The 144,179-nt window shown below is 43.2% G+C and overlaps 1 protein-coding gene and 1 long non-coding RNA gene across 14 annotated transcripts; one reads left to right on the plus strand and one right to left on the minus strand.

Moving 5' to 3' along the window:
- Positions 1 to 28,551: 28,551 nt before the first annotated feature.
- Positions 28,552 to 87,487, minus strand: LOC148050304 (uncharacterized). 11 transcript variants are annotated; one of them, XR_015701265.1, is made up of 12 exons: positions 87,349 to 87,487; positions 79,532 to 79,579; positions 67,744 to 68,043; positions 64,144 to 67,651; positions 63,356 to 63,430; positions 62,560 to 62,830; positions 57,206 to 58,139; positions 56,434 to 56,566; positions 54,462 to 54,614; positions 53,120 to 53,311; positions 37,235 to 37,360; positions 28,552 to 29,688 (listed from the first exon to the last, which is right to left on the minus strand). It is a non-coding gene; the product is annotated as an uncharacterized LOC148050304 (long non-coding RNA). The 11 variants fall into 11 exon arrangements; XR_015701267.1 differs by lacking the exons at positions 28,552 to 29,688; positions 37,235 to 37,360 and adding an exon at positions 51,978 to 52,552 and having other exon boundaries at positions 64,144 to 64,215; positions 67,114 to 67,651; XR_015701264.1 differs by lacking the exons at positions 28,552 to 29,688; positions 37,235 to 37,360 and adding an exon at positions 51,978 to 52,552 and having other exon boundaries at positions 64,144 to 64,215; positions 65,720 to 67,651.
- NR2F2 (nuclear receptor subfamily 2 group F member 2) lies at positions 86,138 to 100,313 on the plus strand. 3 transcript variants are annotated; one of them, XM_009470053.2, is made up of 3 exons: positions 86,138 to 86,678; positions 94,492 to 95,019; positions 98,115 to 100,313. In XM_009470053.2, the coding sequence occupies exons 1-3, from the start codon at positions 86,636 to 86,638 to the stop codon at positions 98,387 to 98,389; spliced, it is 846 nt and encodes a 281-aa protein (XP_009468328.1). In that variant the 5' UTR covers positions 86,138 to 86,635; the 3' UTR covers positions 98,390 to 100,313. The 3 variants fall into 3 exon arrangements, with proteins under 3 accessions (XP_009468328.1, XP_087599483.1, XP_009468326.1); XM_087743357.1 differs by lacking the exon at positions 86,138 to 86,678 and adding an exon at positions 91,272 to 91,707; XM_009470051.2 differs by lacking the exon at positions 86,138 to 86,678 and adding an exon at positions 91,273 to 92,689.
- The last annotated feature ends 43,866 nt before the right edge of the window (positions 100,314 to 144,179 follow it).

Genomic DNA, 144,179 nt, shown 5'->3' on the forward strand with positions numbered 1-144,179 from the left:
CATAAGGGTCACTGACTAGAAGCCAATTTCCTTGAAAGCTCATGACGTTTTACAGATCAGGAATAAAAATGCTCTACTGGGTTGTCCCTGCACAGTAGCTCTGTGGCCACAGTGCTCCTGTTCCACTCGTCTATCTGCTGTTGTCAGCCAAAAGTAGAAATTGTGTTTGCTCACCGTTCAGGGCTGTTAGAAAAAAAGGACTTTCCCTCTTGGATCTTATGCCAAGTGAAGTAGGACATTCAGATTGATTATGGCTCTTTCTTAATGTCAAGACAGGATTGGAGTGGGATGAGAATGAGATTACCAGAGGGAACAAGAACAGAGAGGGATCAAAAAGAGAGAAAGAAATAGTGTTGGGAGGAAAATGGAAACTAAAGTGGGAAAAAGTAGGCTACCAAATTGTCTTCACTGGGCTGTTCAGGCAAGAAGGCCAGAAATTAGTGAACAAGATAGTCCATAGCCACTGGGTAAGCAGTGCCCCTGCTATTCACCATAAATGTACTGAAGCAAGCAATAACAAGAAAAGGACACAGTAAAAGTGTTACTCAACTTGGGCAGTGCCCTGCTCAAACGAGAAGAGAACATGGTGGAGATAAGGAACTCCAAAGGCAAGCAATAATAAGACCTAAGCATCTGTAAAACATTTCATGGGGAGGTATCTAGCAACATAGCTTGGATGAGCCAGCAATGATTTGGCCTTAGATCTGAGGTGATAGAGGTGGGTCCTGGGTCAGAGTGAAGAAGTAGACTTTCCAGATATCACCTGGAAAGATCAAATAGTACAAGTAAGATCAGATCTGGCTGCTGTATGGACACCACCTGATTTGTAAATGTATCTGTGAGCTCCAGGATGGTCCCTCGTTTTTCCATGCTCGTCTTTTTTTTGAAATCCAAGGTGAATTATTTCACATACAGGATAGTCCAAGCTTACAACATTTTGAGTGTCACTTACCATGTATGCATGAGCACCTGCTGGGATTTGTTGCTAGAATGCCTCTCAGCCATTATCCAGCCACAAGGAGTTTTACAGCAGAGCAGACACTTTATGGAGTGGCATAGCTAACTCACCCTGTAGACTTTCTAGTAGCAATAGATTTTTTTTCTTCGCTTGAGACGCCTATGAGCTTATTTACAGAGTCAATTAACAAAAGATAACCTCCCATTGTGCAATCATCAATAAATCAATTGTGTTAATACTATCCTGGAATGTCCTCCACTATTTACTTTAATATTGTTGACTCTCGGCACTTAAGAAAGCCAGCACCTTCAAGTTTCACTTGATTATGGGTAAATAGATTTTGTAGTAGCCATTAATAAATATAAATTGTTTTGGAAAATATTTAAGTTTGTCGAATTTAACCACTTGCTGAGCATCAAAAACTATCCCTTATTGACCATGTTTGACAATTACTTCGAGAGACAGTCCCACATTGTAAGATTATACTACTGCACCCATGTATTTTGTTGCCTTACTGTTCTTAAAGCTCCTTCCAACTGTGAAGTGTGATTATTGACATAAACGTGTAAGACTTAATTAAACCATCCAGCTCAGTAAAGTGCTTTTCTATTATTTGGCAGATTCCTATCCCAAATAGTTTACTTATCCATAGGTGATGTGTTGCTGCATTTACTCACAGCGAGTAGTGCTTTACTCCATGAGCAGTCCCACTGATTTCATCTCTACGAGCATGTATGATGCCACATCCATTAATGTTCATCAGCACAGAAGGGTCTGTTAGTCACGCTGAATTGTGCCTGCTTCCAGAGCAGAATGATTTATATCTACGGGACTGCTCAGCATGAGCAAGGACAGTGGAATGTTTCCCTAAATAGACAATATATAGGCATAGGAATGGGGCAGGGTCATGTTAAGGAAATCCGATGCCCTCAGCTCATTCTGCAAGGACGTCCACCCAAAACTTCAACAAGAACATGCTGCTTTCAGGGCAGAATATAATTAATGCCAAAGGGGCGGTTTAGATTTTGTTGCAGGCTGTTTGCCTTCTCAGGAAGACGACATAACCTGTTTTTTGGTAGGCACATATTTCAGGTTTTTCCTTGCACCCTTGATATGCTAAGAAAGATTTTTTTTCATGGTATGGCTCCAAGACAGCCTTAAGAACTTCTGCTTTTTCAAGGACTAAAATAGAATCAGGAAAGTTGCTTAAAAAAAAGACAACTGAACACAGCTAGTGTAATTCTGATGCCATATTACCTTTGAGGCAAGAAATCAATTATTTCACTTATTCTCCTATAGCTTCAGAAGTCAGTAGCCTTGGCAGTAAATTGAATATTATGCTGCCGCAGACAGCATCTTCCTTGTCAAGCACCTAGCTCCATTCTTCTCTTGATGATGATTGGTGACTTTAAAACTCACATGACTTCTAGATAATAAATGAAAACTGTCATTGTTCTGGGGCTGCTGGGTTTCATTTTTTTTCCCTTTCCTCTGTTTTGACCTCATTGTGATGTACTGTCTACTTCAGGGTGTTTGGAAAAGTAAGGGAAATACTAGGCAAGGACTTTTAAAGAAAAAACAGACCTCTAATTAGATCCCTCCAACAGACCCTGCACTGACCCTGTTTAGACAGGCATTAATGGATGGGCCTAACTTCCATGATCATAGTGCTGTCCTAGTCAAAACTGAACCCAGACGGAGGTTTTTTGCTGGTGCCCAGGCTGCTGCCAGTCTCATCTTCGTCTTCACCATGGGCTGTATGTCCCTGAAATCCCCATTGTATCAGTGCTGGCAGTTGTGTGAATGCTCACTGAGCAGTGCCAGCTCATTGAACAATCTGAAAACCAACCTTATTGAGGGATAGAAAAGACAGTAGCTCTCAGTCAGGTTAATCTGGCCAGACAACTGGTGTAAATGCGATTAGATTGCAAGAATATGTAACTAAGGCCAGATTTGCCTTTTAGCAGCAGCCTACAGCTAGATTGACCATGCATTGATCATCTAACCACTCCGGTAACTATCCACATATCTCTGCAACTCAAACATTTGACATTCATCCATTCCTTTTTCAATCAGGAAAAATTTTTGCTTAAGTAGTTTTCTTCAGAGAATACCTTTGGCTCAAACCCCACACTAGACAGTCCCTGAACTTCAGGAAATTTCAGTTCTTATACCTCAGTACAACTTCAAAACCCAAACTATGTTTCACTGTTCATATGCTTTTTGAGTTGCTCATCTGGGATACAAATCAGAATGAGCTTTCTGGAAGAAAGAAAATATTTTGTGTTTTTGGAGGCCTGTAGCGGAGCTGGAACTGAACCAGCTGAATATGGGGGAGGCATGAGCAGACCATAACAGAGGACTGGGAACTTGCTGACAGGGCATTTTCTTTGAAGAAAGGGGCTGTGAAAGAAAGGAGTCACAGAGCTGGATGAAACGTACAATGTGAAAACCAAGAAATTCAACAGTTTAGCCATCCTGCAGTTCAGCCATCATCACATGTAGGCAAAAAATGCAATCATACCATGCAACATCTTTGGTTAACCTCTTAAATGAAGGAAACCATGGACACTGAATATGGTCTTTACCTCCGCTTCTATGGCTGCATATTGACAGCTGTGAGGACATACTGGCTAAGGGAGACACAAACTCTAGAAAAATAAGTTAGAGAAGGGAATAAGCTGGTGGATCATATCTTTCACCACAAGTTAAAATGGGTTGGATATGTATTGCTCTTAGCTCCATAATGGTTACCTTTGGCTCTCTGTATTAATTCATTATAAAACAAAAACATTAAAAGAAATTAAAGAAAGAATAAGTCCTGTTCAAAAATAAGGGGAAAAGATGCAGATAAAAAGTTTCCTTTAAATTTGGGAACAGAGATTATGAATTAAATGATATAAAAGGGCATGTAAAGTGTATGTAAATGGCCATCATTTAGCATCAGGGAACCCCAAGGCAGTGCCCACTGATGACAATGAGAGTTGCTAATTTTCCTCAGTGGGTAAATCAATCTCCAGGTTTTTGAAAGTCTAAGGTAGCATTGCCTGAACATGAGGAAACCACTGCAGCAGTAACATCTCCGTTATACCACTAGGAAGTACTTCTAGTTATACCACGAGGAAGTGCATCTGAACATGTATCTCCTCTGCTGCAGTCCATATGGTATCAAGCACTCTGTTGGCTCTCCACAAATAATAACAAGATAGCGCATATCCCTGCAGTATGGATTTATGCTTCTGCCTTCTGAGGTCATACAAAAATAAAGTAGGAAAGTCATAATCATGGAAATTATTCTTGTGCTTTCATATATATATATATACACACACACACATATATATATGTATATAACAAAATCATGCCCTAACCACTCACCTTGTCAACATATAGGCATTTAAAATATCTCCCACCTGCAATGCACAGAATACATGGCTGAATAACCCACTCTCCCACTGAACTAGATGGAGAACTGAACGATACATTATAAATAAAAACAGTCATGCAAGCTATCAGTTCTTAATCTCTTCCTATTATATCTAGATCTTTAAACAGTGTTTCAGAAGATGACGGGATGTATGAGACAACCTCTGCCCCTTTTACTCACTCACCCAAGTGATCCCCATCCACTTGGGTACAAAATAAGTAATGCAAGCAGAATCTGTATTTAAATAATTGTGGCATAATAGAGGGAGTAAAGGCTAAGAAGGAGCTGTTCTGGTCCATTGGCTAAATATTATGATCTTTATAGTGGAAAATAAATGCCCAGCTATCTATGAAACCAATAGAGCTGTTCCAGTCTATCAAATTATAATTTGTGTTTTTAAAAAACAATTTTAAATTGGGTTGCTCTGATCTATAGAGCACATTATATAGCTTGGAAAGACTCGGAATACATATTTATCTGGAAAATTTAAACAGCTCCCTATAAATAATAAGCATCTTCGGGGGGGGGTAAAAAGCCCTCATTAAATATGTCATTGCTTTGCACATAAAAGCAAATGAACGCAGAACACCACTTCCCACAGGAATATTACATGAGCCTTGTCCCTTGTCTCACAAGCTAAGATGTGTCAAGTTAGGTCAGTCTTAGATGAGAGACCTCCAAGGAAGACCTAGTTATTGCAAGGAATGGTGCTGACGATTCTAGTTTATGCGCTGTCCTCTGAGTCAGCACTGAATTCATTTTCTAGCTTGATGCTGAGGTGTGCTGAGTTGTTGTCTTTCAATGATATCTAAAAGAAAGCCTACCCTCTACAACTGCAGCTCGTTAAAGTTTCCATGGCATGCTTTGCAAGACTGGGGTGCCAAGCCAATGTTCTGAAGAAGTTCCAACAGAAACAATTAAATTCTCTCAGGTCTCCCTGCAGTTTCAATCGGATGCGGTATGCTTCTTTGGTTTCTACCCTGGTGTGTAGTGTCACTATACACCATTAGACAGCTGTTGTGCTTGAACCTTGGGATAGCTCCATATCAGTGGTGGGTGATGTTAATTCAATATAACACTTATCCAACTCACAAGGCTTTTGGCGGCTTAATTAAGCTGCTGGTTGAAAGACTCGAGAAAGTGTAGGGTATTATTATTTTTCCCTTTCAGTCATATATTTACATCTTTATCAAATAAACCATGGGATTATGTCAATAAAAAGCAGGAAGACAGCATGGATTAATGGCTGCAGGACCACTTGTCCACATCTCCAGGCTAAGATGGATTTGACCAAGTCCTCCCCCTCAGTCTTTCAAGATAACAATGAACGTTTTAAAGAGTATTTTTCTTTGTTTCCACAGTGCTGTAACTTCAGGTCAAAATGTCAGAAGAGCTTGATATTCTTGCCTTTTCTCAGGTTTTGTCATCCTGTTATTTAAACATAGGTTTTTGGATTTAATTTGACAATCTTTATGTAGTTGCTGGCATGGTAATTGAGTCTACTTGTCTTTTTCAGGACACCAGAAGATCTAACTAAGTCACAATGTCTCAGTTACAGTCCAGATTTCTATTTATTACCTACCTCACCAGGAAAGACAAGGTGAGTTATCATTCAGTACAGAAAACCTGAAAGGCATTTATGTGCTTGAAGTACTGTATAACCATCCTGTACAGAAGCACAGTGTATAAGTAAATGTGTTACAGCCCAGACAAATCCCTTTGAAACAGTACTATTGAGCCCAAATGGTCTATGCAACTGAGGGTAGAAAGCTAGAAAGCTTACCTCCCACCCAGGACCAAAACAAACCCCTTCAGAGATTATTGATACAATGGCTTATGACAGATTTTTCCTCAGCCTACAACTTACATTCTGTATGATAAATTCAACATGAAGTGACAGTCACAGCAAGTGTTCAAGGCTGTAACAAAAAAAAAAAAACTAATTTTTACTGAAGTTAGGACTCCAATGAACAAGAAAATGTGAACATATACCTACGTATATATCAAAGCTGCAATCTCTGTAAATGCCTTCACCATTACTTATGGCTGGGATGATGCTAATATTTGAAAATATTTCAATAGGAAGCCAATTTCAGACCTGCAAATTGTAATCACAAAGACAATATTTCAAGGGTCTTCTTAGGAAAGGATGTTAGTGGACCAAGGAAGAAGAAACCTGCCTGTTCCACTTATCTCCATAGCAGATTGGATGAGGCCATCCTACACATCAATTTGAGTGGGAAGTGCCCTCAAAATCTTTTTCATCCTGAGCTACTGCTTGTCTTTTTAAATTAGGCATATTTAGTGAGCAAAAATATACATAGAGCTTGTAATCATGGGAAAAATTAGTGTCTCCACTTTCAGCTTTAATCCAATTGTGTCCCCAGTGTAGCTTTTAGCTATTAGTAGAACATACGGAAGAGATATCTTATTTGTGCTCAGGTTAATACTGAAAATCTGAAGGAAAAAAAATTAGGATTTACCTACAGTAATTCTTTTTGAAAAGCATTTTATTATGCCTGCATGATGGACCTATATTTTTTCCTGTTGTAATGTATCTTAAAACATAACCAGAAGCAAAGAATATCAGTGAAGATTTTTTTTCTTTTACTTTCACTGTGCCATTGGGCTGAAACAGCCTCGTACAAATATCTGTGAATTATAAGTGGTATTTAATTTTTGTTTTTCACATAAAAAAAAATTTAGGTAGATAATCTTAAGCTATGAAGAGTATTTTTAGGTTATTAAAAAATGTTGACATTTACTGGCCAAGAGCCTGGCATGTAGTTGCAAAGGTCATCAATGAGTAAACAGACATTAATGGTTAGCTGACTAACTGGTACATAAACAGGTCATATTAATAATTAACACAGAGGAAAACTGGCAGTTTACAGCAAGCTTAGGAAAATAGCTAATAGAAATAACTTTGGAAAGGGCAAGGACCAATATTTAAAAAGCATCTAAAAATTAAACCTAGAGGAGCCTAATTTTAAGGCATTCATTTCTCATTCTTTCTTCACTCTCTCAACTTATGAACAAATTATTTTTTAATTCATGGAGAGTAAAGTTATTTGAATCACTGAAAAAAGTATTGCACAGCTGTTCATTTTGCAATTGATTCTCAGACTGATGCTGTCTTGTTGACAACTCTGCAGAATATAAAATATTTAAAGAATTGATTTCATCCCCAAATATATCTGGTTAAAAAAAAAAAAAAAAAGATAGCTCCTCCCTTTGTTCATTACTGGAAAGATATTAAAATGTATGAATATTTGGATTTAACATTCCATCAATGCTCACTAGAGCTGCCTATTGATTCTAAGCAAAATATACTTTCAACTGCCAATGGTAAAAGTTTTACCGACACCTTTTTTCTAAAATATAAAGTCTCAGCATTTCTTTCCCACATCCTAAAAAGTGAGATTTTTTTCTCTATCCCTTTTGGCTTGTCAGCTCAGCAGCAGCTTTCCTGTGCAGCCCTATCTGTTTATTCCAGACCAATACCAAAATTACCATGAAGCCAGGCCTCGCTCTTAGGTCCACAATTAGTCCTAGTTGACTTGACTGTAAATAGGTCCCTGGTCATTCAGGCTAGGAAATAAAGGCAGCCAGATCTGAGACTAATTGCATCTCTCCTGGCATGTTTTCATAATGCAAACTTCAATGGACACAAATCAGTTGGCTTCTTACTTTTAATTATTATTTTAACTAATAATGGTACAAAACATATAGAACTGCATATTAGAAGGGAGTGGAATTTCCAAGTACTTCAACAATAATCATCATGGTACTCACGCTATGGGAAAATGTAGAAAAATATTTCTACGGATAATTACACTTTTCTAGTGCTTAAAAAATAATGCTGCTTTTGAATATGAAATAAAATAGTGCTATCTGAACATTGAGTAAAATTATAGAAACATCTAAGATCATCTAGAAGGTACAGTCAGAGAGCAGAGCAATAAGAGAGAGGACATATTAGGGAAGCCAAAGAAAAGTAGATGGAATATTTCATGGTGCAACAGAAAAGGCTTCTGATGACGGACTTGGAGAACAAGGAGTCTTCTGTTAATCTGCGGATGTAACAAAAAATTCATGCTACACTGGCAGGAGAAGAGCTTTTCTTCCTGACTTTTACCAAAATGTAATTTATGAAAGTTTTCTCAATGATATGCAGAAGTCACCATCTCTGAGTGCCAGCATATGAATTTTACAAATGCAGAAGTATTTATGTGTGCATATAGTTTATAAGCAGTCTCAGGCTTACAATGCAACTCAGCCTAATAACTGGACTAAAGAACTGAGAATTAACAACATTTCTATCATCTCATGGACATGTGACCATTTTATTTTGTGGTTTCTGTTCCCTGTTTGTCAAATGAGATCTATTTCATGATACCGAAGTCTAGTTAATGATAGTAAGCTATTAATTAATACTTGTTTTGTCCATCACTGTAAAAGTGTTTCTTGTTACAGTAGAATAAGAGAAGACAAATTGTAGATACATCCTTGTCCTTAATGTTTTTAAAATGCAGACAACTATATGCCAAATATGCCTCGTCTTTTGGCATCCTGTTTGGTATGACCTGAGGCTCAATCCCACCTAAAGCACTTCACTCCCTCCCTCCTCTCATCCCATGAACTCTAGTTCTGTCCAAAGACCAACACATGCAAAGCTAGTACTAAAGGCCTCTGTTTGATCTAGATTTGAAAATACATATTCACACAGTAGAAATCTCTGTGAAGGACGAAGAGCTCTCCATTTGGAGTGGGTGTTTGATTTGTTAACTGCTTGTTTCTGTGGCTCAGAAGATTCATGGTCGCAAAAGGTCAACAGTTATTGGTACGCATTGCAACAAAAGTCTGCTTAACATTTTTAGAAATAGACCATCTTCTATTTGTCCAAATTCCTTATTCAATACAGCTAAGGTTCTCAAGACTTTTAATGGCTACACTTTAATATACAACCTATTCTTATTCTCGGACAGCTGTATTTCTTCACCCTCTTCTTTCTTAACATGTATCTTTTTCTCATAAATTTACCTTTAAAAAAATCCATCTTTAATTAACTATGTCATTCTTTAATCCTTTTAATGCCACTAAAATATATACTGAAGAACTTTACAGTCTGAGTCAAAAGGGCATTTTGGCAAAACAATATTGCAGCTGTGTTGCCTGAAACATCTTAGAAGGTAGTGTCCACAGGGAGCGGGAGAGCTCGGTAAAATACTGACAGATGTAAATAACAGTGTCACGTTTTGGGATGAAAACCAGTTCATGGTTGTGCTCATTAAGAGCAATTTCTGTGTCTCTGCAAGGCTCCACGGAAATGGGGAGGTCTGCACCCCAGGCAGCAGATACTGCAGCAGCAGAGAAAGGAGACTCACTTTGCACCGCTAATCCAGTTAATCCCAGTTATTTCAGGGATCCTTCTGCAGCAATGCAGAGAGTGGTGTGGCTGGGAGGAAGGGATGAGTCTGAAAGAGATAGTGGGCAAGGGCAGAGGAAGCAGATCGCCCCCAGTCCTCCTGTTTTTCCAGAGGAGAGCTGCTGATCTGGGGTGACTCCAGCCATCAGGCCAGAACAGCTAACATGAAGCGACACTCTCGTCCTCTGAAAATTTTACTGCTCAGTGGAAATAATGAAGCTGTGCACGGTGGACACGATTTCCCCCCCGAGGCCCTCATTTGGCAATCCTTCCTCTGCTAAACCTACCAAGGAGATCCAAAATAGACACTCCCCGGAGGAGGGGATGAAGGAGCACATGCACAGGTCCAGCTCCACCACCCGAGCTCCAGCCTGCTGTCCCTGTCAGCAGGGCAGGAAACTGCAGCAAGGACTGGAAACATCTAGAAAAAAATGTTTTTGGGATTTCAAGGGAGAAAAATGAAAAATAAAAAATAAAAAAACATGAAGAAAATACACTGAGATATAAAAATGCGAAAGCCATTAAAAAACGCAGTTTAAACTAAAGAATAAATGCAATGGTATAGTCACATTCTTTAAAAGCTTTGCTCCACTCAGAATGGCTTTGTTATTAGTGATTCTTAATGCATGAGATAGTGGTTTGGAATAAATCTTTAAGTAATTCAAAACAAGGACTCTTCAGTAAATAGTTGAAATTAAAGGGGGAGTTAGAGTCATCTGGTTTCCATTAGGATGATAAAATAGTTCACTTGAAACCTTTTACAAGATGCTTTGTTACTGGGAGGTGTCTGTGCATCTCACTCCATCACTAGCCATTTGACACAACATAAAAGGCTTCAAAAGCCATGCTAGGCCTCTTAATCAAAAACTAATTGTAATAGATATTGGGGAGTGTTAACACTGTGACCGCTAGGTTGTATCTTCAGTATATAAGCAGGAGTGAACATTAAACACAACCCCGAGTTGATAGGGCTTATCAGAATTTCAGAGTTAAGTGCTAAGTACTGCAGCCTGGTATCTGCGTGCTGTTGCTTTGTACCACTTTTGGAGTTAATTGCACTGTAGAACTTCATCTTCCCAACAAAATTTATAGCATCGTCAGAGAAACTGGAAGCCCACTGAAGAAACTGCTGCAGTTTATAGGAGTTCAGTGAAACCACAGGGAGAAAAATTGTGGTTTCTACTTCAGTATCTAAGACATTTGCTGAGGAAGAGGGGTTCCCCCCTCCGTCTCTCCCCAGTTTACCCTGTAATAAAAATGAGCTGTTTCTCCCTCTTGGAGCTTTGCTTGCTGCTAATGCTGTGGCAGAAGAATTACAGCACCAACTCCCCAAAACAATGCGACCCCTAAAATTGTCACTAAATTGGCATACATGCTTGCTTTACATTCCCATATGCCTTATTATGATTGTTGACATGAATATTCACAGTGCTCATGGAAACAGCTTTATTGATTTTACGGATTCAGGGTGGGATCGGAGTTACTGATTTTAACTTAATTCATGCATTTTTCCAGATAACAGATGACCTTAATATTTACACACTATTGCACCATAATAAACCCAGGCCAGATCCTCTTCTGTTATACGAACTGTTGAAAATAAGAGTTCAAATTTTTTTAAGCAAGGAGCTCAGAACCAGACTGTCGTACAGTGAGGAAATCAGAGATATGGCAATTTACTCCAGCTGAGAATGTAGCCCACAGTGTAAAATTCCTTGTTCAGTGCAGTAAAGTGCATTAAAAAGACTGCGGCTATTATTTCTCATGAGTTCATTATAACCTGTATGCTACCAAAATCTCTAGACAGCTGTGTTCCTTTTTACTCCAATTTCAAACAATATAATTAAAAAAGCATTTGATGAAATGTAGACACTTCTACCATTTACACTGGAATGCTGGCACCATCCAAAATCAGCTAGTCTGTAAATACCAGATTAGGATCTGTGTAGCCAAGGTTTTTATTCTAGGAAAGCATATTCAAAAGAAAGTCTCAGCCCTTCTTGGTGAAGAATAAGATTTATTTGTAAAACCCATAATTATCTCAAATGTTCTGAGAAGCTGGGAGAGCTGCAAATGTTAAAACAAAACATAAGGAAACAGTTTTGGACATTTAAGTGGAGGCAAATAAGGATGATGTACTTTTCCCCTATTAGTTTACTATATAAATGAGAAGACATTACAGAGTGAAATTTAATTAAAGTAATTGACCAAATTGCATTTTGTAGTAGTTATTGTCATTAGCAGCCCTGACTCCTCTGTCAAAAGGATTTGCTGAAGATTATTTCTAAGGGGTATTTATTATGAATATTAATCTCTCCAGTAAGTACCATCAACATATTAGAATTCATTTGAAGCACTTTATGGAAGACTGCAAACAGAAATGACTGGTGAAAAACAAGGTGTCTAATCATGTTAGCTTGGTTCACACATGGTTAAACCAGAAGTAGAACAGGGAGAGGAAATGTAATAAAAGGTATATTGGTTATATTATGATGAAAATGTGCTTAAAGGGTACCTGATTTCCAAAGAAATTCAGGCTGCACTACCAGGAACGCTGATGACTTTGCTGTTTAAGGCAGGTTTTTATAAAGTCTCGTGCTGTCTCACTGGACAAGTTTGCTTCTTCAGCCCGTGTGTTAATTCCTGTTCGATCTTTCCAGTGATTGTTTGCAGGAAGTATATAATTAAGGTGGGCCAGAATTCCTACGGAGAACTTGGTTCACAGGTGCTACCCACGCTACTTATACCAACAACAGACAACTTGGGTTCAGTATTCGATAACCCAAACTGTATCTGTCAAGCCCCTCTCTTCAGTAGGAGGAAGGACACTTTTTAATCACAGTGCATGCATGAAGGGCTGTATAGAGCTGCATCACTGCCTCTTACAGCAGCTTAGATGATGCAGTTTCTTCTCTTCAATGCTGCTTGGTCTTCTTGTTGAGGTGAGATGAGAAGGTGGGGCTTGGCAATGAAAAAAAAACACAAAGGGAGAAAAACTAGGAATTCGCAAGACATTCTTTTCAATTTTCCATGCTCTGGAGACAAGGTTTGAAGACTGATGGCTGTATGCCAAGGGAGAAAAGACATTTATGAGATTGCCAGGGTTGCAAGCTTCAGGTTGGGTCAGCCTCGGTCCCCCTCAGCCTCGCCTCATCCTTCCTCTCCTCCACCTCTTTGCTTTGAACATTTTTTCCTTCCATTTCAACAATGCCATCTGCAATTTTCATACCACCTGTGTTTAAAATAAACTCCTGACAGCAAATAAACCCTAAGTATACAAAAGCTGGGCATCCCAAGTTGTGTTGCAGCTCCAGAAGTCAGCTTCTCTTGTCCTTTTAATAAAGGCTCAGATCCCCATTGTCCTAGCGCTCTGCCTCTGTTTTGCCAGGAGGCATTCCTTTCCCTTCCTTATCAAATAGGCTGAATATTTTCCCCATGTAAACATTGTTCCACATCTGTTCATGCTGAAGAACATCAGAGCACCATTTCTCAGAAACCGTTCTGGCTATGTGTGACCAAATGTACCGCAGAGGAACCAGCGTGAGGTCAGGAATTTCCTCAAAGTCGGTGCTGGGAAGAGTTGCTTCACCCCATTAACACAGTTCCTACAATAACTTTTTTATAGGCTTTATCCACCTACTAGCACCAGTCAGTGTGACTGTGGCTGTACAATCCCTCTGCATAGACCAGGGCCGTGGCAGCCACTGAACTACTGACCTGGAAGTAAAAACCCCAAACTAACTCTGTTCCTGAGTAGAGTAAAAAAGAAAACCCATTTCTATTGCTGAATATGGCAAAAATCCTTAAGGGAGTCCACTGATTACACTACTGAGATTTGTATGAACTAACTAGGGTAAATAATTAGACTATATTTTAATTAATATATCAGTGCCTGCTAGCACAATATAGTTAAATTTGTGCCACTACTAGAGCTGAATGAAAGAAAATTGTCCTATTTGTGGTGAAATTATAATCATGACCTTTCCAAGAAAGAGAGAAGGCAAAAAAAAAACCCTGCAACTCTTTTTTGTGCTGAAAGAAGTCAAGAGGTGCCTTTAGTTCACCAAGTGCCCATGTGCCTCTTCTCTAGGTAGCAAACCTGAATATGGCAAAAGCGTCTCTGGTGAACAGGGAAATGAGCCACACACACACATATATATATGTGACACAGATCACAAAATGAGGGCTAAAAATACAGCTCAATTATTCAAAGTATATAATTTTTCTTTCAAGCTTGACCTTGTTATTACATTGAAGCACCTGTGTCATTTGAAAGGGGACCTCTTGCACAAACAAGAAAAAAATATCGGTGCACCACAACACAGGCTTTCCCCAAAACCTTGCTCCCTGGATAACATTGCAGTTTTGGGGAACAGGCAGCTCCCTCTGCATGGAGCGTAAGCAGTGGTTTTGCAGGACCAAAAATAATCAAGTTACAGGGTGGGTTTTTTTCCTGCCTCCACTACGAATCAGACTTTCTCCCTCACTGCCTGAGGAGGCAACTCCTCACCATCTTTCTATCAGGAGCAAGGAATGGAGGGATAATTAATCCTTTGGACTTCTCTGTACAAAAGAGGTGATCTTTGCAACAGCAAAGCAGTGCCAGCCTGCAGCCCTGTGCCCACAGCGAGGCCGGGATCCAGAGCTCTTATCTGAAAGCAAAGTCTGTTGGAATTCCTTTATCTGGGGGATCACCAGGAGCCAAGGGTAAGGGATGTGGAGGGAGGGCTTGCCAGCAGAAAGATGAGATGGTGAGCCCTTGGCAGCCACTGCTCTGATAGCACCTGAGGACCATGGTGGCCCACACCAAGGCTCCAAAGACATCATGGAGTTGCACCAGTGGGCGAGCTTGAGATAGGGAACTGCTTTCCAGCAGCAAAGAGCCCAACTCTGCAAAGAAAGCCTTGCTGCGCTGGCTTTGCAGGAGGAGAGGCTTTCTGAGCCTACACTTCCCAAGGTGGCAGCTGATCTCCGCTCTGTGGCAGCCAGCGTGAAACACGAGGGCTTGATTTTCAGAAGGTGGGAGGCTTAGCACTTGCTGAAAATAAGACCCATTTAAGTTGTCACGACAGCAGTCACCTTGAAAGATTTAGGCCACGCTGTCTGGTTAGCTGGCCATTCCCCTAGCACTGTCGCATTTATCAACCCCCCGCAACAATTCTCTCCCCTTCAAAAAGCTGTTTATTTTTTGATCTCTCCATGAAAGTTAAGGTGTCACATTGGTTAATACTATTGCTCCTCCAAATTTCTCCCACTTTTGGCCCACACAAGGCAGAGGATAACCCCTTCCCTTCTGCCCCAGCATCACTTATCAAAAACACAGAGTGAAGGAGGCACCACACAATTCAGCTTTAACATTAATCTTCCCACCGGCTTCTCATTACTTTGCCAATAAGATGATCTTCCTCACACCACATTTCGATATATTTGACATCTGTCATAAAACTCAGGTCACACATATCTGTCTTCTGGTAAAATGAGTCATCCAACAGAGACCCATACTATACTGTTTGGGTCTTGCCAGAAATAATTATTGACATATTGTCAACACATCCAGCCTACTGTATTAATAGGAGTCATAAATTACCAGCCTTTTTTCTTCCCTCTACCTAGCAAGGAAATGAGCAGACATATAGCAGGAAAGCAGGTACATGGCATTCGGGTGATGGATCCAGGCATGGCCATTCACTGCTTTCTAGAAGCTTTGCACAATTTAATCATATTTAAGAGAGTAACTACTTTCAGAAATCATTCAAAACTAGTAATGACTTTCCCTTTGTTTTGGTACCTTTTGGTACCATACAGGTTATGAGCTCTCATCAAAACAACCAGCTACCAACTCTCCAAAACCTGTAGCTGATAAACAGTAGGTATTTAGGGAAGAGAGGTTACAGAAAGATAGATGTTGGACTGTCCTCAGCATAATGTCATTGACTGCATTGAAGAGAGGAGTTTAACCTGTTCTTGGTACTTGCTGTGCAAGACAGATGCAACTTTTCTGTTTCATCACGTATATGCAGTGCTCCCGTGTTGATTTCATTAGTATATTTATACTTATAAAGTATACTTAGGTATACTTTAGGTTATCATCCTGCTTTTTTCTTTTAAAGTGTAAGCTTCCATAGCTAAATGTGAAAGAACAGAGATTACAGCCATACATAGAGGAGATGAATAGCCTTTCCCACAAGGAGTATGCTCCTGCAGAACACTCACTGGGTTTAAACACTACCACAGTTCCTTTCTGGGGTTGCTAAAGTGGGTTCAGTTACCACCTACTTGCAGCTTAGGGTATCACAGGTTCCTCTTGCTCCATATTTTGGTATCAGAGGCACAAGGTCGAGGTGGTTAAAGCGTCTTCTGGCAGACCCAGAGAGAGGAGCACAAGCTTTGCTTTAGAGCCATAACTGAGCTGTAAGTGGTATCTGGGAAGTCAGTGATAGACATCACATGATGTTCTGCTCCATTGGCTACAGAAAAAGGCCATTAGGCTTGTGTGATTAAGGTATGCCGATCTACAGCCAGGCAGGCTTTCACCTTGACCTTTAGCAGGTGAATACCATGGTCTGCAGCACTCTACCTTTGCTTTCTGGAGTAGAGACTATGATTGCCTTGTTAGAGACCAGGGAGAATGGGGACCACCTTGGGGAGGACATTCATTTTGTACCAGCAAGTCTCCAAAGGCTGCTATGCTAGAGAATATGAAGTACCCCCTGCAAGAAGGCTTTGGCATAGGGTTTTGCTGAGGATAGGGACAGGGGAGGGCAAACCCACCAAATGTCACCTGCACATAGTAGACATGTTGTGGGAGAATATTCCTTCTTGCACAAATCCAGCACAAATCCTGATCTGCAGCCTCAATGTCAAAACCTCAAATCTTTTTATGCAGCCTTCATTCGTTTTTGTATGACCCCAACTGGGATGACACTGAGAGTGAATTATCCAGGCAAAGCAGGTCTGCACATCACAGTAATATTCCATGGGCCCAGCAGCAGCAAAAATGTCACCTCAGTATTTTACGTTTTTAGCCCTTCCATATATACAGGAGCATTGAGAGCGCCTCAAACTAATTAATAAGCTGCTCTGTATCTTTGTGCATTACCTTTCTTTTCCCCCTTTGATTCACACACAAATTATTTTTAGAAAAGGGAAAAAAAGTTTCATTTTTTTTTTAAAAACCAATGAACTAAGGTCTGGCACTGCTCCTCTGCTCTGTTCATTGCCTCAGCGGTGTATTAGGTTTGTGGGAAGGTGGAGAAGGGAGAAAAAGTGGAGGGTGCCTTCACTCCTGTCACCTCCCTCACCCCAAAACCTCCCAGGTCCTCAAAAAGCACCAACTCCTTTCTTTCCTCCTCCTCAAAAAGCCCTGGTGGTTATATACACAAAATGCTGGTATGTATCTCTGACCTGTACTCTGTCCGCTTTCCATCATTTTTGTAAGGGAAAGATGTTATTACAAGGCAGTTTGTTTTTATGGGGTACCTGTGGGTGGCATATACTTGGGTTAACTGACTTGGTGGCACTTCTAGCCTTACGCTGTAGGCACCATGTGATGGCACAGGCACATCAGGTACTCAGTTCAGGTGTTGAGTTCTTGGGCAATTCTGGGCCAAGAAAAGTGACCTGAAGAGACCATTTTAAATCCTGCTAATTACAGTATCCCTGAATTTGCTCTAGTTTTTTTCCAGGTTGAATTTAGCAAAGATAGGAGTGCAGAAAGCCACTCATGCTTTTCTGCTTGGGCACTGAGCTCTGACACACCGAAGGATGTCGTCTTTCATTATTAACTTTGGCAGCATTTAAATTAAGTAATATCTTGACAGGGGAAAGGAAGGGAATGAGGGGCCCTGGGAATATTTTTTTCTCCTGTTTAATTGTACTGCATTTGATGTGTTCCAAAAAACACTAGAAGATCTGCTCTTCAGAGACCAAAAATAAAGTTTATAAACCCCCACTAGTTGAGGTAGTTTGGCAGCACATAGAAGGATAGAGAATTATCATCTGTCCAGGGAAATCCACCCCCCCACTTCTCCCAACCCTCTTTCAGCTGGTGCATGCAAGATGTTCCTGCTCACTTCATCCTCAAACATTTAAACACTTTGAGGACCACACACCTACAGTGCGTTATTTGCAGGGCTTTCTAAGCCGAAATCCAGTGTGCATGTGTGTGTATCTGTGGGTGGGAATGGCTGGATAATGTTACCATGATAGCTGATGATAATATTTCTACCAATTGTTAAGCTTCTAAGTCTCCACTTTGTGAACGCTTCAGCGTATCGTTTTCTGAAAAACGCGGCCTTCCTTGCCTAGGGAAAGGTACGAGTCAATAACGTGTTCATGCGAGATTATCTAGGAGCCTCTGATTTACTCCAGAGAAAAAAGTCTTCCTTACACAAATGCACCTTTCTAAACACTTCAGGGGTCACATGGTTCACTGCAGGATTGTGTCAGTACAGCCATAAAATAAGGCAGCAGTTCAAGCTGTCTTGGACTAGCAGCGTAGCAGGTACTACAGAAACACAGATGTGGTGTAGTCTGAGCTGTTCAAAAGCAGATGCTTCCTTGTGAGCACTCTGCTTTTAGTCCAAATAGACATTAGGAAAATGTGTGAGGGATGAAGGAGTGTGTTTCTTCAGTGTTTCAGGGAAAAAAGTGTGGGAGGAGAGATAATTTTGATGAGTCAAATTCCTAATTCCCTTCAGACCTGTAAAGTCAGTAGGAGTTGCTTCACTTTCATCATAACATGCAAAGATGGGTGAAGTTAGAACAAAGGAAGGTGGAAAAAAATAAATGAGCTTTTTTATAAAGTGAGTTTAAGGAAGACTAAAAAAACAGCAGTGTTCTTGGTGTAAAGACAAAAGCAAAAGAAAACTATTATTCTGCATACCATACTGTTTATCTCAGAATACTTATTCAGTCCCTGGTTTCTGGGAAGTCCTCTGTCATGGTGACTCTTCTGGGCTGTAGCATGCCTCAAACAAAGCACAATATCCTCCGGGACTTTGTTAAAAATACTGTTTAAGACCAACTTATGGCCCAGTTCTTCTGACTTTATCATGATTTACTTCACTTCATATTTTCCATCAGTTCCTCCTCTTCATCCACTGCATCAAGGCGCAAAATTCTTGTTTTAATCCAAGACATTTACAAGTTAGACCCCCCCCCGTAATCGTTCCCTCCTCTCAGTTGTTTTTGTCCCAAATCAATCAAACCTGACTCTCCACTTCTCCCTCAAGCAGTAGCAGTCTCAGAACTTCTTAAACTCCATTAATTCACCATAGTTTCACCCCTCAAAACACTCCATCGCACTCTTATTCTGCAACACATAGAAAATATCCATCTTAGACTTCTTGCTTGTGACCTGCTCATTACATTTACAAAATTGTACACACAATAGCATTTGCTAAAGTATTCTCTTAATCCTGCTAGTTTTCCATGTCTTTCTTATACAATGCCTTCTGCTTTCAGACCCTTTAGGTCTGCTCCAAAATCCAGTAAGTTACGGGGTGGAGGGGAAATACTGATTTCCAAGGCTTCATGGATCAAGCTCTTATCCCACCAATTCTTTTTGGGGCAGGGATTCATTTACTACCATTCCCAATTTACCTTAAATTTAGTCCCCAGTTTTCCCTAACTACAGTTATGATACTCAGCAGTTTTGCACCTCAAGCTCTGCATGAATGATCTGGGTAGTCCTGGGGCAGAGAACTTCCTTTAAGAGATCTGTAAGAGGTAACTTAGAAATGTAAACCTATTGTTAGGGTGTTTAAATTTGCCATAGAAGAGAAAAGTCCTATGGATTCATAATTCCAAATGAGTTGAAAAATCACAGGTGTAGATATTTGTAGATTGCCTGATACTAAGAGGTTCTGATTTTAATAAACCCATCTGGATTCTACTGTAAAATAAACAGTAAAAATTATACTGTTCCCATCGTCATGTTAGCCTCCCATACTCTTAGCCTGAGAGCTCCCCTGGCTTGAAGGAGCACTCTTTCTTCTGGAGAGCACTGACGAAATAGCTTATACAAAAAGTCAGTCTATGCACAGGAGAAAAAAAAAACAGCACTAAGGAAAAGCTAAGCAATAGCAATGAATCATGTATTTCATTCGGAAAGCAGAGATCTCTAGTTTTGTTTATCTTTAATGTGAACGAGTTCCCTGGTCTGGGTTCTTATTTTTGAAAGTCCCATCCCCCATCAAGGCAAGCCTCCTGCCCCAGCTGACAGTCTCATCGTCCCCATGGCTGTCGTGGAAAGTCATGATAAATGGCTACACCACAACCCTTTTAGGAGGTGCATGTTCATATTATGCTCAGAGACCTTTTTTGATCAATAGTCAATTCAAACCTTTTCACTTGTGTATACACACAAATATATTTATGTTTATAATATACGTATGTATAAATAAGTGGCTGGAGAATTGTTAACATGAGCAAAACTACTTTGATAGGTTTCAGCATTTTGGAACCCAAAGCAGCGGTATCTCATGAGTAAATGTGGTCATTTGCAGCATGTGCAATATTTTTTTAACATTTTAGTCAAAGGAAGAACAGCCAGAATATTTTCATTGTGGGGAGCACTGAGACTTGAAATAACTAGGTTTTGATACTAGCCATATTGCACTTCACTTTTCCTCAGCACAGAATGCCAGCTTGTTTCTTCAAATTAAGACAATATGCTTATAGTGATGAACCTTATTGGCCATCTATCTTCCTTTTGTAATCTGGCTCTCATCAAGCTGAAATGAAGCCATTTCTTCTGACTGTGGCTGATTAAACACAGAGTAAACCTAGATCTCTGAGGAGGCTCTAATGATTCTCCACAGGCCTAGTGTCAGCCCGGCACCTGCAGCATTCAGCTTCCCCATTTCCATCATAAAATGAAGCATCTGTTACAGAGAAGTGTTATCTTTTTATCATCGATGCTATCTTTCTGTTTGAATTCACCTACCCCATTTGGTATAAATTACAGCCATTTCATATGTAATGAATGGTCACACAGGATGCACTCTGGTTATTGGGGGTTAAAAGGGCACAAAATCCTTTTACTAAACCTTTATTTAACTTGGTGAAAGTTAAAGACTACATGGCTTGTGTAAAACCTTCTTTCTTACAACAAACAGGAGGAAACACTTATCACAGCTTAATGCTGAAGCATTTTGATATTGCTTATCTAAATACTGGCCTTTGAGTTTTTTGGAAGCAATTTCTGGGGAAACATTATTAGTTGCAGAGAAAAGAAACAGAGAAACATGTTCGTGCCAAAGACATTTCTGTCTCGGTAACTTGATTAACTATAAGCCTGAAATGTAAAAGTAGACAAGATTTGTTTGCTAGAAAGGGTGGTTGCCAACTTAGAACCTGCTGTAAATCCCACAGAAGTCAATTGGCATATTTTCAATGATTTCAACAGCGTTTGTTTGGATCAGGCCAAAGATCAGCTAGCTGTTTACATTTTGTGTGGTCCACATGCTCCTCTATGTTTTACCTTCCTCAGTTTTCCATCTGAGATGAAATAGGCAACCTCATTTTAGAAACAATTTATTTTCAGCTGATGGGGATTTGCGGAATAACTTTGCCAAGCATTCGTTGTCTCCCGCCTACAACATGGGTAGTCTGGACAACTTCACATCTCAAAGAATAAAAGAAAAACTTCCAGAGATGCTAACTCAGAAGTAAAACTTTGCTCATTACTCCCTGAAGTAGTAGTATAACTGATGGGAAAAACACATTTGTAAAACAGCTAAATAATTCCACCTATTAACATGTAGCTACAAGATATAGAAGTGGGGGCAACAACTGCACAACAGCTTTCCTGATCACATGAATCTGATAGACGTTGTAACATAACAACCACTTTAATAACATCTGAAGATCTCAAATAAGAGGTTGCTTTCTGGGTTTGATGTTGTAAATATAGATAAAGTCTTCAGGGAACTCAAGAACAGCATAGAGAGACTTTGAAGTAGCTTGCTCAGGTATTGGTATGAGACTATTTGAAGGAGACCAAAGATCAGCACCACCTATTTCTTGACAAATTCGTGGGGTGTTGAATCATTGAGGTGTTAGATTAAACTGGGATAGGAAAGGCAGTTACAGTTCAAAGCATTTCATTCTACTCATCATCCTATGCCATGCTCTGAACAGGATGTGCCACCACTGAAGTCAGTATGATCTACAGCCCAGCATAGTTCGGTAGTCTCCCCAGGCTTCACATTTCTCCTGTATGATGAGTGTTAATATGTTCTCCATTTCACCAGGATTGCCTGGTATTTCTTTTCCACCTTCTTGTTAACAGGTGAATAGAAGATGCAATGGACATAAAGTAGTATTGTCAATGATCTATTGAATCATAGGTGTTGAACGATCAAAAAGGAAATTGTAAGCACAAAAAAAAAATTGTAACCACGGCCTCTTTGGTGGATCATTTGCCTAGTTATTTTTCATAGCACATTACAGGTGAAATAATTCTACAACATAAAAGTAACTTAAAAGCATGTACTTTATTGTCAGGTTTAAACTTTAAGTACCTGTTATCTACAGAGAGCCGGGGGTTGCTTAAAGGACCCATTGGGGATAAAAAAAAATCATCCTTGTGAAAGTAAGGAAAAATGAACCATTTTGTACCAACACGCATTTTCATGATCATTTTGCAAGCTTTATTGTGTGGCCACTTTCTGCTGATCCATTTTGTAGCAAGCAAAATCATATTGTCCTACCACAAGAGCACCCTTGTTATTCCAAATAATTAGGACATGAGTCATCTTAGTATCAAAGTTGGCATTAGTGATATATGGGGCTGATGACTGATGAGTCCAATGAACGTTTGACTCATGTAGACTTAAAATATGCAGCTGAAAAGCTCAGTTAATTCAGAAGAGACACAGCATAGCAGCGATAGCATCTTGTAAAAGCAAGATCCAAGACAAGTAGAAATGGAGTAACACTAGTGATGAAAACAACTGAGGTCTTTGGATTTCTCAAAGCAGCTGAAAATTGGAAGAACTTTTTCATTAAAAAATTCAAAACTCAAGTGTTTTCCCCTTGACAAGGTACAAAATGTAATTTTTTTTTCTACTGTTTACATTATATTTTTGTAAGAGCTGGATTTTTTTTTTTGTTCCCTGTCCATTTCCTTTCATTTTTCCTTTTTGTTGCTCTAGTTGAATAAGTGAATGATATCCAAAATTTCAGTTTGGTTTGGAAAAGTTATAACAGCAGAAAGAAAAATGAAACTAGCTCAGCCACTTTAGAGAGTTTCAATTTTCCTTTGTTCCCTTCTGTAACTTCTCCAGAACTAAAGATTTGGAAGAGTTAGTCTGAAAATAGGAAAAATAGGGAGAAGGATGAGGAGTGGAAAAGGAGGAAAAAGAAAAATGGTGCAAAAAATCCAAACTAATACTTATTCTCTCAGAGGGAAAAAAAGAAAAATGAGGAAATAGGTGTTTAATATTTATTTCAAACAAAAGGTAGAAATAGGAAAATCTGAAAAGAAGCTTTTGCTCTATTCTCTTCTTCTGGATACCAACGATTTCCCTGTCAGCAGCTGTCTAATTGACTAATACAGTTAACATGTGGCAACTATTTTCAACTGTATTTAGCTAAGTCTGCTGCTGTGTTTCAGACACAAGGAAGGCTTCCAAAGCCCAATAGCTGTCTGTTTTTTTCCAGCTTTACTATGGGATCTAACAAAAGCCATTGCACCTAATAGCTTTTGATTTAGTTTAAAAAGCAGCAATGTTTCCATCTAAATATGTTTTAGGACAATGTCAAGGTATAAATCTGTGTCAGATACAATTAGTTTTGAATGCCAGCTTCTGTAAGGACTTCCACTTGGTATCCCAGCCAAAAAAGGTGCCCCAAAATCAACTATCTTCAAAGCTCCTTCACAGAGCGGTAAAACTAATAAGAGCTTGTATTTCAGCAGCTGGACACCCTGAGGGCAAACAGAAAGCAATCAGAGCCAGAAACTCCAGTTAGTGTTCTCTTCCTCCATGGGACAGCTTTGGGTGATGCACGGATGTTCCCTACCTTTTTGTTAGATCCAAACGTTGACTGTTATTTGAGTTAACAGGCTATAAAGCAGTGGAGACCATTGCGAGCTACATATTAACTGGTGACTGTAAAATTTAAAGGACGCTGTTTCTGTCTGACACCTCAAATACACATCTAATTTGCAATGGGTCAAAAATAAACACTTAAAAATTGGGAGAAGAACGCATGATTATCTCCCCAACAATTCCAAACACCAAAGCATCTAATCACAAGCTTAATGTTAAAGGATTTGAAATCTCTGGGATCAATCTTAGGTTTATAATTAGGCATATAGTACAGTGCTCCCTTAGAAAAAAAAATCTGACCGTTTCACTCCTCTTATTCTTTTTTAAAGACTTGGTCTTTTTAGGTTTAAAATCTAATAATGACACAAGCATATTTGTGATCAAATACCTTCTTGCCGTAAGATTTTTTTCTTCACTGATTGAAATGCTGTAACATATATATAGCCCATATATAATGGTGTCTGTAGAGGCTCCATTATTGGACTGAGGCCATTCAGTGCTTTTTCCCAAGCCATCAAATCATTCTGTAGTTATTCTGGGGAAGAAAAAAAACCCCAGGTAGAATGAAATATCAGAGGTGGGTACCAACTTACATGATTGTGAAGAACAATATGTGAAAAATGTTGTGAACACCACAGATGAAAAAACTTTGAGATTAAATTGGTCTTTCACAGTAATATCAGTTTGCTTCATCAACAACAATGTATCTGGACAATGCACCAGTGTCATTGACTTTCACTATTTTAAAGGCCTTTAATACTGATTACTGCACAGTGAACAAAAGCTTTTCTTGTGAGAAGTCTGAAAAGGTTGATTATATGTACATTACAGCTGAAAATGGATCAGACAAATAGTAAGTTATGAAAGTATGAACACAAGAGAATAAAACCATTCACTGGGCTTGAATTACTTTAGTTTATCTTCTTAGGCTGAATTGTGGCTGTGGTCTTTTGCAACTCAAATAAAAAGCATAGATCAAGATGAGATAAAGATAACTGAGTATTGCCAGCATTAGACAATAAAATCAGTAACTGGAATGGAAGAAAACTTCGATAACCACACAAAAAAAATTTTAAAAGTTACAGCAATACAGGCAAAAGTCTGCTGTAGCTACTACAGTCAAGTAAATTAGGCACTAAGACAATAAAAAGATACAAGCATCTGCTCTTGTATTTCTTTGTAAAGATGTTTGGAACTGAAATTATTCTGACCAGCTGAAGGGACTCTCTGATGTTCTAGTTAAACATGGTTTGAAAGCTTCCGAGAGATGAGAGAGGGTAACAACTTTCATATTAGGGCCCACACAGAAGGCTAAACTTCATTCAAAATTCAAAGTTCTGCCTTACACTGGGGGGGGGGAAAAAAAAACCCTCCTATTAAAAAAGCAGTTTGTTTCCCAAAAGAATTTTCCAAGGTGCTTCAGAATCATGTTTCTTTCCATATCTTGCAAAGAAAATTAAGTTTTTATTACTTTATGGTTGTTTTAGCATGAAAGAGGCAATACAGCCATCACAGGAAGGATGCAATATCAGAATTCATGTTGGTAGCAAGAGCTCACACCTCAGGAGGAGCACAGCCCGGTCTGCAAGGCTGAGTAGAGTTTGCAGATTGAGCAGTCAGGAAAAAAATCCAATCATTTTCTTTAAAAACTGCATTTTTGCTCTAAAAGTCATAATAAAAAAACATGGAAGCCCCGGTGTTATTCCTGTGAAACAAAGCTCACACTTTTTAGAACAAAATATCCTAAATTAAATTTTAGCCACTACATTAAAGGGTCATTTCCAAAAGATGAAAGTACATTCTGTGGCAGTGTAAAAGGATAATAGAGGGCAAAAAAGAATTACAACACACTAGTATTACTGAAAAAAGAGCATGAGTTGTGATATCCATGAAATGTTAAATTTTCCGCTATTCACAAGGCTCTGCATTCTTAATATCTGTAAAGAATGGTCATCTCAGTTGCTAAAATATAACCCAAACGCTCAAGCCACAGGGCTAAAATACTCTAAAGTAGCCACTACATCCAGCTGATTCTGCCATTTAGCACTTCTCCTGTAACATCAGTGGTGTAACTTTAGTCCCCAAAAATTGGAGGGCGAGTTATGCCATTGACCTCAGTCTGATCTGGCTCTAGGACAAGCAACCATGCAGTCCCTTGGGGCTACGAGCCATGGGGAAACTCCAGGGCTCTGGAAGATGGAAATAGCCCCAGACACCTCAGCTGGAGAAGAAAGTCAGAGCTGTAACCTCTCCCTGGGGCTGTCAGGAGCCTGAAGCAGTGGGGCCAGGTTTTCACTGAGTTTGTTTCAGCTTAGGCACATGAAAATGGAGAAATCCCAAATCAGTTCCCACCTGGTGAACCACTGAAAGGTGCTAGATGCAGCCTCATTTACAAATAGCTCATGTTAGCCACTGGCTTTTTGGTGCTTATGTATGCTAAGTGCACCCTATCGTACTGAGAATTTCATGCGTGCATGTGTTTAGACACATTGCTTAGACACCAGACAACCTTGTATTAAGTATTGCAGGATATGTGAGAGCCCTCATGCTTTTTCACTAAATGCCACATGCTGCTACGTGCACACAAATACGTACACATGCGCATACACTTGCATGCAACAACTATTTTCTCAGCTACGGACAAAAACTTGCTAATTGATGTTTGTTAAAATTAATATTTTTGCCAGTCAGAATTAGTCACACATGAAGCATGCTGAGCTTCAAGTAGGCTGTCTTAATTAAAGTTTTATCTGTCACTTAATGGAAGAATTATTATCAATTCTGATCATTCTGTTTTTCTTTCAGACAACATTAGTGTGTTATATCAGTCTTTGTATCCCTGTATATAAACCAAAAATTATTTCTGATGTCAAATGCAGGCTGATTTATTTTACAGTGTTTTTACTGCATCCTAGGCTATCTCATATACAACGCTCTCACCCCACATAGCACAGAAGCCACGCAAACAGGTGAACCCACAAAAGGAAAGGATGCTCTACATGCCAGATATTTTCATGAAATGTAGTACCAGTTGCACGGCTTTGCTTTCACTTGCTTCAAACATTTTCAACTGCAAAAGGCCACAAGAGTACTGCTTCTAGGGACAAAAGAAGGTTGTTTGTTTTTTTGTATTTTAACTCAAATAATAGTTCGATTGCCAGTAACACTGATTTCTCTAAAGTATGGCCTATTGCCCTTATGCAAATCTGGAATAACAGCACTGACATGCATGGAATTAAATCTGGAGTCATTCAGGAGCAGCTGAGATCCAAATTCCCCAATCAGTAACATTTTGTTCCAGACTGCAAAACTTCTTGTTAGAACACAAACGCTCTTTTTATGAGAAGAGTTTAAATGAGTTGTTAGTGACGTCTTCACAGAGAAAGCTGGAGGATTTATTTGTACTTTACAAAGAACCTCTTCCTCTCTTTAAAAGCACAAGTTGTTTTAATTTGAACTAATATTAAAAGTTTCTTGCCCTGCATCTGGTGTCAGCTGGACAACTGTACAGTGTCTCTTTATCAATGTAGGAGTGCAATGGCATAAAGACCATGCACTCAAGTGAGAAGTACAAGTATCCTCATATTGCTTCCCTCAGATTGCTAGAATTAATCCAGATTTACAGGCCACTCACCTATAAGGGACAGCTAGTATCCAACTCTTTCCTCATAACTGAGGAGTTGATCCAAATTGCAGGGAAGACAAGCAGCTCTACATATTTTAATAGAAAAGAATGGATTGGTAAATCAAGATCTCCCTTTTTCCAAATAGTCACAGATTCAGAAAGCTGAATCGAGTGACAACATGTCCCAGAAACTGCATCGTCACCAATACAGCAGCATAAATCAGGAACGCTTTGGTGGCTCTTCTAGGCAGTTCTTCTCCTCTTAAAAAAAAAACCCACACAGCAGCCAGTCTTCCTCTTGTGCCACACTGATGCCAGTAAACACAGAAATCTACAGAATTCTCTTCAAAGTATTTTGGCTTCATGCAGTGGAGCTTTAATAGGATCAGTCCTTTCCTGACAGGTCACAGTATGCTGACTAAGTTTAGTTACACTTTATGATTTCAAAGGCTTCTTCCCGAAAGATACTCCCCTCAGCCCTCCTTTTCTTTTTTTTTTTTTTTTTAAGGAGTGCAATGATCAAAGTGCTTTTAAAAATGCTATTCGTGACTACTTTGAGTTAAAAAATGAAACCTAAAGTGATTCCAAGCAGCATTTCATTTTAATTTGAGGGAAGCATAAATTTTGCACGACTGTTCAGCTGGTGATTCAACCACTACAGGTAATAAGCAGTTGGTTAAAATATTTACCGTTACCTATCAAACTGCAGTTTAATATGTGAATAGTCCAATCAGTGTGAAATGATACCACGTGCATGCCGAAAGCTGAAGAGGTGCTCAAGAACTTTAGACCAGCACAAGGGTGCTGGGTACCATGCAGAATTAAGCCAACAAGATACAAGTGAAACAGAGTCGTCGTCTTTGGATTAATTACTATCATTTTATTCAAGCTTTGAGTTGTATGCAGGAATGTTTAAAAAGCTGGCAGGTTTAATTATTGCAAATGAAAAGGAGAAAGAGGAATATTTCCACCACTTTCACAGAATATCTCAAGCATGTAACACTCAATACAGCCAATATACAGGACTTGAGCATAGATGACAAGCACTTTAGTCTCCACACCAAGTTTATATTTTTATGGTATTATCTAAAATACCCACTCAATGCAAACTGCATATTTACCTTGGAAGGAAAAGCCAAGCTGTTTCTGCCAGGATTTAAACATACTGTTCCTGGGGAATGTATGTTTTCCACGCTTTATGCTCAGACTACCAAACTTCCTGCACCAGCACTCATTACATGGTCCAGTGAGAGTTAAAAGCAATCTACCTCCCCCCAAAAAACAGATTTTTGTTCATTTCACCACTTCTTCTGAAATATAGGGCTTCTCCAGGGGACCAACTTCAATTTATAAGTAGGTAGTATATAATGACATAATATTCTGGGCACAGTGACTGCAAAGGTACACTCATCACATATGAAAGATTGTTACCAGAAAACATTGTCATTCCTTTGCTATGCTTGGAAAAATGAAGGGAAAAACCACATGAACTGTTATGGCAGAGAGGGAAGAGCAGCTCGCGTTTGTGCCGTTGATTCTCTCCAGTTTGGAGGCTGAGAAGTTAATGTATTCAACTCTTTAATGCCAGCCTTCCTTCACGTTATTCATACAACTTAACTCCGGCTGCCTCCTCCTCATCCCTCCTGCTTTGCCTCATGCTTCTCAAAAGGCATTTCTCTGCACGGCACATCAGAAACTAAAAATCTAAGTTGCTATCTTACTTCCAAACCGAGCTGTTGTCAGCATTAAACCTACACAATGCATTACAATATAATCCATTTACAGGGTGTCTTATCATGCAAATAACTCAAGGTGCCTCACAATAAAATAAAAAGGACGAGAGGAATAAACCTCGGCCATTGGAACACACAAAAAGGAAACCTTGAAATTTACTTTTAAACACACTAATGGCTCTTTTTTCCCAGTGAGGCATGAAGAGGGACGGGGCAGAGGATTTGACCAAGGAATTCTTATTAGCATTTGATGGGACTTAAATGTGCAAATCCACCCCAAGATCACTGGGAGACTAGACTCCCTAAAAGGAGAAACTTCCTTGACATCTTGAAGAGAGAAGATTCATAAAGGCACAAGCATTAGAGAAAAGCTTGGTCACCAGAACATCATCTTGTTGGCTTAGATCTGAAGAAGTGTAAGGCCTGAATGATCTGGTTTAGGGGCAGGAGCCATAAAACCTCCCTGCAATACAAAAGCAGAAATACTGTTTAAAAGTAAGAATGGCTTTGGCCAGGGCTTACTTCTGACTCATTTTCAAAAAGGGTCCTGGTTTAAATTAATGTTCCATTATCAGTGTAGAAATAGCAAATAAAAGGCACTTTTCCCCTTCCTACTTAATTTGTTTCCGTTTTCCATAGTTCTTCCTTAGACTGTTATAAAGTGCTCTTTGGAAGAGATGGATCGGCAGTTTCCTCCCTCTCATTTACTCCCCTGGGTTGGTGCGTGAAGCAGTCAGAGGCACTGAACAGATCAGCTGTCCCAGGAGCAGAGCAGGGGAGGAACGAGGACCAAACTATGCTTCGGACTGTTGTTCTCCCTCTCCCCCTGAAGGCAGTGCCAGCTCACGTCATGGCCCACATTATTCCCCCCAGTCAAGCCAAACAAGCTTTGCCAAAATGACAACCAGAGGATGGGGCAAAGCAATTATGCCTATTCCTCACTTAGGCACAGGAGCAGCAATAGACACCACACGCCTCGTATGGCACCCAGAAATAAAACCACCGTAGGAGAGGCGACAATTTGAGTCACCGTTTCCCTGTTCCTAAGAGCCCAAATTTTAATATAGTAAAAATGTCAAATACTAGAGATAAGACTCAGCACTAGGAATAAACGTGTGAAGGTGCCAGCTCTTCTGGCAGGTTGTCTAATGCAACCACATCAAATTCAACCATTTAGCCCACGGGCTACTACCCAACTGGAGACTATGGATAAAATCAGTCTGAGGAGCAGAAAGGCTTGCTGCACCAAATTCAGGCTGTTGAAGAATCTCTGACTGACTTACAATAATACAGTACAGGTTTAAAATGATCAGAGGTGGAGCTTTATTAGTCAAATCTAAGCCAATATTAGCCAAACACTTCAGCAGGACTCAGCACTGGTCTGCTGTTCTTTGATCTAAATAGTCACATTCAAGGTATTTCCTTTATTTCTCTTCAGCCTTGACCAGATGTACGTGCAGGTTCAAATTCGAAATATTTAGTGAGTGTTCAGCTTTGGGGCACTCAGGAACAGAATAAAGAGGACTGGAGCACCTTAAACATCAGTAGATAACTACCACCATAGAATGGAAAGCCTGTGGATATCCTGGCAGAGTTGAACATTTCTTCCTACTCCCCAAAAAACATTTCCAGTATCAAAAATTTGCTGTATTTGTTTTAATTAGCGGGCATTAACACAGCATCGAAACCATAATATAGCTAGCATCGATCTATCACATTCTAATTTTACTGGCGTATGTATAACCTATACTAGCTGCCATTAGAGAATATTATTATTGTGCACCAACATTTGCTCTACTTCTGGAGCTCATTGCAGCCAGCCTTGCCTACAACCTGGGTTAAGTTTACAGTCAAATAAGCAGAAATTTAAATTGTAATTTTACATTTTTAAGACCATTTCCTTTCTTTCAGGGTCACAATAATGATGGTTTCTAAGTTGCTCTGAACATTGGCTCTACTCAGATTTGATTGATCTTTTTCTTCAGGATACCCACTTCTACATTCATTCTCACTGATTTAAATCCAGAGTAATACTTAAATAGTGAATGATATTCCACATTTCTAAATGCTATCAGATTGTTGCCTCTGGCCCAGGCTAAGAAGTAATGAACTCCTAAAGTTGCTTTAAGAAATAAAAGACTAAAGTAAAAATGCAATTTAAATTGGAAACCACTGTGTTGTTTGACTCCTCTTGCTTCAAAGTAAAAAGACCAATTTATTTGCCATTTGAAGAGGATGAAAGCCTTTCTAAGACACTATTCCCCCTTCATCTATCATACATTGCTGGACATGTATGGCACCCATGGTTTGTGAGAGCCCTTCCTTGAGGATCATAGCTAATTTCAAAAGAGACAGAGGGATATGTATCATCTGCCTTTCCAAGATCAGAATCAGGTCTGCCTTGGTAAGCTAAGCTTTAGCTTGGAGAGACTTTTTATGGCTGAGTTATAAAAACCCTGGAAACAGGGGAGTTTATGATAGAACCACTGACAGACCCTTAACTATAGCAGTATTCATGGTTACCACTACAAGACAGGCATTATGTTGGAGGGCAGTAAAGTTAAACCTGCCCATAGGGCATTCTGAAATGTTAACTGCCGGTGCATATAGTAAGATTTTTAGCACAGGTGTACTGTCTAAATAAACTTGGCTTCCAGAAACCGCCTCCTTTTCAAAAAAGGAAAGAAAAAAAAAAGGGGGTGGGGGGGTCATCTATGACACTGGAAACATTTCTATAGTTGTGAACAACTACATTTGATTAAAATCTGACAGATTTATCTTCTTAGCAGGAGGGAAGAAATATGTGTTTTCCTCCAAAAGGAAATCAATGTGTCTTTATGATAGATGCAGAGTGAAAATGGGGATGGTGTCACTTTAAATGGTGAGGGAGGAAGGACGGGTAACCCACTGGATTCTACCATTAGCTGCTGGCGTAATTGTTGCGAGGCAATGCCCCCATTCAGATCTCATATTCTGCATTTATAGGACTGTTTTATGGTCACTGACCCAACAGTTGTTACTCAGACTCTTAAGGCAGAACATCTTCAGTGCAGAGGCACTGTGATTTTTTGTTCTTTTCACATTTCTTAATTATGACACCTTAGTGAAATCTCAGGAAAAAAGTCCTTGGCTTTTTTGCTGACATTATTAGTGCTGGAGTCCAGCTAGCTTCTTTAAAACAGCAGAATAATAGCAAAATAATTCTACTTGAAATAACACAGGATTTGAAAACTGCTTATGGCGTGCTGGTTGATTTAGTGGCCAAAACAAATATTCCCATTGAGATAATATATCATCAAAATTTGAAAAAATATATTAATTGAAAGGGTCAACTAGAGCTTGATTAAAAGCAGTAACCTAATGCCCTTATCAAACTATTTGACCTTAACAAATGCGTTATCAGCTTGGATTACGACATTATCCAGAGCTACCTAACAAAATGGTTCAAAGATATGTACATATAAGTATGCTGCCCCTATCCTGTAAAGCTTAGAAGCTAAATAGAGGAGAAGGAAGAAATAAGTAATGACTGCACCCCTGAGCAACTGCACCACAGAAAGATGAAACAACTCAATAAGACAGATTTTTGGCAGAGAAGGAGTATAACCTGTATATCCTGAATGCCAGATCACAGTCCTAAGTAGAAAGCCACACTCTCCTTTTGAAATTATCTTAAATTTAACTAAGTAAAGCAAAACTGCTACAATTTTTAATGTCAAGTGATACTCAGCATTATTCCTTGGTCTGCAGAAACCCCTTTTAATAAAGTTCTGTCAAAAGAATCAACAAATGCATGTGCGCCTCCAGGAAGGGTACTCAGATTTTTAGAAAGATTTTGAGAAGGTTTCACAGCAAAAGCCCTTAAACTGAGCTATTATGAGATGAGTTGGTTACAAAAATAAATATCCAGTTTTCAGACTGGGGAGAGTTTTTGAGCAGGGTCACCCTAGGAGCCTATGTTACCAACTATACTGATCGTATCTGGACAAATGATAGAGAATTATCCAAGAAAACAGAAGAAATTTGGTGTCACTGGGTAGAGAGCAATGCGATTACAATACAGGCACACACACAGGCTCTAGACACATCTATGGCAGAAAGATCTCAGTGATTGTGAATAATTCACTGTAAAACATCAATTCAGTGCTCCACAAAAGGGAAAATAAGATACAAGAGCATGAGTAGAGAATGAAAACCCAGAAAATATCCTCATGCCATGTATAAATCCATGGTAGTTCTGGTCATTCTGACTCAAAATAGATGCAGAAAATTATAACACTTTGCTGCCTTTTTTAAAGTAAAGAATGCCTGAAAAAAGAAAGAGGGGACATGATATCTGGCCTATAAAATCTGGAATAGAGTAGAGAAGGTAAGTAGAGAATGTTTATTCACTACTTTTCATAATACAATACAAGGCACCTGTTAGAAGAAAGTATTTTTCTCCTCAACACTAACTAAATGATGGAACTCATTTTCATAGATGTTGCAGAGAACAAAAATACATATGGATTTTTAAAAAATTTGAAACTTTACTGAGCAATATTAAACGTCAGTTTTGGACGTCTTTTAATGGCTGATTATGAAACCAGGAGGGTGCAAAGTCCTCCTAATAATCTTTCCCTAAGCATCTGTCCCAGACTGTGCTTGGGTCAGGTTTTGCTTTGGTTTGACCCAACTTGCAGTTTACAATATAATGAACTTTATTATAAAATTTTCACATAGTACATAAAATTGTGCTAATAAAATCTGTAGATGATAAGAAGAATTATTATGTTAGAAAATTATGGGAGAGGACAAGATTCCGATTCAGAGCAGTCTGTTATTCTGCATTTACTATAATATAGCTAAATACAGCAAAAGTCAGGGAACAAGGCTACTTTTATAGAATGGGAAACTGTCTCAAAACAGTTGAACCTGAAGGATTTAATCTCCACCTCTCTTCAATGCTATAGCATAAAGAGGCCAAAACCCTCTGGAGTCCAGAGCTAGAGTAAAAAAAGAAAGTTCCAAGTAGAAACAAGGAAATTATCTTGTCTCTGAAAAAAAGCCCTGGTAAGATAAATCATTAGACAGCTGGGTCCAACTCTACTTTCAAAGGGGAGACAAATACTGAAGTAAGACCATAGGAGATGAAAATAATCTAGATACTAGCAACAAGCACTACTGCGCAACATATAATCTCAGCTTCTGCAGTTTAATAAAAAGGAAGGAGGAGGACTCGATTTCCAAGCAGTGGTGCCCGTACGCAGGGAGAATACTGGATAATGTGGGGCATTTGACCTTGCTGCCAACAACACTACAAGAGGCAAAAGTGAAAACAGAAGTTACAGAAATCCAGCTTTGAAAATGCGGTTTCCCAGTACTGAAAATTGCTAAACTTGGAGATCAGTGGGCTTGAAGTGCTTAAGACAAAATTGTTCTGTAAAAAGGAAAAAAAAAAGGGTTCTGCTGTAGCTCTTAGGAGAAATTCTTCAATCTGTAGACACAGCAGTACAGCTGAAGATAAACATAGGTGAAGGGTGTTTACCCACTTTAATTGAGACAACACAGAATTTATCTTCTTCATGGTCTGACTTGGAACACTCAGTGATCTATACACACTCATATTTGAGAAAATATGGGGAAAGGAGGATGCTTATGCAAGTGAGAGAAGTGCATTGCCAGCCTCAGCATCCATAAACCAAAGTCTTCCTCTTACTACTTTGTGAATCTGGGGCCCTGCCTTCTTTTATTACCCTTGTGGTTCAACATTAAGAAAATATTTATGTTTCAGAGTCCTGAGCATTAGAGAGGTACTTGCAACATCAAGTATAACTCTCACACCTTGGTGATACAATTCAGCTTCTGGTCTTGCTTTATTCCAGTATTTTTCCCCTTGGCTACGTCAAAGATTTTGCAGCCCTAGGGATGAGATACTGAAAAGGTGGTGAAAACTTTCAGGGGCAATGGAGAGATCTCACAGGTAGTAGTTGGTGTCTGTTCTTTTCATGATCAGGATCACACTGATCACCAGATTCAGATCTGAGAAGGAAATTAACTCCAGATCAGATTATCAGGGACAGTGAGGGAATTTTTACTGTGTGGGATTAACTGGATATATTTCAGCCAGTTTCTCTAGACATTAGTGCTACCTTGCTATGACCTGTTCTCTGCCTACACTTAGTATTTGGGCAACAAGAATGGGCAGGGCAGAGGGAAAAATTGTACAGTTTTAAATAGGTTGCAATCTCTGGTTTTATCATAGGTAATTTGTAGTATTTAATAGCCCTGATATACAGTAGGTCACATGAAATCATTTAGAAGTCCTGTCTGGATTCAATTTCTAAGAATGTATTAATCTCTGCCTGGCACTGGAAAGATAATGGCATTTCCTTCAGTAGAGCCTCAGTCAGTGCCAAGAGCAGGAGTCTGACTGTCATCAAATCAGCCAGTGAAAACAAGAGGGGTATTTGGTTGTTTATTTATTGAGTCATTCCAGCTTGATATTGGCTTTATGCCAATGCATATAAGTTCAGAGATAAAGAGTTATTCCTAACGATAGCAGGACAATCCATTTCTCCCCATTACAGCACAGAAATCTTGTGCTAAATTAAATCCAATCCCAGATATGCAGGTAACCTGAACCTCGACTTTCACAAGGGAGAAAAGGTTCAGGAGACAAGCTGGGACAAGTCCAGAGAAGGGTCATAAAGGTGCAATGAGCCAGATCCCTGCATAAAAGTTTTGCTGTCTTTCAACAGCCCAGTGCAAATCTGAACTTGGAAAGGTCCAAAGGAAACTATTTAAACCCAGGTCCCAGAATGCAGAGTGAGCTAGTGGGATTGCTCACGGGCCTGAAGTGGCATTTTTTTAAAGAGCAAACAATATATAAAGTAAATAAGGGAAAATGACAACCCTCTGTGTACTCTAAAAGAAAACTAAAAGTCCCACTGGTGTGCTCTGCTTGTCAGGGAATACAGGAGCAAAATGCAAGCGTGTTAAAAGGCTCTAGCTTGGAAGAACTTTTTTTTTTTCCCTTCTTCTTTAAAGCAATGAAATGGTTCAACAACCTTCTGAGAAGGTGAAAAATCTTGCCTGTCTACATTTGTAAGAGAAGCCTGAATTACCTGCCTTTCCCTTTAAGCATTTTCAGATACAAATCAAACACAGATGGCCCATTATGTTTATGACCTCACTGTCAATTGCTCTAGATAGTGCATGCATTAATTATTGAAATATTTTCATAGTATACAACTTTTTAGTGTTCACATTGTCACAGATAATTTCAACTTTCTGATTAGGAGACATAAACAGTGTTATTTATGAGAATTAATCTCTCAAATGTCAGAAAAGTCACAAATATACTGGACTTTTTTTTTTTTTTAATAATGAATCCAGCCTAAAAGAAAAAAAAAAAAAAACAACAAAATAAACCTGGCCTCAGTCCTGAAAGTCAACATTATGTTAACATTCCCTGCGATACATAAACGATGCCAAAACCTATTACAATTGCAGTAAATTTTGATTACTGGAGTTGTTTGTTATTTATGTCTAGAAGATAAAGATAATATTGGGAATAGCCCTCTTCTTTTCTGTGTATAAATTACATCCATAAAATAGCGTGTTTTTTAAACTGTAAAAAAACTTGATTGAGGTTTTCAAATTGTTGTGTCTATTCTGCTTCAAGAAAACCACGTTTAGCAAGTGAGCAGGCAGTGGCATTTCTTTAATTCTTGTTTACTTTCATTAGTAAAAATTGAGCAACTCTAAACCAAGTCCAAAAAAAGTCCACAGAGTAGCAAACAGCTCCTAGGAGCAACAAAGTAATCTTTTTCAGAATACAGTCATCAAAAACACCAGTTTCCCCAGAAACAGCCCATTGCCTGACAGGTAAGGCATTTTACCAGAGGTAGGATTTAAGTTACACTCTCGTGAGCAAAGAGGAATAAATCCAAACCTCCACTTCCTTGAGGATAGAGAGGATAAAAGGTGGGGAATGGCCTTTCTGCCAGCTGAGTTTTGGGGAGTACCTTGAGAGCATCAGTCAACTGCAGATCCCTTGACATCAAACTGGGATGTCCCACACGTGAACACCCACCAGCCCCAGGCGCAAGCTCTGCACTGCCCACTCATCGCTGGATCCACATGCTGGATTCCTTAAAAAAAAAAAAAAAATTAACCTTGAGTTCCTATACTATTTTTCTCCTCCCAAAAGCTTAGATTCATATTGTAAGAAACTTTTTCAGGTAGGATCTGCCTTCCTTCAGCAGAAAACCATGGATATTTTTATTCCAGTTGCTATTTAAAAAAAAAAAAAAAAACAAAAAAAAAAAACACAAAACGGCAGATCACCAGGTGATTCAGATTGCAAAAGGTATATCTCTATTTAGAAAAAAAAAAAAGCTGCAGCTTCTTTTACTTATACTTTTATTGCCTTAACATTTCTGCAAGACAAAACTAGAAAGGGAACCCCAAATTTATGGGGTGAAGAACTAAATGAGTTAATCCCTCCTAGGATATTCCAGATGAGCAAACAGAAAACATGCCTTTTTAATATTACTATTTTCAGCAAACCCTTCCAATAAGCTGATGCCATCCAAAGCAGCAAAGGTAGAACAAGTGGGGGAAGGAAGAGAAAGAAACATCTCATGGAAGTAGCCCAAGGGAGAAATAAGTTCATGACTAGCACATTTACACCTTTCTTGATTTATTTAAGGTACAAGAATAGTGTAATATGACCTGTTTGCTTCCCTAACAAGCTTTTATATTTGCAGCAGATCAAGTCCAGACCCACTTCTTGTGGCACAGGCACCTCTCACAGCCCTACAGAAGACCAAGAGCACAGACCTAAGCCCTCTCAGGCTTCCCATAAGCACAGGGGGAAAAAAGAGCAACTAAAGAAGGGGGAAGGGGGACCCCACACCACTATTGTTAACTACATTTTGTGGTGAAGCAGCAGCATCTCCTTTAACCAGGGCCCCCAACTTCACACATAATCTCCACCTCTAATTTTTCCAGTTAAGTGGGATTTGGCTTTTTATAGAGCCCAAGTGTATTCTCCCCACCCCAAGGAAGAATCACACCAAACAGGGGAGTGCTTTTGGGTACCTCCATGAAACCCTCCCAAGCAAATATTTCCCATCCCCTCGTGTCGCTCTTCTCAAAAGCTCACCATCTGCTGCAGATGCTCTGATAGTTGAAATAACTGTAAAAGAGAAACAGCTGGCAAATAAAAGCCTAAATTTTCCAAGACAACCCTTGTCTCATGAGATGGAGACTTCTAAGTCCTCCAAGGTCCCAGCATTCCTTTGGGCCAATTTACATGCCAGGTCCCAACTGGCTATAAATTCAGTGCAGCCCTAGGGCTGCTTCCCTCAATGCATCTTGGGGGGGGCGGGTGGGCAGGCGGGCCTATCTCTTTGTTAGAGGATAGTTAGGAAGTAAAGGAGAGGTCATCTTCTAGGCAGAAATTGCTTTGACCCTGACAGAAGGAAGGTGCTCTCCTGTAGGTTTTCCATGGCTCTGTTTCTACATAAAACTACCCTTAATCCATCCTGATTATTTTATTTATTCTGAAATTTATGGTACTCGGTTTTGCTAAATTTAAGAAATAGAAGTAGGAAGATGAAGTTTCTTAATTTGTTGGTTGGGGTTTTTTTTCCCCTGTAGAGGTTTGCTATGGCTTTTCTACAGCTTGAAGAGCTAAAGCTCACACTTGTGACCATTTCAAATGGATAGACTCTATCCACTCTTCCAGGACTAGTGCTTATGAGAGATAGTAAATATTAACTCTTCCTCTTTTCTTTTCTCTTTTTTTCTGCTTCTGTGTAGAAAACAGAGGCCAGGTTAAGCTTCTGTCTTCCTAGATAAATAGGAAATGTATTGTTTAACTGCAGCAAACCTTCACTGCTTTTTTGCCTACATACTGTGAAGAAAAGTAGATGTTCAGGAAAGGACATATCCTACTGAAACATGTTTGGGGCTGGTGGAGGCGGGCCGGCTGTGCAAACAGATCTTTAGGGATTTATGATGATCAGTTTTTCAAGCATTAGAAAAGCCTGAGAGCACATTATTTTTAAATGAGTTATATATTTAGCGCTATGCCCACCATTCTTTCAGTTCTAATTTTAGAGGGCAGGGGACAACTCTGGCACTATTGTAGCCTTGTCTAAATTTAATATAGTTGAGCAGCTGATGATTATCAGAGAGATTGCCTTTTTGCTCCTTCAGGAATTTTTCACTCAGGAAAAAAAGTTGCTGTGTAGTACTCTGCTTAGGGTATTGTACAAGCTGTTGTAGTACATGAGAAAAAAGTATGCTCTGAAATAGTCTCTTAAGCCCTACCTCTTACTCCAGGTAGGGATTTCAGATACAGGAGAAGTGAATGAGATTGGTTTGGACAATATTTTCCTTTGCCTGCTGCAGGAATAGTAACTTGTTCTGGCATATACCAGTAGACCAGTCCTATCCTATCTCCTTATGAGTACAGATGCCATTAGATAAAGAGCAAAGCTAAGGATCTTCCAGTTCACCAGTTGCCTTGTGGAAGGGGTGAGGAGTGTTGTTGCCCTCTGCTTGCCCACTGCAAGGGTCAGGCAGTCCATCCAGAGCCATGGTTTGAAGACTGGAAGAAGAACTCTTCTAATCCTTCAGTTCAGTCTCTCATAAGATAAAGCCCCCAGATGGTTCCCCCAGTTACAGTCATGGGTAAGTGTGACTTTTAACCCTTACATGGGCTTCAAGACAGTCTAGAGCTCAATGTGTTGTTTTTCTTATTATGGCCATAGTGAGCAGTATCGTCTCAAGCAGTGCCTCTCTGAATTTGTCAAATGATATGCTATTCATATTTTATGGAAACGGGCTTGTGATGCAGGGAGGTTTTTTAAGTGTTTTTAAGTGATTAAAGGCAACATACACAAACACTCTAGTATTAGAGGCAAGCTTAATCTGCATAACTCTACAGTGTCAGAGACTCATTCTAGACAAAGGGTGTTTAATGAAGAACTCTGTAAAAAGAGGCCTTGCAACTTCCTATAAATATTAGGCTTTCTGCCTTCCTTCTGAAATACATTAACAGCCTCAAGAGGGATTATTGATGCTGGCAAGTAAGTTTAAGCAGCCCTCAGAAGTTCCTGACACTGTGTACAGCATTAGATTTTTGCATATGGTTCCCCCCACACGCACTTAAGTATTTGGAGGTTGGGGTGACTGCAGGTCTCTGAGAAAGCAAGATTGATAAAGCAAAGCAATCGGAGTTATTTCCTATGCATGAAATTGATTAAATGCTTCACTAAATGGCTTATAAATTTGGCTCTCATATTTCTGTCACCCACTGCAAAGATTACAGAAACTCCGTCTATAACCATGTTGTATACAATACCGAATTACAAAAGGTTGTAAAAACTAATGTTTTGTTTAAAGTTTTGAGCAGGACCATATGCCTTCGGTGACCTTGAGTAAGCTATTTTAATTCAAAACATTTTAAAGAGTAGAAGAGAAGGAAGAAAATCCATCTGCATAACAAAACTGAACTAACACAAATTAATACTTAGTATGCCGCATATAATTTTTTACTTCTTGCCAGGAAAAATGTTGAATCCCCTTCTACTAGAGTATTCTAATTTTATAGCTACTAAGTGTATGTGACATGAAACCTAGAAGCTCAGGTTTCCCCAGATTGAATTTGCTTTTCTTATTTTATGAACTCTGTTATCAAATCTACCTGGGAACTTACATGGTCCCTTTTACTCTAGAACCCATGTGCATCAGGCACTAGTGGTTTTAACCTCATCAGACCCTTTAAAGTGAAGCTTTATTGATTTCTGCCTCTAGCACAGAGAGTCATTACCTCCCAAAATAAGATGAGAAACTGAGGCACAGAGACACAGAGGATGTCAAGATGCCAAAAGCAGGTGTGAGCACAGTTTGTGCCCAGATCTTGCTTCCCTCTCACGTGGGACAGCCAAAGGACTTCCTAAGGTTTGGGCACTGGGGTATAGCTGTACAAGCAGAGTCAGTTGCTGGAGATCTACTGGTACAATATTAATTTCCTGACTATGCTTAGTCACATGCAGTGTCCTGCACGCATTTAATAACCACTGCTGGTTACACCCAGTTATGCTCTTTGTCCACAGTAGAATAAACTCTGGGCCAACTGAGTCTTCTGTTGTTTTAAAATCTTGTGTTTGTTTATGCTTTGGCTGTCCTGGTGTAAACACCTGACCTGGAAACTTGAGCTCACCCAAAGCTATCTAATTGTAGGAAAGGACATTACTTATAAAGTCACAGATGTATAGTTAGCCACACTGAAATAGGTAGATTGCTTTATAAAACCAATAAACACTGTTCTTCTGAAAGTCACAAATAAAATTTTACAGGATCCTTTTTACACGCAGGTCCATTTTACAGATGGGAAAACTAAGGTTCAGCAAGCAAACAGGCTTTGCCGAGCGTCAGAGTAAGTTCTCTGGAATACCTTGAGGCTGAGCTCTGGCTTTCCTGCTCCTCAGTGCTTTAAGAACTCAACCATACTCTCCTTAGCTATACAAATAAAGATCTTAAGCGATTAAATATAAGTACTGAAGCGAAGCTCATAGCAAGCAAGAGTGAATCGGCATGAAATGCAAATGTAAGCATGAGAAAATAATCCCTGTGTTTTAACCATAAATGCCTGTTTTCTACAGGAAAAGCTATGTTCTCCTGTAACATTTACAAGCCATCTTGTCCCCAGCAAGGATTAACATTTGGCATCGAAGTACTGATCTGGCAAAGAGCTGCCAGTAATGTAATCTTTTTTACAACCAACAACATGCTTAAAGTCTTGACGGACTTGACCTCTGCCCATTGCTAATCCCTAACTTTCTTGCCCATTCAGATGTACATCTTTAAAGAGATGGCACCGAATGTATAGCAAACACTAAACTTTAACTGAAGGTGAAACAAGAGCTGCCCAGAGAAAAGCGTTGGGCGGAGGGAAATCTGAGTGTTCCTTACCCAGCCTCATGCTGGGATTTTGACCCCATTGTGGGGGAAGAGGTGCCTGCTCGGTTATACACCTGCAGTGACTGTTTCTGCCCAGATGGGAGAACACACCTTTTGGCAGGAGAGGATGTAAAGTATTTGCTTGGATTACAGGAGCACAGAAGAGCCCTAACTATAATCAGACCCTTTATGCTCAGGCTGTCTGAACAGTCCTTGATCCCAAAGGATAAAGCTAAACAAAGTAGATGAAGCTCATACACAGCAAAATGAAGTATAAAAAGTCCTTGTATTTTACTGAATCAGTTTCTCAACTCCCAGTTCAGGCATTCGGTTGAAAAACCAAAGTGAGAGATTTACACTATGTTCAGAGAAAATAACAGTCAACCCAAAAAGATTCCAGCTGTCTTTTCTTTCATTTGTGTGACAACCGGTCCTGGGACACATGCCAGCTCCTTAGATATTGCTGCTCCACAGTCTAGTTATTCTAACTTCTGGCAACTGGTTATTTGACCTCTTGGTGGCTTGTCGTTTTAATATCACTTTCTCTATGTGGATAATCTAGCGGGAATCCCTTCTTTATAATGCAACGGTCTCTACATGGTAATTAGCCAGAACACTGAAGTATTGTGCTGTTAAGTCCAGTCTTGAGCTACAGCTGAGGAGCACTTATTGTGGTTGGGAAGCACAAAAATATGGTTTAGTCTCTTGTTCATGAATTAGTGGTCCCCAGGCACTGGGAGAAAAGTCTAATCTTTTCTATGCCATGTGTTATATACCAGTTTTGGATCACTCTCTAAAGCCATGTGATAGCAATCTCCTCCCCACAGATGAGCACAGCCCTGGCTCCAAAGGACATACAAAGAGGAGATCAGCTGAGTAGCATCAGCCCGTGTAACTTTCACTGGCTTATGGGTGATGAGTTACACCACTTTTGTGTGAGAAACCAGCCAGGTGTAAAAACTTATCTATATTCCTCTGTCCCATTACCAGTGATTACAAAGTGGCATAAAAGCCAGCAGAGTGCTCTGTATCCCATAGAGAGCCTCCAGTGAGTGGCCAGCGCTGTTGGATGAGGGTTACTTTTCATTAGTTTCCAAAGCAGCCTAAAAGCATCTCAGAAGAGCCTGGTGTCTCTAGATGGTCTAATCTTCTGATGCCGTACTCAGTGAAAAAGCATGCAAGCAATCCAAACAAAAGAAGCAACCGTATATCTTTAATTTAAGGCGATATTCCATTGCAAGCCCTTTGTCCACCTTGAGCAGGCAGAGCACAGCCATAGATTTTTCCAGTAGTCTGGGAATGGGATCTTAGAAAATGGTGTACTTAGTCTGACATGGACTTAAATAGGTTTCAGAATAATCCATTATGTATCAAGTGTTTAATCGACATAATTAATATTTTTAAGGGGAGCCATTTACATTGTAAGTTCTATACACATTATTTACAATTTCAACAGTAACAGTTAATGCTCTGTGACAAACTATATTGTTTCCAGCTTGTTATCCATTCATAACAAGGTCAATCTATTACCATTATTTTTGTGAATGTAGCTGTTACCTTGAGGCAAAAAGTTAATTGTAAATTACAGAGGAGGGATTACTGAGTTGTTTTTTTAACTGTATTCGCTGTAATGTATGGTAATGGTGCTATTTTATGAAACATTTACATTTAAAAGCATTTTGTTATTCATATCAGACGTGCTGGACAAATTCACTTCCAAACTTTTCAAGAATTTACTCAATGGGAAGGGAAGAGCCATTTGAAAGGATCCAGCTGAACATTTCATAACCATTACAGTTAAAACCAGATGCAGTCACATCTCTTTTTTTCCCCTTTGTCTGAGACTGGTCCCTCTGCCGTTACTGTCCAACACAACTCTGAGAAGTGCTTAGTACTCTGAGAAGCCGGAGTAGATTTTATTGTAATTTAGAGTAATGCTTTAGCCTTTACATCACAAAAGTGATGTAGAAGAGATGTATCTTAAGATTTTATTCAGCCCCTGATTCAGCCCAGTATGTACACAGAGCCAGTCTGATGCCTGCACTCTTCTACCTCCCTACTTTCACACAATTTCTACAGCATTGGCTGATGCCCTGGCAAGCAAAGTTGAATTTTATTTTTATGCCCTGCCTTGTTTGCTCCCACCGGAGCAAAAGTCAAAGGGTATGTGGCATCGCTGCTTCCTAGATCACAGTAAAAGCTGGCATTCATAGGCTACACAGAAAAGGATGGAGAACCATCACAAAACCTGTCGTTCCCACATCATTTTAATGATGCATTCAGGGCAAAACCCATGAGCTTTCAATTAGATCATGGACTTTCCATCTTAATGGACAATGGAGAGCTGACACCATTTAACTTCAATCCAGACAAGTCTTCTGCTATGCCCACAGATACAGCAGGTCTGTCTGCCACATTGGTCTCCACCTTAGTTATCTTCTGTATTTGTACTTTGAATTAGGTGATTTATTTAACTGCATTTTATTCTGGCTTCAATTATAACACTGGCATTGAATCTTCACAATCACTTCCAGAATAACAGAAAACAAACTCATAAACACTGAATATTTTGAGCTGACTAAAGGAAGTAAGAGGATGATCACTGATCAGATGCAGAAATGTGTTTCTAGTAGCACAGGAATAAGAAAAGTATGTTAGAGTTTTATCTTCCTTTCTCTAGTGCAGAAAAGGCAGGTGAGAGCTGTTGGGGTATTTGCCTAACCATCCTATAAAAGATATGTTCTAACGTCTTGGTGATGAAGTTTGTGTAGTATGCTAGTGGTGTTTGGGTGAAAAGAAATTGATTTCCTCTGAAGTTTTACGTAGAACAATTTAAATTTGTTAGAATCCATTGTTCCAACACCCAACTGCTCACTTGAAAAATCTATTCCTTTCTTCTTCAAGTCCTAATGAAAAAGAAATTTGTCAGGCTTATGTCTTCTATTTGAAAGTCTTAATATGCTAAATCAGGCCAGGTTTTCTTTTACCACATGCTCTCAGAAACTTCAAGGTATTGTCAGGTATTAGCATATCTAGCTTGCGAAGGGTTAAGTAACATTATTTCTGTGGTCTCCATCTCTGGTAGTACGTTCAAAGTGCACAAAGCTCAAGACATGTGCATTCTTCGTCCAATAACTTGTCCAGTAATTGGTATATTGATTGCTAATGTCATCATGTTTTAGTATATATAAACCCTCTCACTCTATCATACAGCCGCCAACAATCCAAGAAGTCATTGTTTATTCATTGTAACTCCCAAACTGGCCGTGTCAGATTCTGCTTGAGGCCTTGCTGATAAAAATCAGCAGATGATTGGGCACACACATTCTTGACATGGCTGACCCATGACATCTTAGGGCCAGCAGGGAGCCTGTCATTATGTGTACAATACTCTTCTTTCTTTCCCCTTATCTATTCCCAGATGACTTTGAGATTTTTATTAACTCATTAATGACTGAAGATGTCATTAAAGAAAGTGGAGAGGAGGGGGGGAAAAGGACATTTTGTTTGTTTGTTTAAATGTGGGGAGCGGCAAGCCATTGGCTCCACATAAAGAACGGCAGAGGAAGCTTAAAGACAAAGCTGAAGTCTATCCAGAGGAAAATATCAGTAGTTCATTAGGATGACTAAAGCTAAGCCTTGGAGGGAGAAAAAAAATGTTAGGTCATATTTGAAACACAGCTGAGGAAGGAGAGATGGTTTTCTCCACAAAAAGAAACAGCAAAATCAGACCAATCAGGTTTATGTAGTACAACCGGCAGTCTTTACAAGCACAGAAGGATATCTTCCTGGCAGTACCTAGGTGTTCAATACTTAAGTATTCACTCAGAATGAGTTTTGTGTTCGGGGTTAGCATTTTATCATGTCTCTAGAAGTGTGTTGTTTGATACAGGGAAATAGTATCTGCTTTTTTTTTTAGTTTTTCTTGTAAATACATCAATTGAACAGATATTGAACAGCATTATATAGTAATCATACTTGCAGTTCTTTTCCAGGTTTTTTTTGCATCTTAAGTTCGTGAATTCTATCTGTAAATGTAGCAAACTACTGAATATAACTGTGCGTATTTTTACTACGTCCTCAGGATTTGATTGTGTTAAAATATACATTTGGAGAAGAAGTTTCAGGTGAGTTCACTCACAGCCCGCTTCTGATCCTACAGCAGTCAGTCACTAAACTTCCCCTGAATTCAGGATAAACAACTAGTCCCACATTATAGGCTTGTCTTCCATTTTAAAATCTTGCCTATATTTCTTAATTTCTCTTTGAAACAATCTCACAGCTGATTTTTTTTATTGGAAACTGGATTCCCGTGACAATTAAAGTCATCTTTTTCCTCCCGAAATTTGGGTGTTTCCTATCATTAGAGGCCTGTTGGTTTAGAACCAAAGACCTAATATTTTAAGGATTACAATTATTTTATTTTAATGATTGCCATTTGTGGATTGACTGAGGAATAGTGAGTGCTTTTCTGTCTAAGGCAGCTGCCCTCCATATGGTGGTTGATCTAAACCTGGAAATCTCTGACGTGATTGTAGTGGTACTGGATGTTAAAGTGACATAGAGCTAGATGTCATCTGCATTGGCTGGCCTTTAATAATCTTTGTTTCAACGTCTATCTTTTTGATGAGGTGAGTGGAAGAAAGATGAGCCTGTTTCCCTGAGGGACCTGCAAGTGTTGGTATAAAATAATAGAATAAGCTCTCTGGATGGGACCTGTGAATTACTAAAACCAACTCAGACAGGAATCTGCTTATTCCATCACATAAACTGCAGATAATGGCTTGGCAATCAGGCATATCAATCAGACCTTATAGAGTGACTATAGCAAGTTTTAGAACTCCTAATAGGAGTTAAAAAAGAACAATTTAATTATGCCATATTTTTTCTGACAACTGTCCATTCTCTCCACTCTATAGATGATCCAGATCACCTGGATCATAGGGCAAACATTTATTCTTAGGATAATAATAATATTTGCCGTGTCCTGAGTCCCTGCAAAGGCAGTAGATGCTTTCTGCAATATTAGCAGTCGTTTCTGGTTTGCTTCTTTAAGAGAGATTTCTTTTCCTCTTTCATCTCCTGATAATTAACAAAAAACATTGTTTGCATTGCAGTGGGAGCTGGGGTTCTCCATCAAAGGTCAAGGACTTGTGCAAGGTGCTGTCTGGGGCTTTAAAAAACTACATATATGTATTCCAAAGCAACATGGATGGCATTGAAAAAGAAAAAAAAAGTAAATGGGAAGAACACGTCAGCATGTGCTGGTCTAATCAGCTATGCCCAGCTTAATCAGGGTGTGCCATTTACCTAATGCACCTTTTTGAGACAAAGCTTTCCTTTCTTCTCACTTTCTGACATCCAGACTCTCTTCCATCATGTACCGAAGTGGGAACCTGTGATGAATCTTTGGATAATGGACTGTTGCTTTGACAAACTACTCCTCTAGTGAAACACGTGCCTGTCTCAGCGACAATAATAGCAAAGTGCGGATTTTGTGGAAGAAATAGAGGCTTTGAGGGCTACAGCACCAGACTCTGAGTCTATAAATTGCTGGACTGGGATGTTAGATGCCTTTTAATATTTTCAAACATCCAGTAGAGTAATGAAAGAACTGTAGGACTATCCTGATGTAAGACCTCGGGAGAGTTGTTTTCAGAGATCATGGGAGCTCACAACTTGTTTAAGAACATGAAGTCCTATCCAAGTAATAGCTGGAAATAAGTTGCTTGATTTTTCTATCCCCAAAGACAAATTCTTGTAATAGCAAAAGTGTAAAATCCAACAAAGAGAGGCTTGATACTTTCAGATACTCCAGCCCCTTCATAGTGGAAAAAAGGCATACTGACAGTGAAACTATTTGGGGTAAATAATGAGGACAGACTTCTCAGAAATAAACTGGCATGGATTTGGCCATGAGATGTCAGATTCATAACTTGGGAAATGAAAGCCTCTATATACTAGAGCACAGGCCCTAGCCCAGCAGTGGCAATTCAGCCTTCTGAGCCACAGGGATTTCTTTATAAGCAGTGGTATATTAAATGTGGAATCGGGTAGGCCAAAGGGACAGCAGTAAAACAGAGACAACGTGCAGTGACCAAAAATGAGCCAAAGCCAGACACTAATTACTTTGCAGTAATTTTGTTTTCCGTTAGAGTTGACTAATATCTCTTGCTCCTGGAAGGTAAATGCTTTTCCTATCACTTAGGTTTTACATCTAGTACATTTTTTTTTAGTTTAACTGAAGCCAGGGAGAAAGCAGTTTTTGTCTATTTCTCTGCTTTAGTACCTTTATCAATGTAAAGATGAGGGGTGGATTTTTATACTGTGCACATCGCTGGAGTGGGCTGAAGAAGAGCACTTTTAGACAGGCCTAGGTCAACAAAACAGATTCATCCATCACATCTGCCAGAATGGAAAGATAGTTGTCTCGATGCTCGGTCAATCCGAGACCTTTCTGCTGAGTCAACTGACAAGATTGCAGATATTTGTGACAATGAGGACACTTATCCACTAGTAAGTGGACTGAAGACCACCTACACATCTGGCGGTGGGTCTTCAGCTTAGGAAGCTCTAAGTGCTTGAAGACCAGCATATTGCTATTTGCAGCCCTCTTCTCCTTATCAGTTGAGAATCCTTACCAAAAACTAAGGTAGATTAAGATAAAACAACAAAAGGAAGGGATTCTGAGGTGATAATGGTGGAAGGTGTGAGAGTCAGTAGAAAGTACAGTAAAGAAACCCATGACAAGTCATGATAAATGGGTCGTTATAAAATTCATGTTTAGGCTGCACCAGTCTGGGGATAATGCCATTCGTCATGGCAACACTGGGGCACTAATGAGCCCTCATTGCATATTCATGGCTTTGGCGCCTCTCTTCTCTCTCTGCCTCCCTCCCACCCCGAACCAATGCCTGGTAAATATCTCCACCTCAAGCTGAAACTCGACTTAGGCTGCTTTTTTTTTTTATTTGTTATGTTGCAGCAATTACACTGTAAAAGTGCTGCACAAGATTGATTGCTCTGATCTGTAGTTCAATTGTAAATTAGAATACACATCCCCCTGGGGACACACGGCCCCTATTTGTGATTAAGAAAAAAGCCCCATAATAGACTAATAGCTAAAGTTCTCTCTCTTTTACTTTCAGGCAATTAGCTTGATGAAATGGCCTTTTTTTGTGTACCCTGGAAGTGTAAACCGATATCATAATGAAGTATATGATGTTTATTCTATTATTTTCACCTTGCCATGTATGCAGGAATGCATAAATAATGGCTGCTTTGTCTAGTACATTTACTGATTCAGAAGTAAACTATGTCTTAAAGATGCAGCATATGATCCTGCAGCCTTATGTTAAGCTGGGCACAGTGACTAGTCCCAATAAAAACTAACATTCTGCCTAAAGAAGTTGGAGACCATTTTTAGTCAGGTGATTAAATGCTGTTTGCAAGACACTTTCATTTATAAAGAACCTTAATTGGAAAATCCTCCTAATAACCTTGCAAGAAAAATAAGGTATCTCCGTTTTACAGAAAGGAAAACTGATGGGGAGATGCTGAACACGTTACACAAGCCCACACAGGACCTCGGTAAGTGCTTAAGAAATCCTAGCTCCTTGAACTTTTTTTCAGGCAATCAGAAGCTCCCTTTCCTCTCTCTTGTAAAGTGTTATTAATGCTGTCCTGGATGGTTCATGGAGTGGCTCTGACCTTAGCTTGCCTCAAAGATGTAAAACTCCGTGGTGTCACGGTTGCCTTCATTCCCATGTGACATACATGGCTAAAGCTCTTTCACCTGAATCCAAGGTGGATATGGTCATGCCCATATTCAATATCATGTGTTGGATGTTGGCTTTCCCAAGGCTCAATTTGAGCTGTCAGTCTGAGCAAATGAGTCATGTTGTGCAACAGCGTTGTAACACTGTGGTGGTGTTCGTGCAGTTGAGCTTGAGATAGATATCTGGGGAAAAAACTGCCACATGATGATAGCTCTGGGCATATCTGCTTTGTGACAAAAGGTGCTTCTACATTAGCATTTCACTTTGGCCCAGGAGTGCACTTTTGAAGTGAATCTTCCAAATGACCCTGCTTACCCTACCCCACAATGCAAGGCTGTCTTGGAGCACGCAAACTGAATTCTTTTGCGTGAAATTAAACCAGATGATGTGGTCTGGGAGCTCCAGCAGCTAATGGGAATTCAGTCCACAGGAGCATGCTAGAGTAAACCTCTGGCCTGCAGCGACCTGAGGCCAGTCCCTGCTCTTCAGTGCACAGTGTAGACATACCTTTATTTGCCTATTTGATAAACGAAGCAGGGTACCTATCCAAGGAGTTATGAGAAGCTCTGATAGTATGGCAGGGAGGACATGTGAAATAGCCTGCGAAAGCTGCGTGAGAAAATGCACTGGTTTATGTATAATGCCATCAGTTTAACTGCAACAGAAATATTTTCATTTCATTTAAATTCTGTGTGAGAGAGGTTCTGTAGGGGAATATAACAGAGTTCGGAAACATTTTGCTAAGAAGCACTACCAGTGCAAACCTTTAAAGGGTAATACTCTGTACATGGCTACAATACCATATTCTGTTTAAACTTGTTCATCATTGTCTTCTTGCATGACAGCCTTGGCATTTAAAATATGTTAGGGGTGACACAATACTTTCACCTGGTGCAGACATATATCACTGGAAGGATGTTCTCATAAACAAAGTGCTGCAGGCTATGATCTTATCATTCTCCTCTTCCTTATTCTCAGTTCAGTTCAATGACAAACATGTATTTTTCTTCTTTGCTCCAGTTTCTGGTCTAGAGAAGCCTGGTGTTGGAGCAACAGGTGATGTTGCAAATCAGGAATGACAAGCATTGGTGGTAGCGAGCAACGGAGGGGGCAGCAAGCATGCAACATATTTTATATTGCTTTGGCTGGTGCAAGAATTCTACACAGTGCTGCGATTTTATAGCATGAGCAAAAGTTTACTCACATGCATGCCTGCACACGCATGTTTTTTTTGAGAAAGACATAAAGCAAATTAGAGTGTTCACATGTAATTAGCTGACTATTAGTGTGGTTCAGCCGAGGCGATAGGCAGACAGTAAACTTTGAGATAGCTTGCAGATAAAAGGACGGAGGGTGTTCTGGAGAAAGCTGGAGGTAATAGTTCAGAAGAGAAATTCCTGACAAATTGAGCAGGCATCTAAGGATGTTCTTGCCCTACACCATTAGCACAGCACAGTGTAGCTGTACAGGCCTTCCCTCTCCTCCCTACAAAGCTTAACCCTTCCTGGCATCCAGGGCTCTTTCTCCTTGTATAGCCCACTTTTAAATTATTTAAGAATGAATCATAATTTTCTGTTTAAACACATTAGCTTGGAGTAAAACTGTGAAATTCCCTGCTCATGCTTCCTGCCCTCCTTCTTGTGACAGCATCTGAAATAGGGATTATAACCCCTGCAGAGGCTGGAATACTTCCAGTTATTTCTCTAACAGTGTAGATGACCAGGTCTAGTAAAAACATTACCAGTTACCGTATGTAAGCATCACACTTGGAAAGAAACCCAAACTGTGTCCAAGTTCAAGTCTTTGCAACTTCTATGAAAATGTGAGTATTTTACTAAACCTTTGTGCAAAATGAAAATGTCATTGTATTTTTCTCTCATTTTATAGCTGGCAGGGAAGTGCTTTTTTCTGTCCTTTGGGAGTTTTCAAGACTTCATTTTTTTCAACTAATTCTCTGGCTAACCAATAAGCTGCAAAAAAGAATAAAAAGTCAGACTGAGCCATTTGCTTTAGTAATTTCAAAGAATTTCATTTTTTGCTCCTACTTATAAATTAAAAATTAAAACCAAAACATATTTCAAAGCAAATGTTCATTTAGAAAAATATCTATCAGGACACTTGCAATGATTTTGAAATATCCTTAACATATTTTCTTCAGTTGAGAAGCCTCATGAAAATCACATTTTTCCCTCCAAAGCTTTTTGCCTGTTTGGCATTTTCCAATACAAAGTTTTCATGGAAAACCCCAGGCATAATCCACTTGTGTCATCAATTCAGTATCTCAGGGTGTTCTTGCTTGGGATGGCTTCTGAGGAGGAATAATTGAGCGCTTCATGCTCTGAGGTGATCCAGCACTGAAAATTTCAAATACTGCCAAAATTATCTGTATTTCTGAGTATCCATTAATGTAAAAGCTTATATTTCTTGAGGCCTGTGTACGTATGGCCTGTTGTCCTTTCCGTTCCTCTCAAATAGGGCTGATCTAAAGTGTTTCCATTGAAGTAAAAATTTGTCATAGGTTTTGCACAACTTGTACTCTATCTCTTTGCCAGGGTGTAAACTGCATAGGAAGTCTCTTAGGACTCCATCCTGCAAGTAAAAGGCACACAATATATCAGAGGAAATTTTCTCCTTTTCTGTCATGCCAGACACAGAATTCACCAAATAGGCAGAAGAACTAGCACTGTTGGAGTGGGTAAAGCCCCATTCACTAAAAAACATGCTATTTTTTGCAGACAAGGAATCACTTCTCAGCATACAACTAGCAACATTGGGTAAATAGTAATTCTTTAACCCCCAAAGAAAATAACCACTTCTAGTTTTAACACTCATTTGTTCAAGGCCTATGTAGGCATTCGTCATGAGCAAAAGTTGGAGTAAATTCTCTACAGAAGAAATGTTGAATCAAGAGTGCAAGATTGTGTTGATGTTTCGGTTCATCTTGAAGGAGGGAACCTTCTGCTGTAGATCTCAAGTGATGCTCAAGGGGAAGAACAGCACGTACGAGGAGGAGAGCCAGCATGCCGGTGGCCAAGAGCCTACCACTAGAGATAAAGGCTGGGGACTGTGTCAAGGTAAGGGCCCTCACGAGCCACTCGGCAAATGCACGAGCCACTCAGCAAATGCTTTCTTTGCAACTCTTGCTGCCCTGCTTACCTTCTTCCCAAGGCCCATCCTGTTCGTTTTCCTCATCCCACTCTGCAGAATGACAAGAAAACCTGAGGTTTTTCACAGGTTTCTGGAGAGAGGAACAAGCTTTCCAACATCTGTTTGTCTTGCCTAGAAGTAGCTGTGCTGAGTTAGACCAAAGGTCTAGCTAGCCACTCACCCTGCCTGTGGCAGAAACCCCTAGAAGATATACAGAGCAATGTCAGAAATCAAACACAAACTAATTCTTCTCTTGATGTATTTTCCTTGTTCCTATCACTCAGTGTATTACAGAGACTGACAACAGAAGCTCCACAAAACAAGGATGTTTAATGGTGTTGAAGGAACTATCTTCCACGAAGTTCTAGTCCTTTTTTAATCTGATTATATTTTTGGTATTCTGTGCCAGAAAGTCCCACAATTTAATTGTGCTGCATAACAAATATAAAATTTTGTTCACTTTAAACTTCTTTTGCTCCTTGTACTAACACAGTGAATAGATATTCGCCTCTTCAGAACATTCTTCATAACATGTAATTGTACAAACCTCAGCCATCCCCTTTCAAAGTTTTAAATTTATCTAGTTTTTCCTCACATGGAGGCAGATACATCCAATTACCCACAAGACAACCACTATCAAATGCAACTGTTGTTACTGAGACTGAAACTCTTCCAAAAATTAATTTATTTAAAATAATCCTAACGGTGCAAATATCTGAAGATCAGGCAGATCTATAAAACCTGCCCGCAGCAAAATCATGCAATTAGAATCATGCTCATAAGTGTTGGAGTCTTAAAAAGTTAATAGATCATTTTAATGGAGGGAGTTATTAAAATTGTATTTGATTTGCATTATTACAACACTGAATGCACTATGGAAAACTGAGTTCATGAGAGAAGTACAGCACAAAACAGATTCTTATTATCTGAGTTGGAACTTTAAAATAGACCATGCTTTACAGTTCTGTCTGAATTTTCTTTAGTTTTATTTCTCTTCTAAATTGATAAGAAGTCCTGTTTTTATATGAGAAACAGAAAATTAGGAGGAGGATAAGAAAATAGCTGGAGATTGAAATAAAGCCTCAGAAAAGTAATTTGAGGAGCAAAAACTCTTTCCCAATGTAAGTAATTTTTATCATATATGAGATGTGGTGTTCTGATCGTAACCACTATCAAAAGTCCCATGAATTGCAGGGTTTCTGTAGATGATTTAGGAAAAAGTTGCCCCAAATATGGAAGCAATTATAAAGAAATTCATGACTCATTAGTAAGCATTCCTTGTTTTATTTCTGTTGCAAGTAGACTGTAAATTCTGGATCTCTATCTGACATCTTTTCTGTTGGGCACTTACCCACCCTGATGTGTTTATAAAATTCCCCATTTCATTAGTGGGACATCACCAGCAAATCTGATGTACAAATATCTTCCTTAATCCGGCAGAAAGCAGAGTTTGTTGGAGTCAATGGAATCATTTCCATTATTTCCAACAGACTTAGGAATAAACCTGCAAGGTTTAAAAAAAAAAAAAAAAAAAAAAGAAACCATAATCACAAAGGGAGGAAGGAATACAGTGAATTTGCTCTGCAACTGAGATATTTTTAGTTTTGTATTCTTTAGAATCCTTGTAAAGGTATATCCCTCATGCACAGTTGTCGAAAACAGCGTTTGGGCATTTAGACTTGAGTTGATTTAAGCCAGTACAGAAGTGTGCTCTAAATTTTGCAGGGCAGCACAAATGTGCAAAAATGGTGTCTTCGTGTTCAAAAGCTCTGTATCATTTAGAACTGTACCAATAAATTAAACAAAGGAGAGTATTTCTATTAAAAATAGAAACAGTCCTGTAGAAAAAACATTTTCTATCTTCTGAAGTTAAAATATGGTTTAAAATTCAATGATCAGACCCTTAGCAGGTGTAAATCATCACAGAAATGATGCTGTAACACTTTACATGATATTACCAAATTGTCTTGCTGGTAATTAAGAATATCCTCTATGGAATAAGGACCAATGACAAGAGAAAGTAAAAGTTGATATTGTCTCAGCACACAAGTGGTAGACAGAAATATTCGTGTGCATAATCTTACACCTTGCCTACATGATACCCAGTGGGCTAAAGTAATAGCATACAGAATTATCTTGGAAAAGGCAATTCTCAACAGAAACTAAAAATCTTATGAGTTGTCTGTAAGTTTCTCATAATTATACATGGCAAAAATGAGAATAAAACTAACAGGCATGCACTTGGAAAAATGTTTCTTTAAAAATGTTCCTTTAAACTTTCTTTAAAAATCCAGAGTATATTATACTCAAATGTTTTTTCAAGCCCAAGTTTTCTGTATTTCATCCCAAGAAAATCAGTATCTCTTATTTTTCCCCATTTCTTTTCATGGGTTTATTATGTCTATATTCTACAGCCCAGGGAAACAAATGTAATTTCTATTACTCAGGAATGCAATGAAGTCTGATGAAACATGACAAACTTTTGCACTGAATTTCTGGTGTAACTTTGAGGGGAAAAGGACGCCTCTTAATTCAATAGCCACTTCCATGAAGAGCCATACATGCCATGCTGTCTGCTACAGCACAGTTCCTTTAACATACCAAAATAGTGAGTCTGTTCCAGAATCAAACTTCTCTCTGAAAAGCAAATGTTTCCCTTGCTCAGTATTAAAAGTGCATCTCTCCTGATCCTTGTGAAACTTATTTTTAACGGTTTCCTTAAGGAGGTATCCATTTTGAGCAGCGTAGTCTCAGGGTTGGGATCTCAGATGTTCATAAAACCTACTGTGACCTATGCGTTCTGCTCATGGGTTTTTGAAATCACTTGGTTTTAATTCCAGTTAAGTCACTATGGAGGATGGTAGGTCTAAATTCCATTTAACGAAACATATAGCCGATGACCAATATCGTTTTCTCATTTTGGATATTAAGATCTGCCTTGGTTCCACTACCCCAAAAAACTTCAGAAATAGTCAACTGGGGGAGAAAAAGTATAGTGCACAGTGGTGAATGATGCTTGGATGCATGTGTTTAAAATGTCCTATAAGTCCAGAAAAAACAGAACCATGATGTCATAACCAGATGACATTAAAAGGATAATATTTACCACATATGAAGACAAAAAAATAGTCTTTGTATATTACTCATGGGAATCTTTATTGCAGATGTTGAAGGATATTCTAGATTAGCAGAAATCAAGAAAGAATTAGGCATGAATAGTCTTTGATCTCATGTAAAAAGTAGAAAGCAGAAAATACTGTTATCTAGGCATCAAGTGCAAATACATTATTTTTCTCAAGTATGAAAAAAAAAAATCCACTCACAGGAGGAAGTAGAAATATTGAAACGTTTCTCTTGAAGCCCTCAAAACCAAATCTGGATGCCTCTGTGTAAGGCAGGCTCCAGGAGCATCATCCCTCCAGGAGCTCTGATCAGGCAGTCTTCTGATCTCAACATCTGCACAATCCAAGCAGGGATTCATTGAATACTAGTAACTTTCTGAAGCTGCTTAATGCATTAGGCTCTTTTTTCACCTATTGGTATCCTGACTTCTCTTGTATCATGTAAGATGGAGAAGTGTAGCTTTTTTCCTTATTAATACAGAACATAAAAGTATCCACATAGGAAGACTAGCAAAATGCTGCCTGTTGTAAAACAGCAAATATTTTGTGTAGAGAGCAAGTTCTATGACATGCTTACTAAGTGAGAAGCACAAACGGTTTCTTATGTATGGCCCCCAGTAACTCGTCCCATTTTGTGCATATTGGAGCTTTGCAAATCTCCAGAGTTTTGTGTTTAGCAAAGCAGATGTGCAAATGGAGATCCTGGTGACCTCACCTCTGAGAATCAGGCCTTTGACATACATTACTCTCCTGCTGACAGCAAGAGAAGTGTGGACCAGTTGGCATTTCACACCTGCAACTAATGTAGAAGTTGTAACAATATAAGTGAGCATTAGGAATAGAAGCAATGCTTTGGACACGAACCAGCTATATTTAACAGGAAAGGTGCAAATCCACATTACAACTCAGGATATGTATTAGCTGCAGCCCTTCTTTAACCTGGAAAGAAAGAATTATATCCAAGGGAACTTACCTCAGAGATTTTCTCTTTCCTCTGGCAGAAGTGATGATTTGGCTAAAATTGGCCATTGGTTTTATCTGTAGTTGGGGAATATACGATTTAGTTTGTACAGCTTCAGCTGGTAGGCCGGTCTCGGTTCAAGATCCTGATCTACTATAAATATCTCTTCACAATCAATAGAGGAATGAACTTGGAGTAGAGCTGAGGACCTTGCCCCACTTCTTTCACCTGGACTGAGCTGACCTGGTAAATCTGCGGGGGGGATGAGATCTCGCTGAACATCCCAAGTTCTCCAACTCCCCTCCACCTTGGGAAGCCTGTGCCTCCAGACAAGCTCCTGGGGCCAGGAATTACAACAGCTTTTCACCCACTGTTTTCTTGTTGGTAACAGATGCTCTGCACTGCACCTTGGGCCATTTGGACTTCTACTAATGCTGCAGTATGTATTATCCTACAATACTCATCACTGATTGGGGCTCTCTTCACTAAATCAGATCTATCAACTACAGAGCATATGGGGTTGGATGTGTTTGCTGCCTCATCTAGGAGTAACAAGACTTGTGGGTGGGTAGAAAGGCACCATCACCCTTTATAACAGTTTGCTTTAGCCCTGGGAATTCATCTCCACTTAATGGTTTTTGGAGGTTTCTTCGTCAGTGTCTAACAGGTGGCTGCTCTGATGCCTCCCAGCCTACAGTCTGATGCCTTGTGGCTTTCTTCCTGGCTGAGAAATGTCACAGATGGAAGCGAGCAGTTTTGTCTCCTCCTGCCAAGCACACAGGGTGGGAACGGGTCGCACCGGCACATCTCTCCTTGAAAAGTCAGGGGATGCTACAGCCACCAAAACAGGCCCCTGGGCAGTTACGTGACATTTGGCTCGAGAAAGGAAACCGGTTTGTCACCTCATTGCTTAACAGTGTGATCTCAAGCCAGAGCTGAGGTGTACCTATGGGTGCAAGAGATAAGATTACATCATTAACACTATACTCATCATGTTCTGAAGATATTCTAGTTTCCAACCTCAGAAAGTGATATGACATTAAAAATGTGTTGGGATTCTTGGTTAGATGAATACTAATTTATAGGTTCTTCTACCAAAGGAAACACAGCATCTCTCCCTACTCATCCTCCTGATTTCTGGTAGAAGATACAGCAGTTCCAAAGTAGATGAGAGCTGTCATAATCCATGACCCATTGGCCTGAGAAGTGTATATACATGTAGGAAAGGTGTTCTTACCCAGAATAACATAAGCTATAGATGAAGTCTGTGTGAATAGTTTTGTGTAACACAATTGTATGTATGTACTCTGCAAAATGTATTTTGGATGTAGTTGAGAATAGTAGTGTATATGATTCAAAGTGATCAGGTACTTTAAAACATGTAGGAAGAGCACAAAGAGACAAGGGAAGGTATAGATAAAGGCAGGAAAAAAGGAAAAAGATGTGGATACAGCTAAAAGGATGGCAGGTGTGATAGGCAGGATCAGGTAGGACAAATCCAAATAGCTTACGAGAAGATGGAAAAATGGCTCTCTGGAATTGTACCTTTGTTTTTTCTCCACAATGATGTTATAGTGCTTTTTCTACTCTTGATGCAAATGAAGCACTGAAGTTCTCCTGGTTTCCTCCCCATCCCATAAGATGTCCTTTACACTGTGATGAGCTCACTGGTGTATTACTTCATTTTAATCTTTTCAGAAAGAATCCAGGAATTGTGGTGAGGTCATGACTGCAGTAATGTCTAAAAGGATGGTTTTATGGAGGAAAGGAGAATTTTTCCTCTCATTTAGCAAAACTGTAATAGAATTTGTAGCTCTCAAGTGTGTTGGACAAGTTAAGGTTTGTTTATTTTTGCCTGTTGCATGTTTTTGCAAAAGGCAGCCTGCTTCATACTCTTTTTTTCTAAGTATTGCATAAATCCAACAAAGCTTCCCCACAAAGCACCCCACTAAAGCAGTGCTCCATTTGAACTATCATCTAGACGCATCTTTACCCATGATACCTCCGCAGTCATAGGGAGGTAAAAAAATCAGACTCCTGTGATGACCTGAATGTCCCCACGTTAGACCTTCTGCATCATTCAGAGGGCAGATGCCTCACTGAGAACATCCTAGTTCCAATCTCTTTCAAGGAGAAATATCCTTGCGGCATCCCCCAGGGCCATGGTATCACTGTTTAACATGATGTATTTGTGCCTCATTGATCAATGGAGTAATGCCAGGCATGAATTTGGACTGCGACATTTCCGGCAATGACGGTGACTCGGAAGTGCCGAACTTTCACTCTTACCCTGATTTTACCTCCAGTCTTTTCCACTCTGTTTGCTAAGTCAAGCGGCAAGACTTAATGATATAATTCTGAAAGGTCTCTGGATGGATTTAGCACTGGAAAGAAATATGTAGACAGATAGAATCATATGCCTCGCTTTACCATGGCCAATGCATTGTATTTTAATGTGTTCTAATGAACTTAAAAATGACTCCTCAGTGTGCTTGCTGCCTGGGTCAGAGGGGTTATTTTGAGTTTGCCGCCTTCCTGGATTCTTGAGATAATTCCCTCTGGATTTGTTGGGTCAACAACAAAGTGGCGATAACAAATACACTGTTGCTTTAATCCAGTGCTATGCTTTCTCCCTCTTTGCAATGTGGATTTGTGTATACTAACAGTTACACTGCTCCTAGTTTAACAACTTCGGGGCATTAGTGACATGCAGCATAAAACCAGTTCCCCATTCATACCTAGAGACCAAACATCCTGGATGATTTGTGTGACACAGTGGATGCCGCAGGTTTAGTTTTGCTCGAAGAGTTTAACAGCTTCAGTTACCCAGAGAGGAGTGGGAGATTAATGGCATTAATTGACAGTGATAGGGAACCGTCGGCTGTAAATCCCATTGCAAGCAAAGACGAGCCCACCTCTACATACTACTAATATACATAACTATAGAAAGCCTTCCTATTTAAAAAGACTAATTAATAATGCTTAGTGGTCTGGATTTCTAAGTATGAATTGTCAGGGATTTCGGTGGGTTTAGAGAGGTGGGGAAATGGGTTAACATTGTATTGTTTAAAATTACAGGGGTTTAAGTTGTTTAAAACAATAAGTAGATAGGGTTTCCATGCCAGATTTGAGACATTTGTTCTCTTTTATTTGTACTAAAATTTCGGCTTGAGCTCACACTGTCATTCTACCCAGACTGCTTCCCAGACGAGCTAATTTGTCTACCTGTGTTCCATTTTAGGCCTTGGTTTTAATTTGAGGATGATTCCTGCTAATACCAAAGACTGGATAGGACATCCATTAAAAGTCTACACAGCAATTGAAATGGAAAATTCCAAAAGAAACCCTATTAGAGTTTTTCTCCATCAAATCAACATTACAGACTTCTTATGCATTTCTTAATTAGACATTGATATTAACTGGACTGTTGCATGATTTAAATCTAGCTCTTAATCTCAGCTATTCTATGCTGCTGTAGTTTTTATGACATCCAACTAGCGACTGCTTTATGCATTAATCTATCTGGAAAACCACCTTCACATTTTTTTGTCTTTTTTTAGAAGAATAAAGGCCCCAAGAAGGAAATGAAAGCTTTTGGGTTCAGCCATTAGTAATTTTCTGCTTAGTATTTGAAAAATTGCTTATTTTAATTGCTTCATAGAAGAAAAAGATATCAAAGCTAACGTTCTTTCTCTCCAAACTTTGTAATTATTTCTCTCAGACTCTTATTTGAAATGCCTTGAAAGGATTTTCATTGAAATGTAGATTTCTTCTCTTTCAAAAGTACTTTTATTCCCCCGTGCTTCTTTCCCTTTTTTCCTAGTGACTTCCTCTCTAGATTTAGAGCAAAATACATAGACTCCAATCTCTGGACACTGTAGCATGTGTCACACAGATGTCCCTTAAGTGCCATCTTTAAAACTAACCTCCTCATGGCCTGGAGCCTGTGCTGACAATCAGTCATAGGTCTTAGACAGCCTGGTATCCTTGGGCTTCCTCCACGGACAGTGAAGAAGAGTCATAGGCATTATAGGAGTTTGCTCTATCAGAGTCCTACTCATTCTGAAAATTGCTGTGTGATTTGCTTATTACTACCAAAATCAGGGAAACCCAATGGCAACTTTCACAGATGTCAGTGGGCATGCCAGTGAACAGAAGTCTGGGGCTTGTGGTAAAGTCTAGGGACAGGTAAGTTTTGTGTAGTTTCAGGTTCTGTTTCCAGCAGTATAAATCCTGAATATCCTAATCCAGAAAGGAATTTGCTCACCAAACCCTGTAATTAGTTCTGCATTGTATTTAAATAACAGTAGCACAAAGCTTCAGGATCATGTTGGCCTCATCAGTAATCCTTGATACCAATATAGTAATAGTAGCAAGAAGTTCTTTATTTCACCTATACGTTTTCAGGGAACATTATTTACTAATAGATTATGATCTGGTCAAAATGATCTATACATTCATTACATCTAGAGTGGGCTTTCATAACTCACAGTATCTAAGAATGAGGCAAAACTCGCATTTGTTTATAGTGCAGCAATTCTGCTCAGCAAAAAACGGCGCAGAGAAAATACTGTCCTAAGCACCTTCTGATCTGCTCTGAGTCCCAGGTGATTTCTCATGCCAGCTCAAAAACATCTTCAAGAGCCTCAGAAGAGTGGGGAGCTGGCTACCTCAGAGACCCCTGAAAATATAGCTGTTCTCTCTGCAAATAAGTGGCCCCGTAAGCCTAGTGAGGTCATTGCTAAGGTTATCTCGTAGGGAGAATCTTCACAGTGGAACAAAACATTTTGAGAAGAGAAGATTGAAATGAAGCTAAAGCATTCTCAATATCAGATTTTACAGGCATTTTCTGCAATAACACAAAAGGAAGAAAGAGGACAAGAAAATGAGTTAGAGGAAGATGGAGAGAGAGATGGTCTATTAAGCAAAGCTACTTTTTTACTCTCTGAATTTACAGTCCTGATAGACATCTTTATTCAAAATTACTCATTTTTTATATTCAGATACTACAGTTTTCAATACTAGGTCCTAGATTTGCCTGGACATATTACCCTCTTATTCCCACAATGAAACTTAATTATCCTTTTTATATCTTCAGATAGTTTCAGTCATTTTGTGAACTGGTTCTGGGGACAGAGAGCAGCTGATGGGTCAGTCAGTAAAGCAAGCACTGTGCATCCCTGCTGGCCACACATTTTTGAAGGCAGAAGCCCTTTGGCCCCAGGTCTCCTTAGAAAGATTTTGAGCACCAGTACAAGTATTTTGCTTATATCTACTTTTGCTGAGCTTTTTTTGACTAGGCAGAGACTTGGCATTTTCTCAGCACCTTTCTGTGTATTACTTGGAAGCATCTAAATGTAACTCACCTGGAATCTGTAGAAGCATATTTGAATGATTCACCTCTGAGACAAGAATAACCCTCATGAAATCCAGGATGGAAATGACTGCATGGTTTGAAACACACCTTCCCGTATCACTGCTGTTGCAGCAGGAAGGAACGTGTCCAAGTAGTTAAAGTCCAAATGACTAAATAAATTGTTTCAAAGCAGCCGTAGTAGCACAGAGGGTCTTGTAAGTTGCCGGTATGAGTAGTTATTAGACTTCAGGATACTTTATTGTTTTCATCTGTAAAGAAACCTATAACACACGTTATCTGTGATCACTACCTTCTGTGTCTGAGCAAAACTACCAAAGAGTAAAGCACTAGTGAAAGTGGAAAAGTTGCATAAGATCACCCGAGACTTGCAAGTACTAAAGAGAAAGTTATAATGAGTATCTATTCGGTCTTTGAGAGTTATTTTTTAGCTCTTCTTATTTTTTTTTCTCAATTATTCAAATAAGAAAGTAGAAAAATATTACAATAAATTAAAATATAAATAGGCTTAAGAAAATCACCCAGTTCATCAGAAAGTAGAGAGGCAGCACAACTGACATGTTATAGAATCCTTTATGAATGAAATGCTAAATCCCAAAGGGGTGACCTGGGAAAATAATTTTGATATATAAATAGAGCAGTTGTTGCTATGGTACACAGGTATGCTTTATTGGATTAAACAAGTAGTGGTCAAACACAAGTTCACAACTAGGCTGGGATTAATGACAAACTTTGTACGGACTTTATACGTTGTATAAAACCCAAATTGAACAAAAAAATCCACTTACCTGGAATAGTATTCATATTCCAGTCACATATCTGCATGAAAGTTGCTTCTTCCAAACCCAACTTGTAACCCCAGCCTGAAAGCAGAGAACAGGATGGTGCATCATCACTGAGACCGCATAGTCTGTCATACCGCAACCAGAGATTAAGACAACATTGCAGAATAAAACACGAGTTTCTCCGTCACGCCCAACCTACATTTTTTCCTGATGAGTTTATCACTCTTAATAACCTCCACTAGCCTGAGAGAACAGATAATCTGTTTCCTATAAATACAATAAATAGTGCTTCAAAGGACATGGCATTTATTCAATTCATCATTTCAGTGATTCAAAATAAATGTAAAAAGAAAAGATGTCTAAAGCAACAAGCAGCAGGATCCCAGGATAGAGTCTCGGGCTGAGTCCCCATTTTTGCTGCTGATGGTTTCTGCCATCTTAGACCAGTCACTTCAACCTTCAGCCTGGGTGCATTTATCTGCCTCCATAAAGCAGATAGTTAACACCTTTTATAGGGATTTTACAGTACAGTGTACTGTACAATCTGTACAGTGCGTGGCAATAAACTAGGTCCTGATCTCATCTGTGCCCTCACTCCGTGTGAATGAAAAACGAGTGATAAAAAATAATAATCATATCTGAATAATTATGTATTGTCTTTACAGTGAAGCAGGCCTTGAGCATTGTGAGCTCTCCGCTGGGAGAAGTCCCATTTAAAAAATCTCCCTGGCATAAAAATGAATCAGATCCTGTCACATGAATGGCCTGCATTTACCATTCTTTCCACTTACCTTCTTGTCGTTCATTTTCTCAGTTGACTTGTGCCGGTTCCCTGGTTGTCAGCAGGAACTGGGTAACAAGAACTTGTTGGAGATGGAGTAGTAAATAAATCAACAAAGAAACACAGAAAGAACTGCTGACTCAGCAGATGCACTATTACAACCATGATGTAAAACTATCAAACAACAAATGCAACTGCTGGACGTCTCACGATTCACCTCACAAATGGCAAGGGAGAAAAGTGAAAGAGGATTTTGACCAGTGCTAATGAATTTGGAACAACCCTGGATTTTGAGATCATAAGAAATTCAGGATGGGTCTAGGTTGAATTCTTGGTCTGTCTGAGCAGCAAATGTCCTTCCTGTAACTATTGCAGCATTAAGCACTCCATCCATCATCTGTAAGAAGGCAGCACTTGGACTACCCTGATAGTAAGGACCACTCCACTACAGCCAAGAAAATCAGTCAGCATCTCTGCTCTAGGACATTGAAAATGTTTGGGAAGTTCAGGAGAACGCTTCTCTCCTCCCGAGCTCCCAACAGCTCTAAGTGTGATACCAGGGCTGTTTGTTTCATCTGGGAGATGGGGAAGGCACATGCTGCCTAGACTTTGAAGCTTTTAGAAAAGGTAACAGTTCATACCTGCTGCAGTGGGCTTGCCCCAGGTATGGGGCATCTCCCCCAGGGAGATGGAGCAAAACAGAATAGGGCAGAGGCAGAAACACCACGAGTAACCTAATGGATATTTTGGTGGGAAGAAGGGGAGATTAATTATGGGAAAAATCTGCTGGCCGTTAAGCATCTCGGAGCAACTGTTGCAACACTGAAGCAGTGAGTTTCCATGTAGCTTTAAGACATCGGCCCTAAGGAAGCATTTGCAATTGAAACTGCATCCTCTTTTTCTTAAGTCCCTGATTCCCATGGGCCAGCAGTTGCCTTGCTAAACAAAATTCTTCTTTAGGGAGACCTGCTGGCCCCAGGGATTGCTAATGCAATATAGTGCCTTCCGTCTCTCACCCATGAACCCAAGTCAAACAGAGTTTGGTAAATGGCCATCCCAGGGGCTGTTTGGTGACCTGTGCGAAATGAGGAGGGTCATCTCCATGTCTGTTTACTAGAAGGCAAGTGTCAACTTCACGATAAGAAGGACATGGTTGCGACTCATTATCACCCAATTTAACATTCTTAAGCCAAGAGAATGAGCCTGGAAAACTCAACCATCTTCTTACCCAACAACGGCAGTCCCAGTACATCAGGCCTTGAAGAACATTAATGAGGCCAGTTGCATTGTAGCAAACCAGACTGTGCCTCTCCTGCAGACAAGAAATCCAAGTCTGAACTACTCACAGCATCGTGTGATTGCAGTTCTCCCCAGATCTATATGGAAATCCCCAGGAAGAATGGTTCAGTTTTTAGGTGCAGCAGGCACTGAAGCATGGCCATGAAGTTACAGAAAGCTGCAGACTTCTGCAAATCTGCATTTAAGGTCTTAAATAGACACAGGTAACCTGCATAGGGACACAGCAACCAGCACCGATAGAGTTAATGTGCTAAGAAATCCTTCACTGGAAGGCTCTGTTCCCTTACCCATCATGAATATACTGTTCTGGTTACCAAAAGAGCTGTAGTTGGAAGGGTTGAAGGCCAGAAGCTCACTGCGATACCCGTTCTTGCCCTATGCTCTGCTCATTTTAAGGTCAGACCTTTAGCATCAGGAACCTGTTAGAAAGAGGAATCGCTTTAAAAGTTGTTGCCGCTCTGGGGGTTACCCTGGAAGGTCCTGGAAGGTCCGAGAGGGGAAAGAGAAGGGCAGGGGCAGATAAACATTTGACCACATGAAAAATCAGCTGCCCCTAAATTTCAATAGATCTGCATAAACCTCTGAAACCCACCCAAAACTCCAGCCAGCTTGTTCTTACTCACAGTGTTTCTAGTCCCCACTATCATTTTGTACCCTTTCTATGCCACAGCAATGATAACATTGTCATTGTCAACTCTGAGTTACTGATTAATCCCTACTATCTTGATTAATTGCATGAAATTGGTATACCTGTGTTAATTAAACAGAAGATGGCAGAGGCAGCTTTTACTTCTTATTCTTTTGTGTAGATCATTTCCCAGGGCTTCACAGGTTGTGGAAAAATAACAATACAGACACACCACACATCATATTTCACCTCAGCTGATAAAGCTATTTTACTCATACAGTGGTCCATGATTTTTTTCGCATATCACAGCATAGGCTTAATTACCATGCTGCTGCTGCATGGCAGCTCCCCTCACCTTTTTTTTTTTTTTTTATTTGTATTATTTGCAAGTCATAATCATGTTTTCCTGTCATCCCTGAGCAATGTGCATGCGTGCGTACAGGCAAATGCCAAGCCTGGAAAGGAAATTTGATGCGTGTCCATGAATTGGAGTTTTCAAACTTTGGCTGAAGATTAGTACATGTAAACATAGCTCTGCCCCCTTCATCTTGGATAATTGGTCACAAATGCTACTTGACACTTCTCAAATCAGACACTTTACATACTTCTGAGCATAGCTGAACTTTTTTGGCAGGAATTAATTTGCTTTGCAACTCAGCCGCTCATTCCTGGCCCGATCCCTACTCCAGTGATTTCAGGGCAATGTTCTGCCAGTGCGAGAAGCACAGAGGCAGGACCAGATCTGTTTGCTAGCGTTGACGAGCCTGGCTTTGTTGACTCCCTCAGAAACACAATTACTGCAGCTAATGTTCTGCCCTTTGCCAGCCTTGATTAACAGTGGGGTTTTTACCTTCGGGTCCCTCTCTCTATTCCAATTACTGTACAAGTTACATTGCATCAGGGAACATCTCAGAAAAATGAGGAAGGCAATGTAGCATCACCAGAAAGTGCAACTTCTGACACACCAAGACCCTTCCACAGCAGCATCAGCTTTATGGGAGATGGCTACAGACACCATCCGCCCCCAGAGAGATTGTCTGCGTTTTCTCCTACCTCTCCCGCGAACGGTGCATGCTCCAGCAGAGAAGGGGAATCCATTTCTGAAGTACTGATGAAGTTTGAAGTAGCTACAGAATTTCATGCTATTAAACAGCCTCCTGTTTGCTCTGACATTGCTGTGTGTTTACTCACTGTGCACCGGTACTGCAAGAGCTGAGCAGACCATATGCTCACTGAGAAGGGCTGCCAGGTCTGAGGGAGCATTACTGTGCCTATTCCAGAAGGGGTTTGGGGCAAGAACACGATCCATAAAGGTTTTCACTAAGAATAATGTGTTTTATCTGGTGATTCATTTCTGTCCAGCCTCTGGACTAAATGGCAGTTTATGAGCATATCCGTGTACATCTATGAATAACCAATGGAAAATATCGTTCACTCTTTATTCACTGGGATGTTGATAAGCTGCAGCATATTAAAAATGTTTGTCAGTTTGTTCTTTTCAGCTATCAAGTGGGATGTGTGCCAGCATGCCCTCCTCGTGCTGGCTGCTTCATCCAGAAAATAGAGAGAAAATGATGAAACAATGTCAGTTCTAGAAGAGGACAAAGGTTCGCGTGGGTTATTTTAGCATTATTGTCTTGCTCACCACTAACACTGAATCTGTAAATTAGATTGAGCTCCTACCTGCAGAAGCAAAGGATGAAACTTTGTGCTGTGCTTCGGGTATAGACCATGAGCGGAGCAAATGCCTGGTAATTCATTCACGTTGGCTTGGTTCTCAGGGCTTCATACAGCTCAAAGCACTGATGAGGGGGAGCCCAGACAGGAACAGTCCACGTGATGTTTCTCCAGCCTCTGGTAGTTTGTGCCATGACTGAGATCTGAACCACAGCCCAGAGACAGTCAGGGCATCAGCTGCATCAATCATCTCTTTGTGTGCTTGGTCCCCACACTTTCCAATCACGGCCTTGTGATGGTTCATCCCTAGAAAAGAAGGGTATCTGGTATTACAAGAGATATGGCAGATTCACTGTGGAGAAGTGGAGAAGCAAATGCCCTTATTGCCCCTGAATTTGCCATGGAATAATGCAAGAGAAGACATTGCATGCTAGTGTCTTAGGTTTTCATAAATTCTTGCCTTGAATTAAACAGATGGAGACGTGTCTTGCTTCCTCCTGTTTAACTCATACTCGAACCATTATGGGAGTGGTGGGTATGATATTTACAGGTGAACAAGGCACCATTTGGCAAAGAGATGCAACACAGCTCTAAAGCCAGAGCTAAGGAGGAAGCTTAGTTTCCATTGCTATTATATATCAGTATATAAATTTAGCTTTCAGGTCCTAGACATTTTAAAATAACATGTCTAGTGTTAGAATAGAAGAGGAGCAGAAAAAGTGAATTACAGGTTACAGGCTTCTAGTATTTGCAATAAAAGAACTATTATCGTAATTACACCTATAGAGTACTCATTTATGTTGTTATTAGGAGAAAAGGATGGTAGAATTAGGATGTAAGGAAAGAAATTCCTGCAGAAGGGGAGCCAAATAGTTTATCTGGGACAAAGAACTATGATGGCTGCTCAACACACTTCTGTTTTCAGCACGTGAGCTCACCATGTGTGTGTGGATCTGCAATGTCCAGTGATTTAGGAGAAACCACTATAGGTCACTGATATCTGGTACAAATGGGAACAAACCACAACCCACAGAAAGGCCTGACCTCACACACAAACCCCCAGATTGGGAGCTGGCTGCCTTTTTGTACCATCGAACATCTCCATAGTCTTTGCTATGTGAGAATGGAAATTGCTCAAATAATTCTGAGCTTGATCCTTCGCAGACAAAAATCCTTTCCCACCCCAAAAAAATCAAACCCAGACTCTTGAACATTTGAAATGAGACTAAAATAAGAAAAAAATCTTTTTTTCAGGGGAAAGGCGAACCTCCATTTTGAATCATTATTTTGTGGTTGGGGCTAAGTGGCCATTATTAGTACATAGGCACCCGCCGTTGTAAATCCACTGCGTTGCCTCCTGGATGTCATTACTGAAAGTAAGTGAACTGTTGCTTCAGCGGCTAAAGATTTACTTGCTTAATGCCTGGTGTCATCAACAAATTCAGGCTGGCAATGACATCCTACTTGTCTAAGCTAATATACAGCTTCGCACTCTCCTTGTTTTTCTTCCCATTCAAACTTATGGCTTAGTGTTAATGTCTACCACTAACCAACATTACAGCTGAGGTGAATGAAGTGATGAATGAACACACAGTTTGCGTGTAGATAATTGGAAGTCCGGCTGAGTAGATCACTTTATTTAATGTGTCATCATTATGTTTGTATTTAAAAAGCATCTAAACAATATTATTTCTTCTATAACTCCATCTTTTCAGTGCTCTGACACCAGGGATGAATTGTGCTATGCATTTTGGTAGAGATTTGTTTTCTAAAAAAATGATGGAACCACTCAGAGCTTAAATCATTGCTGTAATAAGTTAGTAAGTTGTCCCTACTTGAGAAAACTCTTGTGTCAGGAGTAAAACTCCTTGTTTGGCTGTACTGCAAAAAAAAATAGAATGGTATTTAATTATGACAATTCAAACTCATCTGGTTTCTCCAAGTGCAGACTATATTGATTTACAGTACTAATACAGAAAAGATGGAATTAAAAAGCTGGTTTATTTAGAAACTTACTTATTCCTAAAAATGTCTGTTCAGCTCATTTTTAAATTTGATTTCTTATCCCAGGTGAGTTACACTGCATTTTTTAACCTCAAGAACTGCTTGTGCTTGATAACCGCTGATCGAAGTACCAGCATAGTTTGGTTGTTTTGATTGTAAGATTTTTGTTTGGTTCTTTGTTGGACAATGGTGTTTGGAAAATAGAAATTAAGAGCACCAGAGACAGAATTACAGACCATGGGTAGTTTATGGTATACTTAATATTAGTGTAGGACCACAGTCTGTAAGATCAGTGGCAAATGAAACCAGCTTTCAGGCAGAATCAACGTCTTGTTCTGAAAACACAGTAAGGAAAAATCCGTGCCAGTGTTTCAGCATGACAAATGAACTGAGGCAAGTTGAAGATAATCATGATTATTTAATATTCCACAGCTTTACAACTCGATACTCTGTGGACAAAAGATCAGAAGGCTGCTGATTCCAAAGTTTTGAATCTTTGGGTCAATATGCTTCTCATGTCTTCAGCATTTAGTTTAATTTAGAAGGAAACATTTCTGAGCTAAGATAAGATCTCAAACAAAATTGACGTGGACTCACAACATGGCCTAACATAACAATTTAATCTATCCTGTGCTTCCCCTGAAAGAAGGCTTAATAACTGTGGTATGATTTCACCTGCTGCTTCTAACATTTGCTCATGCCTTTTTCCTGAGCAAATTTGGATTATCAGATGGCAAGCAGCTTTGTTCATGGCAGACAAACTTGAATTCATTTAGGATTAATAACAATGGGTTCAATCCTGGATTCAATGGCAGTCTTAAGGAATGGAATCTTTGGAAGACAAATATTTGTTTGTGTTAAAGAAATAATTAATTCTCATTTTCCCTGAGTATCAAGCGATTACAGCACGTATCACAAAATGTTTTTCCTATATACCTAGCCTTGGGCGTACGAACTGCAGGAACATTCCCCAAGCCTTGGCATTCCAGATACAGGCCATTTTGACCCTGACATTTCAAAATCTGAAGTTTCACAATGAATTATTTGGTGTGAGGAAAAACTTGTGTCTTACAGTATTTTCTTAGGCCCTCTTGGTGATCTGATGCTGGGGAGTAAGGAGAGAGAAAAGTCCATGTCGCTGTGATCCATCAACAGTCATAGATTGAGATAGGACTACTCAGATGGAGGAACCCAGGCTGGATCTGGATTTTGGCCCCGTCCTCACCGTTGCCTCAGACATGAGCGTCTTCCAAATTCCTGTGGGAAATCCTGCGCTCTTTACTACTTTCCCTGTCTTGGGAAGCAACCGGAGCACACACCGCCACTGTGCCTGGCCAAAGAGGAGCTGGCTGAGCCGCCAGGCTGGCCTGCACTGCCCGGAACTGAGCACCCGCTCACCTCGGTAAAAATTAGCAGACTTCAGTAAATCTACCCTGCAGGCAATTTTACCCTGGAAAAACATCGCCCACGTTGCTAGAGTTTAGGACAACAAATTAGAGCTTTTCAGACGCACTGGAAGCTTTTTTTTTTTTTCTTTTTCCTTCCCCCCCACACCGCCCCCAGTAACATCCAGTTGCTTAATTCCATTTGAAATCACCCGGGGTAGGCACCTAAATAATCTTGTCCTTCATGCCTGTCAACATCTTGAGGCACCTAACCACCTTTAGAGATGTGGTGTGAAAGCTTGTGAACGATGCAATCGAGGAGGGAAACAAAAGACAAGTATCCCTATTTGCTGCCCAAGAATCCACAAAGAATGCTGCTTCAGCTCTGCTCTGATTTCTAATTAGATTATGAGTGATGTAGGACTCTGAAGCCAAGCTGGAGTTTGTGCTAGCACTTTGCATGTATGAATGACAAAGGGACACCACTTTCATATTGATTTAAGCAAGCCAGTGGAAGAATGTTTAAACATCAAGTGCTTGATGTCCCAGTTTGCCAGAGCACCTGGAAATATCAAATTAATTCCAGGTGTTCTGCCATTAAGACAGGCTTGCTGCTTTTACAGCCACACACACAAAATGTGGCTCCCAGTTCCACAAATAAAAACTGAGTGGTTTCTGCTCCTAATGCCTCGATAACTCTGACATATTGCAAGTTCTGGAAAGAATTTTAATCTACATAGTTTTTTAAATGGGGAGGGGAGTGAGGGGGGAGGGATTTTAAATATGCTGCATACAATTTGTGATGGTCATCTCTAAAATGCAGCTCCATTATCCTTTTCCATTTGGAATGAATGAGGCTAATTAATTTCAGGCCATACTTGATGAGGTCAGCACCATACGAAGGGTGCGTGCTAGACATTGCTAATCTCTTTCAGCTGAGAGTGATGAATTAAAGATGAAGCATTCCTTTGCAGGCCTAATTTAGAATGTATATCAAAAACCTACAGCAAATAATACTATACCCTACAACAAAGGAAAACTTGTTCTCTCAGGCTCCCATGTAGGGTTGATTTTAAAGGCATTTTCATTTCACTTTGGAATTCCAGCTGTGGATGGGTGAAACAGTTCAGAAAATTCAAGCTTTCTCTCTTTCTGTTGCTTTTACGGACAAAAGTAGGCAAGGGGGGGGCTAGAGGAGAGAGAAATTAGTCAGTGTTTGATCCTGTATATACTGTGATTCTGACTGTACACTCAACATTTAGGAAAGCTGCCAGGGTCTTCTGCTCCCCAAGTACCTGTGACGTGACACCCCCCGACAGTGCACACAGAAATTTTACTGTTGGGGTTTTCAAGTCTAAGGGGAAAGCCATCAAGTGTCCCGTTTTGTTCAGCATCATCTCAAGGATATTTTGTTGGACATTGCAGGCTTTTCCCCGGGAAGCAGGATGGGTCCGGCAGTTCTGCTGGGTCACCCAACGAGGACACAAGAGCTTCCAAGCCAACACGGAGCTCTATTTCTCCGTAGGGAAAAATACCTCCCTATGCAAAAAGGTCCCGTCACATCTAGGAGTACAGGTAGCAAAACCTAACAGAAAAAGTCACCGCGAAAGCAACCACACCAGGTCTGGAAGCAGTGCAAATTGCTACAGAGCTCTCGAATTTGCCGGACTTGGGGCTCAGCCAAGCTTTGCCACCTTTCCCTTAGGCAAAGCCCCCCATAAAGTCCATAGGGGTTTCCCCCAAGTGAGGGACTGCAGGATTTGGCCCCATGCGCAGCAAGAAATTAACCTTAATTGTCATTTCGGTAAAACAGGGACTATGAAATCCTAATCCAGCCTCGGAAGGAGGCTGAAAACAATAGACCACCGGCTTCCCCACCACTTTGCTCTTTAATACCTGGCAGTTTCTTGAAATTCTTGACAGGTTGCTGCAGTGAGTCGAAGTTCCCAACTGATGGCCATAAGCGGCTGCCGTCTTTGTATCCCAGTAGTCCTCATTAGAACAAAGCTGCTTCGAATTAAATCCAATCTACATGCCGAATCAATCTTTCAACCCTTTGATTGCTTCTGAAAATATTTATATTTCTTAATAATGCACATTTTGTCCCACAGCCTGTGATTAAACCCAGACAAGGTCCGGAGAAGCCTGAAGTATATGTAGAAGGGGTTATTTTGGACAGGAAAAGAAAGATAAAGAACACAGGTTTTTCCTATTGTGAAACCATTAGAGTGTATAAATCTAGCAATTGCAGTTGTATAAGCATCAGAGTGGGGTTGTAATAAATACAGATTGGAGTATTATAGTAACCAAATGGAGTTTATGGATTATGTTCACTAGTTCATATTTCTCAGCTACTACAATCTAACTAGCATCGTGCTTCACTCAGCTCTATTAATATTCCCTATTAATATTCTCTTTACATGTTTGTGGGGAAAAAAAAAGTTAGGAATCAACTGCTGCTCTGTGTAAAACAAACATGTTTAAAGAATCATGCCCTCCAAAGAAAAAAAATAAACAAGGGGATGCTGTAAAGCGACTGTGTTAGAAGGGCAGGGGCTGTGGCTGGCTGAAATCAGCTCCGTTCTGCTTAAAGTTAATAACTTCCATCTGAGTGAGAATCTGGCCCTAACGCAGGGTGTTTGCTGCGTGCAAATTAGGATGTAAAAACGAAGACAATAACTGCTACTATCCCTTACCCTGGTAAATTTTTAAGGTGGTAAATAATAAGCTTTGGCTGAAGATGAGAGCACACAAAGGCTTTGAAGCTGTGCTTTGTGGTAAAGAGCATATTATTCCCTCCTCAAAAAATAGCATACATCACAGGTAAGATATGTGGAGTTGAAGGAAAGGATACATTCCCTGGCTGAGAAGTAGCCCAGATAGGGCCTGATCCTCCAGAGTGGGAAGTTGCCGTCGATTAAGAAGGTGGCCGTGGCTGGGGACACAGATCAGATAAAGGCACTGTACCTGTCTCCCTCCCTAAACATAAATGACTGCCCTTGTCTATAATAAAAGGGAAAAATTGACTTCAGAAAACATGCCATGATAAATCTCCTCAGATAAAGTAGTACAATGCCTGGGTGAGAGGGAAAGAAATCCTAGAAACTAAAAACATATAATGCTTATTTAATATCGTTGTCATCATCAGCATCCCAGGCTAAATGCGTCTAATATACTGGTAAATGCTTGTGATAGCTTTGCTTGTGACAGTTTCCCCTTTTATAAAGGAGAGAAGGAAATATTTTCAGTCAAAATATTATTCATTGATTCTTTCATCACATATTTCATTATATTAAGCTGTAATTTCCTAAATATGTTGGGGCGGTGGTATTATTATTATACGTATAGCCCAAGTCTTGACAGCTATTTTGCATTAATATATGATTTGGATGCTCAGTGTTTAAGGTAGAGAGAAGTTTTTTATCGTCACCAAAAATAAGGGGAGAGGAGTCATGAAAAAAACCTCTCACAAATAGGGACAGATCCAAAACCTAACGACATGCATGAAAATCCATTCTGGATCAGGCCCCCAGCAGAACATTATATCGTATAACCAGTATTTTCTGAATATCTTCTATTGTTTGACAACCCTGATTTCACACTGAACTTGGAGTTCGTTTCCGAACAGAAGCTTTTTGTATAGAAACTTTAAATCATATCCCTTCGTGAACATACACATACCATAGAGGATATTGTCTTATTAAAGAGTTTAAGCCTAAAGGTGTATGCCTATTTTTAAAAGAAATTTTCTGATTGTAGATAACTGCTCAATTTGATTTAGTGTCCAATGATAGTGATGGGGTTGATAACTGAGCATTCATCGGTAATTCATCTTGTGCTAGTAGAAATTTACAGCAAAGCAGTGCTTTCCCAACACTGACAAGTCCTATTAATCTTCTTCAGACACATTTCAATAGGTGTCTCCATCTGTGCCCAACATCTAAACACTGGCATCACTAGGGACTTGGAGACACCTTCATTTCAGGTTACACTAGTGAAAATGTGATACTAGATTGTACTCTATTTTTAACCTAATTCTCTCTTTTCATTCAATTAGCCTTTCTTGCCTGCATTTTTCTACTCATGTGTAACATCCTTTTCCCAGGAAGAGCTTAAAAATGAGATTTAGTTACTTAAAGAGACAGAATCTGCCAGGGTGAGAGCAACCAAGAGCTTAATACATAAAAGCAGGATAATAAAGCTCACGGATACAGTGTGGAGGCTGAATCGCAGCCGCAAAACACGTCCTGCATTGCATGCCCACAATGTTGCCCTCCTGATGCACCTCTTACAGGCACTGTTTGGTTAGGACGGGTCTGAAACTAAACACCTCACCTCCAGCTTCCCAAATTTTAAAACAATTGCAGGGTATTTGGGGTTTGAAATCCAGTAGGTACCAAAACATCTCTGTTTGTTCAGGCTGTACGGGGATCACCACCATACATCCCCACTTTGCTTTACATATACGGCTAATGCATGAACAAACACAGCACAGTCAAATTACAGCAATAACATTTATGGGTGGATTATGTTCCAACTTCCTCACTTATTAAAAGCAAGTAAATTGCACAGCACATGGAAGAGGCAGGGTGCAAATGCGGGCGAATTTCCACTCGGAACCAAATGTTGTTTTTTCACTTTCAAAGCTGCGATGAGTTTGCTAGCAGACGCAGCACAGCTTTAAAGCTTACTCATTCAAAAATGTGTGTTTGGGTTCTTTTCTTTCCTCCTTACTCCATTTACGTTTGCCTTTCAAAGAAGAGCAGATGCACACCGTTTGGGTTTGGGTTTGGGTGGTTCCTCCTGCTCTGAACTTTCTTCTGAAAAGAGCAAACCATGAGCCGTGCGTCTGCTCCACAACTCGGAGGCAGTTTCAAACTTTGTTTCTGGCTTTATGAAGTTCTCTTGTGAGTCTTATTATAGATCTAAATGACCTTATTGTAGGTGGCAAGTTTAAATGTGCCATATTAATAACTTGTTATCCAAGACAAATTAAGTCCTTATGTGTCAAAAGCACTCTGCGCTGGATTACCTACAAGACAAGTATTTATTGAATAAACGTTGGATCCAATTTCATTTTAATGTGACTGACTGTATGCTTCAGCCCCTTAGAATGAGATAAAAACACTCAAACCTATAACTGTGTTGCAACATTACACCTAACTTGTCTATTTCTATTATTGTCTTTTTAATGTGGGATATCGAAAGTGTTTGGGGTTTTTAAGGATTATATTATTATTATTATTATTATTATTATTATTATTATTATTATTATTATTATTATTATTATTATTATTATTATCAAGGAGAGAGAGAGAAAAAAAGACTGGCATTCAGCCTAAAGAGAAATCATTGAAACAAATTAATCCTATGCCGTTTAAATTGACATGGTAATCCATCATCAGCAAAGGGAAACTCTGAAAGCAATCTAGAATCTGCAGTGTTCTTTCACTGGCCCTCAGGCACAAAGACAGATAGTAAAAGAGGAAGACAAAAAAAAAAAAAAATCATAAAAGTTAGCAGCGCCTTAGCAAAGGGAAGGGCTAGAGAGAGCAGCTTTCACTTTTTCCTGCTTTCAACCGTCCAGTTCAGAAAGCAATGCTGATTAACCTTCAGGCGTTGCCTACTAACGTTTACTTCTGTATGTCAGATCATCTTCGGCTGCTGAGATATGAGTAATTTCAAATAGCGCAGAGCCCCCACCCTGTATAAACTCTACCATTGAAAATTCCGCCAAACATCAGCTGGGGCATTTCTGCTTACAGAGGGCCTTTTATTAGCCTAAACTTGATCGTTCCAAATGGACAACAAACTCTATCTTCACAGCCCTGGAGAAAAGAGCTGTACTATCCTGGGGAGTTTAACAGCCAGGATTTTCATACAGCGAGCATGAAAAAGCTGGGGGGGTTTATTTGGGTTTGGTGTATTTTTTTTTGTCTATTCCCTCCTCTCTCGGCAGGGCCATCCACTATAATGCATGTTTCCCAGGGGTTTTTTCAATCTAGTTTTAAATATCTAAGGTGATGAGACTTTGTGCACCTTTAAAATTTTATTATACTTACAGGCAGAAGAAAACATAAACCTCTTGGGCCTTGAAAGCCCATTGCAATACAGCCGTTATCCCTATAATGTCAACAGAGCTACAAAACTTTCTAGAAATAAACCTTTTAAGAACAGCTTTCTCTGCCTCGTGTTTTCTTTTAAGGTCAGTGGTGCATCAGTTTTTGGAAAACGTTTCCCCTCTCTGGCCAGGTTTAGCAATCTGAAATAGGATGTATATTACTAAATGAATAGCTTTAATTTTAGACGCTGGAAAAATAAATAGAAGAAGAGAGCTAGGGCAGGAATAATACCTTTCAGTTAGAAACAGACATAGCAGAAAGAAAAAGTCAGAACTTTAGTGCCAGGGGCAAAGGGGTGAAAGGCTGGCTAATATGAACCATATCCAACATCTGCCCTATTTTAATTTAGCAGGGATAAAGTTTCTTCTTTTTTATTATTAAGAAAACTTTATGTGGCAGAGAAACCCCTGAGCTGTGTTATCAAAACTGCTTTATTGTCACACTGAAACTTAGAACTATTAAGAGTTGGCGGGGCAAAGAGATAAAAACTCCCCTTCCCTCTCCTTTTATGCTCTGTGACAAGCCTGGGCTCGGGTCCTGGTGTCTGGGATGTCCTTTTCATGGCTTTATGAAGCACTGCACTTGGGGCTGCAATATAAAGGGGAGGTTAATTGTCCAGGATGGGTCCAAATGATTGATTCTCCAGGTTAAATAAATAAATAAATAAATAAATCTGAAGATTTAAAACAAAATACTGCTGCAAAGACATTCGCGGTAGTCGCCCTCAGAGATGAGTGGCGGTGGTGGTGCACAACAAGTGTAAAGAAAGGCTGGACTGGGGATCTGTCTGAGAAACGACCCAAACTGCCAGGCTGGAATAAGATCTCGCTCCATCTAAAAGTGTTCCGCCTCGATAGTGCAAATGCTACTGTAAAAATAACAAAGTGTACTAAAACACATGTGAGTAGCTGCAGGAGTAAAAGAGCAAATTGGTTTCTGACAAAAGAAGGATGAATACCTTCGGATAATCTAAAGTTAGAATTTGATTGAAAGCATAACATTCCTTTAAGCATCAATATGCTTAGGATCCAAAATATGGTTATTTTATTACCAGTTAATACTTAGATCAAAGCAAAACACTGTAGCTGGAAGGGATATTCTCTCTGGAAATAAAGTTCCATGTAATTATTTCCTATTAAAAACTAAAGCTGGTCTTAGATTCAAAAATTTGTGCTTCCTTACATGTGATATAATGCAAGCTTGTCAAGAGAGAGCAGACGTGCCATTTTTCACTCTTTGCTGGTATCCTTTTGCTTTAAAGTTTTCAGTTTAGCTTTAACCCTTTGGATGTGAAAAATTCTTATCTGATTTACCTCAGTCACACACAGGGGATTATTTTGGATAATATTGACTAATTTCTCACAAACAGAAATTATAATTTGATATAAATTAACACCATTTAAAATAAAGTCTCCAAATATAAGGAGGTAAAACATAAAGAAAATGATATGACGATGGATAGGCAGTTGAAACTTAAACCTTATATTACAAACAAGTATTTTACTCTTGGGTAAAACAGCTCATCTTAATTCAATTCGGGAAACGGAGTTTAAAATATGCACTCAAAATATTTCCAAGAAAGCTGCAACCTTTCAGAGGAGAGAGATAAGAATGTATTTTAATTATGAGGTTATAAATATGCGATCTATTTTTTTTTTCACCATTCCCTAATGTGGTACGTAACATTGTTCAGATGCAGTTATATATCTATCTATCTGTCTCTACTCCTGTCCAGGGTTTTGTTTTTATTTTATTTTTTCTTTTTTTTTTTTCCTTACAGTTCAATCCCTATTTATGTCATCTCTGAGGCAGGCCCTGGGAGAAAAGGGATCTATCTTTCTGTATTTATAAACTACTGCAGAATAAATAGGGAATGGTTCCTTCTTACAACTGGTGGGCTAGTATTAGAAGTGGCAATATGAAATATTTAGACACATTATTTCAAGCTTTCCAGCTGCTTCTGATTCTGCTAATTATTTTTGATCTGTCACTCAGAAATAAAAAAAAAACTTTAAAGAGTTCATTAGGACTGCGGAAAGGAAGAGGAGTCAGATATAAGGCAGCAATTATAATTTGGTTTTAACATTTTTTTTATTTTTTGCTGACTCCTCAGCTATATTGTTTAGTAGAAGGATGGCTACAATATAATTCTATATTAAGAGCTTGTTAAATAGGGAAGGAGCTGAGACATTCAGCTGGGATATTGTTTGCTAGCTCAATTAGTATCCAAAGAATTTGAAAGTACAATAAATGTATCTGAAGATCATATCTAAACATACTTACCAAAAAGTACCCACCTCTCTCAGCAGTTCACATATTTCTGCCTTCTGACTGGGAGGGAAAAAAAAAAGCAGTTCAGATGTATAGGTTAAGATTGGCGTATGGCAAGGTTTGTGTGAAATACAAAGGAACCTGTACTTCACTCAACAATTTCATTGCTTAAACATATAGTTTAGAAGCATCTTTTCCTTAAACATGTGGTTCAATAGCATTCTCTTCAAAGGAACAATTCAATGTGTTAAAAGATTTAAGAACAAAGAATGTGCTGCAAAATGCAAATTCTTACACTGTTATACTGTGTATGCAATTATGTATGTAGGCAGATAGATATAATTTGAGAGTTATTAACTTTCAACATCAATGATGTACCCTGAATCAATACAATGTAACTACCTATTAAAATATAAACCAGGTGTGTTACCAGGCAAATACAGTCTGAGAAGCTTTTCTAGATTTTTTTTTTTCTTTAAAGATTACAGCTCTGCTATGGACAAGAAGCTCAAGAGATTGCTGCTGGTCCTAAAGATGGAGATTGCTTTGCTTTTTGCAATATCCAACGTTTCTAGAATGTTTCCTTTCCTCCACGTTTAAAAAAAAAAAAAAATAAAAAAAAAAAACTAACCTCTGAAATGGTGTAAAGGGAATGAATTGTCTCACAAATATCCGTACATTTATGCACCTCCCAGTGCATAGGAAAGAGAAAAGTTCCCTTTCCATTTCCATTTTTCCTTTGGCTCAAGGGAAGGGAATGAAGGGAGCAGAAATCATTTTAAGCCTTGCCCCTCGTCGGATCGACCCCTCTTGCAAATCCCTTTCTTCTGCCCTCCCTCCCCCAAGCACACAGCCTAGCGCAGTTAACCTTGGAGCAGCGCTGGGGAGGGAAGGGTTAATGAAACCAAGCTCTTTACGACCTCCAGGGTCAGACTCTTCCTATCTGCAATCTAAGGAATTAGGTAAGGAGGTTATAAGATTATAGTGAAAGGAGTTATAGGCCCTCGTAGCCTCACACCTGAACATATTGAGCTAATCCATAGGGATTCTTAAAAATCGCTTCAGCTATGGAAAACTGTTAATTAGGCTGAGTCTATCCCGAGGTTTCCTGTTGCATTAGTGATCCAGCCGAGCTGCCTGCACTCTATAGCTTCACAATAATGCGCTTGATATGCCCATATTTCCCACACACACACACTTCTCCAGAACTGAAAACAGCATCAGTCGCTGATATCGGGAGAAAGCAAAGTTCTCGGGTGAAATTCCGCCCGAGAGATGAACAAAAGTCATTTCTCCCCCCGTCCCTGAGCCCTGAGTGCCCGGCAGGCTATTTGCAGCTGTTTCTAACTTCAGTGTTTGTTTACAGTAGCAAAATTAGCACTTGGAGGAGAAGTGAAAAGCTGTTTTCACATCAGTTCTACTCCTCGGTTCCTAGCTTTAGATGTCTTTCCTCCCTCCCAGCAATCAGCATCATTTAAAGTGCGGCTCAAACTTTCTCTCGCTCCTTTGACTTCGTTCTCTGCAGTCGCATCCTATTTTCTGCTGAAGAAAAACACACAGAGAGAAGGTAGCGCTTGAACACGGCCCAAACACCAGTGATTCGAGCCAGAAAAAAAAAAAAAAAAAGAAAAAGAAAAAAAAAACTCCCGAGCATCCCTAAAGCATGTATTTTAACGCCGCTTGGCAGAGCCCTGCCCTGCTCCCAGCTTTCTGCCCTTTGGCACTTAGGCATTTGCTTGTCTCCAGCAAAGTTTTCTTTAATCCGCCGGGACACCCCGGGGCCGTACCTGAGCCACGGCTGAGTTGCTCCCTACGACCGACAAAATCCTGCAGCAGCAACTCCCCAACGTCAATACTTAGAGCACGGGCTGGTTTTAGCCATTTTGTCATTTGCAGAAATGCTGATTATTTTTTTTATGCCACTTGTGGTCACCCTCGAATGGCAGTAATCTGTAGATTACATATTACGAGCCTTGTCATTACGTGGATAAAATGAGGTGGTTAAACGCTAAAATCCATTTTACTCACCACATTTGCTTGGGGGGGCTAGGGGAAGGAGAGGGGAGAACAAACTTGCAGGATAAGGATTTAAACCCCTCGCATCTGAGCTGGATGAGCCCTCGCTTCTGCTGCCAGAGACCTCCCTGCCTGCTGGGCACCCGGGGCTGGGGACCCCTCAACTTCACCTCGAAGCCAGGCGCCCGTTTACGCCAGCCCTCGCCTTCCCCTGGCTCCTGGGTCTTTTGTCCCCATTTTCGTGGTGCCTCAGCATTGCTCCACAGAGGCGACTTTTCTCTGCCTCTCCTGGATTTGCTCTGTAGCATTTCTAGGCTCCTACTCGCCTGCTCTCCCCCCGTTTGCCTCTTTCATGTGTGTCCCTGATCCCTCCCTGGCTGATGCGATTCTTTAGAAATGTGGGTCTTATCCCGTCCCTACCTTTGCCGGGTCTGATTAGATATTATTTTTTCATTGGCTCTGCTACAATGGGTTCCTCCCTTTAATCTCTCGATATATTTTCCCCCTCCCGGTATAACCAAATCCATGAAATTCACAGCCTCTCTCTTTGACACGACTGGCTCGTCTAATCACTCCATATCGATTTCCCTAACTCTTTTCATCCAGCTGAAGACACATCTTAAAACACTCCAAGCCAGAGTGTGCTCTTTGCTTTATACACACTAATAAAATGATTTACCCTTCTCTCTCTGCTCTCCTCACAGGAGAAAATCGTTCAAGTCCCGGCTATTTGTGTGTGATCAGTAAATATTTAGTGTGGCGACATCTTCAGCTCCTCTCCTGATCAATACGCAGCCCAACAGGAGGTGGACTATTGTCCGGGTAGTGACTTGCTGAGATCTCCTTTAGATGAATTCTTTGCCCCCCATACAGTCTGTTATGATTTAGCCTCGAAGGTAACCAGTAAAGAGAAATTGAGCCTTTAAAAAACGTCTGTTTCTAACCTGTTTACCGTGACATTAAAGCACCTAAGCAAGGAATGGCTCATTCTTCCCCGTCTCCCATCTCTCTTTGATGGGCTAACGCATCCAAAGCGCTGCTAGAAAATGAATATCAAAGCGGGCAGCCGTCGCACGGTTGCTCCGCATCCCTGTACCCCTCTGTCCCCTCTTCCCCGGCCCCTCCAGCAAAACCCCGTCCTGTCTCTGCCGTGCGATGTCACGACAGAGAGGCGATTCCCCGGTCCCACCCTGCAGCATCTCCGGGCACTGGACTGGCTCCCACAGCTCTGCCTCGGCGGGTGAGTAGCCAAGTGCCCAGGGATGGAGGGTGCCCCAGCAGCTCCCAGCCCACCTCCCTGCTCCTCCTCACCGCGCCCCGCAGCCCTGCCTGCCCCAGGGTCAGGCTGAGGCAGGGCTGGGGGCTGATGGCGTTTTTGTTTGTTTGTCTGTTTAGGGGGGTTTTTTTGAACGACACGGAAAATCTGCAGTGAAAGAAAAAAAAAAAAAATAGTGGAAATTGAGAGGAGCTTAAAGCCCAGTTCCTGTGGTTAACCATACACGAGAGCTTTCCCAGGGTGATAAAATGGACAGAAAGAGAAGTTCGCGTGTGTATGTGTATGTTTTATCCTGATCTGTTCTTTCACTCCTGGGAAAGCCTATGCCTCGAATAGGAAATATTTCCACTGGTAATTACCCCAGGAGTGTGCGCCGAGTGCCCGCCGCTCCCCGGTGAGACGCCTGTGCAGCACACCCCGCCGAGGCAGCTACGCCTCGTGTGCCTGCCTCTGGCTTTGATGCAGGGTGGGTGCCTATACACAATAGCTACCCAGTCCTATCCGCAACGTGTGTGTCTGCTTACTCACTTCGTGTGCTGTAGCCTGCAGAAGTGCCCAGCTATTTATTTTATTTCCGTGTCTGTGCCTTTGCACATAAGCTGTAGGGCGAAGGCGTTTACCTCTGCAAATGTACATTGCACGCATACGTGCTGCATAAGCATATGGCTGTGTATTATAGATGTGCGACTCTTATTCAAATCTAAAACCAGCTACATCCACCTGTTAACTCTGTTTAGAAACCACTTTCACTAATGGCTTTTCGCTAACTTATTCAGTCCGTTACTCCAGTATAGGAGGCAATGGAGGGGAAAAATCCATATGAAACCCTGCTTACAGCCTCTCTTCGAGAGGACACTTTACACACCTTGCCTAGGCAGGGCTCCTACAGAGCGCTTATCTCTCGAATATATCTTTATACTAATGCATACTTAATTGGTCTGTCTTGACTGTCCCTATAAAACAATTTAATTAGGGTGCTTTCTGCTTTGGAAAGAAAGAAAAAAAATCTGCCCAGCATTTATTGTATTTAGCACCAATACAGGCAGAAAATGTTGCACAAGTTTTTGGTTGAAAGAGCACCTATGTGTCCATTGAAGGGCGTTGATCCGAAAAGACAGAGAGGACAAGTAAAATCGATTTGAAGCGACCCTCTCTGTCCCTTTCACACCATTCAGACACTCCATTCCTTCTAAGACAAAGACCCAGCGCCTTGGGAATGCTGGCAAGGGGGAAAAAAAGGAGGAAAAAAAAAAGGAAGGAAAAAAAAAAAAAAGGCTTCAATCCCCCCAAGGAAAAGGGAGAGCTCTGAAATTCCTTCATATTGCTGTTATTTACCCCCCAAGATATGTTCAACTCCAGGATTTTCTTCAATTCGGCGTCTAACACTGCTGCTGCGAGGAATGTCCCTGGAAGGGGAGGAGGTAATTATGGCTATTAGTGCTGCGAGCCCAGCCTCAACCTTGGTCACTCGCAGGCTTTTAGGGTTAAAATAGCCCTCACCTCTGACCCCTGCGGAGCAAAGTTGTAGCTATCGCCGCAAGTTGGGCCAAAGTTTTCAAATCCAGGGCTGGGCAACACCGGAGGGGGGAAACTTCTCCCTGGAATTATTTTTGGTTGGGATTTAAATCATCTTTAGTCTATTTAATTGCCTTTCCCTCCTCCTTTTGCCAAACAATCCCTTTCGGAGAGGTGTGGGGGGGGGATATCTCGAAATGCCCTGCTCCTACTACCTTTCCCACTGCTCTTTCCATTTAGGTTTAATTTGGCAGTTTGTTTTCAAGCACGAAAATGGTTTATCATCGAACTGAATTCCTAGGTCATCCTTTCATCCACGGGTCTCAAGAATAAACGGGGAGGGGGGGTGCGGGGGGGCTCCCCCCTTTAGGCTTTCCCCACCACGACCCGTTCAGCTTTACAGAAAAGCAGCATGTGGAAAGGGGGAGAAAGGATGAAAAGCTTGAATTTGTGTCCTGTGCTGTCTGCACACCTTCACGATGCTCCTCTGCAAGGGAGGATTTTGGAGCTGGGGGGGGGGGGAGGGCTGCAAAGTGAAGAGGGGAGAGAGCCCACAGATGCCAGGACCCCTCTGGCAATAATAAAAATTCATTCAAGTGGGCTATGTCTCCATCTTCCATGTACTGATTAGACCTAACAAGAGTGGAAACTTGTGTAGACCATATTTATGGTATTAACGAGCAGTTAAAAGATTTATCCTTCTTCTGATCAATATTGTTGGTGCCCGGCCCCCCCTCCCCGCCCCGGCCCTCCCCGAAGGCTGCAATGACAATCGCCTTCATACTTTTTCATCACCGATCGAGGTGGCAAAACCCTTTTGTAATTTTCATTAGCCCAGTAAACATGCAATTAACATGCAGCACTGTGGTTAACTTAATTCCTGTTTTAAGGCAAGGACAAGCAAGAAATGGAAGAGCGTTTGTTCCATTTGTCAAGTATGACACACTTCTTACCCTAACAGTTGCTTAAAATAAAAGCTCGGCTCCCCACCACCACGACCACCACCCCTCTTTCCAGAAACCCCCCACACTGATACACACACACACAAAAAGGAGCAGGAATCCATTAGTTGGAGAGTATTCTCCTGCCAAAGGCGGTATAATGTATTCCAAACTTTCCCAAGCCCTCACTGTACTGGGGTCCCGTTCCCCCCCCGGGGAAGGGGACTGACGAGCTGATATTGCTCGTGGGTGAAAGATTCAGTCTCCTCCTAACCGTTTTTTTTGTTTTTTTTTTTTAATAAAATAAAACTAAACGTGCTTCCCATGTCTAAAAGTTGCCATGTTTGTGAAGGGGGGTGGGGAAAAATGTCTCCAAGGGTTTCAATTAGCAACAAATGATTATTGCAACGGATTTTTGGTAATGAAAAAATGTGGAGTACCTCTTTCGAGCTGGGATCTCAGGGGCAGTGAAAGAGAGAGAGAGGGGGAGAGGGAGAGAAGGAGAGAGAGAGAAAGAGATTGCTGATTAGCTCGGATTCTTTCCCAACTTGCTTTAGCGTGTGCTTGCGTTCCCTGCCGACCCTACACAGGACACTATATATTTTTTCCCCTTCGGTGCATGTGTTGATAGTTCAGCCTGTAGTTGTTTGCGGTTGGCTTTTTTTTTTTTCCTTTTTTTTTTTTTTTCCCCTGCCGGGGAGGGGGGAGGTGGGAAAGGGGGGGGCTGAAATCGGTCGCATCCATCCTACCCCCACAGTCATTAAGTTAGGAGATTTCCCTCTCTTATTTTTTTTTCTCCCCAATTGGAAGGGTGGGTTGTGAATATTTTTTCTTTTTTTTTTTTTTTTTAAGTCTCGCCTTTCCAGCTCCAAACAAGGTGTAGCGAGACGCTCTTCCTTCTAAGGAATGAAATGAGAGACAAGGATCACTCAAAGACATCTCCTACCTTGGGCTTGGGGATTTTTTCTTAAAGGCGAGGCGCACATTCCTAAGCAGCTATGTACAAAGCCCCCCCTGAAATCTTGTCTGTGTAAAGTTAGAGTGTGTTCAGGATTTTTTTTTTTCCTCTCTCCCAAGGCTGATCGCTAATAATACATCGAAAGCACTTCCCTTTAGGTTGTGGGAAATCCATTCCCTTCACCTTGCCTCCTTTTTTTTTCCCCCCTGAAGGCTGTAACTTTACTTTTTTTTTTTTTCTTACTTTTTTTTTTTTTTATCAGTTTGCACAATCGCTTAGATAAACACCAAGAAGGAGACTTCTCTTTAATTACCCAACGCACATCTTTCTGGGGGGCAAACAGCGGTCTGATTATTTTTTTTGTTTGTTTGTTTCACCTGCCAAACTAAAGGAGAGGTAGAAAAAGGAAGATGCAAGCGATTTGGGACCTTGAACAAGGCAAATATGGTTTTGGTATGTTTACTTATAGTTTTTTTTCTTCTTCTTTGACACTTTTTTCGGGCAATGTGTTGTGATTCTTGTGTTTCTCTTTTAAGGAAAACAAAAAATCCAAAAAAGCAAATGTTAGCTAACGTACGTCTTAAACGATCGTTTCTAAGGTTACGTGGGTTGCTCTAAGGAGGGGAAGAGGGGAGGGGGGGAGACCCAAGTATGTGTAATTGCAGCACCATCAGTTAGCACGTCCTTTAGCTAAATAAAGCAAGCAGCAAACAAACAAACAAGCGAACAAACCCAACGACCGGCATCGGCTTCCAGGTCCGAGGCGAGGCAAAGCGCCTCAAAGTCGTTGCCCGAGGAGCGGCCGGGAGGCAGAGCCCGCCGGCAGCCTCCCCTGCCCGGGCTGCCCGGGGGGCAGCGGCGGAGCCGCCCGCTCGGGAGGCTGCGGAGGGGGGGACGAGCCTCTGAACTTAAGTGATAGGTATTAAACTGCCCGGAATTGTGTCGCCGTGTGCAGCTGGCAGCATTTATTTAGGGGAAAGGAGAGAGAGAGAGAGGAGGAAAAAAAAAAAAAAAAAAAAAAAAAGAGGTCGGTGGTGAAGGTATAGCGCTGAGATCCCCTCTCCCCCTCCGGTCCCTTCCCTGGCTAAGCAAGTACAATGGAAAGAAGCTGGAATATACTCACCATCCGAAGGTGTGGTTGGCAGTTCGGCTGAGGCTTTAAGGCAATTATTTATCCTTTTTTTTTTTTTTTTTAAGTATCATTGCAAAAGCCGTAGATCTGACTTTAAGCAGCAAAAGTATTTTGCTCTGACAACAGCATGCGAGGCACGGTTCCTCGTTTAAAAAAAAAAAAATCACAAAACAGGATCATCCCCCCCCCCCCCCCCCCATCCCTTACCATCATCCCTTAAAAATACCTATTCAGTACAGCGCTCGCAGAAACCCTGATGCAGAAACCTTATAGTCCGGTCTAGGAGTGCCCAAGCCAATTAATTTTAAATCCTTAGGAATTAATCAGATTAAAATGTACAGAAGTTTCATTCTCGTATGCATACGTGAGCCAAAAGTCGTTTCCCTTTAAGAGATCCTTTTCTTTTAAAGTTGAATTTTAGGCAGATAAGAGACTTACACTAGGGGGCAGCCAGATACTGTACTTGCTCCAATCTTAAGCAATTTTTTTTCCTCTCTCACAGCATATGCTCTGATTTAGCACTGTAAATTTTTCAGAGGACCCAACTCTGACAGCCCCTGGTGATTTTCAAAGTACCACAAGCCAGTGGTTAAAAATTGCATTGACTTGGAAGTTCAGAGGCACACAATAGGAGCCACTTTCCCTATTCATGGAACTTCAGTGTGGTGGAAGAGAAAAACACACACATACTACATTGAGGGAGAAGAGGAATTCATTGAATTCTGTTAGACGTAACTGCTTTCCACTGAGTTCAGAGCGAAACTCGGTATTTGTTCGATGCTGTATTCATATTGCGATTTAATCTAGAAAGAATTAGAGGACTGTTAGGCAGCTTTCTGCCAGGAAAGCAGCTTCCCCCTCCTTCCTCCTCTTTTTTAAAACCTAAAGATTTACACCGGCTCTATCTCCAACTCTATTTTAGCAAAATAAATCCTTCCACTCCCTCTCATTAAAATAAATTTACATCTGCAGTAAAATGGCAGGAGGGATGCATTTGTTTATTTGGAAAACCAATACGGTCTTACTTTTAAAACAGCTTTTCTATTGTCATTAGGCTCGGGGAAGGACAGTTGAGAATCTCCCCCTTCTTTGCGAGGCGCTCAGGTTTCGAGGGTTATTTAGCGAAATTAGCTGCAGTTCATTTTTACATTCATCTGTTCTGCCTCAGCCCACTCGCAGGGGTGTTTTCAAATAAATAGCAAAGCATCTAATGGTGCTAATAGATAGTTATATTGCTGCATCCCTCGAAGAGCAAATAGTTAATCTGGGGCATTCTTCATTAATGCTTGAGCAATCAGCGTATACGGCGGCTTTTAAGCGTGTATCAATGGCTTTTCATTTTTACGATCATACGTTCAAACTATTAATATTGTACGTCCTGTTAAAACCGCTTTCTCTTCTGATTTCTGCGTTTGTTAAGACGGCATTAATGTTTTTTCATATGGTGAATTAATCCTGTTTACTTTGTCAGATTCGAGACAGGAAAGGTTGGTGTTGGGTTGTTGGGTTGGGTGCTTTTTTTTTTTTTTTTTTTTCCTCAGGAAATTCAACATCAGCAACAATCTGTGACTATTCTGCATTTTGAACCCCCCACCTTCTCCCACCCTCCCCGAAAGGTGACCTCCTCGGCTCTGGGTTATTTGGAAATCATAAAGCAGTTCCCCACATTTTAACGGGGAAAGATTCCTTTCCCACCTCCTGGCTTTCCCAGTCCCTCCTGGTCCCTGTTTCGGAGAAAGGTTATTTTTCCTCCGTCGGGATCAATGGGAATGCTGCAATGCCTTTGAAATTGAGCCGCAGTACATCTTCGTTCGTGGGGTCTTAACACACCAGGTTTCTAAGCAGGACACTGGCAAGTCTAGGTGCTTTTTACAACTTTCCAATCATCTCGGCACCTGCGGCTTTAGCCACATATATTATTTCTGCGGCAGAAGGGGGTGTGCATGTGGCAACGTGAAAAAGTGTGTGCGAGGAGGTGAGGGGCAATTAATCCTTTGGAGAGCTGTGCCCAGGTCTGGCTCCCCGCGTCCGCGCTCGGTCACCGGCTCAAATGCGAGGGAACGGACACGCGTGTCTTTGCAGAGGAGGAACTGCCCGGCCGGGCACGTATCTGTCTATTTTAACAGCTTTTCTGTTTTATCTCTCCGTCCCTTCTCGCCTCTTCGAGTGTCTTTTGGCCATTTTCACTGGGAGATGAACTCGGAGTCCCCGTTCCGCCGGCCGGTGTCTATATTCAGCGGGCAATAAACAACTGTCCCCGCGTACTTAGATCGGTTACCTCTGTAGTGGTGCTCCCGCTACAGCGCAGAGGTTGTGTTACCGTGTCAGGGTACGTGTGAGCCAAAAAAAACCCAAACCCCCCGCAAAACCCCCAAAATAAAGTTCAAGGGGTGGCGATGCGCCGCGTTACAGCGATGCCATGGAGGCTGCGAGGGAAAAGACACGCGGGTCACCCTCTGCGGAGCGGCGTTGCGGGTTTTTTTCCACCACCGTGCTAAGGGGAAGGGGCAGACGGTGCCGTCTGGGAAAGCCCGGTCCCGGTCCCAGCCCGCCGGCTGCCCGGGGCGGCGGGGGAAGAGCCGCCCGCCCGGGGAGCAGCGGCCGGGAGGAGCGGCGATGCCCCGTTACCCCGCCGGGGACGCGGGGCTGGGCGAGCGGCCGCTGCCGGAGCGCCGGGGACGGCTCGGGGCCCCGCGGGCGGCCGGGGCACGGGGCGGCCGGGGCGAGCGCAGGTGCCGCCGGCCCGGTCCGCCGCCGGAGCGCGGCCGAGGGCAGCGGCGGGACCCCGGGCGGGCGGGAGCCCGCGTACCTGCGAGCCCTACCCCTGGCGGCGGCCGCTCCCCTCCCCTGGACGGTGGCGGGGCCGGGGTTTATTTCATTCCGTGGAGTTTTAACGCATTTTAGCGTCAATTTGCTGATTTTCGCCCGCCCCCCCCCCCCCCAACCCGCGAACCCCGAGGCCGTGCCCCGGCGGGCGGCCCCAGGTGAGGCGGCGGCGCTCCGCCCCCCCCCCCCCGCCGGGCTGGCCTTAACCCCCTCGCCCCGCCGGGGGCAGCGGGGCTGGGCGCAACGAGCGAGAGGAGCGCGGAGCCGGCGAGGGAGCGGCGTGCGCGGCGGGGGGGGGGGGGGGGAACGGACGCCCCGGTGGCGGCGGCTGCCTCTAGGACCGCGCGGGCGTCGGCGGCGGCCATGGCAGGCCGCGCAGGGCGTCGCGGTCCAATGAGGGCCGAGGGGCGGGGCGCGAGCTTTTGACCAGTCAAACGCCGGTCGGTTTGCCTTATAAGGCGCTGGGTCGCCATAGCAACGTGCGCTAAGTTGCAGCAGCCGTGTCAAAGTTCACTCTCCCGCCGGCGGGGCGAGCGGCCGGCGGGGAGCGCGCGCTCGCCACTCGGCCCACGCGCCGCCCGCCGCCCCGCCCCGCCCCTCCCCGCCGCGGGGGGCCCCGCTCGCCGCCGCCGCCGCTTTTTTTTTTTTTTTTTTTTTGGGGGGGGGGGGGCCGCTCCCCGCGGTGATTTTCCCCTCTTCCCCCCCACCCCGAGGAGCGATGCTGCGCGCTGGGTTATGATCCTTCCCTCTCTCCCTCCTCCTCCTCCTCCTCCTCCTCCCCTCCCCCTCCTCCTCCTCCTCCTCCTCCTCCTCCCGCTCCCCTCTTTTATCATCCTGGCTGGCTGGGCGCTGCGCTGGCGAGTTGACTCCTTCCCTCCCCCCCGCCCCGCGGCCCCCCTCCCCCCGCCCGCGCCGTGAGCACCGGCGGCGCGGAGGCGAGAGCCCACTTGCGAGGCGGCAGAAGCAGCATAAGGCAGCGCGGCGGCGGCGGCGGCAGCGGCGGCGGCGGCGGCGGCGGCAGCACCCGAGCGGCGGCGGGAGCGGGAGCGGGAGCGGCGGCGGCGGCGGCGGGGACGCGGCGCGGCGGGAGCGGCGAAGCGGCTTGAGCGGGGCAGAGCGGAGCGCGGCGCGGCGGGGGACGGAGAGGAGGAACAAATAAACAATCACAATAATAATAATTAATAATAATAACAATAATAATAATAATAAAAAAGCCAGAGGAGGAGGAGGAGGAGGAAAAAAAACCCAACAGCCAGCCCCCCCACCCCCGAGCCAAAAAGAGGGAGAGAGAGAGAGAGAAAGAGAGCAGCGCCCGGGCGGAGCGGCGGAGAGGAAGAATTAAAGCGAGCGAAGGAGGGAGGAGAGACAGAGGAGAGAGAGAGAGAGGAGGAAAGAGGAGGAAAAAAAAAAAAAAAGAGCCCACAAAAACAAAGCGATCGCAGTTGATGTTGCTGCTGCAAGCTGGACTTCCAAAAACTACGGCGAGACCGTCCGCTCTCCGCGCCGAGAAAAGTCTCCTCAGCTGTGCGTGTTTTTTTCCGCTGTGTGTGTAATCTTTAACCTTTTATTCATTCTTATTTTGATGGCTTTCCTGAATGGCTGACTGCGAGCTTCCCTGGACCTGGCCCCCAGACACCCGCCTCTCCTCCTTCAACTACTCTGCTGCAGATCAGCTCTAAGAGAGAGAGAGGGAGATCTTTGAAGAGATTTTTTTTTTTTTTTTCCTCCTCTCTCTCTCTCTCTCTCCCTCTCTCCCCCACCCCCACCACCCCTTTACTTTGCTCTCCTGGAGCCCAGACAATCGACTCGCAACTCGCCCCCCCGCACACACACCTCCATCGCCCCGTGCCTCTGCACCTTCGCCGGTACCGGGAGATCCCCCCCACCCCGACCCTCCTGAAAAAAAAAAAAAAAAAAAAAAAAAAGCAAAACAACAAAAGAGAGAGGGGGGAAGAGAGAGAGAGAGAGGGGAGGAGGAAAAAAAAAAGACTGCTGCAAAGCTGATCTGAAAAGCAAAGCAAACAAACTTTGAAAATAAAGGGGGAACAGGAAGTTTGGCAACGGTGTCCAATAGATATGGCAATGGTAGTCGGTGCGTGGCGAGACCCCCAGGACGATGTGCCCGGAGCTCAGGGAACGCAGCCTTCGCAAGCCCCGCCGGTGCAGGGACCTCCGGCCGGGGCCCCGCACACCCCACAGACCCCGGGGCCCGGGGGCCCTCCCAGTACGCCAGCCCAGACCAACCCGCCAAGCCAGCAGAACCAAGGAGACAAACAGCAGCAGCAGCAGCACATTGAATGTGTGGTTTGTGGGGACAAGTCTAGTGGCAAACATTATGGCCAGTTTACCTGCGAGGGTTGCAAGAGTTTCTTCAAGCGGAGTGTAAGGAGGAATCTCAGCTACACTTGTCGTGCCAACAGGAACTGTCCCATTGACCAGCACCACCGCAATCAGTGTCAGTACTGCCGCCTCAAAAAATGCCTCAAAGTTGGCATGAGACGGGAAGGTATTGGGATTTCATTTGTTTTGCAATTTTTTTCACTCGCTGCGTTTTGGGTTTGGTTTGGTTTTTTTCTTTTTTTAATTATTATTATTTTTCACCTCCCTCCCCAAACCCAGCCAGAACCTCTCCTTTCCCCCTCCCTCCCTCCCCCTCCGAATAAACAGGCAGAAACTTTCTCGTAATGAAAGAAAGAGGTGTTGGGGAGGTGGGCAGGGGAGGCAGGGGCTCTTGCATGCTTTCTCCTGCACTCGTAATTGATTTGTGTTTGTTTTGATTTTGCTGATGGAGGTTTATTGGAAGTGGATTTTTAGTTTCACGCTGCTTAGGAGCGAGATGATTATTCTGACGTCTGGTTACTTTTCCTTCATGTTCCCTCCTGCATGTTCAGCCTTACCCCCCGTCCCCCGAGCAGCTCGGTGTGTGTCTGTCTGGGTGTCTCCCTGCCTGTGTGTACACACACAGGGAGCCTCACGAGATGCACACACACACACACACACACATATATATCCCCCAGCACCCTGCCTTAGATTGCAATTTTACACAGGCGGTTCAAATTACTATTACAATGGGACTCACCCTACCGAGGCTCTACAGCACTCCACTGTGGATTCCCGGCCGGATTTTTCCTCCTTTAAAAATATATATACACACACATATCCGCGCGTGTGTGTATATACACATTGCCGTCTGCCTGCCTTTCCCGATTGTTATTTTCTCACTTTTCTCTTCTTCCTCTGATTTTCTCGGCCCTCCGGGAGAGGCAGGAGGGGGTAGAAGGGGCCGGGGGCCGGGGGGGGGGGGGAAGGAGCAGCCCAGAAGTAAGTGTGGGGTGCTCGGGTCTCTGCAAGTCGAGTCTTTGTGATATAAAATTAGCCGAGAAATGTGAGCCTGCAGTTTTCCAGTGCGTGCTCTGTGTCTGGACGCCGCTATGTAGGTTAAGGGTTAGGGGGCTTGGGACTTGCTGGGCTCCTCTTTGTGTTTCTGCAAGAGTAACTAACCTCCTAAGACGTGCGATAACAAATATAAATCAAGCATATTTTTAGGCGTTCTCCCTTCTTGCCGTCTCTCTGCCTCTGAGCCCTTTTTCTCTCTCCTTTTTCTCTCGCTGTCACCGTGTAAATTTATTAACAAAATGAAAGGCCCACTTTCCATGGGCAGCTGAGGAAGGTGCCTTTGGATAATGCCCCCAGCCTCGCCGGGGGACTCTGCCGGGGATGTTGTGGGGTGATCTCGCCTCCTTTGATATTTTTTATAAAGGGGGGGGGGGGGGGGTTATAATAACAGCAGCACCAATATATTCAGTGGGCGAGAAGCGCGTGTGGGACCAGACCAGCGCCGGGGATTTTGAACTGAAGTGTTTCTTCCCTCTCCCCCCCCTACCTCCCCATCCCGCTCCCCCAGCCTGAAGTCAATAAGCTGGTTTAGGTGTAATGAAGGAAAATAGCCGGGCACACAAAGACGTATCCCGCACCTCTTGAAGGAGGGGTGGCGGTGGAGGGGTGTGGGGGGGAAATAACTGAATGGTGGTGTGTTTTGGGAAGTGAGGATCCCGGGCTCCTGCGGGCAGTCCCGGCCGAGCCGACAGCATTGCTCTGCTTTTATTGCTGCTTTTGCTAGACCCGGGAACTGCGGAGCCTTAAAACCGGGTACGGGCTGAACTCTGGCTGGAAAAATGCATGTTCCCCCTTAAGCTGGCTTGGTACGGTGTCACACACGCACGCACAAGCACACAAAGCAGGCTGTATTTGAACCGATGGTCGCAATTCAGATATTAATAGCTGTAGTTTCTTCTTTATTTACTGCAGCGGTCCAGAGGGGCAGAATGCCACCCACACAGCCAACTCATGGTCAGTTCGCCTTGACAAACGGGGACCCTCTCAACTGCCATTCCTACCTATCCGGATATATCTCCCTTCTTCTGAGAGCAGAGCCCTACCCCACCTCCCGCTTTGGCAGTCAGTGCATGCAACCCAACAACATCATGGGCATCGAGAACATTTGTGAACTGGCAGCTAGGATGCTCTTCAGCGCCGTGGAGTGGGCCAGGAATATCCCCTTCTTCCCAGACCTCCAGATCACAGACCAGGTGGCCCTTCTGAGGCTGACCTGGAGCGAGTTATTTGTCCTCAACGCTGCCCAGTGCTCCATGCCCCTCCACGTCGCTCCGCTCCTGGCAGCTGCGGGCCTCCACGCTTCGCCAATGTCTGCTGACCGAGTGGTCGCCTTTATGGACCACATACGAATCTTCCAAGAGCAAGTAGAAAAACTGAAAGCATTGCATGTCGACTCTGCAGAATATAGCTGTTTAAAGGCCATAGTCCTCTTCACCTCAGGTAGGCAGCATTTCTTTGCTCTTCCTTTTTCCTTCCCCCGTCCCCCCCTGAGAACTGTTGGCTCTTGCAAAGTGTTATTGCCTGCACCCCATCACCGCTCCCTGCCCCCCGAGAACCAGCGCGGTCTCTTTCCTTTTAGGAAATGGTGCCCTGTGGTCTCCCCTTCAGGGCCTCGGATCTGCGCATCCCGTCTTTGAGGGAGTGCAAAAAAATTTAAAAAAAAAAAAATAAAAAAAATAAATCACACACACACATACAAAAAGGCAACCAAAACACACCCCAACCCTAGCTGAAGAACGCTGGGGATGGGGGAAGAGGGGGCTCGGGGAGAGGCACCCATTCGCCACGAGAGACTGCGCTTTTCCCATTGAAAATAATATTTTATTTAACAGTATAGCTCTGGGTTGTTGCATTTAATGACACGCATCCGAACAGCAGCAAAATCTGTTTGATGTTGTTAAATACAAGTCGTCCTATCAGTGAAACCACTTTAAAAAGAGGATCATTTTATGGGCAGCCAGGAAGGGAAAAAAGCCCTGCAGGATTAAAAATTGAATTAAAAAAAAAAAGTTAAATGCGCAAAGCTGAGTTTAAAATATGTTCCCTGCCATCCCATAAAATAAAATAAATCAACTTTCCAAAGAGCTGTCTCTGATTTAAAGAGAATGTGGCAATGAGCAGTTCTGTGTCATTTAAGCTAAGGGGAAAAGTTTGCATTTGTACCCAGCAGGAACTGCAGAGTCCAAAGCGAGTAGCGGGTGCGAAAAGACCATTACCATAAGTAGAGAGGGTTAGTAGGGAAAAAGTAAGAGGAGACTGAAGCTGTCGCTCCGCAGTGTAATTCCGGGGTGGCACAACCATGCCTCTCCCGAGGAAAAGACCTCGAGGTGTTTCTTAGATAATCAAAGCGAGGGGGGGAAAAATATGTGTCAACTTTTGCTGCCTAGAAGTAGTGCATGAGTTATAAAGCAATAATTGAGTGCGTTGTGAAATCTAATTAGCTTGCACTAGAGTTTAACCTGGGTGAGTAATAAACCTGATATTAACTCTGGAGGCTAAATTTTTTTTTTTTTCTTGAGGAAAAAAAAATTTGCTCGCTAATTTGTGCAATACGTTATCTCAGATTGCTAACTTTAAGGCTGCATCGGCAACCCAATGTGCTGGAGCCCTAGAAGTTTTGGGATTAAGTTTAAAAATACATATATTTCTTCTGTAACTCACTTGAAAGCTTGGGAAAGTGGCCACGCGATAAACATATGAATGGAAGCAGGACCTGTAAAATAATTACTCATCGGAGTTTTTTAAAGCCTGATATCAGGAAACAGGAAAAAAATGTAGTTTATGTGGGAAAAGAAGGGCTCACAATCCGTTCCTTGTTGTGTTAAAGGGGGTCTGGGGAACGAAGTCATTTTCTGGACTTTGTCCAGGTTCTGGGTCGTGACCTAAACTTCCTTTTATATATTATTGCTTTACACATTAAAAACTTCTCTTTTTTTTTTTTTTTTTTTCCCTCCCCCCCCCCAAATTCCTGGCGCTACAGTCCTAAGGTGATCAATGAGCAGGGCGCATCTAGCCACAGGGCGACAGGGATCCCGAGTGGGCAGTGGGGTGCTTATTTTATTTGCCTGTCGTTTTCTGGGATGCATTTTCCTCTCCCTCGCTCAAACACTGAGCGAGGATCCCACACACGCTCACATCCCTCCCCAGCCCCTGGCCAGCTCACACCCACACCCAGGAGTTTATTTCCAATCCTGCCTTTTCTCCCAAATCACTTTTTTTTTTTTTTCCCTTTTTTTTTTTTTTTAGCCTTCTGAGAAAACAATCGTCCGATCCTGTCGTAACTGTTTAATTTACTACTATTTTCAAAATGTGAGGCCTGGCGTGTAAATTGCCTCTCAACTAGATAAACGTTTCTTGTTATCTGATTCTGGGGAAGATAGCCGCATGCAAAAAAACAGGGTGATGCATGCAGCTTCTGCAGCACCCCAATAACACTCCCTGATGTAAAGCAGACGCACGTAGATGCATATAATATTTGCTGCAGCCTCTTTTAAGAGAAAAAAAATAAATCTGGGTTCTAATGACTCGCAGAATATGCATGTGTTAGCCCTGTGCCTAGGAAAGCCACAGGGAGGTCAGGTCACAACCTGTGCTCTTTCAGCACAGACGTCTCTGATTTAAAGGGAACTTATTGTATTTTAGCGTATCAGGAAAAAAAAGAAAAAAAAATGTCCAGACCCTATCAGGGAGTTTTCTTCTTGTAAGGGCCTTTAGGTTTAAAAAGAAGAAGAAGAGGAAAAAAAAGAGGGGGGAGTGGAGGGGGGGGAAGAAAGAAAGAGAAAAGAAAAGAGGGGGGAAAAGAAACAGCTCAAATGAACAGAGAGATCACAGTTTGCATGGCTGCCTCTGAATAGGCTAAACTGACAAGATCAGTTTTAAAGGGCCACTTAAATCAGTTTCAAAGACTGAAGAAAAACGCGTTGTCTTCTTTGGGGGAGAATCTGTTGCTGGATCCGGGGCGCCATTATCTTTGGCTGGGCCAGTTTTTTATTATTATTAGGATTTCTATCACTGCTATTAGTATTCCTTCTCATCACATGGTTAGCCTCTCCCCAATTATTTTCTAAGGCGGGGGGGGGGGGGGAGAGAGAGAAATAGTGGCTCCCTTTCCCCCCTTTGGACTCCAGCCTTCCCCGCCCCCCCAGCCTTTCCCCCTAAAAATATAGATATACGAAATTACGCTTGGCCAGCACCTCCTTGTCAACCCCTCAGGTCTGTCGTGCCGTTAGAAATCTCGAATCCTGGAGATTCTCAATCCTAAAGGAGACCCTCCAGAACAGAGAGAAATACAAACACCCACACGCATCCACAGAAAGAGAGAGATTGTCCCTTTTGGTAAAACCTACTTAAACCCTGGGGGGGCGAGATGATGGCGCACGATCTACACTTAATTCTAGCAATAAAAAAAAAAAATCAAATTAAAAATTAAAAAAAAAAACCCCACACACAACAACTTTTTAATCTGATGATTGTTTTCTTTTTTTCTTTTCTTTCTTTTTCTTTTTTTTTTTTTTTTTTAATACACTTTCTTCTAGATGCCTGTGGTCTCTCTGATGTAGCCCATGTTGAAAGTTTACAGGAGAAGTCACAGTGTGCTTTGGAAGAGTATGTTAGGAGCCAGTATCCCAACCAGCCAACACGATTCGGGAAGCTATTACTACGTCTCCCCTCCCTTCGCACTGTCTCCTCTTCTGTCATAGAGCAATTGTTTTTCGTCCGTTTGGTAGGTAAAACCCCCATAGAAACCCTAATCAGGGATATGTTACTGTCTGGCAGCAGTTTTAACTGGCCTTATATGTCCATTCAATAAAATATTCGAGACAGAAAAAAAAAATTTTAAAAAAATTAAAAATTGAGAAGGGAGATGAAAGAGAGTGAAAGGAAAGCAAATGACATTTGGGTTCTGGTTGTTTCTTAAATTTCCTTCTGCTAAGAAAGGATGTAAAAGGATGTTACAAGTTTGCTAAGAGAAGACAGGAAAAAATTAATGGACTGTGAATTAAAAAAAGAGACTGTCAAATGAACTTTTACAGAATGCATTAAAAACTCCCGTGTCGTTCAGAAAAAAAAACTTGCTACTTATCATTTTTTGTAAAAAATAAAAAAGAGAGAAAGAAAAAAGAAAGAAAGAAAAAAGAGAAAGAAGAAGAAAAGAAACGATGGTGGGCTTTTTCTTTTTTCTTCTTTTTTTTCTTTTTTTTGGGGTAAACTTTTTAAAAAATCTCGCTTAAAGTGCATTTAAAGGAAATTTGGAGAAAATTAGCAGAACGGAAGAAAGTAAGTCTTTTTTTTCCAAATTATTAATTGTCCTATGTGTCTATGTACCTATAGCTGTTCTTTTTTGTATTTTTCTGGTTTCAAACCAGTTTATTCTGTGGTTCTATAATAATTTTTGATATAACCTTGGCTTCTTTAAAAAAAAAAAAAAACCTGTGTATCCTTAAAATATATGTTCTGAAAGAATTAAAACTGAGTCCACGAAAGTATCATAGGAAGAAAGGAAAAGAGAAAAAAAAACCTCAACAACACAATGATGGAAGCGCACTTAAGGTGGTGACCCAAAATCTAGCTTGAAGCTGAGAGAGCTATAATTATAGAGACCCGAATGAACCACACGTGTCATATAACTACCCCCAGATCTAGGTTTTTTGGTATTTCGGACAGAAAATGAACTGTGGGGATTTATTCTAGGTAGAAGGAATTCGTGTCCAAGACACACTACGGTTTTGATTTAAAAAACAAACAAACAAACAAGCAAAGTGAACTTTTGTAATTTGAATTGGGTTCCACATAGTTCATCATGAATTGTTATTAAACTCCTCTATCTGTTTGTATATTTGCAAGCCCTTTGTATTATAATAATTGTTGATATTTTCCCTTTTTAAAAAATACCATTGAAATCAGCATGACAAAATAACACTGTTGGCACTTATAGATAACGTGATTGATTCAGTATCTTAGAGTTTACAGTTTTGTGTTTAAAAAAACTGAAGGTTTTTTTTTTAAGTGCAACATTTCTGTATACTGTAAAAGTTATAATAACTGAACTGTTTGGTCGAGTCTTTGTGTGTTATATTCCAAGGAAAATTGAAAGTATTCAGAAATTAAAATATTATTTGATATCTGAAACTTGTTTGGCTGTCATAAATGTCTTTCAGAAACCACCTTACTTCTCTCTAGTTTGCAGTCATTTAAGTCCATAGGCGATTGATTTGTTTACTTGTCACAGTAAGTTTGTAGCAGATGTATTGTAGTGTATTTACCTGTTTAATTCCGGGATGGGGGTGGAGGACTTAAGTTCGTGGTTTATCGCTGGTTTTAGGAAGTCCTATGCTGAAATGGTAAACCATCAACCCCCATTCATCTAATCCTCCTGTTAATTAAAAATGGATTTTCTGGAAAAAAAAGGCCCTTATTTTTGTCACACTTAAGTGCCTGCGTAGGAAAGGTATTGTTGTGAAAAAGTATTAGAAATCTGGAGATCAGTATCTATTTTATGATCAGAATGGGGCGAAAAATCTTTTGTAAATGTCCGACATACGCGCACAAGATCGTTCAAGCAAGGTAATAGCAGTATTGTAAATATAGGTCAGTTGTTTGCAATGAGTTTTCTTTAAGTATGTGTGATTTTTTATAATACTCCGTAGTTGCCATCTATCGTTGTCATTGAGAGGTCTTCAAATGGAGTGGCTTTAGCTTCTAGCACTGAGGAGTCGGTTTTTAATGTATATATACTCTCAAGTGGATTTTTTTTACCTTAGACTGTGAAAGCATGACCACAGGTCATCTCTATCTTTTACATATGGGATATATGTCTGTATGTATACTTGCATACATACGTGCGTAGGCGTACATGCATCTTTCCTGTGTAGCCACAGGGCCCTCTCTTGCAGCCCTCGCAGAGGCACAGCTCCCACTGATGCGGTGGCGACCTGCCTGGGCGAGTGGCGTAGGATCCGAGACACCATTTGGGAATGTAGTGCTATCCCGAGCAGGCAAAAAACCCAAAAGCTGAAGGAAGGCAAGATGATGTGGTTTTGCGAGGGGTTGATATTTTGTTTTGTGTGTGTGCGTGTCATTTTTTTTTTTCTCTCTCTCTCCCCCCACCCGCCCTCCCCTTGGTCTATGGCAGATGCTTTGTATGTGAAAGCTTGCAATTTTGTTCTTGTCTGAGGCTTCCCCCTCTCCCTTTTTACCACACGTAACTACACCATGTTGTGGTTTCACAAAAAGGGGGAGAGGGAGGGAGAGAGATCATTCTGTAAAGTCGATTAAACCCTGATCTTTAGTGTGTTCCAGTTAGACACATCTGTACTGGGGGCTGAGGGGCGTATGACTGTGAATTTGAGCAGAGTTTTACATCTGAATCATGGCTCCTTTTCTATAAATATATAAATATATATAAATATATAAATATACTATTATTGCAGGGGATTGCTGACCTCTAGATTTAGCTTTTTCTATTGCAAGTGCTATCCATGTGAGTGTGTGTGTGTGAAGTTTTTATGCTTACTAAGAACACAGGATCTTGACTTGTTTGTTTTGTGTTAGTTTATTGTAAACAACCATTTGTTGTAAATTGTTATTGGCATTAAATTATAATTTATGATTTTCAAATCCAAAACATTCTCTGCTTTTTATGTTTTAAAGCCTGTAAGCTATCTCTGTATTTATAAGTTTCTTGCAGCGAGCTTTGGTTCACAGAGAATAATAGTAAACAGAAAATGCACCAGGGTTAAATAAAAACACACACACACACAGGCACGCACGCACACACACAAGCCCCATGTATATATGTTTGGAATGCTCAGAGGAGGATTTGTTTAGGGACTTCAGTTAGTTTTAAGTTTATAGCATTTAAAGAAAGTTTTTCTTTTCATGCTGAGTTAGAACAAAAGATCTATCCAAAGATTGAATTGGACAAAAGAGGAGGGTTGGGATCGAGAAGCTTGTTCTATGTGGAATTGAGGAGATTTTTTTTTAAGGGAGGGAAAAAAAAAAAAAAAGCTGCTAAACATGGCGACTCTTTCCCTTTAAGTCTCTAATTTATTTTTTTTCTCCTTGCCGTTCCCCCCCCCCCCTTTCCCAACCCTCCCTTTTATTTTTTTCTTTAATCTGATCTTAGTTGGCTTTATTCCTTCCCCACCGCCCCTGCCACCGGCGCGGGGACTGGCGGGGAAAGACCCAAAGGCGACCCGGAACGACAGCGAAAGCTGCAGAGCCGCCCGCGGTGCAAACCACATCTCGGGAAAGGTCTTCTTCACACACACCCCCCCTCCTCTTCCTCCTCCCCCTCTTCCCTCCCCGCCGCCGCTCTCCCAAACCTTCCCCGACCCCGCCGGGAGAGCGGGGGATGCGGGGGGGCTGCGTGCGCGGAGGGGGCGCGGAGGGGGCGCGGAGAGGAGGCGGCTCTCCCAAGTTCAGACAAAAGCGGAGGGTTGGGGCGAGAGGAGGCGCTTGGCGGGCGGTGCCAGCCCGCCTGTGGGGCTGGCGGGGCCGGGCAGCGCCCGCAGCCCGCGGGGCTCGCCCGTGGGGCCGCGCCGCCGGCGGCCGGGGAAGGGCCGGGGCCGGGGCCGGGGGGGGAGGGTGGGTGGGTGGCGTGGGGAGGGAGGGGGGGCGGGGGGGGGGCGCGGAGCGCTGCGCGGCCGCGGAGGCGACGCGTGGGAAAGTCCGCCGCGGGGTCCGATGAGCTCAGCCAACATGGCGGCCCCGGCCCTGCCGGCTCCGCGCTGCGCGGAGCCCGGGGCGGGGAGGGGGGGCCCGGCGTTGTTCCCCCCGCCCCGCGGTGGGAAGCGGTCGGGGGCTGCCGGGCCGGCCGGCGGGAAGAGTTGCCGGGCCGGGGCCGGCGGGCGGATCTGCCTTCCCCCGGAGCTCGTATCCCATCTGCATGTAAATGACCTGTGGAAGCATCTCCCCCGTGCGAGCGCGGCTCGATGGCCATTGAAGCGGAGTCAGACCTACCCCGGGGTGTTATATTTAGGGTTTGCGCCTGCAGAGACAGCGGGATCCTCGGGAAGGTGCCTTAAAAAGAATGGGGGGTGGGGGTGGGGGGGGAGCCAAGGGAAAGAGAGAAAGGGAGGAAAAGGGAAGGAGAAAGGGGGATGTTTCGAGGCGCTCCGTAACCGCCGCCGCTGATAACGAGCGGGATGTGGCAATGGAGATGGATTTTATTTTCCTTTTTTTTTTTTTTTTTTTAATTAAAACTTTAGTGGGTCCTGGGGATCGTGCTCGCTCCGCTTTGCTTTGTAGAATGGAAAGAGATACACGGAGAAAATCAGGCCTTGTCAGGATTTATTGAAGTTGGGTTTAAAAAACGTGCTTCAGATGATTTTTCCCATTTTCTCAGATTTCAAAGGCTCCCCGCAGTGCGGCTGCCTAATTAATGGTGAAATTCAACTAAATCTAATTATGCAGTAATTTTAAAGCAGTTAGTCCTGGGCGCTGCTTTGTAATAGGAACCCAGTTTTTAAAGTTTGCTTAATGTGTTGGTTTAGGGAGCTGGGGAGGAGAGGGGTGTAAGAGACAGAGCGGTGGGGTTTTTTTCTCCTCTCCCCCCCCCTCCCTTTTTTTTTTTTCCTTTTGTAAAGCAAAGAAATGCAGAATGTAAACCCAAAACAGCCAGCGAAAGGCAAGGAGAGAGGCTGTTATCCATCGTCTGGGATAAGGGTATTGAGTGAGAAGCACCAGCGAAAGTGTAAATAACACAGTAGTTAATAGGGACCATAAAGGTATTCCTGGCCTGTGGATTTCCAAGTGCCAAGCTGTTTTAGAGAGGATCTTGAATCCTGCGCTAATAAAGGGGCAACGGAGACACACAGCGTCTCTTCTTGGGAAATAGAAACCAGATTTCTGCTATTGAACATCTATTGTCATTAAGAGGAGAGGCTTGTGCTGGCGAAGTTATAAATCTTATCACCCTTTTGATAACACAGTTGTAATCAGTTAGCATCGCATTCAAACCCAATTGTAAAACTGCCTAATTTAATATGTCATACATGTCATTAAAACTTTATTTTTTCCCCCTTCTCTTGGTTTTTTTTTTTTTTTTTGGTTTTTTGTTTTTTCCTCCCCCTCTCTCCCCATCTCCTCCCCCCCCCCCCCCCCCCCCCAGTAAAATGTCAACAGATCTGGCGTGGTATCGTGCGGCAGGGAGAGCCCGGGGTGGCGGCGCGGCGCGGGGGCCAGCCCGCTGCTGGGCTGAAGAGGGTTTGCGTTCTTCCCATCTAGGTAATCGGAAGCGTTTATGTCGTATTAGAAGAAGGTTTTGGTTTTTTTAAATAATAATAATAAAAAGGGAGGGGGGGGCAAGGAAGAGGAAAACGCAATCCTTCTCCTTCCTTCACAATTGCAATCGCTCAATGAAGTTCTTTGAAAGAAACTTGTCTTATGATTAGCTAAGCAAACACATCTGCTTTCCTGGTTTGGGCTTAGCTAATTATCAAAACAAAGGGGCCGTTTCTTCTTCTACCTTGCTGGAAAGAAGATGTTATTTCAGGAGTCCTGTCCCTCCTCCCCCCCTCATCCCTACACACACTCAGCCTCCATCCCAGCCCTTCCCAGCGAAGCACCACGCTCGTTTTATTGGGATTACCGATGGGGAAATGAGTTTGCGCACTTCTCTTCCTAACGTTAAGCTTTATCATTACCTTCCTTGGAACAATATTTTTCCAACCAAATGTCCCTGCGGCAGGGCGGAGGGTGGAGGTGGGGTGGGAAGGGGAAGGGAGGAGGGGGAAGGTGGTTTTGAATTGCGGACCAACTTCGCAGCTATTTGAATCAAGGCTGCACTCGGTTGATTTTAGTTGACAGAGCGTGTGTTGAAGCTGAACTCTATAATTTGCACTTCTGTTCTTTTATTAGAGCTGGACAACGAACTAATGAGCTTTCTCCCAGCACAGTGTCACTTGTATTTATTTTCTTTTGGAAACTTTTAGATAGAAGAAGTGTTCTTGAAAAAGGGCGGAGGTGGGGGGAAGGTTTCGCGTGTGTTTTTTTCTTTCCTTTTTTTTTTTTTTTTTTTTTTCCTGGAGGTGCGGGGATCAACTCTGTGTTTGTGTGGACGTGTGTGTGTGTGTGTGTGTCCCTCTCCCCCCCGCGAAAGGCGACCCACGGGGTATTAGAGGAGGATAAGCTCCGAGCTAGATGTGAAATCCGGGCGATGCTGTCCTTGGCATGACTCGGATGGTGGGAAGATAACGCAGGGGCGATCCTCGCAAGACAGCCGAAAAAAGAAAAAAAAACTAAAATAAAAGAAATCCGTCATTGCTCCCGAGGCGGAGGCTCCGCGGTGCGGGCGCGCTGCGGTGCGGAGCGCCGGGCAATGAGCGGCGTTAGCCCGGGTTTGCTCAGATCGCTGCAGGAGCGGGTTAACTTTACAAAAGCGAGAGGTGGCTTTAAACATCTACCTGAGAGACAGTGGAAGAAGGGGTGTTTCTTTTAAGAAAAATAGGTTTAAAAAAAAATAAGAGAGAGGGAGATAAAGCCCAAAGGAAGGCTTTCCACACACACACACACACAAAGCAGGGCGAAATGTTTGTCACTACGTGCCCACCAACGCACGAAACGGCATCCATCGCTCCGAGCCTGCTCTGTCCCTGTGAGTCGTGAGATATTTTGAATTTTGATTCCAGTGTGTTTTCTTTGAACTGGGCCTTTCGGTTTATTAAGGCAGGAAGAGGAACTCAGCAATCCTCTTTGAAACACGCTTGGTTTAACTATTTTACACAAGTTTGCCCAGGTCCCTAGAGATTCTCCAGTTGAAGAAGATTGAAATTAGAGTTAAAAGCTGGCGGGGGGGGGGTGGGGTGGGTAAGGGGGTGGAGGGCGAGTGTGAAAGAGGGTGATGAATCTATTGTAAATGCTCTCCTGTATTCTGATGTGTTGGCGAAGGGAACAGAAATGTGCGTCGCCTCGTTTGATCCATACGCACGCATCTGCATGTATGCGGGTGTGTGTCATATACTCTCTATACGTATACATGCACGCACATACATAGGCCACGATTAATATTCTGAGAAATGCAGGAGAAAAAGCCGGTATTTAGCGGCCATAGGGAAAGGCGCACGCTGCCTCTTCCCCAGCAGCTTTACTCCCAAACTTTGCCTTTTCTTTTGTTTTCTTTCCTTTATTCCTTTTTTTTCCCCCCTTCTTGTAAATTGCTGTTAACGTGTGTCTTTATGTTCTGTCTATAACTAGGATGTAATCAGGCGCCCCATGTCTCTCTCTAAAAGCATTTAATAAATGTCTATTAAAGCGCTACAAATGTAAGATAAATTTAGTGGCGCTGCTGTCTCCCTGTATCCAAACGGTAATGATGGATTTATCAACAGGGATTCGCCTTCAGCGCAGTGAGGGAGATTTACTCAACAAATAAGTCGGAAAAGCACCCACCCAAATACAATCATTTATACGGAAACTGATTTCTTTACAGCACCACAGATTCGAGGGAACATACCGCTTATTGCCTTTTTTTTTCTTTTCGCTTTTTCTTTTTTTTTTTTCCCTCCCCCCGTCCTCCTTTTATTTCCCCCCTTTTTAATATAATCAGTGGAGCTGGGAGCCTGTGTCTGCCTCTGTTTTGGGAGTGTTTGCCTGCTTATTGCTAGTGGAAGCTCCCAGACTCGATCAAACCCGGATCAATGCCTAATTTCTCAGCATCACCCTCTCTCTTCTCCCCCTCCTTTTCGCTTATTTCTTTTCCTTCAGCCCCAAAACGTCGACGATATGTGTATTCGGTACCAAAAGCCGTCGAGTTTCGGAGTCCAAGATGGATGATAAAAGGGGGGGAAATTGTCCCCGAATTATCTGTGTGTCGCTTCCTAACTGCTTGCGAGCGGCTCGTAGGAGCCACACCGCCCCGGCGAGATGCTGCCTACCTCTGCTGAAATTTCTCTCTCCTTTTTCTTAGCCCTTGCTTTGAACCCTACTCATTAGCCTGTATGCGAATAAAAGGAATGAACTCGGAAAGAACCACCATTCATTGTTGAATTCAAGCACTGTAAAAAAATTACTGAAATCCAGCCACATAGCCACATAGCGCCCTTAAGATTATTTCCCTTTCCTAGAAAGTAGCTCCTAACCTCAGATTTCTCTCCCTCCCCCCCCCCCCCCCTTTCCCTGGTCTTATTTCCCCCCTTGACCACATCTTTCTCCGATTCGCCTTGGGAAGAAAAAAAAAAAAAAAAAAAAAAAGCATGTGCTGATTTGATGGAGTCCTTTAAACAACGGGCATGCGAGAGCTGTATTCATTCTGAAACATTAACCCTATTTTCTGAATTTCCTTCCTTTCAAATAGCTGCTCGCATTTTACTCTCCTGGATCCCCGATTTAAACGTCCGCACTTCTAGGAGCTTGTTAGATACATCTGTATTTTAATTTAATTTAATTTAATTTCGGTATTGTACTTAAAATAACAATAAATAAACCCGAGAACTTGTGTTTTCCTTTGCAGAGAGTTTTTTTATTCTTCTCTAGAAATTTCATTGAGATGTCTCTGTACTTTGTTTGTCAGTTATCTTTGTTCCTTTTAAATAAAGGGCTTTTAAATGGACTTATTGCTCCCAGCGTGGGTTCTTCTCTCTAAATGTTAGAAAATTGTGCCATCTACCCGCTATTCTAAGTACTGTCACACTCGGAGACCTCCAAGGACCTTCCAGCCCCAACTTCAATACAACTGTGTCAAAGGGTGCCTAGTAGCGAGAGGAGAAAGGTTTGCGTGGATTTTACAGATTTCCAGCCTGAATCGCTCTCTGAAGCGCCAAAATGATCTGCAAAGATGCAGTTGGCTTCCTTTGATGGCTGGCTCTCCGGCCCCAGCTCCAACCCAAGCCTTTGCGGGAACTAATGAAGCCTCCCTGCCTCAGCTACATCGCACTCTCTCTCCAGTGCATAGTTTTCCTGCTAATTTTAGACACGAAAAGTGTGGGTGTGCAGGGAAAGGGGGGGGGGGAGGCAGTGACTCTTCTGTCTTTTTTTTTTTTTTTTAAAGAGGAATAGGCAGATATTTATAGCCATGGCCTCTAATGATGAAAATATATTGTTGTTAATTGAAAAAAAAGTTTGCTTTTGGGGGTTGGTTCTGGCTGATTAGCTAGGGATGCTGCTGGCTGAGTTTCCAAGTGAGGGATGAGGAAAACAGAAATGTATATAAACTTCACAGGCCTTTTTATCTCCACCCAAATACTTCGCACAGGAACCCAGTTCTACCCCCTTAGCCGAACTGGAACATTAGTGTTCAGGTTTCAAATTAGATTTCTTTCTTGCTCGTGGGTAAGGAGGAATAGTTGGGAGTGTGTCTTAATTTTATCTTTTTTTCTCTTTCCCCTAAAAAATAAAACCAGAAGTGCCTTCTAAATCAGTTAAAACGGATTAACAGTTTCCAAGTTTATGGTGTAGTTACATGCCTTCGAAATTATTTTTGCACCCCTTAGGAGTATTAGGAGAGAATTGCGAATGTCGGCGGACTATTTATGGGTGGGGGAAAAAACAGTGATAAGCTTTATGACTTTTATGACTTGTTTCACACTGTTCGAGAAATGGAGTTTTAAGCAACATACAATTAAAACTGTATTGCTCTTTGGATAAATTCCAAGAAACTCCAGAATCAATTAGTTTAGATCCTTGGATACTTGTTGCTAAACAAACAAAAATAATAATAATAATAAAAAAGCAAGTGTAAAAACGGCCAGTCAAGGACAGCTCTGCTCCAGATGTAATTTTTTAAGTCCCTGCTATATAGACCAGGCAGGCTGTACAGACCCGCTTCTCCGATTTCTCATTTTGCATTTATTCCTGTCGGAATATCCAGGCGTCACAGAATCATTTTTCTCTCCTTTTTTCCGTGCGTTCCCCCGTTCGTTCCCTTTCGGGCTTTTCGGGCAGCTTTGCCATTTGATTTTTTTTTTCCCCCCCCGTTTGATTCTTCCTAGTGTCTTTTTAACCATTCCGGTGATTATTTCTATTTGACAGGTACTAGGATTAAAACTTTATCCTTCGCTACCCACAAACTACCGCCCCGCAGGCGAAGCCAGATTCAGCCACTCTTAATTCCCAGGTTTAAAGATAATCCTGATTTTGAAAGCGGCTTCACTTCCCTTGATCACAAACTCTTTAGTCACCTTAAGTGAGATCTTCCCCCCTTCCCCATTTTTTTTTTCCCTTGCCCTAGAGCCTTTTCCACGCCACGTTTCTCGGAGCCGCGGTTGGCCGTGGGAGCGGGGCTGCTCCCCACTCGCCGCAGCCGCGGAGCTGGGGCGCTGGGGCCGCAGCGGCTGGGGCTCAGGTCGGCTCCGCTCCGGCCACCCCAGATCACCCCACCGCCCTCCGTTCCTTCCTTAGACATCATTGTCTGGCCCTGTTCTTTGCACCGTTTATTTTTCTGGACGAGAAAGTCGTCCCCGCTTGTAGATGTAATGGATCCCACTCGCAGGTTTTCCTTTCTGCATAATCTAATCTCAGCCAAGAAGTTTCTGCCTTAACTCCTGCAACATTACTGATTAACGACCCCTGGAAATTAACTGTGCGGTGACCTAAAATTTCATCCTCTCGGCTGACACTTAGCCTTAAAAAGAAACTTAGGAAAAAAAAGGGGGGGGTCACATTATTATTATTATATATTATAATATTGTAGTAACACTACTACTGAACAGCTCCGGGAGAAGCACATGCGAAACATCTTGCTGGAAAAGCCTTAAAAGAGACATTTGACATCCAGACTGGTTTTGCATCGCCTCTGAATGAAGCTCAAAGGAGGAGGGAGAGGAAGGGCTGCCATCCAGCAAAGTTTGCTGGACTTTAGTCAGATAAAACTCGATCTTTCCCTCTCTGGAGCCAACGGCGAACTTGTACAATAGGAGGCAGGTCAGAGCACATCACACTGCCCATATCGTCTGCTGAAACATGGGGAGAACCCTGCTACCTTCTTCAGCTGCCTTTTTTAAAAATTCTTTTTATTACCATCCACGCCTGACAGACACCCCCTTCCCCGCTCGTATTTTGTACTTCCTAGTCCCTTTATAGGAGGGTGATTCATTTTGCACTGTCACTATTTCCAATTTTGTGGGTTTACTGATGTCTTACTTAAAAAAAAAAAAAAAAAAAAAAAAAAAAAAGTACACTATTCCTACCCCAAAGGTCTCATTAGCCTCCGCTGGCTGCTTTTAAGACAGCAGCTCGCTCTCTCTCCTCCAGCTGAATTTGTCCAACCCCTTCATCTTCTCATGTTTTATTTCGAGGTTTCACTGGAAAACATTAAATCCCAGAAAGGTCAGCTTCTCCCCACGCTAATACCCCGCAAGCCGCTCGCAGCCCGGAGGTGCCGTCCCTCCTCCCGTTCGGAGCGGGGCTGCTGGCAGCCGGCGGCCCCCGGGCAGCGGCGGGGCCGCCCCCTCCGCACCCCGCGCATCCTCCGCGGGGAGGCCGCTCCCGCCCGCCCGGCCCCGCACCGGCCCCGGGGCAGCCCCGGCCGGAGCCCCCGCACCCCGAGCCTGCAAACGCCGTCCGCCCTTTATCTCCCAGCACGCCCTGGCGAGAGGATTATTGTTATTATTATTGTTATTGTTATTATTAAAGGCGATATTCAAATGGGTCCCTGTTTGTCTTCGCCACCAGCGTGTTTCAGAGCGATTATCTCATATCTTTCCTACAGAAGTAAGCTATCCCTCAGCCCTGGGTCATGCATTGATCTCTCTGCAATGTAACAAACGGCCGGGTTAATTTTCCCTCATTACCATTTCCATAGCTCAGGCTCCACACACAGGACGGAGCCCTCCAGCCCGAGCCCCGGCTGCCGCTGTGTGCGGCTCCCGGGCGGGCACAGCCGCGCACACACCCGCGCACACACCCGCGCACACCCGCACGCACACACATGTGGCATGACAGCACCCCAAATCCTCACACCCCGCTCCGAGCACCCCGAGCAGCTTGGGGCGGGCTCGCTGCCTTTCTCTCCCCTGTGTCACCTTGCCTGACCCCCCTCTTTGTACGGATTTGGGGTTTTCTTGAGGGTTGTATTTTTAAACGTTGTTCTGCTCGCTATAAATTAGAAGGATTTTTTTTTTTTTGCTCACCCCGTTTACTTCTTAATCTTTTTTTTTTTTTTTCCTTGAGTCTTTTCATTCACTGGTTGCAAAAGAAAAGGGGGTTGGTCAACACCAAAATGGCAAAGTTCAGCTTGGAAAAAAAAAAAAAAAAAAAAAAAAAAAGAAAAATCCTCCAGCTACCTACAAAGGGGCTCAGGGCTTTGTAATGGCAGAAAGAAACAAAAATGAAAAGAAAATTGCAGTCGAGGCTAAAGTGTGAGAGTGTGTTTGTGTGTATGTATATCTGTGTGTATTTTTAAAGGTTTCTTTGAACTGCCTTTGTGCTGACTAGGCAAAGCTCCTTGCCAATGCTAGTCACGGTTTAAGGAACTTTGAGTTAACCTCTTATATCGAATGAATCTTTTCATTTGGAAACCAATAAATCTCAATCTCTAGCCACCTTTTGTAGAACAGGCTGGGGCTTACCAAGGCAAGGCTGAAGCTTATAATAAAGAAGAGATAAAGTTTGCCAAAGTTGGGGTTTTTTGTTTTGGTTTTTTTTTTTTTTCTCCCTTCCCCTTCTTCTTCTTCCTTCTCTTCTTCTCTTGTAAATAAAAGTTTTGGAGATGGCAGCATTTGGAAGCAATCCGGAGAAGGACTTGGATCTATGCATTGTTTCACAGTAAGCCTATTTACTTAAATAGAGTCTTCAGGGATTCAAACACGAAAATGATTTATAGTTTTCCAACAAGTCATTATTTTGGTCAGTTGTCGAGGGTGGGGTTGTGGAAAAGGAGGGGGGTCCATACAGTCTAATAATCAATGTGTGCCTATGGAAAGTGAAAAGGGAGGGGTGGGGAGGGGAGGGTTCTGCAGATAAGTAGGGTTAACACCATAAACATTACAGACAATTGAGTTTTCCCATCTGAGCGGGAGTTGGGGAGAAAAGGGGTCTTCACATTTATCAGGCACTGGAGAGAGTCTGTGGGGGGGAATGAGAGAGAAGGGAAAAAATACATTTCTCAAATCAGTTTGGAGTCACTCCTTCGGTTTCTGACTCGCACTTTTTCATATTGGGTATCATTTCTTTGAAGTACTTTGAAATCCAACGTTGCGTCTAATCTTTGGATGGGAGATGTGACCACAAGAATCAATGTTTTGATTTATTTTTCAGTACTTATCTCCTGTCTACTCTCCCTCGCTCGCTCGCCCTCTCGCTGATTATGCCCTATTTATACGTGTGTATACATTATATACATATTATATATATTATGCCCCTGTAGACATCTTTTGAAAAATCATTTGCAATTTCTCTTTCACGGAGGCGCAGTTCACTTCTCAACCCCTCTCTTTATCCTGTTTTATTTCAAGACGCTGTCTTCTTGCCGTCTCCAAATTGTTCCCATCCAGGAGTTATTAATTACTCTTACAAGGCGGGAGATTCTTAACTAATAACAAAGTTGTAAATTACCACCTTCCCTCAAATATTTCTCATTTGTCAACCCTGATTGATTTGATTAATATTCCACCGGCTGAGATCATTTCAAGTTGCACTATATAATCAGCAGCACCAGGCTGCTCAGCAGAGCTTCTGCTTTCGGGGAAGGTTTCTCTCCAGCCCTTAAGCTGAAGTGTATTTTGCATTTGCTCCAGAGGAGGTAAACGCGGATCTAGCGCTTAAAGGACTTTAAGACGCAGAGGCTGAATACGGTATCGGGAAATAAAAATGAACCAAGCGTGTCTGTTTGTTTAAAAAAAAAAAGGGGGGAAAAATCGGGGGGAAAAAATCAAAAAAGAAAAAGAGACGAATGATAGCCCCCCCCGTGTAAGCCTGGAAGAAAGCAGGGCTTTCAGCCCTGCTTGCGAGGCTGGTTTCAGCCCTCGCCTGAACTCTCCCGCAGTCCCTCCTTGCCTTGCACCCAGACTGTCACATCGCCTGGAATGAGCACCCAGCACCTCGATTTATGCTTTGCTTGTGGCCTCAGATACACAGAAATAATAATAATAGCGCGTAAATTACCTCCCCCCCGCCCCGAAATGGTAGTCAATAAACTTGGCTTCAGCCCCCCGCTCCACCGCGAGTGGGACTGGGTTTCTGCTTCAAAACCATCATATTGCCTTCATTATGTGACCGTAAATAACGGCGCGGCCGTCATTTTTCTCCGCTTTTAAGAAAAAAAAAGAGTCATCGGGGTGAGCTTTCTGCCCAGTGCCAGAGCCGAACCTACGCGCACCGCTGCGCATACGCGTAGCCCACACCTACCGACCCCTATGCACGTTATAACGTGGAAATGACTGTATATAAACGTGACCCCTGCCCGTCTGAGCCCGGGCATCGGATCCCGGCTGCTGTCCTTGCAAATCATCGACAGCCGCTCCCTCCGCCACCACTTGAGTTTAAGATTAAGATTAAGATTAAGATTAAGATTAATTATATTAAGTGAAGTAGCGGGCTTGCCATGGAATTGAACGTGATGCATGACGGCTGCCTGTTAAACGATCGATTGTGAATATCGCCTTTCTCCTCTCTATCGATAGTCACAATACGCCTTATCTGCGGCCGGGGAGGGAGCGCCGGGCTTGGGGTGGGGTGGGTTGGGTGGGGGTTTTTTTGGTGGAAATGTAAAAATGAGAGACTAGAGTGAAATAACATTCCGCCCAGTCACCTGCAATTCAATATGCACACAAGAGACGCCGATGTATATGAGACGATTTTAATTATGATTAGAAGACACACTGAGCAAGAGAATAGATTTGGAGGGAGGGGAGGGGGGGAAGGGGGGGCCGGAGGAGCATTAATGAAATCTTTCCCCGCGATACTAAAAGAAACAAGTGGTTGATACAACGGAGGTGATTTGTCACCCAGCTCCAAAGGGGGGTGGGCGATCGGATCTGAGCATCAGTCCTTTCTCCCCCCCCCGCTCCCCCACCCCATCCCTTTGAAGCAAATGATATGCCATGATGCCTGCCTAACAAGCAGAGCCTCAGACCACGCCTTTGCCGGGCTCTTCCACCCCGGCGCTGCCGGAGCGGCTCCCCCCGCTCCCCGCCGCCCCCCCGGCTGCTGGGCGCGGAGCGGCGGCCAGCCCGGCCGCCGGCAGCAGCTCGGAGCAGCGCCCTGCTTAGGCCTTAAGTAGATTGTATTTGTGCACATGAAACCTTTTGTCTCGGCCCGCGGATCGCCGGCCTTTTCAAACACAGCCGAGAAACAGTTCAGGGTCACTGGCAATTTCCAGCCCCGGTGACAGGAGGGGAGGGGGGGGACGCAGGCAGAGGTGACCCTGGCCAGTCGTCCCCCGGACAGTTGTCGCCTTCGGAGCCGGAGAGGAGGCGGTGGAGAGGACCCCCCCTCACCTCGGCTCTGCCCTCCGCAGCCTCCTCCCGCACCCCCGGCCTCTCCCGGGCCCGGGGCTCCGGCCCCGCCGCCCCCCCGCCGCTGCTCGGCAATAGCCGGCGATTTTTCTCGGGATGTGACTTCCAAGTGGCATAATCTGTAGGAGTGTGAATCTGTTCTCGTTATGTTTGTCCCCTTCGGTATTTCTACAGCCTCTTTTTTTTTTTTTTCTTCCTTTTTTTTTTTCCTCCCCCCCCCCCCTTTTTTTCGGTATAAATTAACTCCGACTGAAACCACCAGATTGTTCCGAGGAGACTACCTCCCTAATGACTTCATCTCCAAAAGTTGACTGACACTCTAGCGAACTGCCAACACCTGTTTCCCAGCACCCAGACTCCAGAACCCACCAGACCTCGTAAATTTAGCTTCTCCCTTCTCCCCCCCCCTTCCCTTAATAGATGACGTGAATATCTAAAGGGAAGGGGGAGGGGGAGATGGAACTAGGTCACATTTGAAACTTTTTATTTTTCATCTCTTCTGAGCAAAATCTGGAGATAAAAGGCCCGGACGCCTCCTGCCGCTGCCCGTCCCTGCGGGGTGCCCGGGGCTGGTGGCAGCCCCGGGGTCGGGCTTCAGAGCTGGGGGCTGCCCGCGGGTCCTGCTTAGGCGGGATTTAGGTGCAAAGCTCAGCCCTGGCCGGCAGGTCGCCGGGGCTGTAACCTCCCCCGGTGCCTCGCTCCTGCCTTTTTCCGAGGGTGCTGCAGGTCTCAGGCTCTTGGGTCCCACCTGGGCTCCGCAGCCCTTCTGCCCCGCAGGTCCCTCCCCAGCCCCCGCCGGGCCTGATCCGGCCTCGCTGCTGCAGAGGTGATGCCAGGCCGGGCCAAGGGGACAGGGATGGGACCGGGAAAGGAGCCAGCCCGGGGAGCGGGGCAGAGCCGGAGGGGTTGCCCCGGGAGGGAGGAGGACGAGGATGGCGGCGGGCATCGCACCCGGAGCCTGCGGGAGGGATGTACCGGGCTCCAGCCCATGGGTGCCGGAGCAGAGGAGGTGGCAACGCCCGGTCCCTCTGCCCGGTTCCCCGGGCCGCCTGGGCACTGCCTGGCCCCCCGCCGTTCCCCGCACGGGTTTCAGAGGTTTGCGCTCAGAAGGGGGGGAGGGGGGGGAAGAAAAATGTCTTGTCAAAGGGGGAAAATCTTTTCCAGCTGCAGTTGCAACCTTGCCGGAGAGGCTGCGGAGAAAACGGGCCGTGCGGTGGGAGCCGGCCGGGAAGGGGCACCCAGCGCCCGGCCGCCCCGCAGCCCCCGCTCCGCTGCGGGGCGGCCACCCCCGGGGCTGAACCCCATCGCTCCTTGTTCACCGTGCAGGAGGGCTCTGCCCCCCCATTTCGGTCCCATCCCTCCTTCCAAACCTCCCACCCTGCCCGGGGGAGCCTTTGCGACCGGGCCTAGAGCCCAGCGCAGGAGGAGGGCGAGGAAAGCCCCGCAGCGCCCTGTGGCATCTCTGCAGGGTGCTCCTTGATCCCGGCAACATCTCCCCCTTCCACCTCCCTCCTCATCGCTCCAGGGGAGTTGCACACCCCGAGAGGAACCAGCCCGCTGCCCGAAGCCCCCCGGGCACAGGGTCTTCGTGTCCTGGGGAGAGAGGAGAGATTTGGGGGGGGGGGGCTGGGGCACGGTAACTTTGCAGCGGTCTCCATCCTGAGTGGAAACCTTCGGCTCCTGGAGGATCCCGCCCCGCACACGCATACAAAGTTGGAAGTTGTCTTCTCTAGAAAAGAGCCTTCTGAAATTAATAGGCTGCAAACATAATTAATAGGTGGAATATGCAAAACGTTTGCGGTGTTTAAAAGGCTCATGGCAGATCCGCGTGTCTGTGCGAGATAGTGAGATGTTGCAAGGGCTGGATATTAATGGGTAGGTTTTTACGTAGCTTAAAAAAAAAAAAAAAAAAAAAAAAAAAAAGAAAGAAACCAGGTTTTCTTTTTCTCACTTCTCGCTCTCCCTCTCTCTAATCCAGGAATCATTAGCAACCCCCTCTGGCTACATGTTTTGCATCAGTGAAACATTATGACATAGTTGTAATACAAACTCCGCTGACTTGCTCTGCATCTTGTGGTAGGAAGTGCAATAGCAATAAAAGGCATTTTTTAAAAAGACTCCGGGCATTAAGTTGTCTACCTGAAATACTCTTTTCTTAGCCAAAAAAAAAAAAAAAAAGAAAAGCACGGGGTTAGGACAGGCAGGGGGGAACGAGGCAACTTCTCAGCCCGTGGGATCCGCTCTCTGCACCGGGCAGGGGGAATTTCTTCGCAATCTTTTCTCCCTCCTGTTCCCCCACCACCACCTTTTTTTTTTTTTTTTCCATAATTCGGAGTGTTTTTCATAATTTCTGGGTGTCGCTGCATCCCCCCGCATTGCCCCTTCACTTCCCCGGCTCTTAACAAACCCGGACCGGGGACATTATCTCCCCGTAATATTAAGTGTCAAAAGCAGCCTTTGCTCAATTATCTCTCTTCCACCTGTCGCAGCTGTTGGGTTATATTGTTCCCGGTAGAAATTCTCGCTGGAATTAAAAAATAGAGCGATTTTTCTCTTCTTTTCTGCTTTCTTTGAAAGAATCCAATTGTGCAAGCGCCGGCCGGGGGCCCGGCCGCTCCGCACCTCTCTATTTTCTCCATTACTCATTAACTAATATTCGCTACTTTCTGGTAAAGTCAAATGGCTCTTAATAGCTCTTTATATTCTCGGAATAACATGTGGATGCTCTTAATCAATACTTAATAGCACGTTTCATGCTAAACAACTGCCATGTCTGCTGGTGGGCAGGAATTCTCTGTAAACAGGCGGGCGAAGAGGAACCGGGGGTTGTTCGCCCTCCGCTGCCGCCCAAAGCCAGCGCTGGGAGATGGGGACTCCCTCGTCCATCGCCCTTCTCCTCCCTGCCTGTGCCACCGCCCAGCAGGACCCAGAGGGAGCCCCAAGCCCACCCCCGGGCGGCACCCGCCCGCCAGGCGGCCCGCGGAGAGATCCGCGGAGCGCTTGGAAACGCGCATGTGACACTGGCCCTATTGTGAGCCCGGAGGGGGGCTGCCTTTCTTTTTTTTTCTTTTTTTTTTTTTTTCAAATAATTTCCCAAAAGGGTCCTCCAAGTGCTGAAACTGTTTCGACACTTTACGTTTTCATCTTCTTTACATTTACTTATTCACTGCTTATTATTCCCTTAAGCGATGCGGGAATTTCGGACCGTATCAGCTAAGGCTGGTGGGGTTTTTTCACCATGTACTTTTTTCTTTTTTTCCCTGGGGAAAACAAAGAGATTAAAAAATTTAAAAGCACCCCGAGAAATGCCATAGTTATACGTGCTCCACGCAGTTGAAGAAATGCCTCTGCCTCCTAAGTGCCATTTTGATCATCCAAAACAAAGTAGTTAAATGCCTTTTTTTTTTTTTCCCCCGTGCAGAAATTACGGCAGGCGCTGCCTCTGCGCCCGGTGGAAAGCGATCCTTCGATTTTGGTCATTTTAACTTGAGTGTACAGGTCTGTCGTAGTCGTCTGCGTTACAGGACACTTTTGAGTTCAATCTCCCTGAAAGGTTAGCCACCACCATCAAAAAAAAAAAAAAAAAGGAAAGAAAAAAAAAAAAAGGTCTTGCAGGGAGGGCGAGGAAAACTATCTGTTATTTTTTACAGCTTCCCTGAATCTTGCGGCTTGTGTTACCCCGTCAAACCGTGCCCCCCGGCTCTGCCTTCCCCCCTGCCTCCCCACGGAGGGCCCCGCGGCGGGAGGGCCCGCGGGTGCGTGGGCGGCGGGCCCGGCTGCGCGGCCGCCCGCGCCCTGCAGTTGCGCCCCTGCGCAGCGAGGTGGCGGCAGGGAGCGCGGCGGCCGCGGCCCGGCGCTGCGGCGGCGCGGGGCGGGGGGGGGGGGGGGCTGCGCGGCGCCCCGCGGGTGCGCAGCGGGGAGCGACCCCCGCCAAAAAAATCACCATCATCATCCTCAAAAATGACACAGTGATAAAACAAAGCCCGGCGGGAGGCGGCTATCCGCGCTCGGAACCCCCCCTGCCGTGCTCATTAACCTGGAACCTTCCGCACCCGCGCACGCTCCGCGGTCCCTGCCCACCCCGGCTTAGCCCCGGCCCCGGCGCTCCCCCCTTGCTCGGCCGCGGAGCTCTGCAAGGCCCCGGGAGCGCGGGGGCCGGCTCCCTGCCGGGGCGAAGCCGGGCACCTCTGCTCCGTTTTTACGGGGATCACTATTATTTTAGCAGGCAAGCGAGCACGCCCACGGCATTAAGCGAAAGCAAAGGCAGGGGAACAACCTGGGTAGTTTGTTTAAAATAATTGCTCCTCTCCCACAGCTTTGCCCCCCGAAAGCGAACTGCTGCCGTTGCACTTCGGTTGCGGATTTATTAATAAACGCCTGTTATTGGCAATAGTTTTATCAAGCAAAGTCCACTACGGAAACCTGAACGAGCAGGCATAAAAACTCCGACAAAGGTGAATTGCCAGCATGGCAAGCAAACGCCAACTGGCCGGCTTTTATGTGGCCAGGGAAGGTCCTGAACGCTTTGAGGAGTGCTGTCCTGTCATTTCGGGTGGCTTTTCCGTCATTTAGACTTTTGTTTACTGTTCCAACGTCTCTAAAACAGAAAAAAAAAATCTTTTAGGGCTCTATTCTTTCCCTACAATACCTGCATCCTTCTCCGAAATGATTGGTTGTAGACTTGAAAAAACCAATGCCTTAACGGTGTACGACAAATACTCAGTGAGCTAAATGGATCCGAGATACCTCTTCCTTTTTTTTTTTTTTTAATTCTATTTTTATTTTTTCCATCTTTTCAACAGCTGCGGTAGGAGCGCGAGGAAGAAATGGAGAGAAGAGAATTTTTTACTGCTCACCCAGAGCTAACTCGCACCTTGCTGGGCGTGGGCAGCACATGTGTGATCATACATGAGGCTTCCTCCGTGCCTGCCTTGCAGCTCCCTCCCGGTCCTCCTCTGTCCCCTGCCACTTTCTCACCTTCTCTGTAACTTTTGGAGCCTGGCGTGTCGATTTTCTTTTTTATTATTGTTCTTAATCTCCGCGTTAGGCACACAGGTTCCCCGTGCAGGTCAGGTCATTAGGAATGTTAACGTCGAGACAAAGAATTATAAACACGATCTCCAAGTCCCTCTCAATTCATTTCTTCAACCGTTTTATTCGGTTTAAGTGATGAAAAGTGACAGTTCTGAAATAGACAGCTTTTAAAAGTAATGAAGTCAGATGACGCTTTAACCTGTCGATTGCTATAAATCAACTTTGAAAAAGACGAATGAACAATATTATTTGCTGGCTTAACTAGGAGTTAATACAGTGTCGCATTAGGAGCTGCGGGGAGCTGAGCCGGCGTTGGGTGCCGCAGCCCTCGCCCGAGCCTCTCCCCGCCGCGAAAAATAACACCCTTAAAGCCGGGAAGGGTCCCCCTTGCACGGAAACCAGTGTCATTTTCCCCGCTTTTATTATGGAGCCTCGAAGGGAAAAAGGGGTATTTAAACGATCCCCAACATCCAGCTGGGAAAGGAAGGCATCTGCTATTTTCTTTTTTTCATGTTTAGAGGCCTTCTGAGCACAAGTCTTCGCCTCGTTACTGGTTTTTAAGGCCAAACTGATCCGAGTACTCAACCCACCACCTCCAGCAGGCAATGCACGCAGAAACACTTTCAAAATAAATATGGGCCATTTGCTCTCTTTTACCTGATTAATTTATTACCTGCATGATAATAGGCACGGTGAGGGGGAAAAAAAAAAAAAGAAAGAAAAGAAAAAAAATCAGGAGGAATAACACAGGAGGAAAAGGTCCTTTCTTTTCGGGGGAAAAAAGAGCCAATTTTCGCTGGCGAAGCCTCTCGCTGTGCTCGGAGTGGGCAGGACATCGCCGGTCCCTCCCGTCCCTTCCCGGACTCGCCTGCAACCCGCAAAATATTGCAAAGGAAGTAATGACGGCTCCTTTCTACTGAATTCTTACGAGGGAATTGACGACTGCGGTGACATGTGCGGGGGGCTCGCTCCGCAGGCTCCCCCGGCGCCCTCCCCGCACCCCGCTCCGCGCCGGCGGCGGCGCCGGGCTCCTGCCCCGCTCCCCGGCCGCAGCGCCCGGGCTTGGGGCAGGCAGGGTTTGTCTTTGCTGCGGGAAAAGAGGAATACTTCTCGGATTTTTTTAAACTTTTTTTTTTTTTGAGGTTGTAAAATGGTTTTAAAATGAGTTGTAAATAGAAAAACAAACGACGGGAACTCCGTCTGTGATAGAGGGCCGGGATAGGTTTTTTATTGCCTTTTCCCCCCGTTTTTTCTTTCCTGAAGACAGTGTAAATCAAGGCGCTTGTCTTCGTTTCCCAGCACTGTTTATTTGCCTTGATTTTTCTACTGCTCGCTTCTCCCCCCCCCAAGGTGGCGAGGGGCAGGGGTGGGCGCCCGAGCCCGGCGCTCCCCGGGCGGTGGCCGCGGGTGCGTGGGGCGGTCACGGCCCCGCCTCGGGACCGGCGGCCGCAAACGCGGGCCACGGGCCGGGGAGGGGGGAGAAGGTGTTACCCGGGCTGCTTCTATAAAGGGTTATCGATTTTAGGCGAGTCTCGGCGCCCTCACCCCCCCGAGAAATGTAAAGGCAGAGAACTCGAGAGCGAAGTTTCTCTGCGGCTTTAAAGGTGACCTTTGGGAAAGTTTCCGCACTTTCTCTTTTACCGCTCAAGGACTTTATTTCAAGTTTCTTGGCTGACTACACTCTTTCCAAAGCTGAACCTGTCTCTCACATTGCTTTTCTCAAGTCTCCTTATCCTTGAAAAAGATTGAGACGCAAATACATTTTTCTTCCCCCTGTTTAAAAACAATTGATCCCTCTGTATGAAACCCTTTCTCTCTCGAAAAAATAACAACCTCTCTCTTTAGAGAAGAGCTTGGGAGAAAGGGAAAATGCTCCCATACCTGTTGCAAGTATCTGAGTGCGCATTGCCCCACTAATTCCCCGTCCCCCCAGTTTAAACCATCGGCTGGTGGCTGAGGACTAAGGCTGGGTCCGACGTGAGCCGGCTGCCGGCGTTGCCCGAGAAATTCAGGGGTTTGCGGCGGGGTGTGCGTGGGTGCCGGCCCCGGGTGTGCGGGGGCCCTGCCTCACCCGGCTGCGGGGGGAGAAACCCTTCCCTCGCCCCCCCCCCCCCCCCATTTTCCAGGCGCTCCGGGGAGATTTCCCCGAGGTTTATTTGAACGGAAGATGCGAAGGCAGCGGCAGGGGAAGATTTATTTTGACGGTAGGAGTTTGTGGGGGGCGACCTCGGCTCTGCTTCCCTTGTACCCCCCCCCACCCCCGGGCCACCGACCCAGGGATGCCCTCGCCTCGGGCTGGGGCCAGAGCCGGCCCGGGCGCGTCCCCTGCCCCGGCCCGCCCCGGGGTGCCCGGCACCGGGGGAAAAGGGCCACGGAAAGAAACTTTCCCCTCTGTGATTGTGTTACCTTTGGTTGAACGTGTAATGAAAATCCTCGGAAAATGTTACACAACACGAGGATACCCTTTTGGAGCAAAGTTTCCAGAAAAGCCTGGCCCCTTCCCCGGGGGCGACGTTATCTCCCGGGAAGCACAAGCGCATCCTCCGCGGTCCCGCCGCGGCTTCCCCCCGGCCCGGCCCGGCCCGGCCGCCGCCGAAACGTGAGCCCGAAAAGAACAGAACCCGTCTGCGGCCGCAGACACATCTCTCGCCCTTACAGTGTTACAAAAAGCATTTTAATTAATCAGGGCGCTCCCCGCGGCTGCTAATTAGGTAGGGAGGGAAGGGAGGGCTGGCCGGGGCCGGCGGGCAGCGCGACCGCGGGTTTTGCGCTGCCTGTGTCGCGCCGGCAGGAGCCCACGGGTTGTGCCCCCCCTCCCCCGGGGGCAAGGGCCGGGGAGGGGCCGGGGGCCGGTGCTTTGCCCCCGGCGGGGCGGCCCGGTACGCCGCGGGGGGATGCGGGGCGGGGGGTGCGGAGCCGAGGGGGGACACACACGGGACACGCCGCTTCCACCAAGCTGTCCCGGGGATGATGGGGTTAGGGAGGACATGGCACCGGGGTGGGTTGATTTTATTTCATTTTAGTTTAGTTTAGTTTATTTGCCCAGATCTCGCGATAAAGCAAACCTGGCGAGAGCTGGCTCTCCCCTCCCCCCCGCCCCCCCGCCCCCCCGCCCCCAAAGTTGTGATGAAAAAAAGCAGAATAAATAACTCTCCCCCACTCCATCACCACCCGGGAGCGTGGATCTTGCCCGGAGCGGGGCGGGGGGAGCGGGGCCAGGTGGGGGACTGGTCCCCAGCGCTGCAGTGCCAACCTCCTGCCCGGGTGGCACCTCCGGGTTGGGGCGGGGGGGCGATGCTGGAGAGAGGCGAGCAGCCCCCAGGAGACCCCTTCTCCCTAAGTCACGAACTTATTGCAATATTCGCAGTCCCCCCCCGCTTCCCCACGGAACCGGTTCTCCTATTCCCAGCCAGCCGGGCACCACGCCCCTCGCAAATCCACCCCGGGGATGCACCTTATTTCTTGCTACTACTTCTATTATTATTATTCTGTTGATGATGACGCCACGCCGCCGCGGCTCCGCTGCTGCCAAGCGGCACAGGCGAAGGGCTGTGGGGTTTTTTGTTGTTGTTGTTGGGGTTTTTTTTGGCCATGGCAAAAGGAGGGGCTGTAGGGCGAGGCTTTAGGGGATCAGGTGAAGCGCGGAGCCGGGGCCGGGGCCCCGCTCCGCCCGCAGCTGCCGCCCGCTCCCCCGCACGGCAGCGCCGGTGGCTCCGCGCTGCGCCGGGTGGGTGGGAAGGGGGGGGGGGAGCTTGGAAACCCGTCCAATTTTCCTGTGAAAGAAAAGAAAATAATCAGGGGGGAGAGGGACTGTGGTGAATTGGTGTGAAGGAAGTGGGATTATTGCCTTAATTTTGGACAATGATAACCGAATGAGGTAAAAACAAAACTCGCTTCATTATATACAACAAAATGTAATTTATACCCAGGGATGCCTGTCCACTGAGATTTACATCATTTGCTGATAGCGATCACACTTATTACTTTTCTTCAAAGACTTTTTTTCCCCCTTTAAAAAAAAAAAAGAAGAGGGCATTTGTGCTAAATTGCCCAATGCTAGTGTGATAACTGTCAAAAGTTTGACATCAAAGGGAACTAATATTATTCAGTTACCAGAGGAGCTGTCTGTCCAAATAAGAATATCTTAATTACTGAATCACAACGGTAGAAAAGGGAACAGATCTGAAAAGGAGAGGGGCTGTCGGGGGGGGGGGGGGGGAGCTTTCAGTCTGTTCCTTTTTGATGAACCATCTATATTAGGCCACTGTGCGATTCTTAATCATGTTTAGTGGTTTATACCCTTTCTCTCTCCCCACCGGTCCTCTGAACTTTATAACTATATGTAAACACGTTGTCAGTTTGAAAATAATCTTCTCTGGGTTCTTGTTAGAAGAAATTTCAATCTTCTTCAGTTCTAGATTAGGCAGTCTAGTTTTCTCTATCAGTGAATGGACTGGGGTTTCTTGGACAATAATGTGCCAATTGTTGATGGTTTGTGACCCATAAAATGTGAGGGTGACTATTCTGGCTTTGGTATGTAATTATGCAAAACACTTTCTATAAAGGCTTGCCATCTGATCTAATGACAGTCCCTGCGGTCTATTTCAAAAAGGGAGGGTCTCTATATACAGCTCCTGAGAGAAAGAAAAGTAACATTTTGTTTTAATACAGGTTTTATGGGAAAAAATGGATAAATACAGAAACATCTGAACACATAGGCAGGCGTTTTCGGGGCAAATTAAACTAATGACGAGTTATTTTAATAAGTTAATCACAGCAATGCCACGGATCTATAGCATAGGGGTAGGGACAAATGATGTGAAATCCCTATACAAAAAAAAAAAAAAAAAAATTATCTTCAGCTCCTAAGCACCTTGGCAGAGATGGGAGGTCGCCGCGGAGGAGGTGGTCGCCGGGGGTCCCGCTGTCGCCATCCCACCGGAGCCATTTATTTCTCCCCTTTTTAAGCTGCAGAGCAAGGCGGGATCCTACCTTAGCAAGCCTGTGCAAATGAGCTGGGCGCTTGGGATGACACCTATCATGCTGTTAAATGGACGGCTATTTCACCTGAGAAATTAACGCCAACAAAAGAAAATAAAATAACCAGGGTCGGCGCAACCGAGAGCTCCAGCTCCCTCCAAAGAGCCTGGGGCGGGAGAGGGTTTCTCTTAAACAGGTGAACAGGAGGGCAGGAGGGAGGCATGTAAGTTCCCTTAAAGAAAAGGGAAAAAGTTAGAAGTGTTGGGTGGTTCTAAGGATTATTTGTATTTTTTTCCCTTTCCCCCCCTTCTGCTTTCTTGAAAGGAAGGACGCTAAAGGGCTTCGGCTGCTTTGGTTGCTACCAAATGACATTGCTGCTACGTCACGGGGCAAAACATAAACACTGCTGCCAATTTAAATTGATGTATAAAGATTAATGGGAGATGAAGCATACTAACAACCTGGATTATAACGGCAGGAATAGTTACTATATCTCCAGAGCACATACATGTACACCGAGAGCCATAGGGAGTGCACACTCGTGGCTAGAATTTTCTCTCTCCACATAGGCATGATGTGTGTCCACCGTGACATGTTTAATTCCCCCGTGGACTAAACTAATACGATTATAAAAAAAAAAAAGAAAGCAAGGAAGAAAGGCTGATTAAAAGGGAGAATCAACAAAATATCAACATGCCACAGAGAGGAAGGAGGAATAGATAATTAGAAGCAAAAGAGGAGCAGGTAATTATGATCTGAAATTAAATATGATGTTTAAGACGTCTCCTTTGTACTGCGGTGAAGATTTCAGATTCATGCACATAATAAACACTCAGGTTGTCATCTGGAGGTGCAAATCTGAAAGATATTCCAACAAATGAAGTGCTGGCAGAGAGAGGTATAAAGAGATCTCCGCCTGTCAGGGGTCAGACAGCCTGAGATTGCTTCTAGAGATCTTTTGAAAATTTCACACGATTGAAGGCTTAGGGGCTTTGCTGCGTTCGCATTTCAAACTCAGATCAGCGGGATCACAATCAAAAATAGAGGTCTGGAAAATTTTGATGCAAAGATGGCCACAGGCTTCAGTGATTTTTTTTTTTTTTTCCTTCTTCTTCTCCCAGACAGACACTCTGACATGACTATGATCCCTGGGATGACAGAGTTGTCAGAAAAGAAAGAGAAAATAGCATCTTGTCTTGTAACTTCCTATCAGTCAAAAGGAATTTAGGATCCTCTTTCCAATAAAAGAGAGGGAGAAGGAGCAAGAGGGGGAGCGGGGGAAGACGAGGCTTTCTTATCAGGCGAAGGAAAGTGAAGAGAGTTCTGTGTTTTATAATTAATACCCCACACCTAAACGTTTCTGATCTCTTCCCTTTACAGTCCTCCCACCCCATCACCTTCTTCTCCTCTACAATTTCAATGTTAGATCAATTCGTGTCCTCCGAAACAGTGTGCATAAGTGATATAATATTGGCTACGCATATATTCATGTCTAATACTGTACCGTTCATCATATATGCTTACGTGAAATATATCGCATTTTTTACTCGAATTTGGGGTAAAGAGACGATTTTTGCTGCAAGTATCTCATATTATTATTGCTTTATTTAAACTATTAAATCGTTCTAAAAATTTTTGTTTAAAGTCTCAAAAAGAAGGCGGAATAACGGACGGGAATAGAAAATTAAAAAGTGTCCTCCTAAGAGCCGAGGAACACCAAAAGATGGATTAAACCAACGGGAATTGTGTTAAAACAGATATTCAGTATATTCTATTTATAACTCTTTTGGAAAGGTCAGGTGCAATAGGAAGTGTTTTATCATCTCAGCTATTTCAAATTAATTGCTATTGATTTGTTGACCAGGAGGAAGAGTAGTTAACTCAGCTCAGGTCTAATTATTGTGGTTTCTAAAAGAAACGATGCGGGTAACGTTCCGAAATGAACGGGCTGGGTTTGGAAGGGGGAACTTGCCGGGCTGCTCTGTCCTAATTAGCTCCGGGGCGAGGGTTTGGGGACCTCGGCTCAAGGGAAGCTTTCCCCCTCGGCATTTTCCTCCCAGGTGCTCTGCAAGCCAAAGCTTAAGAAATAGGAAAAACTCCCCCATATTTCACATCCTGCATGGATTTTTGGTTATTTGATTTTTTTTTTTTTTAAGCTGACTCTTCCCTGGCGCCGGGTGCGCTGCCTCACGTAAAGAGAGAACAGGGAAGCAGCGAAAATCTGCTTTTGGTAATTGACCTTATAGATACATTGTTCTTTGTGAAAGAAAAAATCTATTAATAAGAAAGATGAACATTTTTTTTCCCCTTGGAAGGCGTGAAAAAGGATTCGGACTCCGCTGAGTAACCGGAGTTTCACTGTCTCTCGCGAAATAAAAAAAATAACCGCCCTGCCACGCTGGGAAGCAGAAAATAACCCCTGCAAAAATGCCTAAAATGGTGAGATTTGCATTGCTAAAGTTTCGATAAGAAAGCCTGCCTTTAAAACCGCCAAAGTTTCCCGTTCCCCCCCTCCCCGAAGCTGACAGTGGTAACTCTGGCAAATGACATCTCAATAATGAACAAAACATTCATATTTTTTTTTTATTGCCATCTGAAGCAATCGGTTAATTAACAAATAACACCCCCCATTTTGCGTGGACCCCACCTTTTCTAAATGAAAGATGAGAATTTTAAGTAGAAAAATTATCGACGAACTTGAGGGTGTGAATTAAAAAAACTTTTGGGAGATGCTTTTGCTGTGTATTTTTTTCCTCTGCTGGGAATATTTCTGGGCTGTGTCACAAAAAATGAACCCACGCGGTAGTGGAAGCAATTTCCTGAAGATAATAAACAAGACTAAAGAATTTAAAATAAAGTAATGCAAACATGCAGTGATGGGTTGATTTAAAAGATGATCAGAAACATCTGGGGGGGGGGGATTTTTTTTTCTCCCCCCCTCCAGAACAGATGAACCAGAATTAGGAGGATTCGGACTTTTGTGCTCTTCTGCCTGTATCTGGGTGGTGATGTGTTTGCAATCCAGGTTTTGGGGTACAACTTTAGAAACAGGGAAATAAAGACAGAAAATGCGAGAAATAGAGTTAGAAGGACGCAAGATTAAAGGCACTGGACGGGCAGTGGGGAGGAATAGAAAGAAATCAATTTATAAGAACTATTTCCCTCCTGGGGGGGGGGGAACCCAAGTATTTTCGCACATGTACAACAGAAATTTCGGCTTCTGCTGAATTTCCTGCTTTGAGCTGAACAGGCTGTAATTGGAGGGGGGGAAAAAAATCTTAATTTTTTAATCTCTGCAAAGGTCCCGTCCCGCTGCGGGGAGTTCGTACCTGGTCAGAGGGGAGGGAGGGGAGAGCAAGCAGCGAACGAACTTGGCAGGAGGGACTCGTTGCTATTCTGGGCAAGGACGCGGGGCAGGAGTTTAACTCTCAAACTTTTCCTCGGGAAGAGTCAAAAAAATGAAATATTAAAGAGCTGTCTTGCCAGGAGGGCGGTGGGCGCTGGGTTGAAGTGGTGGTCCCCCCTCCTGCGGGTTTTCGCTGAGGCTGAGGGAGAGGAGGTGGGGAATTTGTATTCCTTTCACCCTAGAGATGGACAAGATTGTCCTGACAACTGCAAAACGTGGGGGCTCGGACCTTTGTTCGGGGGCTGGCGATTGCAATTTGGAGGTGGCGACTTATGTTTTCTTCCTTTTTAAAGAAAAGCGGGACGGTCCGTGGCTGGAGATTTTTTTGCTCAATGAAGTTTTCGCAGATCGAGGGTGGTGGGTTTTTTTTCTTTTTTCTTTTTTTTCTTTTTTTTTTTTTTTGTTTTGAAGCCTGGCCAACAGCTCTCTAACAAATGTGGGAATTAATGGGAACGCTTCTGGTGACCCCAGCCCGCTCGGCGGGAGCGTCCCTAACCCGGGGCGGGAGCAGGCGAAAGGGCCCGATCCTGTCTCCCTTCCTCGGGGAAATCCACCTGGCTCTCACCTTGGTCTCTGTATTATTTTTGGGGGGAGCTGGGAGGGTGTATGCTATCTTTAATTCCCCAAATCGGGATGCCCCATCACATCTTCCTCCCCCCTCCAGCATCCAAACTTCCCTACTCCCTGACCCACGACCACGCGGGACGAGGTCGGTGTCAGCAGTGGGATGAAGTCCCAGCTGGCTCTGGCTGTGACTCCCGGGGTCCGATCCCGCGGGGCACCCCGTCTCCCGCCCCCCCGCCCCGGTGCGGGTCCCCCCGGCTGCGGGCCGGGGCAGGGGCACCGCGCTGCCCCGCCTGCCCCACGGGCGAGGTGGAAACGACATCGGTGACATGGTGAATGCCAACATCTCCTATGGTACATAACGCCTTTTCATATACCCCCCGAGTAAATTAAATCCTCCTTAAATCTTCTCAATTGCAACTGGAGACGGCAGCTAATATTACCATTAATTGAAATGAAAGCTGCCCTTGACTTACGGGGAGTTTCACTCGGGTTTTTTACATGGGTGATTTAGGACTTCTCTCGGACCCCGTCAGCTTTCTGCTCCCACCTCGCAGTGACCCTTTCCCTTCGTGCACACGGTTAACACCGGGCTGAAAGTGGGTGCTTAACCAAAGTCTATACGTATGGCCTGTAATGTATACATCGCTTCGCGCCCGTTTGCCTCGGCAGCGTGGTTTGCTGAATGCATGTGCGAGTTTCAGTGCGTGGCATATAAAGCCCCGGCCGCGGGGACGGGGGCTCCCCGGCACAGGCCCACGGGGGGGTGCCCACGCCCGCGGGGGCACCTGGGCGCGAGTGGGTGCCCCGGGGGGCGCGGTGCCTCCGCCTGGTTTGGGGGAGCAGGGCCCGGGGGGGCTGGCCGAGGGGGACGGCCAGGATTATGCCCAGGCACCAAACACTGCTGTGGAGATTTCACATGATCTTCCTAATTCCACGTTTTATATTTTATGATTTCTTGCCAGCATCTCAGTGTGTTTCTGTTTAGATATACTAAGCTCCTTGAAATTAATTAACCTGTGGTCAGCAACAAAAAAAGTAATACTGGTTAAGCTATATTCCTTTACAACGTTTGGTCACAGTTAGTTACAGAATTTTCCAGCTGTGAAGATGATGTACACTATTTACTGTAATTGAATTGCTGTTATAACACCTTTCAAGAGGAAAAGTGATACATGACAAAAGTTGAGCTGACGCAGAGACCCCCTTTCCCCCCCCCGCCCCCCCCCCCGCTTATCTGGAATAAAAACTTCACGGCAGAGAGCCCCCACTCGTGCCCGCCCCGGGGTGGGTGAGGACCCAGCCCCCGCGCAGCGGCGCGGAGCCCCCTCCGCACCCGCGGCTCCGCTCCCAGCCCCGCGGCCACCGCCGCCTCGGCCCCTCCGCGTCCCGAGCAACCTCCGCGCATCCCACCGGGAATTCCCGGCTGAAACGGGCACCGGGCTCAGCCCCGGGGCTGCTCGGTCGCATCGCGGCATCGGCCAGCAACTCTGCCACAGCGGAGGGGGAGAGGGCGATCGCTTGGCGCTTAAAGCCCTGAAAAAAACCGTTCTCATGTTTGGGGAGGCAATTGGATTTATTTCCTTCCAACCCGTAACAGATTCTCGAGAGCATCAGACAGATTATTTTATAAAGTAAATTCAAAGCAGGCTGTTCATTAGATCCCATTATTATTCAAAGGGGACCATCAGTTGGGGAAAAAAGTCTATCTAATTCGGAGGAAAAAAACCACACGTTTTAAATAATTTTTTGTAACTTTTGCTACCTTTGGCGTTTTTGGCAAGAGAACAAATAAAAACCCGGAGGAGTTAGAAGTGTTTTTTCCCCTCTCCTTTTTTTTTTTTCCCTTCTCAGTGCCACATAACAGCCTCTCCTCCTTCAACTTCAAAGAGGACTGAAAGGACAAACATTCTGATACAGCTAATAATACACGGAGAGAAAGAATTTACATTCCTTAGCAAATATAAGTGCTCATTAATAGAATCATGTATTTGGCTAAGAACATCTTGCCAGTACCGCTGGGAGATAGAAAGTGTTCATGTGGGGAAGGTCTGAGGAAGAGTTTTGATTGACGTCGTAGGCGCCACATCTTCCCCCTTTCCCCCAGTCATATGTATTATAATGGTCAACGATTACTATTAAAAAAAGAAAAAAAGTGAAGTAATAATCATAAAGGAACAGATGGGGACGGAGTGCCCTGCGACTTCTGAAAGGCACAGCAAGGACTCGCTGCCTCTAAATTCATCAAGATAATGCTAATTGCCCTCTCAGGCCGTTGGTAGCTCCTGGCCGGCCGCCCCGCCGGGGGTCCCGCAGCCGCCCCGCAGCCGCGCCCGCTCCGCGCCCGCCGCCCGCCTCCTCCTGCGGGGTTCCCGCTTGCACCCCCGTTTCCCTCCGCCTCTGAGCCCGGAGGGTTTACGCGGAAAGCGCTCGCCCTCAGGACGGAGCTCCGGCTGCGCGGAGGGGCGCGGAGGGGCGCGGAGGGCAGGGGAGGCGCGGCGGGGCCGGCGGGCAGCGCTGCTCTCTCCCCGCAGCCTCCCCGCACACCCCGGCGCGGTTTTACCCGCACATAGCGTTCATCTGATTTAAACCCTAACCTCCTGTGTGTGCCCAGGGCGGTTCTGACACACAGCCCCGCCGTACGGGCGCCTTAACGGGGCACCCATTTTTTTGCCATCGGTACGGGGTGCAGCACACCGCCGGAGCATCTCTCGGGGACTATCACTAGGAGCTCCCTCCTTCCAACTAGGACTTTCTTAGGCTCTAAGCCGAGCTGATTCTACCTAATAGGTGTGGTGGGAAATGGTAAACAAAATTAAAGTCGCTTTCCGATTAAAACTTTGTTCACCTGAAGACAATTCCAGTGATTATCCAAAGTTTATTTTACCCTCATGAGAACTCTAATTTTGTTCTCATTTGCCGTACTGTAAATTTGGTCATACTCTTTCTTGTAGAGAAGTCTTCTCCAAGAGGGAATAAATCAGCTCGACGTGGACCCCAGGAAAGTTTACTGACACTCAAGGGGGCAAATCTTTCCTGTTTTCAGCACAATAAATTATATAAAAAAGAGAAAATCTTCGAGAAATTAAAAAGCAACTTTGCCTTTTAAGGTGATTACCTGGCAATCTCTCCTGCTTTCCTGACTTATGCCTTCAGTTACTGATCCATGTCTTGCTACAAGGAGAGAATATAAAAATATCTGGCCAGCGCAGAGTGAGTAAGTGTGTCTGCGAGGTGACTCGCAGAGAGGAGACGCTGGATGGGAATTGCGGCTAGACATAGGGACTATAATTTGATCTCCTGGGTTTCTAGCATCTAGTTTTAAAAGCGTCATAATTAACAGCATTTTAAAGGTGAAAAATATATTTTGATCTGTTATTTTGAAGGACCTGGAGAGTTTATTATCACTTCAATCTTTAACATCAGGTTTGGATATCTTTCGAGAAACTAACCCTTAACTCAGCCACAAGGTTCAGAGCTCGGTGTAAACACTGAGCAAGGATACGGCTGTCTGCTGAGAGTTTTACTACATCGAACTTTGTCACTAACAGTTCCTTTCTGGCTTTCACTCTTTCAGCCTTATTTAAAGAAGTTATCTTTGCCTGGGAGCTTCCTTAGTGTTCATTAGATTTGGAAGCAACTTTTTATACATGTATGTGAGCATATTTGTATTACTGAAACACAGCTGAACATAATTTGCCTGTGACTTTAGTGGGGCCATATTTCATCAGAGATGCACATGAATGCCAGAGGAACAGTGCTAGGGAAGCATCACACGTGGATCTCTGGGATGGTTTGTGTATGGCAAGAGCAGAAACATGCTTCGGCTTCAAAGAAGTCCTGTATTTTATTAGCATAATCTGTAGAAATTGTCAGTCAGAGGCTTGCTGTTGGTTTAGGCCCAGCGGTCATTGGTCTAATAACCTTCTGACTGAGTTTGGGATTAAAAAGTCAAAAGTTTTTGGTTCATTCAGCAAGCGGGACCCTCCGTCTGAGCACACTGACGTCTGCGTTGACTCTTTGTTCTGCCCCAGTGGTCCCCAGCCCACACTGGCCCCAGGATAATAATATCAAGCAAGGAATGCACTGTCTTTTTTTTTTCCTCCCCTCTCCCCGTCCTTTTTAACTCCTATGGCTGTGAGCAGCCTCAGAGGGTCCATAAGGTTAACAAATTGGGAATTTCAAACCCCTTTGTTTCAGCCTTCCCTGAAACACGCCTGTCGGCTTTGCTCTGGGGCCATGAACCCGGGAATCCTTCCCGACCGACGGCCCCAAAGCCCCTGAGCTCGCAGGGCCCTGAGCTGTGGGCCAGCCTCAGCGGGGGACTGCCCCAGGGTGACGAGCGCAGATCTTCGGGGATGAAACAAAATGTTTCAGATGCAATGAATTGGACATCTGTTTCATCAGAGAAAAAAAGAAAAAAATTCATCAGCTCTAATGAGAGATGCGAAGATATTTTGGTATGTTGATAGGCTGCCTCCTGCTCCTCACAGCTGGAACAAACACGCTACCTAATCTATTGGCCCCTAGGAATGATTTTTTTTTCCCTGGGTGATACCTTTTCTTCACATCAGAGCACTGGAGTATCGGTAGCATGCACTCGATGTTTTTCAGTGCACTCTTTAGCAGGTTTGTTTTTTTTTTTTTTGCCAGCCTTCAATTTACCTGCAAGTTCCCTTACGTCTAGGCTGTGGATCCATTCTATGCTGGATTTCTTAAATACGATGATGTCCTCCTGTGCAAGCTATTGTTTTTTAATTCAGCAGCTCTACCAGTGCTAAAAGTCTGTTTTGTTTCTTTATTAACATGTTCGGGGGATCTGCTTTTACCCTGAGCTTGTCCTGTAGGATTCACCTCCTCCAAATGCTTCCCTACCCTTTAAATGTGCAGGACCAGGCACGCAGGACTTGTTCTTTCTCCCATTGAGAACGTCTCAGCATCGCCCATCACCTGCAGTAGTCTGTTGCTCAGTGCTGGATGGCACTCCCATGTGCTGGTTGCTTTATCAAGAGATGTTATCCCTTGGTTCATGGGATTTTTATTAGTAGCTTTGTGTGGACTCTCATGGTTTTACAGTATGTTCCTGGACCTGATCACATTTCCCCCTTTGGTTATAGGTTGGTTTTGTGCACAGATTCAGTTCTTGCAAACTAAACTCTTCAGTTCTTTGTGCAAACTTATTTTTCTTGTAAATAAAATATTATTTCTGGAGTCTTCTCTGGGAAGGAATTCCTCTCCAGCTCCTATTTACTCCATTCCCAGGTGCTATGTTTTTCTAGGTGCAGCTCTTTTTTTGTTTTATTTGTACTTTCCTCCTTGCAAAAGGTGTCAGGATGCTCAGCTCTACCCAACCCATCTTCCATACCGTGGTCTGAACGACGCCGTGAAAGACATTTCTGCTTCTAACACAAAGTATGTGCTTTTCATTCGAAAAACGGTGACCGGAGATGGTGCAAGTGTAGCTGGGATTTTAGCCAGCCACTTGCAGACCAACTTTACAGTATTGCCTGCGAGAGGACCATTGCCTCCGAGTAGACAACTGCCTTTTCCTGGACAGTCCCTGAAAGCTCCTTGCAGCTGCCCCAGCAGTGGCCTGTTTCCAAAGTGCTGTCACCCATGTTTATTCAATGCTTGTCATAGTGCGGTCTCTTCTGGAAGCAGGATCCAGTCTGAAGCTACTGATAAGAGCTTGTTATGTGCTGTTGACACAGTTGTGGATCCTGTGACTCCCCATATTTCTTTTTTTAGAAGTAGTATTCCAGCGCGCTCTATTTTTTTAAGCCTTGCTTTCAACAAATTGTGCTGATGCCACAGAAAATTGTCAGCTGTCCATCCTTTCCCTAGACAGGGAATATATCTATATGTATATATATGTATGTATAATCACAGCAAGGGGAGGAAAGGGTCAGGTGTTGCTATGGAAAGAGACTATTAATCTGTGACAGAACTGGTACTACGGGAGGTGAGAGCCTTCCCCTGCACAAAATAAGCCTTTAAAAGGAAGCTCACGGAGAGCCCAGCCTTTCTCCAGGGGACACCTGCCCCAAGTTCGGTAATTTGCTCCTCTTATTGCTTGCCTTTGATAACGACTCTTCAACCAGATTTTCACTGATCTAAATGTAGTCTGGTCTCAACTAGTCTAGATTAAATCAGAAAGAAGATTTGTGTAAGGTGTTGGCTTGAATGCTTTACAAAGAACTTGATGGTGAAGTCCTGAAGATTATCATAAGTTTCTAAAAAACCCTGTGATGGTTTATGCCAGCCAAGCATCTACTTATATGCATAAAACATCTTTCACTTTTAATAGATGTATCTGAAAGGAAAGAAGGGGAAGTTGGAGGCAAGAGGAGAGATTATCCTCTTTCGTGTGTATTCTGTTAAAATGATGTCCCTTGCAGACCCCAGTTGCATATCACTCTCTGGTCCATCATGGTCACGGGTTCATCAGGGGCTATCATGTCAACCAGCCTGCGGCAAATGGAACCAGCTCTGCTTTTATTCATTAACTCCATCACTGACCAGGAGGAGAGAGCATAGGGGAATCCTCTGGTGCCTTTGCAGATCTGGTTTCTCTTTGCTCCATCCGTGGCCATCTACATGCACACAAGTGGCTTCAGCTTCCCGAGGCTCCCAGTGAGGATGGGACTGAAGCGGTCGCTCCTTACCCACCAACTGCTTTTTATCTGTGTGCCCCACAAAACAGAGGAGACAAGTTATTAAATGTGGCGACTTGATTGCATTTAAAACTAATAGGATAAAAGGTAGATTTACCAGCTGAATTTCTCATCTGTAAAACTTAGGTTGCACTCTGGGTGTTCTTACATTATTAGAAGAATTATTTCTCTGGGTGTATTTTTAGCAGCCTGTCTGATAGCTTCGTCCTGGCCTGGCTTAGCGATGGAGCTAGAAGTAAAGAGTTAAATTAATTTCTTCTCATAAGGCAGGATTTTTTCAATCCATTTCACTTTTCCAGCCCCTGCCATTTTTCTCGCTGACCGCAGACCTGCCAGTCAGTGTTACCTCTCCCGGTCACTTGGAGGTTGCCTCATGGACCACAAGGTCTCTCCTGGCCAAAGGCTGAAAACTGCTGCTTGAAGGAATGTGAACGAACAGAATGAGCCTCTCTCGGGGTCATTGCCCTGGCACTGTACTCACGCACACCAAGTAATGTGCCACAAGCAACATTTTATTTTGCTTTGCCTGCCAGTCTCAATTTCAACTTTTTGTTTTTTAATTTTCCTTTGCCACAGGAAACATCAGAGGACTGTGGATTGGGGACCAGCTGCCTATGTAGAATCAGAAGAGTTGGCTTAGATATTAAAGTATTAACATTTCCTTGGGTCTCCCTTAGCTCTAGAATTCTTAGATTTTCTTCAGAAGTAGTTTGATTGATTCTGATATTTTTGTGTTGCTCCAGACCCTTAAATTCTGGTAAGAAATCATGATGTCTGGCTCTTGCCTCTTTTAAATCTTTGCAATATGAACGTGTATCCTCGCAGGCACACATGTCTGTGTGTGTCCACACAGAAACATGTGTTGATATACAGAGAAACAGAAAAAGGCGTTTATGTGTCTCTCTGGAAATCAAACCTGGGAAAAGAGGGTGGCTCTTTCCCTTACAGCATTTAAAAATATTCCGTGATCCCTTCTCCACATTTTGCAGAGCAGATTTTGCTTCAGAAACAGCACTCAGAGAAGGGTTGTGGCCCCGGCGGCTCTCTTAGGATGATTTCTCATTCCCCTCCAAGATCAGCAACGTATTCAGCCAAGAACGGTGAATGCAGAGAGGCAAATGGCAGAATACTTGCAAATATTTGAAGGGGTTTTGCTGATCAGGGTTCAGAGCTCCAGTTAGTCATTATTTCATAGTACAGAAGAAATACAGCCTTGGTCTTCTCTAAGTGATAGACACAGGGTAACAATCATAGGGGCTCCGGTGAACTTCCCCATATTAAGACAGCTAAAGTGCTGTTCAGATGTAATCCAATCAACGAGACACTACTCTAAGCAAGCTGGGCGGCAAGGCAAACTGAGCTGATGATCAGCCAGCGCACGGTACGCCAATGTACAATGACAAGGGTAAAAAATGAAAAAAAGAACTGGTCTATTCGAAACTTTGGGATAAGGGTCAAGATGTTGCCTGACGTGATTATCAGTGGTCACTGGTTACAAGAAGGAGACTGGTGAGAAGGGGAGGGTGATGATAAGCAAGAGCTCATGGTGTGCCTGGGGCAGACAAAAGAAGAGTTAGGAAGAAACACTTATATTTTCCGGAGCAAAGAGATTAATTAGTGAGAAGGGCTGGTTTTGCAAGACAGAGCAAGTTTTCTTCGCAAATGGGGCCTGAATAGTACCATTATAGAGATGGGGTTGTATTTCTTCTTTTGGGAATCCATAGTTTGTTTGCTAGTGAGGGAAGAGGGATGCAATCTCCTTAGTCCCACCAGTCAGCCTATCCCCAATAAAAGCAAATCTTAGTAAATAGGAAGGATTTTTTTTTGTTTGCTTCGCTTTTTTTTTTTTTTTCATGATAACATGTGTCTTTTTAAATGGTGTCCATCCATATCACTGCAAGTGCTCCTTGAAGCCAAAAGTGTTTACAGGATAAATTTTGAATGGTGAAGGAAGGGTACCTCACCATCGCCTTACACAGTTGTTATATACTTTGCATCCAGTGTCCGTTTTAAATTAAATGACAACTTATGAGACAGATCGTCTGCTACATTTGACCTATTTGTTATGATCTTGAAATTTTTTTTAAAGTTTCCACCTCAGGAACATTTCTTAAGTGATAGGAAAGAGGGACTATTGGCCACTCATGCTGAAGGAGTGCCATAAAGGGAGGATAGGGGGAATGGAGGAAAAAAGGCAGTTGTAGAAGATGTGGCTAAACAGATGATCCAAGCTGGTATCGTTGGTGAAAAAGAAACTGAGATATAGTAAGAAAGAATGATATATATAAAAAAAAGAAAGCATATGGGCATCTGGGAAGTGAGGTTAAGAAGTATGACCTTGCTGTAGGATGGAAAACAGGAGTGTAAAAGATGTCTGGAAGATAGGCGCAGGATGCTGAGAAAAGTGATTTGTCACTTGGTTTTTGGGATGGGTGACAGATGGGAAGCTGTGGTGAGGAAGGAGACGCAAAAAGGAGGAGAAAGGGGCACACAGCAGACCATGCTGGACCTCAGAAGGGCGGTGGAGGGAAGGTGACAGGCGGTGCAGGTTGGGGGGAGTTGGGGATGGCTGCCAGACTGCGTGGTGATTGGGGTGGCATTGTCAGTGATGATACTGTCAGGGGTGGCAGATGATGGGAGTAGGATATGGGGAATATGGGAGAAGAAAGCACTCTCAGCCCCCACCACTGATGTGGGAGGGGTAAGTTCAGTTTTGATCTCTCAGTGCAGTTCCTCAAAATCTGGGGCCATCTGGACACAGTCCTGTCCCTCATACAAGCTGTCAGCAGCACCGAGGGATTGCTCCGGCAGCCAGGACTTGCTGGCACATCCAAGAGCCTCCGTGCTCATGGCCAGGAGGGCAGATGGCACCGGATCCACTACAGTGGCTTTGCACCACCTGGTGCCCCCTGTTCGGGGGAGTCCTGCAGAGCCAGGTGAGCCTTGCTTCAGGCATTGCGGTGTCATTCAGCCGGATGGTGCAGAGCCACCCCACCACATCGCAATAAGTAGACACCTAAATACCTTTGAGGACATGAGCCGTGGTGCAAACATTCAGGATGGCCACGTTCGGTTTTGGCTGGTTGTGTTGTGTCAGGCATCACCGAAGCAGCAGCCTGAGGTGGGTGACGAAGCAGGAGATTGAGAACTTGGCTGACACAATGTCTGCAAAGGAACAGATATTTGCAGTAATTGGTTTCTTCAGCCCCATCTTCTCAGCACTTCCTTTGCTCAGTGCAGACCTGATGCATAAATTAAAATTTGGACTGGTGGTTTGAGTTGCTCCAGCAATGGGTATGAATAGGAGTCTCTGAAAATGTTGGCCATTCCTGCTCATGCACACCTATACGTCAGGGATTATTTTATTCAATAAATATTTTATTCGCCCTCAACTATCCCAAGAACAACACTGGTTTATTACAGCATATCTGATAATGAGGATCTGAAAAGTAAATGCTTTGGGGTAAGAAAGTGATGGTATGTGTTTATTACTGATCTTAGAGGTGCAGAAAATAATGTCAATGATTGCAGCTCTTCTACGAAAAAAAAATCAAGACTCCAATAAGGACAGTATAAAATTGTGTATTAGAGGAGATGACGTGGGAAGCAAATGGTGACTGTGAATTGGTGAAAGGGTCAGTTTGCCCTGGCTGAGGAGCGCTGCCCGTTCTCCTCTCACCTCGGGCACTGCCTCCTCGCAGATGCTGTTACTGGGAGAGGGAACAGGTTGCAGTCGGCTCGTCCAAGCCACAGCCCTAACAAACTCTTCTGGCAGAGAAGACCCTGAGACTTTTCAGCTTGAATCCCATATGTGCATGTATTTCTTCCACTGGAAAATAGAAATGTTTAAAAATAAATTACATCCTATTCAGTTAAACTTTAAGACTTCTCAAATCTAGGTATGACTTTCTGGTCAAAACCTTTGAGGCAGAGATCCTGATGTAAGACTAACAAATTGACCCACAGCGAAGAGATTCACAGAGTGAAATAGCTAAATAGAAGGTTTGAACACAAGTTTTCTCTGCATCATAAACGGGTTCTCTAAGCATTAATTTATTAGTCATTCAGTAAAATGGAGCAGAAAAAAGAGGAGAAGAAAAAAGATTCTGGATTGATACATTTACAACTGTTTTCATTGTATTTTATCACATAACCTGAAAATACATGCAATGGGTTCATATGCAAGCAAATAATGAAGTATCTATAAACACACAAATAACTGTATACCCATATTGGGCTAGTAGAAAACAGAGACTAATCTCAAAAATTTAACTTAAACTAAGGTACACCGCACAGTTATGTCACTTTACCCCAGAAGAGCATCTCGCCCAGCATCCACTGTATGATTATACACTCTGCTTTGGGACTGCACTGACATGACAATTTAGGAAGTACACTTAAATGCATGACCTGAAGTGTATGGCACAAGTACTCACAATGGACCATCCCAAACTCCTCTTTTAGGTAGGGAGAAAAGATGAAAACCACTGACACAGTAGCCTTGACAGGGGTACTTGAAAGAACACTGTAAGTATGGTGAATGTGGTTCAGGGAAGGGACATATTAGATGCAAATATTATTAAAGCAGCTACCAATTTAAAAATGCATAAACTGTAGAAGAAAGGGAGCAATGGCCAAACCTGTTAGTGATGAAATTGGAAAGAGAAACATTGCTTACCCAGCTGGTTAAATCATGATGGAGAGTAAAATCAAGTGAGAAATAAACACCAGATTTAGAAGCACACTCAATATATCTGGCAGCCTGTAAAAGCTGGTGCCGCTAAGGAAGATCAGCCTATAACCACATCGAAACTGCCCAATTCTCTTCACTCCTACACAGATCTGTACACTGCAGAGTCTCGCAGCCACCTCCACTTGAACAGCAAGCAAGCAGTGACCCAGCTCTACCTTCGCTCACCCTGCTGACAGAGAGGACTGGACTTAGACTCTCAGAACAGATTCATCTTCATAGAATCATAGAATCATAGAATCACAGAATCATAGAATCATAGAATGGCTTGGGTTGGAAGGGACCTTAAAGACCATCTAGTCCACCCCCCGTGCTGTGGGTGGGCAGAGGCACCTTGCACTAGATCAAGTTGCTCAAAGCCCCATCCAACCTGTCCTCGAACATTTCCATGGACGGGGCATCCACAACTTCGCTGGGCAACCTGTTCCAGTGTCTCACCACCCTCGCAGTAAAGAATTTCTTCCTAATATCTAATCTAAATCTACACTCTTTCAGTTTAAAACTGTTACCCCTTGTCCTATCACTACATTCCTTTATATCTTGGACATCTATATCCTCTCTAAGGATGTAGAGACAGCTTTACAATCATTAACAGAATAAATTTCAGGAGTATGAAATTAATACCTATTCAGTGACTTCAGTGCTCAACATCCATTGATTTCAAAACAGGAGAATTTTTTAAAACTTCTTTTTTTCTGATTAGCTCCTATAAACACAGCTTCTGGGTGTCCAAACTCATGAAAAATCAAAGGAAGCCTGCATGCAATGCAAGAGTACAGTTGTCACTTCAGTTTACTCATGCTTGTCCCAGAAAATGAAAAGAGGCTTTTCTCACTTTGTTGTTTTCATGCACTCATGCAACGCGGTTGTTTGGAGTTAAACTTCCTACTGCCATGTTGAAAACCCAAACCGTGAATGCAAATCCCCTGATGGCTTAGTACCGGATTTCTGAGTCTCATTGCAGAGACATCTTTGAAAATTTGGCCCCATTTTGTAGTGATAACATGACAGATTCCTCTCATCCTGAAATTCTGGTGAGCAGTGTGCCTGGAGGTTTGGCTAGTTTGCTAGGATTATAGTCTGGGTTTTAAAGACAGTAGCTTATTTTTCCCCCCAAACAGCCACCAAAATACCGATATCTGCTTTGAGAGAAAAACAAATCCACAAAGATACAAAATTACAGAGTTATCCCATTTGACTGGTGTTTGAAAGCTCCCAACTAAGGCTGTGCTCCCCTTGTTAAATTCATCTGCTAGAACCTGGCCCTGTTTTTTTTCTGTTCTTCCATTGCTTTGAGCAGACAGGATTTTTAGAGGAGCTCACTTTCACCCTGTTTACTTCAGAAATTAAACTCAGGTTTCTGTCTCTTACTGCTCCTGAGCATACACCTTGCATGACTTCATGTCATGGACTCCCTTTAAAGGACCCAGAGCGTTGGGTGTGATGGCTCTCAGTCCCCCACCCTGAGTTTGAGTAGTTCTGTCACACAAAAGGGCATCCTAGTCCACTAGCTCATTCACTTATTCAAAGATATCCTTTTATGATAGAAATTTTTCTCAAGCCCTTGCCAATTAAATTCAGTTTAATAACTCTGACCATTTATGTGACACATTTCATCTTGGAAGAGCTAATAAAAACACTAATTACTGTTCAGAGTGCTCCCAAGAGGCAGATTATCATTATCACATCCCCATTCTGTTGATAGGGAAACTGAGGCAACGTGATTTGCATAGGACAACAGACCGGAGCCCTTGCCAAACCACCCAGGTGAGTTTTCCCATGTGGAGCAAAATCTAATTCTGTTGGGTATAAATGGAGGAATACTTTGGTATCTCCGTTTTTTCTTCCAGAGTTCAGCAAAAGAACCAGCTGAGAGCACAGAGCTGCCAAGTCTTTGAGTCTATACTTCCTCATGTTTTAATTAAACTTCCCTCTGTTGCCTCAACACCCTTGGTAAAAGCAGAGGTTGCTCTCAAAGGCAGCAAGGTCTTTCAGGTACAAAAGTGATGCAGCAGTCTCCCAATGACTTCCAGGGGCTTTTTGAGTTGGGGCTGAGTGAGTTCATCCAAGGACGTATGCCGAGAGGAGCTATCCTTGCAATCGTGGCCATGCTGCTACACCGGACCTGTGCAACTGTCACCAGCACCTGGGGCATTTGAAGGAAGATTTGAATGGAGGGAGCCAGGCCATGAAAATGATGTCTGTGTATCTTCCAGTTCTCTGCTGGGCATCAAACTTATAACGCCAGCAACCCTTTTTTCCCTTGTTCTCAAGAGGAAAGCTATATTTGGAGTAGGGCAACATGCCTTCATTTGAGAAATTTAATGCCTTCGAAGCACCACCAAAGCACAATTAGCAAATAGAAAAAAAACCCCAGAAGTCAAAGCAGGAGACCTATATATGTAGTTCCAACATCAGAGGAATATTACCTACACTTTGATCTCCCTTCCCTCTTGTGAGTCAAAAGCACAACATATTACTGCATATTTTAAGCATTTTCTATTTTGAAAGCTTAAATGTGAGTGCAATTCCCCCAATGGTAATTTCTGTTGTGCCGTTCCAGGCTGGTACTTCAACAGAACGTCTCCCAGTTTTCACACGGTTATCTCCATCTCTGCTTTTGATAGGTTTGTATCCAATTGCTTCAAGTATTCACTCTGGATTTGAACTGGTTCATATTCCTTGACAATTTGCTTTGAATACTGTCAAATGAGGTATGGTACTGCCTTTTATGGGGCAATTTTTTTGTGTCCTACTTTCCCCTGGTTCCCCCATCCTCTTCTCTCTCAAGTGCAGGATCGCCTGGTTGCATCTAGACTCACCTGCTGTTCAGAGCAATCTATAATATAACCACCTGGAAAAGAACATATCCTTTTTTTTTTTTTTTTCCTTTTTCTATGTTTCTTTCTTTAGAATGAACTTTGCATTTGAGGATTATTGACAAATCTGTTTGAAAAAGATGCGTGAAGAAAAACCTTTATGGTCCATCTTGTGGTAAAAAGCGGGTATTTCTTTGCTCATTTGGATGTCAGTGGATTATTTATGCTGGTGCAATGTTTTGAAGAGATAAAATACTCCCCACTGTGCTACATGCAAATCTCTGCAATGTAAACATAAATAGTTGTTGCACATGCATAATCAAAGACATTTTTTATAATTATTGTTGGATAGTTCAGTCCTCTCATAACATCATGTGGTGTAAATCAGTGTAGCTCTACTGAAGCCTGCAAAGCCCCTACCGATTTGTACCAGATGGGACTCAAACTCTTCACTCTAAGTTTAGTCTTTCTTAAAAAAAAAAAAAAAAAGGCAAAAGCCTGATAGTCCTTGAAAATGAAGTTCTTTGTTAATTCATGGAAAGCTAGTAGAGCAAGAGTGGCAGGGACTTTTCTTGATCTGTATGTATGCCTCAGCCCTTATCTAGGGAGAACATTTCTGTGATGAGGGAAAGCCTGGGTTTCTGTGCCAAGTTAGTTCTTGGTCCCTCTGCTCAAACTACCTCAAAGATTTGCCAGATAATGTCATTTATAATGTGAACTCCTTTCTGCCGAGATTTGGACTAAGACCACCAGCTCTTTAGCATAGGCCAGCAGACCGCTGCCAGATGCTAAGAATTTTCAGTCATTCACAACCTGTGCTGCATTTTTAGATACCTAAAGGTGAAGGGCTCGAAATCCGGTTTTCTGTCCCCAGAGCGATCTTGTTTCACTGTCATTCAGCATTATCTTTTCTCCAACATTGTACATAGCACAAAGAACTTTCTAAAGCTACTTTGACACCTGATTCTACTCCAGCTGAAGACAACAACTGCCATCTCATCCTTCTGGTGTTCTGTAGACAAACTTTGCTCTGAATTAATATAAAATACAATATTCAGTAGCATTTATTTTCACAAATTAATTTAGACTACATCATCCAAATAGCTGCTAGTGGAGACTGTCCACGCAGATTTTAATGCTATAAATATACATTTATTTCCAAATCATCAATGCTATTAACTGGCACACACAGTGTTTTATCCAACAGACATGAAGCTAACTTTGTTTGCATAAAAAGAGGTGGACAATTAGGGGATTGTTCCCCCTCTTTTGAATGATGATAGCAAAAATATCCACTAAATACTGAATTATTGCTCATAATAAGACAAAAGAATGTTCACCTAAACTTCATGGAGGAGCAAGATTTTACAGAATTGAAGAGTACACACATACACACATGCTATAAATGTATCCAGCTTTCAAACAACTGAAAGTTTGCGTTACTATGATCAGCTCTTTCAGGTTTGCCTGTGAGATTTTTTTTCCTAGTTTCTGCATTTTCAACGAGATCCTCCAGAAGCCTTGTTATCCTTATATAAGCTTGATGTGGACACAAACTTTTTTGCAAGAAGTCTGAGCTACTGTTAGCAGCTACTGAAGAGCTCTAAGTCCGATGCGGGTTTAATGTTGTGATGAGTGCCATGGCAGAACAGTCTAACAATATAAGTCTGTTGGACATGTCGTCTGGGCTGTCACGTTCAATTTGCACATGACCTCCTGGCCAAAAAATGGGAAAGAAGTGGTAGAATGTGGGACTGAAAGCTTATATTATTGCTTTGACAGCTTCACTCATCTAGAAGTAATGCAAAATGCAATTTATATTTATACTCTCTGACCTTCTGTACAGAGAGGGAAACTATCTAATGATGGGCCATGGTAGCAGAGAAAGAAACAGATCTCAATACAGCTGGAATTTGTCTACATTTTTTGCTTTTCAACCATTCAATTACAGTCAAAAGATAAATGAAACATGAAGAGTGCCTT

This window comes from Nipponia nippon, unplaced genomic scaffold (genome assembly GCF_047370975.1).
Source record: "Nipponia nippon isolate SJK-2023a ecotype South Korea unplaced genomic scaffold, ASM4737097v1 scaffold_9, whole genome shotgun sequence".
NCBI lineage: Eukaryota > Metazoa > Chordata > Aves > Pelecaniformes > Threskiornithidae > Nipponia > Nipponia nippon.

Excerpts from the sequence above, each read along its gene's own strand:
- NR2F2 (XM_009470051.2), top strand. The coding sequence starts at position 92,260 with ATGGCAATGGTAGTCGGTGCGTGGCGAGACCCCCAGGACGATGTGCCC. Across the intron at positions 92,690-94,491 it reads AGTTGGCATGAGACGGGAAG|CGGTCCAGAGGGGCAGAATG; the intron begins GTATTGGGATTT and ends TATTTACTGCAG. Across the intron at positions 95,020-98,114 it reads CATAGTCCTCTTCACCTCAG|ATGCCTGTGGTCTCTCTGAT; the intron begins GTAGGCAGCATT and ends ACTTTCTTCTAG.